At 40.4% G+C, this 144179-nt stretch overlaps 11 protein-coding genes and 2 long non-coding RNA genes across 21 annotated transcripts in view; 3 read left to right on the top strand and 10 right to left on the bottom strand.

Annotated features, from left to right (window-relative positions):
- Positions 1-43535: 43535 nt before the first annotated feature.
- Positions 43536-67462, bottom strand: mtx2 (metaxin 2). Its single transcript, XM_035410849.1, has 10 exons — positions 67272-67462; positions 58425-58472; positions 57048-57094; positions 51179-51251; positions 48466-48542; positions 47762-47854; positions 46518-46556; positions 45714-45839; positions 45251-45327; positions 43536-43958 (listed from the first exon to the last, which is right to left on the bottom strand). The coding sequence occupies exons 1-10, from the start codon at positions 67309-67311 to the stop codon at positions 43748-43750; spliced, it is 831 nt and encodes a 276-aa protein (XP_035266740.1). The 5' UTR covers positions 67312-67462; the 3' UTR covers positions 43536-43747.
- Positions 67463-69362: 1900 nt separating this feature from the next.
- On the bottom strand, positions 69363-75118 carry LOC118223613 (homeobox protein Hox-A1-like). Of its 2 annotated transcripts, XM_035410367.1 has the most exons (3): positions 74837-75118; positions 70605-71079; positions 69363-70439 (listed from the first exon to the last, which is right to left on the bottom strand). In XM_035410367.1, the coding sequence occupies exons 1-3, from the start codon at positions 74840-74842 to the stop codon at positions 70114-70116; spliced, it is 807 nt and encodes a 268-aa protein (XP_035266258.1). In that variant the 5' UTR covers positions 74843-75118; the 3' UTR covers positions 69363-70113. The 2 variants fall into 2 exon arrangements, with proteins under 2 accessions (XP_035266258.1, XP_035266257.1); XM_035410366.1 differs by lacking the exon at positions 74837-75118 and having other exon boundaries at positions 70605-71256.
- Positions 71252-74152, top strand: LOC118223616. Its single transcript, XR_004764470.1, has 2 exons — positions 71252-71451; positions 72337-74152. It is a non-coding gene; the product is annotated as an uncharacterized LOC118223616 (long non-coding RNA).
- A 1847-nt stretch (positions 75119-76965) lies between the features above and the next one.
- hoxd3a (homeobox D3a) lies at positions 76966-101765 on the bottom strand. Of its 8 annotated transcripts, none has more exons than XM_035410359.1 (4): positions 101466-101765; positions 82248-82316; positions 78654-79197; positions 76966-77858 (listed from the first exon to the last, which is right to left on the bottom strand). In XM_035410359.1, the coding sequence occupies exons 3-4, from the start codon at positions 79093-79095 to the stop codon at positions 77110-77112; spliced, it is 1191 nt and encodes a 396-aa protein (XP_035266250.1). In that variant the 5' UTR covers positions 79096-79197; positions 82248-82316; positions 101466-101765; the 3' UTR covers positions 76966-77109. The 8 variants fall into 8 exon arrangements, with proteins under 8 accessions (XP_035266250.1, XP_035266252.1, XP_035266254.1 ...); XM_035410361.1 differs by lacking the exon at positions 101466-101765 and adding an exon at positions 96389-96495; XM_035410363.1 differs by lacking the exon at positions 101466-101765 and adding an exon at positions 94307-94328.
- LOC118223617 lies at positions 82818-86983 on the top strand. Its single transcript, XR_004764471.1, has 2 exons — positions 82818-83182; positions 86482-86983. It is a non-coding gene; the product is annotated as an uncharacterized LOC118223617 (long non-coding RNA).
- On the bottom strand, positions 90856-93235 carry LOC118223614 (homeobox protein Hox-D4a-like). The gene is made up of 2 exons (XM_035410369.1): positions 92174-93235; positions 90856-91734 (listed from the first exon to the last, which is right to left on the bottom strand). The coding sequence occupies exons 1-2, from the start codon at positions 92580-92582 to the stop codon at positions 91433-91435; spliced, it is 711 nt and encodes a 236-aa protein (XP_035266260.1). The 5' UTR covers positions 92583-93235; the 3' UTR covers positions 90856-91432.
- Positions 101766-102767: 1002 nt separating the features above from the next.
- Positions 102768-104763, bottom strand: LOC118223615 (homeobox protein Hox-D8-like). Its single transcript, XM_035410370.1, has 2 exons — positions 103973-104763; positions 102768-103765 (listed from the first exon to the last, which is right to left on the bottom strand). Exons 1-2 carry the CDS (start codon positions 104391-104393, stop codon positions 103482-103484), a joined length of 705 nt encoding a protein of 234 aa, XP_035266261.1. The 5' UTR covers positions 104394-104763; the 3' UTR covers positions 102768-103481.
- A 2327-nt stretch (positions 104764-107090) lies between these two features.
- LOC118222733 (homeobox protein Hox-D9a-like) lies at positions 107091-110230 on the bottom strand. The gene is made up of 2 exons (XM_035408520.1): positions 109006-110230; positions 107091-108654 (listed from the first exon to the last, which is right to left on the bottom strand). The coding sequence occupies exons 1-2, from the start codon at positions 109550-109552 to the stop codon at positions 108410-108412; spliced, it is 792 nt and encodes a 263-aa protein (XP_035264411.1). The 5' UTR covers positions 109553-110230; the 3' UTR covers positions 107091-108409.
- Positions 110231-112715: 2485 nt separating this feature from the next.
- On the bottom strand, positions 112716-115260 carry hoxd10a (homeobox D10a). Its single transcript, XM_035411116.1, has 2 exons — positions 114447-115260; positions 112716-113502 (listed from the first exon to the last, which is right to left on the bottom strand). The coding sequence occupies exons 1-2, from the start codon at positions 115174-115176 to the stop codon at positions 113228-113230; spliced, it is 1005 nt and encodes a 334-aa protein (XP_035267007.1). The 5' UTR covers positions 115177-115260; the 3' UTR covers positions 112716-113227.
- Positions 115261-120328: 5068 nt separating this feature from the next.
- Positions 120329-122336, bottom strand: hoxd11a (homeobox D11a). The gene is made up of 2 exons (XM_035411178.1): positions 121677-122336; positions 120329-120991 (listed from the first exon to the last, which is right to left on the bottom strand). Exons 1-2 carry the CDS (start codon positions 122290-122292, stop codon positions 120759-120761), a joined length of 849 nt encoding a protein of 282 aa, XP_035267069.1. The 5' UTR covers positions 122293-122336; the 3' UTR covers positions 120329-120758.
- Positions 122337-127857: 5521 nt separating this feature from the next.
- On the bottom strand, positions 127858-129327 carry hoxd12a (homeobox D12a). The gene is made up of 2 exons (XM_035411313.1): positions 128790-129327; positions 127858-128500 (listed from the first exon to the last, which is right to left on the bottom strand). The coding sequence occupies exons 1-2, from the start codon at positions 129325-129327 to the stop codon at positions 128262-128264; spliced, it is 777 nt and encodes a 258-aa protein (XP_035267204.1). The 3' UTR covers positions 127858-128261.
- A 3437-nt stretch (positions 129328-132764) lies between these two features.
- On the bottom strand, positions 132765-134249 carry hoxd13a (homeobox D13a). Its single transcript, XM_035411445.1, has 2 exons — positions 133640-134249; positions 132765-133143 (listed from the first exon to the last, which is right to left on the bottom strand). Exons 1-2 carry the CDS (start codon positions 134247-134249, stop codon positions 132884-132886), a joined length of 870 nt encoding a protein of 289 aa, XP_035267336.1. The 3' UTR covers positions 132765-132883.
- A 7014-nt stretch (positions 134250-141263) lies between these two features.
- evx2 (even-skipped homeobox 2) overlaps positions 141264-144179 on the top strand; it is a 5131-nt gene continuing 2215 nt past the window's right edge. The window contains exons 1-3 of the mRNA XM_035411038.1: positions 141264-142212; positions 142730-142977; positions 143952-144179. The exon at positions 143952-144179 is cut by the window's right edge and continues 2215 nt beyond it. Coding sequence (XP_035266929.1) covers positions 141789-142212; positions 142730-142977; positions 143952-144179 — 900 coding nt within the window. The 5' untranslated portion in view covers positions 141264-141788. The remainder of the gene's footprint in view (positions 142213-142729; positions 142978-143951) is intronic.

Here is a 144179-nt window from a genome sequence, read left to right as displayed (position 1 = left end):
TCTTAGCAAAGTAACAATTTCATCTAGTTTTCTTTCTAAACATTGACACTTTTCAGGAGTTTTTAGGAGTTAAATTAAGTCAGGAGTATGCCTTTTATCTGGGATAGCTAGGCAAAAACATTTTAGTGGTTTTCATGAATATGGCTTAAATTTGGTTGAGTTACCTCTAGACTATTGATTCCATGACTAAGATAATCAAAAACTAACAAGACTCAGGAATGGAAAGTTTATTAAATGGATTTAGATATTGACTTGTTTTCTGTTGTTTCAGTGGAACTGGGGTGAGGCATAAAAAACAGCTAATCACAGTGTATATTAGACAGCATTTTATGTTTTTAAAAAAACATAAAATTGAAACGAATCATTATTTTTCAACAAGTGTAAATTTTGGATGTGAATGCGCCTATTAAAAGCATTTTATTCGCTTGAATTAATTACATTCCTGGAATAATCTGCATTTACACTCTTGGCCTCTAATGGTGCTAAATGGACATCGCGGCCATAACACATTCTGCTACACCGCCATTGGCCAACAACATTAATCTGAAGGTAAACCTGCCTGATGCTTAATTTAAGCCCCCATTTAGTCATCAAGTAGAGATAATCATTCTCTACAAACCTGATTTGTTAAATTGAGCCTATGATAAATCAAGGACTATTTTAAGTCATGTTTGTGAAAGCCAGTTTGACTTTGTCCAACTTAAAAGCGCACTTAAATCAAGCTGGTCCTTAATCAATGTCCATACTACCAGCCTTTTTTTATTTATTTTTATTTATTTATTTATTTATTTTTACAAAAACTAGAACATTCCAGAGAAAAGTTCAATAACATCTTTAACATATCACCGCGAAACCTGCTTGTAATTATCTGTTTCAGTCTGTGAAATATACCAATATACCAAGACGCAAGTATTTTCATTAGTTGAAAAAAAAACTGTAACGGTGGACGCAATCGTTCATATCACGCAATAAAAAAGAAGGGGGGAGGGGGGGGTTCAGGGTGTGTGCGTGCGTGCGTGCGTGCGTGTGCGTGTGTGTGTGTGTGTGTGTGTGTGTGTGAAAGCACGTTTTAGAAGTTGGCCTACTTACTCGCATAGCTACGTCTCCAACCTGTCTCATTGCAGAATGGGCGGTTTGCGTTGTTTTGACCAGGCCTCCTGATGTAGTAAGACATGTCATGTTCGCTGCTGCCGGAGCGTTCATCAAACCCTCGGTGCCTAGGCAGCCAGCCAGCGCGCACTCGTGTCCTCGCGCTTCCCCTTGAAGGATGGATGTGATTTTCTCGGAGAAATTTACCTTTAGCCGCTTGATGATTCATACATTACATCTCATTTTCTGTTCACCCCGGAATCTAAGAGAGAAGAACTGACGGTGATTTATCAGGTCTTTCCCATCTAAAAACGTCTTAGAATCCCATTACAAATGAAACTGTTTCAAATGCGTGTGTTGGAAGAGATGCACTGTTCCCTTTTTATGCCATGTTGGCTCAAGTTTTTGTACGTGATTAATTTGAATGCATCCACAGATCACCTCTAACAAAGATTTTATTCCACATTGACGTCTGCAGTATCTGAATTTGGTAACATACTCTTTATGTTCAGCTTGTTAGCTTGAAACATGTTAGCTCACATTTGTTACTGTAGTTATCACTGTTCTTTATCAACCATTATTTTATATAATATTGACTCATATAGTTAGGTATCTGTCTTCATATTTTAACATAAGTAAAGAGTTGTATATTTTGCCAAAGGAAGAAAAAAACAATCTCAAAAAACCTGCCTGTCCATTCAAGACACTGCTGCTTGTCATTAATAAAATGGGTAAAAGTCAGTGCATAGCTGACACAATAATTTTCACCAACAAAGGAAATTGAAATAATCTAGCCATGACCAGACAAAACAAACTTATCATATTATATTTTGGATGTAGACATATGTTTCCCACCCACAGCTTTATGGGGGAGTATCCAGGCCTTTTCAGTTTGTGAAGTGGTTAGTGAATTCAAATTGTAATTCAAAGCCTATATTACCTATATTGCCTGATACTTACTGTAATTAATAGAGTTTTTGGGAATCCTTCATAAGTTATAAACACAACATAAAACTCCAACCAGCCAAATTTTTGTATTGAATGTTAATATATGCATAATGTTGCTTTATTTTTATTGAAACAATGATTATTGCTATTTATAAAGACCTAATCAACAGTACAAGACTCTACACTGAGCACGCCTCAGAATGATCCACTCTAAGACCCAACATCAGTGAAATATCAATTTACTTTTTTCACCTATTATGATTTTATAATATTAAAATAATAAATGCCTGAATTTCAACATAATATATTCAGTTTATTCTAATTGGATCCTGGCCTTTCAGGGTAAATAGCGTCAGATTTAAATATCTTGATGTTGAATAATTTAAGGGGCCATTTGGAAATGACCACTGAATACTCAAGAAGTGACAGAAATTGCATTTCTTGTGAAATATGTACTGTACACTGATACAATTTAAATTATGGATGGCTTAAGCCTGGGACCTGCATCATAAAATATAAATGCATCCACAGGGAGTTCCTCTCCCCTGCCACCAGGAGGCAGTCCTCCCTACTCTATTCATTTTCACTATCATGACCAGTCCACATTAGCCATGGACAGTGTTGCACCAAACTGTTTGATGTTTTTAATGCATTTTATGTCTAATTGTAATTAAAAAGCTGTTTCTGTTTTCATCAAGTTTAAACCTGTTTGTTCTCCCAAAAATACATTTTATCTGTACTCATGCAATGAAAGACTTATACAATCAAACACACTTTGAGTAGATACAAATAAAATCCCTTAATTGTATCCCAAGTTAACCTCTACTGAGGGTAAAATAATCACCTGAGAGGTTCATTATAGGTCCTCATATAAACAATTATTGAAAATTAAACCTGTGCTTTCACCTATCTTTGCTTCAGAATATGTTATTAGCTCATTTTTGAAAATGTTTCTATTACAGCACAGGAGTGAAGACATAGACACCACTGTTATTAGTAAGGAAGTAACATTTTGAAAGCTGCGTAAAATGCCACCAGTTAGGTCCTTTCCCCCACTAGTTCCTGTACTATTTAATATTCCGTTCTGTTAGGTCAATGGTCCTGGGGCTTTGTGTCCTTAAATGGAGCCAACAGCGCCATACTGAAAAAAATGTCTCCATTCTGCCACAAGATGGTGCTATATACAAGTAGAGATCTGGGTGGTGACATATGGGGGAGGGTGGAAGCCACAGTCAGTATTATAGCTGTTGAAGCCTGTATTTTTGATCCTCTAATGTTGTCACAAAGCAGCTTTTATTGGGGGCCCTCTCACTCATCCATGCATGTGTTTTTATGTGTCCTGATTTGATCGCTCTTGTTCGGTTTCAGAGAGCAGATTTGCGGCACCATGGACCCTGATTCTTTACCCGTCCCCCTTTTTGCATTCTGTGAACGGCCACCACTGTGAAACAAAAGCAAACGACCGGCACTTGCGGGATTAACGCTGTCTCCGGCAGCAAGCGAAGACATTTTACCGGCAATAAAACCGCAAGACACGTGAGGCGGAGTGCGAATCCAGTGGGAGGCCCAGCCTGTGTTGGGCGTCGGGATTGCAGCTAACAGTACAGGAGAGTGGCAGCCTTATTCTGTGGAAACCACAGTCCAGAGCCCTCCGAAAACCCCCCACCCATCCCTCCTTCCTTCCTGCCAGGGTCTATATTTTACACCCAAAGCAAGCCAGTCCCAATGAGGGTGAGAGACAGCCGTCCGGCATTCTTTAGACTTCAACACCCACATCAACCTTGAACTGGTATTGCCGAGTGTGACAGCTCAGGTTTTTCGCTGTTAGGAAACGATGAAGAATCCAGTAAGGAAACACACAGACAAAATCTGTGTGTGTGTGTGTGTGTGTGTGTGTGTGTGTGCGCGTGAGATTATACAACATGCAGACAATGTCTTAGCCCACATTAAGCATTACCACTTAGCACAACAGTAAGAGGATGCATTTTTGCTTTGGCCTCAGAGTGACAATGTAAAATCAAGGCTGATTTCCTCACGCACGTCACATGACGGCTAACAATCTCCAATGCCGCCCAAACAGCTGGAACTACGGCTGCCTGTCATCATTTTGTTTGATACAGGGCAGCGTTCCCTGGTGGGCTATTGACACGGATGATGGATCTGCTGGCCCTGAGTGACGGGCCAGCCAATCCTCTGCACGTCAGAGCTCTTCCCACCCTGACTGTGACCCAGTCAAAGTTTTTAACACGTGCCACTGCTGTTCTCATACAGCAGATGCAATACACTGCAGCCGCAAAAGGTGGCCATTTAATAAAAATGTCACAGAACCATCCACTGCACAAAAGTAATTACGAGCAATAGACAAATAAATAAATTGAAAACAAGGAGTACTATTTGATGGAAGCATTTGCTTCCAATTCACTTTGAGTCAATGTTGTTGTTGCTGTGTTGCTGTAAATTTTTAGTGAGCTGCTCCTCCTGAGAGCATTCTAAGAATTTTCTGGTCTAAACAACAGAGAACAATGTTCAGGCAGGCAGGCATTTACAACCAAGCTATATGACAGCAATAAAAACCATGGCAAATTAGTGATTCTGTGGGCCTTCAGCCAGCTGTTGAGTGGAATGTATAACAAGGTTTAATGACTGGTTTGAGTTACCAGATTATTCTTCAGGAAAAGAGGGGAATAAATACAACATTAACAAGCCCTAATGCATCATTCATTATAATGCACTGGGCAAATAAATAAATAAATAAATAAATAAATAAATAAATTCACATTTTCCTTCATAAAACGTATACTGGAGCATTAACTTAACTAATTCTCCAAGTAATGATTTTACCCACAAATGAAAGGGAAATAGCCAATGCTTTATATATAGCCTAATAATCAAAGAGGTGATATGACAGTGTGGAGCGTTTGACTGGTAAGGCAATGGCAGGCTGGTCCCAGTGACAATCAGGCCTGTGTGTTTTCAGGGCAGGACTACCAGTGACTAAAAGAGACTTCCTCGACTGGGAGCCTATCCAGTTTACAACTTCCTTCTTGTGGCGAAAATCCTGCCAAAATATGTGTCAGGTTGTTGAACAAGAGTGATGATATTCCAATTATACAGTTTGAGGAGCCATAATCCTGGGGGAGCTCACTTTATTCTCCCAATGCCTGCCATAAAGGCGAACCCCACGCTGTGATTTTAAACATAATGTTCACAAGCTATGTCCAATAGGAAACTGTACCGCACACGTCGGCTCACAGGTGGCGCACAGTATTCAGGCCCTCCGCCAATAAAGTGGAGCCCACATTCTCTATGTGAAATCTTTATGAAACAACACAACGTGTTATTCATGATTTTAGATCAGGCTCGCGCCTAGACCAACAACGATAAAGCCCTATCAAAAGCGAAGGGGCAGTAACCGCAGGGCAACTCAACACAAAAAGATAGCGATCAGTGCTATCTTCTTTATCAATGTGTAAAGAGCCTGCTGTATACTCAAATGATTCAAATTAAATGCTTGTGGTAGCTGGGGGCACAGTAAATCATGCATGCAGTGAAAGTTATCGTAATTTATGTTTATTAACCTCCTATTTTAGCCTGGGACTGATGGCGTACTGACAACAGGAAGCAACTCGCACGACGATGGTGTTCGGTTCATTTTCTGATGCAGTATTTCTGTCAGGGTTGCAAGCTGAGACGTTTGAGGCTGCAGAGGAAACAGCTGCGGGACGAACGCCACTGAGGGACGATGCAGCGAGCACTGCGCAGCTGCGGACTCCTCCTACACTCAGCTCCACGACGTCGTTTTCCTATCCTGTAAACCGTAATCCCGTAAACCCAGACCTTTCGTCCGCAAGCTAGGCACTCAGTTAGACGAGGAATCGTTCTTTGCCATTCATAGCCAGACGAGATAATGTAATAAAGGTTGAAACACCTCACTGTGGGCAAAGGTCCTGTTCATTTCAATTAAAGGTGACAAGCTACAAAGTCCACCCACCACACACCCACACCAATTATGACTGAACTTTACTTTGTGTACAACGTGTGTATTTACATTATCAGCAAGCAAGAACACAGCACAGGTGAAGCAAACCTTCAAAACCTTACTGCTTTGGCCAGAAGCAAACTTTAACACAGCGTCAGTAATTTGCATACCTGTGAGATGGTTACAGGTTATCTCCTTACTCATCTTTGCGCACATTGTAAATGTCAGAAACGAGCCAGAGGGTTTAAATCAAAGCTGCTATTCTGTTTTTAGATATTACCTCAGGCGCAACTGTAGATTATACAATTGGTGACCAAATAAGCCAAAGATTTTTGTGGTGAAACATGTAACTGAGAATACAGTTAAATGACAATAAAACCCACTTTATTCAAGCCATTGATGGGTAATCCTCTCATTTAGCATCACCACACATTTCTGCATTATTTTATAAATTACTGACTGCATTTATTTCAGCAAGTAAAGCACAGAAAACAGACATGTTTTGCTGTTCATATAAAGGATAGGTATAGATAACAATCAATGAAAATGATAGTGGTGTTGGTACATACATTTATCCAGATATAACTGTCCGCATAAAAAGCGGCCAGTTGACAAGTGATTGGCTAGCCTGGTGCGTAGTAAGCATACGTGCTGTGCGTGACCACAGACGTCACATGCAGACCGTGTACTTGCAAAGACCGGCCAATGGGCACGGGGCTGGGAGTGAGGCGCTGGTGGTCCCCTGCTCGCGGCGCGGGGTCAGGAGCCGTCCCTCCTGATGGAATGAGCGCAGCGCTGATTGACCAGCGTGGTGTCAGTAGGTGGGGTCAGGGCTGACTGCCACCTTCGTCCTGTCCATCTGCTGTATACTCCTGACGCAGCAAATGGCCCTGGGTCCAGGCTGCGTGTCCGTGAGGCAGGGCAAATAAATGTCATGTCCAGGTGGCCCAGAGGACAGGCAAGTAAGAAAAGGAGGCTTTCTGGAGGAGTGGGACCATTTGGAGCACCAGGACAAAGTCAGGACAAGTGGCAGTGAGCTGATCCACAGGAGATTCTCACACAAACAGAGCTTTGTTCTCCACACTCCCAAACAGGCAGGAAATGCACTGGTCTGATGTTTAGACCACCTCTTTAAAAGCATATCCAGTCCTTAATCTGGTGCAATTTGCAGTCTTGTTTGTTCAGTTACTTCTTACATAAATTATATAGGAGTTACCAACTGAAAGCAGATGGAAACAAGAGTATACATTTGGCATTTATGGATAAGAGAATATATTCTCAATTTTTGGACATCCTGGATAGTCCGCTGACAGAAGATGTGAAATATATCACGGCACAGTAGGGAACAGAATTGTAAATCAAGGATCAAAATCCAAACTCATGCAGGAGTACCATACAGGAGTACAGATTCAGTTCTGTCTGGAGAAGTGGGTGAACAGCACCTCCATCCAGGGATTCCTAACTTTGTGAACACTGAAACATTGCTCAAGTTATATTTGACTAGGGTCAGAGCAGAAGGGCCCAGGAAGGATTGGTGGGGGTTTTGTGGGCTTGTAAACATTAAAGTCTGCCAGTAAAAGTTTATTAAGTGCTAAAAAGTCATGTTAAGTCCACCAATGCAAACTCACAAATTTTAACTGTCTCTTCTGGAAGCTGAAAATTTTTGCCCTTGTAAAAATTTTATTAGGATGTAATACTCAGTATTACATAGCATAACAGTGTGTGCATGTGTGCACACATGCACGCACACACGCACGCACACACGGTTACTTTTAAAGGAAATGACAGCAGCTGCTATGAAGCTGTCTGTTTTACTGCAGAAATAGCTGGAATGATTCTCTGCCTTCAGAGCTAGGCCTTTCAATGTGTTACCACTAGGGGGCGATGGAAGTCCAAAAATCTCTGGGTAATATTTTTATTTATTTATTTAGTAATTCCTTTAATGTCGTGTCATTAAATAATAAACAAACTATAAAACAAGAGGTCTGGTATTTGGCCAACGTGTGCGTGATTTACAGACTCAAGTCACCCTTTCACAGAGATATGTGAAGCTGAAACCATACCACTACAAAATCAAACTCACATACTTAACGTATTAATTTACGCATACATTATTATCATACAGCCCATTGGAGAAACAGGACAAAAATAAACATGAGCCCCTGTTATTTAGTGTTAGAAAGAAACATATATTTGTGTTTTGCATACCATTTTTGTAATAAAGGCCTTTAGTATGATTGATAAAAACAATAACAATGGTGATAATAGCTGATTACCATCTTTAAAATTGCATATGCATTTCTACTGTATTTAAAAGTTGGGGATACACTTTTTACATTATCCAGTCTTTTTTTAAAATCGTGCCAAAGTTGGTTGCAGCGCAGGCGTTCAGCAGCGTCTCATCGTGCGGTTGTAGTTGCACCCATCACAGAAGGAAAGCAGGTGCTGACACTGTACTGTGAGGAAACAGGATTCTGGGGCCTATAAATAAGGCATCGCACATCCTTCATAAACACAGTGGGTGTTGAGATGGATTGTACTAAGCGCTTCCTGTTAAGAGCTGGATGTTGGCACGGCCCTGTCCGCGCCCTGGCCCCCGTGCGCCCGGCCCAACAGCTGCTGCCCCCCGCGCCCGGGCTCCCGATCGGCGGGCGGAGCTCCGTGCCCACGCCTCTGGCCCCTGCAGCCACCTGGGTCGCAGCGAGGAAAGAATGCGGCGACTTAATGATGGGCAGTAAATCAGGGGAGACACGTGGGGGGAGGGGCAGGGGGGAGTGAGCCCCGCGATTGGACGGCGCTGCGCCCACCGTCGACTCCCTCGGCAGGGGGGAGGGCGGAAAAAAACAAACAAGAAACGGGGAGATTTGACAAGAGGTTACCTCGGTGGAGGCGCTCTGGAGACGGGAGGCTGGACGCTCGGTTTGCCCCTTCGCTTCCAGGGCCTCGTTCGATGAGAGGAAGGTCAAAATAAACCACGGGAGCGGCCGGTTCCTGCTTTTTGTGGGATGGCGGAGACCTCCGGAGCGTGGCGAGGTGGGAAGCAGCGCCCTGCTCCGGGCCGAGACGTCGAGCGAGAGGGGCTAAGTGATTGCAGCTGCTACGGGGGATGGGGGCCTTGAAGTTGGCTACAAAAACATCCACTCGGGTCACAGACAGATGACAAGGTGCGAAGGAGTCCTGTTTGTTTTAATCCCCCACTAGGCTCAATTAGAGAGCCTGCTCAGGAATAACAAAAGCCCATCTCACTGTCCTCTCGCCTTTTCATTTGTCCTTCGTTTTTACACTGGCACAGTGGCGGAGATATTCCTCTGACACGCGGAGTTCACGTTCTCAGCGCAAATGTCAAGGTCTCCAGAAAGCCTCTGCTCTGCATTGTAAGTGAGGAGTCCACTGTGCTGTTCCAGACCATCTGAAATAATGCAGGTCTCATTACACAGCCATATTAACCAACAAACAATTATGGTCAAACTGGTGCAGGGGAATCAATGCTATCTGAATGATCCCAAGGTGTTTTGAGGATTCACCATTATTTACCAATAATTCTGTAAACTCATGATGTGATAAAAAGTGGACGGGCAGTGACTTCACTGTGAAGGGTGAGGGGAGATTACGGTCTCAGGGTTTTGAGAGGGGTTCTATTACGAGGAAGCTTGCATCTCAGGGGTGAGTTTTTCTGAATCCTCCATTGTCACCTCGGGCCTACCCTCCCTCCCTCCTCTGAGCTGCAGTGGGTGACGGCGGGTGACACGTCATGTGCTGAGGGCACTTGCCCACTCGCTCGCTCACACGAGCATGTTTTGACATGGGAGAATGTTCAGAAACGAATGGGGTCTGAAGTGTGCCAGTCAAAACACCAGTAAAGCCTCCCCCATTAATCCTCCACCATCCTTGCCTCCACCATCCACTCCAAAAAAAAAGGCTTTCTCTTGGGACAGCTAGTGTATCTTTCCCAGAGCTGGGGTTGAGCCTGTGACACAAGGCATTTGTGCTGCTGGTCACAGAGAGACAGGAAGCCTCATCACCCCCCACCACCCCAGGCCTGGGACCCTCCAGTGGCCTCAAATGGCTTTTCTGCTATGACCAGAAGGCACCATGCCAGGACCTCAACCAAGTGGCTGAGCTCCAATCAGGAGCCTGAAATTGTCATCAAACCACTAACCCCCGCCCCCCCCCTCCCCCCCCCCCGTTTTCCTGCTCAGTGTGAAAACCATGCAAGTCACTTGGTTTAAACCAGTTCTTTCAAGCAATGCTCTGCTTAGTCATTTCCTCCTACACATACAGAGAGCCATTGAGTTTTGTCAGTGTCATTACATTAGTGATACACTGCAGAGGAAAAACATTTGTACTCCACTGTTGCCTGGACTTAGTAAAAGGCTTCAATATATTTGTATATGATTCCTAATGAGTAGCGAGGAAAACAGTAAACACTGTAGCTTACCGGCATCAGATTTTGACAACCAATGTTAAAATGCATCTAGCTGTTCAGTATTTGCATTGTAAAAGCCTAAGTGCCATAACCCACTAAATGCATAAGGAGAGGATAACGTTACTATCTCTTGGTTTTCTGTTGCAAACCATGGCCCCCTCACTGAAGCTATTTAGTACTGAGGTAACTGATATTACTGTCATCAAAACAGACTGGAATTTCAGAATGCTGGCACTTCATTACATGCAATTTTTTGTTGGGAAAAACGTTCACAGAGTTGAAGACAACGCTAATGACCGTGATGATAATGATGTTGACGCTCTCACCAAGGAGTCCTGTCATCTCTCCCACATACAGAGGACAGCTGAGATTTGCCAATGATAATGTCACTCATACAAACTTTGCAGACTGAAAACAGGTTACAGACAGACTATATTTATATTTGCTTATCCCAGGCACCTTGCACAACACACCTTTCCGAAGCAATTCAGGCTAAGTACCTTGTTCCAGTGTACACCGGCTGTGTTCCATGTGGGAATTGAACCTACAACCCCATGGGTCATAAGCCCGGCTTCTTGGCCACTGCATCACACCACTGGCCCAAATGCTGGAATGGTGGAAAACAACCATAATTCAAACATGCCAGCACTGTTTGTGGACTGTCATTTTTCTTAGGAAGGGGCTGCTCAACCAGATAACGCAGATCCTCAAATAACCAGGGCAAAATGGAGCTGTAAGTCTCTGCGAGACCCCTCCTCCAGGACTCAGACCATCTGCACCTGCAACAGGACAGAAGCCAGAGGCGGGTAAATACTGTTCCCTGGGGTTAGGACAGACTGCGCTGCAGTGGCTGCTCGGTCTAAACCAAGCAGACTGCTGCAGAAAGAGAGTGAGAGGAGAAAGGGAGGAACAGGAGAAATGCTGTGATTGGAGAACCCGATGTGTGTGTGTGTGTGTGCGTGCGAGAATGCAAGTGCGTGTGTGTGTGTGTGTGTGTGTGTGTGCGTGTGTGTGTATGTGTGTGTGCAAGTGTGTACGCATGTGCATGTGTGTGTGCAACGTGTGTGTGCAAGTTTGTGTGCATGCGTGTGTGTGTGTGCAAGTGTGTGTGCATATGCTTGTGTGTGTGTGTGTGTGTGTGCAAGTGTGTGTGTGTGCGTGTGCATGAGTGTGTGTGTGTGTGCATGTTTGTGCATGTGTGTATGTGTGTGCGGGTGTGTGTGCCTGTGCATGTGTGTGTGTGTGTGTGTGTGTGTGTGTGTGTGTGTGTGTGTGTGTGTGCATGTTTGTGCATGTGTGTATGTGTGTGCGGGTGTGTGTGCGTGTGCATGTGTGTGCGCGTGTGCATGTGTGTATGTGTGTGCGTGTGCATGTGTGTGCGCGTGTGCATGTGTGTATGTGTGTGCGTGTGCATGTGTGCGTGTGCATGTTTGTGCATGTGTGTATGTGTGTGCGGGTGTGTGTGCGTGTGCATGTGTGTGCGAGTGTGTGTGCGTGTGTGTGCGCGTGTGCATGTGTGTGCGTGTGTGTGTGCATGTTTGTGCATGTGTGTATGTGTGTGCGCGTGTGTGTGCGTGTGTATGTGTGTGCGAGTGTGTGTGCGTGTGTGTGCGTGTTTGTGCATGTGTGCGTGTGCATGTGTGTGTGTGTGTGTGTGCGTGCGCATGTGTGTGCGTGTGTGTACGGGTGTGTGTGCATGTGCATGTGTGTGCGCGTGTGTGTGCGTGTGTGTGCGTGTGTGCTTGTGTCCTGGTGTGGGGGTGGCAGGGCGAGATTAGCTGAGCACAGAAGGCTGTCCTCTGATACGCTCTGTAGGAAGGCCTCGGGCGGAGACACAGCCCCCAGTTTATTACCCTTGTTCATTAAATACGAGCGCATATTGGCTTACACCAGGAGGTTCTCTATTGCCCGACTGCAAGACAGCACCAGAAATGAGACGCCTCTTACAGAACATTCCACTCAAGCAGACTGACTGCACTGACTACATTGCATTGCACACCACAATCCACATGTAAATGTTTGATGTTGAAATGTATTAATAGTACTTATTGGCTCAATGCACCCAGTAACAGCAATATTCCACATCAGGAGAGAAGACATAAATAACATGGTGACCTATATGCACAGAGCATTCTTAATAATGATAGCACCTACAATAGCCTCTACAAACATTACATTGCATCTATTTTTTCGGAATATCTTCAATCACAGCCCAATCAATTGAAATGGCTAAATATATCAATTGAATTGGTGATATTTTGCCAATTTATTAGTGGTAAAACAAAGGCACAGGCCTTTTTTGGAATAATCCAACCCCAGTTGAAGATGGTGCTAATGACAATCATGTTAATGATGTTGACACTCCCACCAATGACAGCTCACTGTAATAATAGGAAGTAAATAGCAGGAGCTGACAACTCCGCTATCTGCACTGCCACAGAGCTAATGATCCCTTTCATGCCTGCGCTAAAGACACTTTGTAAAGATGACAACGCTTGATTTAGCGCGCAGGGCAGGTAAGCCGCCTGCCTTTCTAAGCGCAAGCACATGACAAGCAACGGATGGCGTGTGGCCCTGGCCACAAGCGCGGGGCATTTTGTCTGTGTCAGCATTTTTTTGTCAGAGGCAATGGCTTGAATTTCACAAGCCTTTATGAGGCGGCAAGTTAATACACAGATCAACAGTTCATGAATAATTGTCCTGATTGCACAATAAAACCAGGTCTCTCAGACCGCTACTGTTTACCGTACAAGTATCTGATCGTAGTCATGTACCGAGCCTTCCCTCTCCACCCCAACGCCCACCCCACACCCACATTGATGGGACGTCAAGCCTCCTTTACTGTTATAGCTCTTCCGCTAACTTGTGCCCGATATTTGTTAGTGCTCTGCAGCAGTGTGGAAAACAGAGCATTTTTAAAATACACAGTTGATATGCACTGGCACTTTATACTTGTGAGATGTGTAGCGCTTTGACAGCAGGTCATAAGCACCTTTGGTTGGGGGCACTGGGTAATTCTGTACAGTTTTTAAAGAAGAGAAATAGACTGAGATATTGACAGAGAGAAGCGAGAGACAGACAGAGAAATAGAGTGGTGATAGGGAGGGAAATAGAGAGAGGGAGGCAGAGAGAGAGAGGGTCTTTGTAAGTCCTTTTGTTTACCTGCTGTGCTCCTCTCATATCTTGGGGATATGCTTGGTGGCGACCTCTGCCTGAACTCAGAAATGAAAAATTCATTCACCTCAGGATGCTGTCGGTGGCGTATGAAGATTGATGTGCGCCGCACATGAGTAATGATGTCACCGCGCATCTCGGCAGCCGCGGCTCTTATTATCATCTCCGCTTTAAAGCGACACCTTCACACAATCTGATAGAAAACAAACAATTAAGCGCCTGCGCGAGCCGGCTGCCTCCCTCCTTACCTACACTGTACGGGGCTCCTTTCAATTACCCGGGGAAGAGAGGTCTAATTTAATCCCGCGCTCCTAATGAATCTGCGGACGTGAGTGATATCCCCGCTTCTCCAGACGCGGCAGACGCAGCAAGGCTGTGCAGGAATCCGGAATCTTCCATGACGTTCACGTTGCAAACACCCAGGGTTCGTCTAAAGCAGGGGCGCCCAATCTCATCCAAAAAGGGCCGGTGTGGGTGCAGGTTTTTGTTTGAGCCCATGATTCTGCCTATCAAGGTGACTGACTGAAGACCATGATGAGTTAATTAGTTCAATCAGATGTAGCAGTGCTGGGATGAAACAAAAACCTGCACCCACGCCCCCCATTTTGGATACGATTTGACACCCCTGGTCTAAAGGAATAGTGGTGCTCCGTTACTGAGGAGACGTTGTGTTAGTACGATACTCCATATGGTTTTGAAAGCCTGCTGTAATTGCTGCACGCTGCGCGTTTGCCTAAATCACTGCAACGCCGCAGTTGAGGCCAGCAGGAAGTTGAAGCCTGAGTTTGAGGTCTGCTGTTGATTGCTAAGCACATGCAAAAACCAGGGCTGGCCTCCTGAGTGCGGTCTGCGCATGGACGCTCTGCTGGGCGGGCAGGGGAGGGGAGGGGAAGGGGGGAGGGCAGATCAATACACCAGAAGCGTCAGCAGAGCCGGGGGAACTTGCTGACCCTTGGGTGAACTTTTGAGGAGACGGAGAGGCCATCCGAAAGGGCGGAGGTCAGCATTCATGTCGGCAACAAACAATAATCTGATTTACTCACACACAGAGAGAGGATAGCTACTGTGGTCCACTCATCTGAAGAAAAATATAATTACAAAGTTTGCCAGGTTTCATCAATTCTCATTAAGAGACATTTGAATACAATATTATACCATTAACACTCTCTCTCCCCCAACATGGCAGAAATGGCTCACTGGTTTTTACAGAAGGAAATGGCCTTCCACCATGTGCTATTTCCTATTTGAGTTATTACATTTTCCAGTGCATCTCCTATATGAATAAACTGTGTAGTTATTCATATTAAATCATACTTCACAAGCTATAATCTGGAATATTGTCATGTATGGCTATGAACCAGTAGGGCCTCCTATACTTAGTCTACATGCAGTGTGCTGGGCACCTCATTTTGAGCATGAATATAGGCCACTGTTTCAGTTTCTTTGTTTCTGACTCAACATTTTCTTCTCGTTACAGCGACAGTCAAACTGAGCAACTGAGAAAATTAACACTTTTAAAACACTTTCCTCTCACTCAAAATTTTTGGGCAAATAAACTACATTGTGATCATGCTCACAATGTAGTTCCTCACATCTGGAACTACATGTTCCTCACATTTTAATTTTATTCAGTTATTCATGTTAATGGCGAAGCAGTATATGAAGCAAGACTGTCTCTATTTAATTACCAAAAGCAAGACCATGTATCCCAGAACATGCAGAGGCATTTACTGAATCTGCTTTATTAAACAAAACCCCACAATATTAACAAATGTCTATCATCAACAGAGCCATTCTGTTCTTATTCCTTATTTCTTATTTTTTACCCAGAACTGTGTCATCAAAGGATGATGAGATATGTGCAAATGCAAATGTACAGATACATGTCCTTGATCTGAGCCATAAACAGCTACAAATGTCTGATTGAGCCAGTAGTTCTGCAACATTGACTGTTGAAAATCACTGCTCTCATGCACATGCTGCTGAATCATAAAATCAGATTTAATAATTTTATTTAATCTGTTCTGTGAAAAACGACTGGACGCTGCAGTCGCACTCGCTGAAAATTCACATGCAAAGCTTAATGAAGGGCAGATTCCTCATTACCCAAAAGCATGCACAAAGAAGCCTTCAGAGGCCCAAAGTGTCTTTAATCAGAGGGTAGTCTCTCTTCTCTGTCAGCAAATTCATTAGCGGGGTCTGATTGTTTCTTTAATGTATGACGCATCGCCATGCCGGCTGCGTCTCGTCCTGGCACCGATGCAGGGTACTCGTGACAGTCTGCATGGGCGTGGAAACACTTCAGAGCGCGTTTCCAGTCAAAAAAAAAAAAGAAAAGAAAAAAAAAACCTTCTCGCATTCAAATGAAGGAAAAGCACATGTGCCGTGCAGCTTGGAGGCTCGCTTTTAATCTAACAGATGTCGCGGGGAGAAAGGCAAACTCGCGGACTTTATCGCGTGTCTCTAAATGGGGCGATCGGGGCGGCCGAGTAAAAGCGGGCTTCGTAGCGCAGCGCCGGTTGGCAGAGCACCGCGTGCGAGTGCGGAGAGGAGAGAGGGGTTTACCGCGCCCGTCCAGCGACGCGCACACCTGTTACAGGGCCGACCGTGCGCAAGCCGGAGGAGGAGAAGGAGCCGCGACTTCGCCGCCGCGTTCCTCGTCACGCCGCGCAGCCGCCGAGAATGAACGTGCGGCGGGATGCCGACGCCTCCGGCTGCCACGAGGAGGGACCAACTTTGCAGATCACGCCCGGGTTCGACTCGGCTCTCCCAGGCACGGAGCAGCGGGGGGGGGGGGAAACACGCCATTACGTTCACATTACAGCCACGCTCTGACTCACTGCGACACCCAGCTGTGGTCGTCCAGCTCCACGCTCCAAATGCAGGCCTGCCTTCATTCCACAGGCCTGGCATACAGGTGGAGAAATGCAGCTCACCCAGCAGCCAATCTGCAAAATAACAGAACAACCCTCTAGAAAGCAATCAGTCGCACGGACACAGAAAAATACTGCAACACAAACACACAAAACCTCTTTTGTAGGGAATTACAACATCAAGACTATGAGCTAATAATAATAGTAATAACGATAATACAAATAATAATAATAATAATAATAATAATAATAATAATAATAATAATAATAATAATAATAATCAGGTTTGTTGAACAACATTCTGCAACACCGGCACAAATTAGCAACTGCTGCTGGGATGTAGTTTGTGGATTGGCATTTGCCCTGAGTGTACCATTACTATGACAGACCACTAGGGGGTAAAGCTGTCCTTGCAAGACCACTGCTGAACTCCAGTTCTCCGGGCTAAGACGGGTTCCTGGCTTGTCTTCCCTCCGGCTCTCTTCCCCAACCTCTGAGCGTGCGCCGGGCGGTGTGGGGCTCTCACAAAGCCAGCCTTCAGCTCAAACAAATGAGTTCGCTGCGCGCCGATTACCGTGATGTAATGCCATATTAATTGGAGCGTCCTTGGAATTACGGACTGTTATCGCAACGTGTTATCTATTTTCTTAATTTCTCCCGCAGCATCTGGAGACGTTGTCGTTCCAATAATAAACACGGCTTCGCCGGTGCCGTTCGCGCCCCGCGCTCCGCGCTTTTTAAGTGGAGATAAATGAGGCCTGGCTCCGCCGGCACCGCCATTGCCACGCTACCGTGCTCTCTCACCTCCCGCCCGCCTGTGCACTCTGCCTCAACCTCTCTCCTCTCCACATGTGAGACTTATCAACTGACAAATGAGCGGGAAGCGGAGGGATTACCCGCGCCGATCGCGCGGCATCGCCGCTATTGTAACCGCATGCTGGGCCTGCGGACGGCATTAAGAACAACGGCCGCCCCAGCCGCTGCTCTCTGTTTGAGCTATTTCGTGAAGCAGCTCTTATCTAAACGAAATACATTCCACGCCAGTCCGCATGTGAGAAGGGGTAACCAAGGAGCATGCAATAAGAATAATTATCTGTTGGTTTATATTACAGAGGATAAGTGGGGCCTCGCTATCCACTGACAAGTTATGAATTGATGGGCGCCAGCTCTCACATTGAGCACTATCTGTTATGAAGGGCTGTAAGTACAGGGAAGAGGTATAACAGAGTTCTCAGGCACTTTGTCGATGAATCACTCAGCTCCACTGTATGCCTGGTGAGACAGCACATGATCCAGAGTGCTTTAGTTCTGGTCACGGCGATGACCCTGGCGGTCCACCTCGGCCGGCTTGACAGCTTTAACAAACACGAACAAACCCCTTCCTACGTGCCCGATCCCCGTCCGCAGCCCCAGAAAAGACCCATCATTTTCTACAAGGAGTCTTATTGAAATCCAATAAAAGCTGCAGGTTTTGGCCCACCTTAACCCAGCAGTGAACTCCGCAGTTAATACGATGCGGTTATGATTTTACCATCAATCAGTGTATGTGTACGTGTGTGTGTGTGTGTGTGTGTGTGTGTGTGACGGTGGGATGTGGGGGACAGGGGGGGGTTTGGCACCCGCTTCAATCTCTGCCCCCACAGCGCGGCCTTGCAATCTAATTGTGCTGAAGATTCATCAGTTTCCAGAACAATCAATTCCTGTTCTCTCCAGGCAAAAAAGGCTTTGGCCTACTGCACACTCTCTATTATCTGCTCCATCTTACAAGCACTTTTAACAGGAGTGCGACGAGGCTGCGGAGTCAGGGAAGGGGGTGGATCTCTCGCTCCCCTGTGTTCCATCATGGCCTTTTCGCGGCATCTCCCCTGACAGGTCGGGTCTCCACCAAGCTTTGAAAAACAAAGTATGGGAAGAATATGAGGAGGCCCTGGAGGAAGAACCTGAACTTTTGAACTGTCTTGAAAGGCCAGGCAGCCCTGCAGAGACCGTATGAGGCTGGCCAGTGTGAGTGAGCCGTTGATAATTGACTGAACACCGACATGTGAGTACAGTATTAAACAATGCTCTTTGCCATTGTTTGACCCCCACCCCCTGTTTTCAGCTCTGAGACAGGAATGAACCCTCAGCCATTACTCAGTAGATCTATAGTTCACTGTCAACAGGAAAAAAGGCTGACAGTACCTGAGAAACATCAAAGGGGATTTCCCTCATAACACAAGAGCCACTGTGAATAAGAGGGGTCCTGCGGTCTGGCTGCGGTCCGGCTGCGGTCCGGCTGCGGTCCGGCTGCGGTCCGGCTGCGGCAGCTGCGTGCGAAACGCTGTCCAATGACTGCGCAGCTCAGCTGTTGGGCTGCAGTGGCGAAAGGAATCCGTGAGCGCATTTCTGTGGCATTCGGAATTTGAGATCCGCTCTCAGAGCTTCCATAAATACACCACGTCTTAACATTTTAACAGCCAGTGCTCTCTGAGAACAAAACTGGATCTGGCTATTATCACTTATCATATACTTCCAATACGTTTTCAATCTCACATAACGTAGCATAGATTTGAATCTCCCTATTAAAAAGGCAGTGAAAAATGAGATTCTGTAAAAAAGGTTTGGATAGGCCCATTGAGGATGCATTCTAAATGCATACAAAACTCAGCTTCTCATGATTGTTCTGTAGCGTATTTTAAAGTCCCTGTTTCTTATGGATGTTTGTGTCAAAAAAGGCTCTAAATTTTACATTCAATGACTTCATTCACTGAGGCGTCAAACGTGGGGATACCATAGTAAATGTGAAATATGTATTCCTCGCTTTGAAGAGTCCCTCAAGCCTTCACAGTTTACTTCATTCAGAACTTATTTGCTTAACTTGTGACACTTTGGTGATGAAGATTTACTGCTCCTTTATTGCCGCTAACAATACCAATCAATAATCATGAATGTCCCGCTATTGTCGCATTTCATAAATCAAGCCCATTCAGTTTGAACTGACAGCGATCATCTCCCAAAGACACATAATGCAAATATGAAAATGTATTCTTCTACCTGATTAGACAGTCTGTACTGACTGGAGAGAAATCCATAACCCGCTGACAGTCTTTAAATGTAGCTGAACGGGTACCTTGGCGTACATTTTGGAAAGGTCCACTGTAGACGGGTTGCATATTTTGCTCAGGCACTTGTGCGGTCCTTAACATCCACTGTTTCAGCTAATGGGCTAAAATATTCACACTGCTAATCTAATAAACCTCTACAACAGATAGACTCTGCTCTGATAATACTCCGAATGAGCTACGCTACAGAACTACACAAAGCTAACAGTACTTGGAATATTAAGTTTTCTTACTGCTTAAAGGAAGAGGTAGCTGGCTGCACACATTTCAGCGGACAGGCTACGCGCTCCCAAATCCTGGAAGGCTGGCCGTGAAACGCTAGGGAAATAAGGTGAGATCACATCATTGTTTAAAACAGCAACATCTTCACTGCGTGATTCACACGCTGTTATTGAATGTCCTCATCCACGCTCTTTGTTTGCAGATGAAACACACCTGCATTAAACAGCACAACACTGGCGCGCAGCCACAGCTGTTAGGACCGCATGCTGCAGTGAATGATGTGAAGGGTTACACGGGAAAGCCGGCAAACAGGAGTGTTTTCTGGTTCCCTGCATTGTTATGCAACTCATTCTATCCCATGTGGAGGAAATTTTAGCCTGACTGCAAACTGCCCCGTGAGGGCAGATGGAGGGAGCTTTGCAGAGAACTCTGTTTCCTGCCAAGGTTATACAGTAGGTGGTGATGGACAAGGCCAGAACAAATAATCCTCTCCCAAAAAAAAAGAGAGCACGGGCCAAAAGCATGCACGTGTTTACATGGCAAAATACAGAGGTACCTGTAACAGGACCCGGGCAGAGATCAGGAGAACAGATACAGGGCTGCAGCGAGAGGCACATGCACAGAACAATTAGCCTCTGAAGGATGGGAGGCCATGACAGTGCAGCTAAAAATGACAGGCTAAACGCTAAAATGAGATGTTTTAAAACGTGTGATGACAACATGATCTCTTATCTCCTAAGTAGAGGCTACTGGGAAGAGGAAGCCAGTTCCCCCCTCTCTCTCTCTCCCTCTTCCTCCCTCCTTTCTTCCACATTTGCGTGCTGTTTGTGTGAGTTATGAAGGGATTCTCGGCCTGCCACCAGGATATTTATGGCGAGCTGCAGCCAGTCAATCTGAGGGCGGAGCCCCATGGTGTGACAGATGCCTACTCCCTCTCCCTCTCTCCCCCGCTCTCTCTCTTTCTTTCTGTCTCTCTGGGATGGCAGGATGTTTCCGTGGCAGCGGCCAGTTCCTGGCGCTTCCTCGCGGGCTCCCTGGGCGAGGGGCGTGGGTATGGCTGGCTGCCCGAGCAGGGCGTGCCGGGGGTAGCGCCTGCTTTCCTCTGCAAAATCCTGTGTTTACGGCTGCAGTGTTTACTTTGGCTGCAGCTGTGAGGAGTGTGTCTATGTTGGTCACGTGTACACACATGTGTTTTTGTGTGTGTGTGTGTGTGTGTGCGTGCACGTGAGATAAAATAAGCTTCAGAGGAATGCCCTACCATTACAATCTCTTCCTCTGTCTCACCCTCTCTGTCTCTCTCTTTCTCTCTCAATCTTTCTCTCCGTCTCTTGCTCCTTCTCAGTCACAAACAGCTGTAGGCACCTCTTTTCTTCTTGCCCGAATAATAATCTCTGACGAGTGCTGTTAAAATGTATTATGCTAGATACATCTGCTTTAGCTAACTGAGCTTCACAGTTGCATTAACCGGCCAAAGCACGACGCCACCATCATCAGATCGAGGGACATCAAAGCAACTTTTCCAAAAACGTATGAGCAAGGTGCTGGGCTCAGACACTAGAGGTAGCAGCACAGATATTATCGGCTAACCAGATGGTTGACTCCCATGCTTCTTCACTTCACTCTTTTTCTAACCCACAGGAGACTCTGGTTAGTAACAGGAGTTTCCAGTGATTCCAAATGTCCGCTGAAACTGTGCTGTACTTGGTCATGACTCACGACTTTTCACAAGGTGCATCAAATTGGAAAGTTTCAGCATCAGCAGAAGGGAGACAGAGCATTCAGTGTTACGGATACAGAGTTCACCATCTGGCCAGTCGTTCGTAGAAGGCTATCTGTGGTGGCAGCAAGCAGTGGGAGAGATCTGAAGGGCATTATAATTTCTGATGAATACAGCCCCCTCCCCGTATCGCTGACCTTGTCAGATAGGTCTGAGGTAGCGAACCCAAGGACTTGCTGTCTCCCAGTCAGCTCCATTGCCTGTGGCCTTCTGAAGCCCTGCATTCCTCCACTTATCTTTATCGCCATTAGCGCTGGCAACTCCCCTGGCGTCTCTGCTTTACATCAAACATGGCGCTACTTAAATTCCACAACCATCAACTGGCGAAGAAAAATCTGAACGGTACAGATTTTTTTTTTTGTTCCTGTTAATCGGAATGTGGTGTGTTTACAGCGGTAAAGACAAACAAGGCAAAAGCAAAACTCCTGGGGGGAAGCTGCATCTGTCCCGCTCTCCCATCCTTTCCTTTCCCATTAGGCATGTGGGAAGAAGACAAACGAACACACAATCCCCGAGTCGGTGAAATGAAGTGGCTTTTCAGAAAAGCCCTTGCCCTGGAGGAGTTGCTCCGCGTGCAGGGTGGATGAGCGAGGGGAACAGGCAGGACTCTGTCCGCCTGGCCTGTGCCTCGGAGAGACAGAGCCGTTTACATTCTAATGTGATGATATACGATAACTGCGGACCCCTGCTCCCCTCATGACTCCTGTGGTTGGAGGCCACTCGTTTTCTGTCCCAATCCTCTGGCACTCAAATCCTATCATAACAACGTTCAAAGTCCGGTTAGGCCCTGTTTATTACTGGATAGGTAGGTGTTAATTTGTAAGTCAATACTTGCGAGTGGATACTGTAATAACTTTGGTTTTATCTTGGCTCTATCTCCGGTATGTATTTTATGGGGATTTACTTCCACTTCAAAATTTATGTTGTAGCCTACCCAAGATAGAAACTGTCTAGGCTACTTATTACCATGCTTAAACAGATTAACATAGCAAATCACATGCCAACTCCCATAAAAACTGTGATTTGAGACAACAAAACTAATAATCACTGCTGTTATTTTTACCTGAAAGGAAAAAAATACGACAAACATAAAGTGGTAAGTTTTTGTATGTCATATATCAAAATGTTGCCATCAATGCAATATCCAATATATTTAAATCCAGATGTGGAGGTGCATCTTTCTCATATCTAAACTGAAATGAATCCAACCGATGCGATTTCTTATAATAACGTATATTAAAGGAGGAAACAGAGAGGAAATAAGCTACCATATTCACATATAAAAAATATTAAACGTCATGACGCAATATTGGGTCGTGATCATGCATAATAATTTCACTCCCGGGCTTTGAACGCGTTGTTCTCCAGAGCGCCATACCGAGAATTTCCATTAGGGGGAGCCCGCTTGCAGCTCTGAGTGTCAGAACGGTACAAGCGCCAGACAACCAGTGCTCAACTCAGAACGGCTCTGAAATGCTGTCAGCAGCAGCTAATTACAGACTTAAGCCATACTTCTTGACAAAGTGCAACCTTTTGTTGAAAACACACATTCTTAACCTCTAATAATCGGAGTTTAAAAGCCTACCATTCTCTCTTCTCCTACATTACTCTGTGCAAGTCCCAGCAGTAGTTTCTGATTAGCAGAATTTTTCAACCTAGTTCAATGTTTTCCTTCTATGCTTTACTGTCTTCACCTGGAATATGAATGAACACACACACGTGCTTATATGTTAGAGGACATAGTACATACATTGAACCAATGTATGGAAAAATCCTCCACAGGGGGGTTGTCATCACAGCCCCATACAATACATATTCATATACAGTACCAGCACAGAAGGAAAGACATTTTCATTTTAATTTATTTTGACTTAGCAGTACAAATTTATTTCTGCAAGAGACAGGAAGGCAGCTATTTACTGTGAAATGACTAATTTTATGAACACTTTTTTTAAGTGGCTCCCCCTCCATAAACACTCCATAAAAAATGAACTGGCTGCCATTACTATAAATAGAGAGGGGGGGAAATTACTGACTTCCAGAACGCCATAGCATGACTGATGTTCAGACTCTGCCAAAAAAAAGTCCTTTCCAAGCCAAGCGCTGTTTATAACAAACACATATCTGTGGTAATGAACTTACACTTTTTGTCTTTGAACAGCTGACCTCCTACTACTGCCCTGACAGAGCTTGGGGAGAGCCGCTTTTATTAAGATCTGGCTGTGCGTCCACCACTTAATGACCTTTACAAATCCCTTTGTACATGTAGGTTAAGTGCTTAAGAACAGCACTCTCTGGAAGGCCAGTGGTGCCGTGACAGCGAATTAATCTTCACGACAATCTCCATGAAAACATCTTCCGTTTCTGGCTGAGTTTAGCATTCTTCTGCCATGCGCCTCATAACTTGGTGAAGAGAACAAGTGGCTGTACAGTGAATGGCTGGAGTATAATCTCATTCAAATAAAATCAGACAATCAAAATTGTGTGTCCTTTTATGATCCTGTCAAAATGGCTACCATGTTTCCTCTTGGTAAATCTTATATAATATACAGTGATATCATAACAAGACTGTTTGTTCATCGTTAGTTTTTCTCTTAAGACACTGTCGCGATATAAAATATTTGTGCCCTCATGTTTCTGAAGGATGCTGAGGAAGGCCCAGACTCCTTCAGTTAAGGACAGAGGGAAACCCTTCACGTTGAATAGGAGGTTAAATGAGAGCCACAGTTCGACCACAGAATCCCTGACTGCTTTATTTCTGTTTTTATCACTCTGACAAAGCCAATGATGTTGTAGCAGCAACCAATCAATCGCAGCACAGCTCCAGTTTCATAAATGACATCTTATATCTCCTGGATGCAGCAGCGATGTGGGTAAAACATGACACGTTCGTAAAGGGGCAAAAGCACAGTCAGCGACGTGTACTGTAACTCCTCCCTGTAATGCTATAGGACAGAAAGTGTGTGTATGTTTGTGGATTCTGCTGATGTCAGAGGAGACTGATGAGGTGGAGGATGAATTACTGTGAATGATGGTGAGCGTGAATAGGCCCCACGTCCCACTCCACATGCATGCACTTATTATACAGCATAGGAATCACTACGATATGTAATACTGAGTAAACCATTAAACCCCCTCTGTGGGGCTCAGTTGGCTTCAGATAATGAGAAACAGCACTGTGTGTGTGTATGTGTGTGCGTGCGTGCGTGTGTGTGCGCGCGTGTGTGTGAGCGAGAGAGAAAAGAGCAGGAACACCATGGCGCACAATAGTGCTTGCTGTGGAAAAACAGAGATTCATGCAAAAAATGAATTTAAAAAATTGACTTTTTTAAATCTGTGTATGTACAGCGGCATAGAAAACACAAACACACACCCACATACGTGCGCGCGCACACACACACACACACACACAAATACATACGTATTTATAAAGCTATATATATTCCAGTTTTTTCCTAAAATCACTGATGTTAAAAAGCTGTCAAGGGAATCCGGGTTAATGTTTAATAACCTGTTTATTTTATTGGAGGACTAGCCATGAATCTAGGTAGCCTTCAGTCTAATCACCACCCTGTGGTTGAGCCCTTCAAACTGCCTGAGAGACTTTATTAGACAAACATTTGTTTCTCCATACCACGGCAGTGAGGATGGAGTCACCTCAGTTCACTGGCGAAAAAAACAGAAGCGCCATGAGCAACATTCATACATTCATTCCTTTCTTTAGATGGTCCCAAAGTTCAGTTTTTACAACACAGATTACTGTACTGCTGCAGCAGGTAGTAATATTTAATAGGAACAAAAAAAAAAAAAAAAAAACATGTTCGTTGTCCAGACTATTTGGTTGTGTGTATTTACATGCAAAATTATGTTTTGACAGTACAATAATTAGCTCTCAACAAATAAATCTATTGGTAAGTAAAATTAATCCACAGAGGCAAAGACAGAATATGTCTTCATAATGAATTGCTTCATGTTACAATTACTGTGTTGTAAGCAGGTTAGTCAACACATTGCCAACACACAACAGCATAATAGCTAAACAGTAATTTGTTTGTATGCACCTAGAACACAAAATAATTTCATATAATTTTAACCATATAAATTGAAATATGTTTGGCTTAAAAGTATTTTCTTGCCAATGACTTTTGGAGGTATGATACCATCAAACTTCAGGGTTTTTTTTCTGAAAAGGGTTGATACATGGAGCAAACATTCATTCTGAAATACACAGAGGACATTTCAAGCCAGAAGCATATGAGTGCATGTGAAGATGAGCACTCCAGTCCCTGGAGAGAACACAGTAACAGAACTCAGGTCCCCCTGGAGACGATGTTTCCCGTTGTCAGCCCTGGCTACGAAGTTAATGGAGCCCCTAAGTACCAGAGAACCAGTTTCCCACAGTGTGCATTAAACTCTTTTTTTTTCAATTTTGTCAATGAAACCCAGATTTTCAGATGTGTGTGAGGAAATAAGCTTTTGACAGGAGCTGTTCACTGGCCCTGAGGTTTACTTAAAAAAAAAAAAAAGCATCAAGAGAGCAAGGCTTTTGGCTCAGCTTCAAGTGGATCTGAGAAATGGCATTATCTGTCTACAGTAACCACAGTTTCCTTAAAAGAGAGATATTACTTGCCCAATGTCCTCACAGGGGAAGATTATTCATTTGATGAAAGGCTCAGTGTAACATCGTACTATAGCTAAATCATGTACAATGTGATTTTTTAAAATATGACAATTGCTCAGCATTCAATGTGACGGGGCAACCACAGAGCATAGACAATATGCTGTATTTCAAATCTAAGAGGTGATCGAAGAGGTTGTGTGGAAAATGTAAAATGATAGCATGAAATAATTCCAGAAAATAACCCAGATTTAGCACAAATGGGCACAAACAGATGCACTAACACACACGCACACACAAAAACACAAACACACACACGTACACGCAAGAACACAAACACACACACACGCACTTACGCACACACAAAAACACAAACACACACGTACACGCAAGAACACAAACACACACACGCACTCACACACACACAAAAACACAAACACACACACACACAAAAGAACTCACACGCACACACAAAAACACCAACACACACACAAAAACACACACACCCACACAAAAACACAAACACACGCACACACACACAGAAGCACTCACACACACACACACACACATGCACACACAGAAGCACTCACACACATACACACACTCACACTTACACACAAGCACACACACCTACACACACACGCACACACAGAAGGACTCACACACACACACACACATGCACACACAGAAGCACTCACACACATACACACACTCACACGCACACACAAAAACACAAACACGCACACACACTCACACGGACACACACAGAAACACTATGACGCACACACACACACACACACACACACACTCACACGGACGCACACACACACACAAACACACACACACACACACACTCACACGGACGCACACACACACACACACACACACTCACACACAAGCACACACAGAAACACTCACACACACACACACACATGCACACACAGAAGCATTCACACACACACTTACGCACACACAAAAACACAAACACAAATACGCACGCACAGTCACACGGACGCACACACACACATAGAAACACTCTCATGCGCACACACAAAAACACAAATACACATACACACACACGCACACACACTCACACGCACTCATGCACATACACACACGGACGCACACACTCACACACTCACACACACAGAAACACTCTCATGCGCACACACAAAAACACAAACACACACACACACTCACATGGAGGCAAACACACACACACACTCACACACATAAACACACACACACACACACACACACACCCACGCACACACACACACACTCAGAAACACTCTCACATGCACACACAAAAACACACACACACGCACACACGCACACACACTCACACACACACACACACACGCACACGCACACACACACACACTCACGCACACACACACTCACACACACTCACACACACACACACGCACTCACGCACACACACACACACACACACACACGCACACACACACACACGCACTCACGCACACACACACGCACACACACTCACACACGCACTCACGCACACACACACGCACACACACACACACACGCACTCACGCACACACACACAGACACACACACACACACAGACACACACACATCAGTCCAAGCCAGCCAGTGCTGCTGCGTCGCACTCCATTAGGCAGCCCAGACCCAGGCAGAATACAGATGGAATTCATTTGGGAGAAACAAGGAATATATGGATCTAAGGCCTGCCTTTAAATGTGAGGTTCAGTTCCTGGTGGGGGGGTAGAGGCCTTGTTTAAGGCAGCCGCTGAGTAACCCGTCTCCTGGAAGCCTCGCCCCCTGTCCCTCACGCCCCGATTCTGTGTGAAATGTAATAGTTTTTCCAAGCGGCTGTGGCTGGGGTCACACAGACTCTACCAGTTCCCTAGGGCAAGACAGGAGGAAGCCCCCCAAAAAGCCTCAAAGGTTTTCCTGGCTATCACATTTCCCAACCTTAAATCTGTAGCCCCTCTTCAATACGTCCACGACCATTATCTATCAATTAATACATCTGTCTCCATCGTAGGGGTTCGCTGCCCTGGCAGCGGTCTGACCATACCGTGAACTCCCGCATTCCTACAAAAACAGGGCCAGCCCGGCTCTGCAATTTGTCATGTCGGAGGCTGACAGTGAAAGGTCACGAGCTCCCATGGCTGGAAGCTAGACGAGCACCCAGATGAAAGCGCACGCTCAGACTGTGGGTACTGCTAAATCCTCCGTGCTTGTCTAGGGCCCGTGGAAGACACAGAAACAGCTTTATCTCATCCAGCCCACCTGTCCGCAGATCTACCTGTGCTGGATCGCGACGGCGAAACGTCGGCGGGCAGAAGCGATCCCGTGCGGCGCTCCGCGCGGAAGAGGCCCTTTCTGCTCCCCCGCATCCGCTGGGCTGAAGGGACGGGGTGACCTTGAGATCCGGCGTCCGCGATCCGGCAGCGGAGCTGCACGTTAGCGCAGAGCGGCGCTTCCCTTCCAGCGAGCCCAGGCTACTTCCACCCGCAGCCAAACAGCGACCGCGCGCGCTTCACGGCACATTTACTGCCCCCGCATGCGTCTCCCCCCCCCCCCCGCCCTTACGTCCCCGCAGGACCCCCACACTTCCCGCTCCGCCTGTCCACCGGGCCCCGCCGGCCGCTAACCGCTCGGCCGCTGGGCCTTCCCTTTCTGCTTCCCCCTCTCGCCGCGTCCGCCAAGTTCAAGTAGCCGAGCCCAGAGAAGCACGCCGGCAGCAGTGAGACCGGCCCAGCGGCAGCTCATTTCCTGCCCATTAATTCTCAGACCGTATCGCTGCTGACAGGAAGGCTACAGTATGCTGCATTTCGCGCGCGCGACTTTGTGTCTGTGACAGTATAACTGCCCGAGTGAAAAGCCAAACAGCTTGTGAGGTGTCGCTGTTTGCAAGATAATTGGAAGTCTATCAAAATGACAAAGATGCTGTTATTTATACACATGCACACAAGGTCTTATTATCCAGATATCCTATAGATGCACTGTATGTTTCATTGTTGATTGAGACAGTATATTAAAATGCATGAGCGTGTGTGTGAGACCCTTCTATTTAACCCCATTGTCATAGGTGCTGGAATTTGTGATTCGCCCAAACAGGCACCCCTCTTAATTAGCCCCCCCCTCCTTCCGAAGATGGAACGAGCTGGCTGCAGGCTCATCGATCATGCACGACTCAAGCATGCTGGCATCGATTGATTTCCAACCGTAAACAGAGCATCTTTGATATAGGGGACAGCTGGACTGAGGAGCAGGGCCAGAGGAAACAGAGGCTTGCGTATTGTGGGCAAATGGTCAAGTTCCTGTCGGACGCCTCCTCTCCCCCAGACTGGCTTGATTTAGCTGGTCTCCGGCTTCCTGCTATTATTCAGCTTCCGAAGCACAACACATCCACAGGCCGGTGCCGTGACACCGCTGGGTCGGCACTAATGATTCCTGCGGCTCATCTTCGCTCGACGAACAATTAACCCATTGCGCTCGCCCATCGGATCCTACCTCATTAAAGTAACATTGCCACGCAAACAAACAGGCCTCTAATAGCCTGGAGGTTAAAAGGGGCATGTTCTCACAGCACAGGACCGTCACACCGCACTGCATTACTCCACTGGGCACTGTGAGCAAAAAGAAAATGTGCGCACAATCAGGCAGAGACGCCGCCATGGAGTCCTCCTCGCCAGCTAATGCCAAAATGGCTGCCGAGCGCTGCCAACGGCTCCCCAATAAGCGCTTCGATTTCCCTCGTCGGAAATCAGGAGAAAACACTTCCAGGCAGCGGAATAGAACCCCTGCGTCGCGCGTGAACGCCCGCGACCTTTGACACGTCTCGTTTCACGGCTGCGATCCGGTTCCGACCAGCCGCTCTCGCGGACTGCAGCGATTTAAATCCCGTGGCTGGGCGTTCCACCTCGATGTCAGCCATTCTGTTATTTTTTTCTGTTAAATGTCTCACTGCTCAGTTGAATTGCTAACCCTGTCTTCCGCTCTACATCCGAGTGCCCCCGTATCCCATTTCCACAGTGGGGAAACAGCACTTCATCTTCATGTTGTTGTAAATGCTCCTTCATGGGTGGCAGAAGGATATGTGTAACTGGGGACGCGATGGCTCATGGATCAGCTGGGTGGGGATCAACCCGAGCCAGCCTCTTGAAAAATTGTTGTAAAGCTAGAGGCTGGGTATCTTATTTTGGTACAGAGGCTGGCATATTTTTTTTTTTTTTTTTTTTTTTTTTTGTTGGCTGCAAAAATTAGATTATGGTGACATTAAGCCGAGGCAGTATGGCTGCTGCCTGTAATATCTAAGTGAATTTGTCTGAGTGCATTTTGAGAACCGGGCGATCAGTGTGCACAACGCGCTTGCGTCTCTAAAAGAATACACGCGGAAAGGATCTGAAACATCCATGTGCAGCGATTAGCCCATGTTGCACTGCTCTATTTTTAGTCATCGGGCCCTGAAACATATGCACACATAAACATACACAGTCACACTAGCTGCGTCTCCCTTTGAGAAGCATTATGACTGCACAGGCGTCATTAGTGGAGGCCACTGGGATCTGTGTTTATACTGGGCAAATGGAAGTGGTAAAGAGGCGCTCCTAACAGCCTGAACATTAGAGTGACCCTCCCCACTCTGACAGCCGGCCTCACAGCGCCGGACTGACACCGCGCTCCACCAACACAGCGAGCCAAGCTTTTCAAACTCAATTTACCCCCACATTAATTATTCCCCGCGATAATTTCTCCTACCTAAGTGCTCCGAGCGGCCGCTGATACCGGGGGCTTTATAAATTCATAAGGTTAAGGGACCATGTTGCGGCACACTTACGGACGCGATAACACAAGCACCATTACAAATCCCCTTTGAAATTACAGCATCTAATTAAGGCCACTGAGCTGTGCACTTTAAGAATCATACATCTGCCTTACATCAGGCCGCTGTTTCTCTCTCAGCTCATGACCACAGCAAACGCTCAGTGTTGTTGATGGCCGGAGCTCCCATTAGCTTCCATTAAAAACACACTACATGGATACCTTACGTGGCTCATTCCTTACGTGGTGTGTTCACGTCAGAAGTGTCTGAAGAATATCATGTTTACTTTGTAAAAAAATGACTGCATTGCTCTTGTAGTCGTGCCAAGCAAAATGATATCCAGTAGGCTACAAGTGCTAATTTGCATCCACTGAAATTGACCACCCCTATCCAGAATTTGCTACTTTTGCAACAGGGAATGTATATTTTCACTCCACAATCCCCGATCTGAGCCATTGCTGCATCTAAAGTGTGGTTTATGCACAGCCGGTACAGAATATCAACAAATAGATTATTTACCAATGATACTGCTATTCCATAATGAGATTAAGACAAACCTGCTGACCAAAACCCTCCTCTGCCAACACTATACCCAATTACATGCTGCTCTGTGAATCTGCCAGTCAAAACTGGCACTGTAAAGGTCAGGATTGGATGCCAAGCCATGGGGCACTTGGAAAAAGTCATGAGCAGTTATAGCTGCTAACAGGATGAGCCAGATGCCAGCAGAAAAGTGTAGCCAGATACCAGTACAACAGTTCACTCTTTGGAAAACATGCAAGCAGTGAACTTGTTCTGTGGCAGCAGATGCAAAAAAAAAAAAAAAATCTTAAACGACTGGCTAGTTTCAAAAATATTGAAAAAGGGACTCAAATTCCATCAGGCGCCACCATCAGAGGGAGTCACAACACACTCACCCCCCCCCCCCCCACCCCCCCAGCCGCGCTCTGGCGAGATGTGGGAATGCGCCTCAGCTGGTATCAAATGCGCCGTCGCCATGCCACCACAGCGCCGGTCCCTATTTATAGCTGCGTTCTCGTTGCCCCCAGCCCTTGGAGTGGGGCTGAGATTTGTCACGCTGAAACTGGCAGCCGCCGTGAGAATGCTGGCACTGCCCCGCTCACTCTCCATCTCAGTTCAGCAGCACGGCCCCCGGGCGCTGGCTCTGCCTGATCCAAACACTCCACCCCCACAAGAGCCTGCTGACCGCAGTCTCCGTGCACTACTTCCACGTCGTCTCTGTGCGTGCGCGCGCTGTAGATCCTTCAAATCGCAAGGATGCCCTCTCCAGCTTTTTACTAAATGCAGCCACTTGCTATTGGCTGAGCTCAGAGTGGATTCAAACATTCATCAATCCCACGTTTCCCAGAACAAATGTTTTACCAAACCGAACTCCACGCAGCTTCACAGCAGTAAAACTCAACGTCCTGTACAGCAGACCATTAAAGAGGAAGGATCCTTATCACTTCATAAATTAAATGCACAGGCCTGTGAGGTGGTAATGTTATTAAAATCCTTCCCTCTGTCTCACATCGTGAGGAGGCACAGAAAAAAAGCCTCCATTATGAAAGAGCAAGCACGGAAGGAAAAAACGCAGGCCCTCTCCTCCAAAGAGTCTTCAGGGATCCGAGTCGGCAGTAATGGTGCGGGCCGGCGTGACATTCAGTCTGATGGAGGACATCATCCCACAGGAGGCCCACGGAGCGGGGAGACTGCAAGGCGCAAGCTGGCTACTTACGATCGTCCCTGATTTTCTGCAACGCCCACAGGAATAGTGTGCTGGAGAGGACCACTGTGGCCACGCTTTCTTGGTAGAGCAAATATTCAAAAGGAAATGAAAAACAATTTGAAAAAACAATGCGTAGAAGCCTCCAGTACTGTGCATGGCCGCCTTGGTTTCTCTGAATGGGAGGGGAAAAGGTTGGAGGTGACCACCGTTTGTAATAAAAGCATATGCTGGCCATTAGGACCGTGAAACATAAAGGTATTAAGACAATCCATCTTCATTAAACTATTTCCCTCTCTCTTACCTAACCGGGAATCTGTTTCAGGAGGTCAGAAGCTATTTTTCTCCCTCTCTGGTCCCTCTGCGCACGTTTTTTTAAATAAGGTGTGCATTTAAATATAGCCGAGAGCCCCTGTGCAATGCTGCAATGCGTTCAGAGTCTGGTTTTGTGCCGACTGGCCGCTGCTCAAGGGCACACTTGGAAAGGTTCCCATCGGCCCCCACTGAGTGATACATTGCAATCTGACAAATGCAAACAGAGACATTTAGGGAAATGGGGAGAGTAACCAGGGTTGCTTATTCAGATAATTTACTGCCAGCTGGATTGTTCAACGCCGTTCGACACCATTCAACAATTCCTCTACACACACCAAACATCTCATTATTCCGCACTTATGGTAATGCTGGGTTCACTGCTGCAACACGACTGTAAACACTGCGTGTTTATTTTCAAAGGGATTCAATTTTAACCGGTTGATAGATTCGAATTTCATCATCAGAACTGATACGTGCATGAATAAATAACGCAGTCATTCTGTAGAGCGAATTAGCCAGCGTTTATTTACAATCCGATGCCGAAAGTCTGTTTGTGTATCAAAACGTGGGCTTGTGTGTGTGGAGAGTGTAAGTTCTGTAGGCGACTTTCAGATCGCATTAATTAGGACAGTCGAGCAAGGACAGTCGGAGCAAAGACGGTGGATGACAAGACTTGTCTCGCGAATAAACGTAACCGGGAAGATGTTAAGGAGAGGCGCTACATGTAATTCGGTGATTTATGTATTTTGGGAAACCAGAAACGAGGATGCAATCTTTGTTTTGTGCTGATTCATAAAGAAAGTACACGACTGGCTTTTCAGGGCCCATCAAATCAACATTTTCCCTTTTTTGTACGCCAATGTTTGTCTAAATTGACGGTCTACAATCAATCTTCGGTCCTTCAGCAAAGTTTACTTTCTCGGCAGGCTCCTCATTGTCTGAGCTTTAGACACTTTAGGTAGCTGATTACCCCTTTACTCCAGGGCATATACCTGCCTCGCCCTGAGCCCGCAGGTATGCTGCTGACAGCCTTACGCAACACAAACAAAAACGCAAAAAACCCCCCAAAAAAAACATAACTTACATCGCCCGAGTACGCATTACCACGTCCAGTTAGACACAAAGAAACAACTGTTTTGAGGTTTCGTTTACAATTTTATCTTACATTACTCTGCTGAAGTGAACGCTACATATAGAAAGGTGGAATGGGAAAATGTCACAAGCAGAAATCCCTTTGTTAATGCTCCTTAGTTCTGAAAGCGAATTCCCCGTTAGTTATTACGGAGTGAGCTAGCCATTATGGAATCGGGGGGAGGGATCAGTTTTTTTCATATCTAGTGAGCCGTTCACACTGTCTGGTTCTAAGGCATACATTAATTATGGTGCTCCAAGGAATTGCACTGCCATGGTTTCTGAATTACTGCCCTTCAATGTAGCCTTGCTGCAGTTTTCCCCAACGTGCTGTCGCTTAATGAAGGCCTTTTTAAAATAGTTAATGTAGTTCGTTCCAATCTCACCCACAGCGATCCGTAACAAACATGCAAGATGTGTGTTCTGAATGAATGTCCAGTCTGGGCATCCAATGAACCATAATTAGAAAATGGTACTGTATAAAATAATAAGGGTTTTATTTCAGTACACACTGAAACAAAGCTATTTATTTCACTTTCTTTACATGAACTGGCTTGTACTGTGATCATGTACAATTCAAATATGGTTTTCTTGGAAAACAAATTTATATGCTTTTAGTATGGAAAACTGTGCAGATTAAGCTTTTCATTTTATGTAGGCTGCATTCATCTACTAATGGGAGAAATTAAAATATACTGAAGTGATTCTGAATAAATGTAAGAAATTGGATGGCTAGGCATTGTGTGACATGACTAAGTGATTTATTAACAAAAGATTATAAGAAAAATTGCAGCCAATGTAAATTGATAGCAAGGACACACATATTAGAAAACAGCACAAGTTGAAAAATGGTGTTTTCCTTTGTTGTTTACAGTAGTGTTGCCTGACAATATCTTAAAACATCTAGACAACATGACTACATCACTGATAAAGTGTTTTTCAAAGCTAGGCATGTTGGTTGCATTTACAGAACCACGGGCAGCACTTTTTCTGTGCCCTGGTTTCATTTTTCTTTTTCAAAGAATTATGTTCTATACAAGATGTTCAATTCATAACATGATTCCATATTACACAGATACAGAGTCCTTATGCATTTTACATACCACATTCAAATAAAATCCAGCAGAGAGGATTCTATTTGTTTACATGGAGGGATTCTTCATGGGATTATTTCTCATTTGCAATGCACTGTATGCAACCATTTTGTTTTCAATGGGGCTTTCTCACATAATAACCTTGTGTGTGGTGGCTGACTAAGTACAGGTATGAAGTGAGGTGGATTATTATAAGGCCTTTAACAGCTCAGTTTGTGCTTTCAGCTGCAGCGTTGCATTAGCATGATCTGCACATGAGCTTCGTTGCAGTCACTGGTGCCGTTTACCATCTCCTCAAATATCTCAGTGACGAAGTGACAAACCCAACTCATTATAGTGGCCAAGGGGCCGAATGAGTACATCCATCTGTTTTAGCAGGAAAAGTATGCAGGAGGAAAAGAGCAATAAAAGAGACTGAGCAAACCTCACAGCTAAGCAGACATGCTACATCAGTACCAGGCTTTTTAATTTTTTTGATTTCCTCACTGAAAAAAACTGTAATTCAGTTATTGTTTTTCAACCTTCACTGTGATAAAAACAGAAAAAAATATGACATTATCTAAAAATTTGTGATAACTTTGAAATGATTTGAATTAAAATAAAAACCATAACCCCTCTACTTCTGGAATTTTAGCATAAATAGTATTTCCCTGATGCCTAACAAGGTTGCTGGTGCTTTTTTAATGCCAGACTCACACCCTGCATCCCATATACACTACTGCTGCCTGGACATCCTCGGCATGGGATAAGAGAATTCAAGAGTGCATTTAATTAGACCTTACAAAACTAGGTGAGCTGGGGGTGGGGGGGTGGTGGGGTGGGGTGGTTAGTGGTGGGTTTTTGGAGCAACAGCAATCAAAGCAGCAGCGGAACAATAGAGACAGAATCCATAATTACGGAGCCCGAGGCTTTCTTTTTACACTGACTACTTTGAACTCTTCTAATCAATGCATCGGAAAATGTGAAATCTGCAAAGCACTCGGGCCAGGTATGAGCTGAGGTATGCCAGGTGCTGATCAGAGTCCTGATAGACTGGTAGGCCTTTTTATGAGTGTTTATGGAGACGGGAAAAGGCAGCCCAGAGCATCGGAGAGGCTTCTCAGAGAGACATAAAACAGCAGTGGCAGCATTCACAGCCTCCACTGACAGACCGCTGATGATTATTGCAAGGACAATGCCCTGCATGTGTCAAACAATTTGCAAATAATTTATGTCACCTTTTCCAACGCTATTTCCGCACAAGCCTTTAACGGCACTGCCAATATTACACAAACCCCCCGCCCACCACCCCGCACTGGAGTGGCAGGGGAGAGAGGAAAAACACGGGAAGCAAGAGAACAAGGGGGGGAAAGGGGAGAAATAAAAAAATAAATAAAACAAGGTGTGAAAAAGCGCCAAGCTCAGCTCTTTCCTGACCGAGGACGCCCGACCATCTGCGCGGAGACAAGCGCCCGTATGGCCGTCATTTGTCCAACATCTTACGCGATGTGAAGGCTTTTCACTCGCCATGCCAACCTGCGTGGCAGATGATGTATGTGTTTCTTGAGTCCTGTGATTACTAGCACAGAGCGGCAGAGCGACGCTCTTCACCTCATCAGTTCCACAGGCTGCGCCGCAAGGCGGGTGAGGGATTCGCCGCAAGATGGCTTCTGACACGCGGCACAACCAAGGCGTGCCCACGTGAATATTATACACTAGATCCCGGCTCCGCCGTCGACTCGCACCAGACCTGCATCAATTGGGGTGGGTGAAGGAAATTAGAATTTTAATAGAGTGCCGAGCAGCAGTAATTAAAAAGAATGATTATATTTTTCTTAGGTGTATAAAAAAAGGAAGAGGAGGGGTGGAGTGGGGGGCAAGTTGTGTTGGTTGCATTTATATTGTTACGTTAATAGCTATAAATCTGATCTTTGGATACCTTGAGAAAGGTGTTTTGAATAATACAGGCCCAAGTCGTCGAGAGGGAGCATGGGAACTTCCTGCCACTGTACGTGAACTGAGTGGACGTGTGTGTGGGTGTTTTGAAACATGGTGGCAGGAGCAGACTTGGGTGCTGATGCTCTGCGTCCCACCACACTAACACTTCACCGGCAGTAACTTCTATTTTTCATGTAACACATGTTCAGATATCACACTGTTGATAAATTTGAAAAATAAATTACATGTCCCTTTGATAAGTCAAAAATCCAGTTAGTACAATACCGTGATAACATGAATGTATTCTCATCAATGCTACATAAATCTTCATTACAAAGACTTAACAAAATATTTGATTTATCTCTAGAAGAACAGCTTGAAAAGATAATCATAGCTAGGGCATGTACATAGACTAGTTGTGACTGGAATGCAAATGGCTGGCCTCTGCCGTGCTTCTCCATTTCAGTCATCATGGGCAGCCTCTGCCTTTATGCCTGTGGGTTCGCAATGTAAAGATCATTCTTGGGGCAAGACTGTTCAGCTTCTAACCCTCACATCCCATATACATAACCCCTTGTGTGTCTGCGGGTTCAATTCCTGGCCATAACACATTCTGTATGTTGATCCCTTCTCTATCTGCAACCCTCTTTGTTTTTCCCAGTCTAGTTAATGTGAAAAAACACGTACAGGTATGGAAGGTAGATCATTTGCTCTTTTGCTTTTCTCTTTTTTTAAAAGACCTTTACCTTTACCAGGTCAGGAAAAATCCCAACATTAAGAAATTACATAATAGAACATAAAAATACAATATAACAGAAGATAAAATAGAAGAAACCATTAAAATATTCTCTGGTTTTGCTAGCATATTAATAATTATCTGAAAAAATACAGGTTGCAAACACACTCACAGGCCTCAAGACTGTTAAAATTAAGGGATATAAGGCATAGTAATCTACAATATATTTAAGAGTGCCTTTGTAGCAATGAAACTTTAATAATTTAATTGCTTTTCTGACCATACAGGGCAGTTATATTAGTCAGAATCATTATTTAAAAAAAAAAAAAAAAAAAAAACAGTTTATGTTTATTCATAGTTTAGAAAAATCAAGCATGATGCTTGGATGAGGTGATGCTGTCACTGATAAATGACAATCATCTGCATGCTCATCATGTGTGAAAACAAATCAGAGAGGTCCAGTGGACAAAAGCATAGGGTATGATTGAATGTGAGGTAGTGGTGTGTTATAGGGTCCTATTCTGGTCCATGTGGGTCAGGAAGCAGGTGAGCCATTAAAGCCCTCACACCACAGTCCTGCAGAGCCAGCTGGCGCCCTGCCCTCACACACCTGGGGTGGAGTTCGGGACTGAGGTGGAGCCTTTTTATTTATGGAGACAAAAGAGTGTGAGGTCCTTGGCTTGGTTGCTATAGACCAATTTGCTTACTAAAGAAAAGACATTCATTTGCTCTGGGGGAATGCACACTTTCGCATCTGCAAAAATTGCGTTCCATATAATTCCATTCCCAAACAGCGAGGGTGTAAGAAGCTCAAGACCGGTGCCCACCGAGCTACGCGGAATTAATGAGAGAACAGTAATCTAGACAACGCTGAAGAAATACCCTCCTGAAACCTTTAGCAGCAAGGCCCACTTTAGACAAAAAGGAACAAATAATAAGCAACATTTTTTTCACTCTCTCTCTGCGTGGATTCATTAATAAGAGAAATGATCCTAGCTAGTGTTTAGATATTTTACTTAATTCAGTACCTCTGGCCCAGTGCCCCACTGGTGCCAAAATTATTATTTCTCATCCAGAAGGTGATAAATAACAACGGGGGCCTTGATTAATACAGCAGCCCAGCGAGGTAAAAAAAAGAAAAGGAGAAAAAAAGGAACAACAGCGATGACACCAAAAACAACAACAACAACGGAAAGGCCTCCTGGAGAACAAGTGGGTGATAATTGTTGTGGGAGCGGTGGGAGTCTCGCGCGGCTCACATGTAGCGAATAAAAAATAAAATAAAAACACGGAGGGGGACATGGATCGCGCAGCGGCCGCCGAGCCTTCCGCCGGGGCTTCATTAACCTCGTCTCTCCGCCACTTTACATTTGAGCCTTTTATTATATGTTTTCTGTGGGAGTTTTAAATGTCTTTGGACAGAGGTCTTTTAAAAAGGCACGTCTAATATAAATAAGTCTGCACTTGAGACACAGAAAAACGCCTACTGAAAGTCTTTTTTCGCAGGTTTTATTTAGAGAAATCTCCAGAGTGGGCTGTTTTCATCTTTCTTGTTACCGCCTCTGTGGGACACAAAGCTTACTATTTTCCAAATGTTCGAATAGCTTCTGCTGACGTTTATGTACCATGAAAGTGACAGGTAAGGACAAACGTGCAGTTTTATAACATGAAGCCTATAGTCACCCTCACCTTCAGTTGAATATTAAAGGTTAATTAATTATTTTAATTTATATTTATAATCTGTTTTACAAGAGAGATCTGACCATGTGGGAGGGCAATCAATAAAAACATTTACATCACAAATATTTTAAATGAACAGTACAAAACACAAAACCAGAGCCCAACATTATAGCTTCTGTAACCAGAATTAGCACAATTCTGTTCAGAAACAATTGCAGCTAGCTGAAAGAATGTCCGCTATCTACCATTTAAAGTCTGATAATGAAATAAGGGACTGATGCTGGAGATTAGCCTGAATCTCATTCCATGACCATGGAAATAAAACAAGCTCTTTTTCCTGCCTCTGCATGAACACTGGGGACCTTAAAATGCAACCATTTATGTAATCTTAAATTGTGTCTGCGTTCCAAAAAAAAAAAAAAAAAAAAAAAATTTGAACAAATATACATTGGCAGTTTCCCTAAAATGGCCTAGTAGATCTGAGCATACCAATCTTGCATCCTTCTTGTAGGAAGGGATGTAAAGCCAGCCAGACTACATAAGGTACAGTGATGGGTTCTGTCATCTGTACTTGTGATACATCTCAAAGCAGCATGATACAGTGGGTCAAGTTTTGATGAAGTAGAAGGACAAGCAAATCTGTAAATAGTATCATCAAGAATAAGATAGCAACGAGCCTTTTTACTAGTACTAGCAACAATTTAACTGGTACAAAAAACCCAGTGTGAACTTAAATGTTTCGGTAAGACGTTCAATATGATGTTTGAAATTAAAATCATTGTCCAACCATGCGCCCAGATAATTATATCTGTCAACACACTCGATAGACACACCAAGGGTGTTTATGGAGAATTATGAAATATTTATAACCCCAGGGTAAAAAACATAGCCTTCCTCTTGTTAGCATTTAAAAACAACTTTAAGTCAATTGAAGCATCCTGCTAAGAGTTAAAATTTAACTAACAAGTTTGCAAAATCAGCCACCTGAGAAGGGGCACAGGCATACAGAATCATGTCATCAGTATACAATTGGTATCTAGAATGCTTAGTTTGACCACAAATATTATTTATATAAATAAGGAAGAGCAAAGGCCCGAGAATCGACCCTTGCGGCACACCCTTGTTTAGAACAATGGAATCTGACCAAACATTACCATGCTTTACAAATTGTGTTTTGGCGAAAAGACAACCCTGGAACCATTTTGCTGCTTTACTTTGAATACCAGCACTAAGCAAAGTGTTAGTTTAAAAAAAAAAAAAGATCCACAGTATCAAAAGCTTTAGTACGAATATTATTGTATTGTAAGCAGAGTTAAACGCACCCACCCATGTCAATTTCCGCTTTATTGGATTTTCCGACAAAATTTTTTGAAAAACCTTTTGCAAACTAGTCCTAAGCTGTTTTATTGATCATCATTACATTTGGCTAGTATCATCTTGAGATTACTGTGACCAAATGTTATTAAAAGATAGTCGCTGGGTCAAACAATATGGCCACTGTAAATAAACACATTTGGTGGCGAAGACACCAAGGAAGTGAAGGATTATCGCCACAATGCTTTATTGTATTGATGGCAAACTTGGTATCAGGAAGGCATAAGGGGTATGCTCCAAGCAGCATGAAACTTGACTACTTGTGGTGCAATACCAGGAAAAATCTCTATATGCCGATTACTCCGCAAGGAAAAGAAACATTTCACCCAAACATTTTTGTGGACCGTTGCAGTAAAGAATCCTAACTGAGAAATTAAATGCACTTGGTGTCGGCCATTTTATTTTTTGGCCATGGGGGCCACACACTTTTATGAAATTTGGTCACTTGGTGCAGCTATACCAAAAACAAGTTTAAACAGCAATCACTCCTAAACAAAAGCAGATATTCCAACCAAATTCTGGGGGGAACACAACAGTAACAGGTCCACATTGGGCAACAAACAGAATTGGTCACATGGACGTCCAGTAGCACTTGGCCCCAATACATTTATTATTATTATTACTGTATATTTAATCATTGGAATAAAATCCGCTTTATTGCTTGTAGCCTATATTGGGCCCGAAAAACATACAATTATTAAAGCATGATTTATCTGTAGGCACATGTGCATGGAGGAAGTTAGTTCAAGCAAATCCACTGAAATTCAATGGTTAAATGATTTTAAAGTATGATCTGAATTAAATTAAACATACTATTACCAGTATCACTTCTAGGACACAGAAAACATCCTTCATTCACAAGAATATTCTAAAATGATCCATTATTGTGGATACCCTAAAATATGTGGACTGTGTATGAAAAGGATGTAATTCCTACACAGATCACCCAATCTGGATGTGACCTAAATTACCCTGGATGTAAATACCCTGAAATTAAAGGTGACAGTCTGCACTTTAACCTCTTATTCATTGCTTTATTTCAAATCCAATATGCTTGAGTACAGTTAAACAACATAAATTCTGTCACTGTCCCAATTCTTTTGCATTTAGTATGTCATGTGATTAGATTATCGCATATGTAAGGTGGTCATTTGTAGCTGGCAAAGTTTTTTTATGTTATCAATAAAAAATTTTAAAAAACTTCTAACTGAAAAATATATCCAAACACTACCTTTCTCCACAATAGACATGCTTGCCATCAGGGATGACTGATAACATCGGACCAGTTTGAGGTCAAAAGTATCTCTTACTCTAGCTGAACTATGTCTCAGCCAAGCACCAGTCCAGACACTGACCTCTGCAAAGTTCCAAAGACAGCCAATGTCTAAGTTAATTGTTTCGCAGCTAATGGAAAAAATATCGCTTTTCTCTAATTGAGCAGTGTCTCAACCTCTCTAAGTGCCAAGAGCAATCTGTCAGCAAAAGGATCTTCATTGTGTTGATGCTACTGCAGAAAAGGCAACAATGTTGTGGCAAGATGACCTGGGGAATACTCCTGGGTCAATTGGTGTCAAACTGCATGCGCATCGCCTTGCCTAAAAGGCTAGCCCAAAACCAAACTCAACGTATCCCAAATATTCTAGCAGAGATTGGAGTGGGGGGGGGTAAAGCGTCCCCCGCAACTTGAAACAACGGGAACATGACCCAGGTCTGAGCAGTCAGCGGCCAGACAGACAGACATTCAGGCGGAAGATCACCCTCTTCAGCGCCGTCGAGCTCAGCTGAGGGCGGCCGCCATCTGAATGCTAATGTGCGACAGGGGGCTAATCTCCTTGTAATCACAAAGCTTTTCTTTGAGCGGGTCCTTGTCGAGTCGCGGGGAAAGGGGCAGCTTTACCAGTTTGAGGCTACATCAGCTAACATGATGATCCACTAATGTGTGATGCAAAACAGCCTGGCCCTTTGTTCCCCCGTGCCAGAGGCCGAGGGCTGTCCTCTGATTGCCTGTGTCAGGAGGCAGCCCCACCACAGAGGCATCTTTGTGCCACATCAAAGGGGGAGGAAGTTCGCCGCTTCGACCGCTGCCTTCATGTGCATGAGCAAGGCAGTTGGAGGGCTTTTAAGTTCCAATTAAGTGAAAATCAAACCGTTCAACGAGTGCACCTTTAACCCCCCTATATGGCTTTCTGAGCACACAGCAATTTGTCTTGTGTAAAACTAGTCTGAAATGTACAGCCAAATCCAATCATTAACTGACCACAACAGCAGCCAGCCACAATAATGGATTACTTCATATGCCATTATAATTCTACAGACATTTTGGATATTTCTCCTGTGACCTCAGTGCTCTCTAATGCCCCCCCCCTCCCCCCCGACTTGCAGCGAATGATTGCAGCATATTTATTTCCAGTATAAAAATGATAATCCAATCTCGTATTCTAACACACACATCTCTTACCATGAATAAATGTGCACATGTGCAAAGGGACACATACATGCACACACAGTACAAACTGATAAACTACCAAAGCGGGACGGTTTGAATCATGGAATTTTATTACCGGTAGGCACTTCCTGATAACACATTAAATCAAAGAAGCACGGCACAACGTGGAAGAAAATAGAAGTTTTTACATCAGAGAGGAACACTGGCGCTTTGGCGGAATGGAAGGCTGGCGGGAGGAGCGGGGAGCGTGTGCGGGGACCGCGTGCGGGAATGCGTCGGGAGCGGGGGGCCAGCGAGGCTCAGATCAGGGACGGGCTTTTAGGGAAGCGGGGAGAGGCGCCCGCGTCGCTGTCCCCGCCGTGCTCCTCGAAGAAGTTCTGCTCCACGCGGCGGCAGAAGGACAGCAGGTTGCCGTAGGTCCTGATCTTCTCGCTCAGCTCGTTGGACGTCAGCTGGGTGGTGAGGATGGTGAACAGGTGCCCGAAAACCAGAGCATCCAGCTCAGTGGGTCTGGAACGAGAGTTTAAGGAGAGAAACGGCGTGTTAAAAAAGGAGGCCCCCCCAGCACTCGCTCCCCTCTCCCCCTCGTTTGGTCACGTGCGGCTCGCAGCAGGTCAAGCGCCCAGAGACCAGCTGCTCACCGGGTCCGTCACCGGGTACCGCACCAACCACCGTGGCCTTTTTTTTTTTTTGTAACTACATTAGAGCGAGCTCTCTCAAGGATTCGTTGCCGCGTGCGTTCCTAATTTTTATTACAGCAATTTATTACGCGTTCCCCGAGCTTATGACAAAACCCTGGCTGTCATTAACAGATTAATTAGAATTTCTTCCCGCGCTCGGAAAAATCACGGGGAGCAGCGTGTGCAGGCCGGCTGCTCTAAAACAATAAGCGGGCGAGCAGCATTCCATCATTCCCTCTCCGCCTCTGCCCTTCACCCCTCCCTCAGAGGTGGGGCCACATTCAGGCGGGCGGAGGTTCTGTTCCTGGAGCCGTCCCCGCAGTAGCGGCGCATAACAAAGCGCTAAAAGGGGCGGGGACGCTTCAAAGGGCCACACTCCCGCGGCCCTTTCATCCGCCGAGGGGCCCGGCGGCACTGAAAGGCAGCCTACGTGGAGGCCATCTCCTGTGTGGCGCGGGCCCAAACAGATGTAAATGGCGGCGACGGCGGAGTCCCAGGGAGGCGCGAGGGGCAGAGACGCGTCCCCCCTGCCTCACCTGCAGGACCAGGCCCCCGCCCCTTCCCGCCCGCGACCTCTCCCGACCCCCGCCTCCAGCTGGGGCAGGGGCGGGACTGTCCTTCACACCTCAAACTGGACAAACTGGCCTGTGGGGGTGCGGCGGTGCGGGGGTGCGGGGCGGACTGACTGCGGAATGACAGAAGCCCAAAAGCCACCTCTTCAGCGGGTGAGAGAGCTCAGCCTTTACTTTTAATGTCCTCTACGTGTCCACAGTAAGAAAGGAAAAACCCCCCTGAAATAAAGCGTCCGTTTCTTCCTGTTTAAATGCCGCTCAACCCAGGCTGCTACTGCAGCTGGCTCTAAAACTGCGCCATGAAGTTCAAGCAAAGACAGTTTAACTTCTGCTAAGCTGCTTCAGCTACTTATACTAAAATGAGGTACCGGTGTTTTTAATGAAAGAGAAACGGTGGCTCAGAAAGAGAGCCCCTAGACCATGTTTTTTCTTAACCAGCAGGACGAAAGCAGCGTTTACTTTCCAGGTTTCCAGGTGTCAGTGTGCTGTGTTTTTATCGGGCAGATTTACGTCTGCTTGTGTGTGCAGCAGCGGCGAGTTGGAAACGTACTGTTTATTAAAGAAGTACGGCTGCGTCCCCAGCCTCTGTGACAGGGCCTGGCAGCACTGGCTCACATCCTCATAGACCTGCGGAAAGTGACAGCCGACGCTGAAGGCATCTCCGACAGAAATGGAGCACTTAAATACACTGTGACCTTTCATATATATGTGAACCTTCCTAGAGAAATGCATTTGGCAGCAGTGCATGTTGTAAAAATAATAATTTGTATATTTCCACATATATTATGAAGTGTTTCTAGGGGGTATATCTTAATAATATATTTTTATTTAAAATTATTTACAATATATTCCATTTCCTTAAGGGAACACTTGGCTCAATTGGAAGCGCTAGCATTAGCCGCTGACGCACCAGCAAGAGAGAGAAGCACAAACTATAGATTTACTTAACCGCTCATACGTCAGGATACACCGTGAGGGACAGTTTGTTCAGAGGAGTGCTTCCCAACACACACCTGTGCCAAGCTTTTCCCTGCCCAGCCAATGGCGGCCATCTTGCGCTTGACCTCCCACTGTTTCTGATAGGCCAGGATGTGGTTCAGGGGCCACGAGTAAGGGCTGCTGTACCTCGGCCATGTGATCTGGAAGAAAAAATAAAAATAATCACCACATGTTTCCCGTGGGCGTCGGGGGGGGGAAACGGCTGCACTGACAGAATGACACCATTTTCAAAGACCACATCCAAGCGGAACTTGTATCTGCAGCTCAACGAACGAACAATAAGCTAGCGCAACTGCTATAAACTGCAAACACATGGGAGAACTGTACCACTGTCCGTAAATCAATAGGCTCCCACCAACAGGCTGTGGAACAGATGGAATATTCTTTTTCCCTTCATGTTGATATTTAAAGTAGCCACAGAAATTTGTGTTATGCAAAATGATTTATAAAGAGTACTATTAAAAAAATGTAAATAAAGTGAATAAATTATGGTGAGTGTCAACCTATACATTGAAATTATGTATGAAGAGGTAAATATACTTAATGCAGGCTTAATGTAGGGGAATGGCCATGTTGAATAAAACTGTAGAAGCTCAGTATGCCAGCACCAAAGTGTGCGTTCCTAGAAGCAATAAAAGCAGAGGTGGGAGGAGGGTGACAGGCGGCTGGCCAGGATGTATGTGCGGGCCAAGTAAATGAACACTGTGTTACTAATGCTGCAAAGTACCATGTATCATTTATGAGCTGGGAGCTGCGATTGTAAAGAGAGCCCCTTTTCATTAAAGTTTAATTAAGATGAATGCTGCGAAAGCGCTCACCTCCGCCACTGTGTTCTCGTCACACCATTGGATGTACAACTGCAGAGGAAGGACAAAGAGCTGAGTGCACGTGCACACACACACATACACATACACACACACAGGCACGCATACACACACACACATGCAGGCATGCACAGTGCGCACACGCACACACACACACACACACGCGCACGCAAGCACACACACACACACACACACACACACACATACATACACATACACACACGCAGGCATGCACAGTGCGCACACACACACACGCACACATACATATGCACGCACACACACGCACACGCACGCACACGCACGCACGCAAGCACACATATACACACACACACACACACACATATACACATACACACACACAGGCACGCACACACACACACATGCAGGCATGCATAGTGCACACGCACACACACACGCGCACGTACACATGCACGCACACACACACGCGCACACACACGCGCACACACACGCATGCACACAAGGACACACACATACACATGCACACACACGCACACACAGGCACACACACACACACACCACACACATACACACGTACACGTACTGTACATGCACGCACACACATACACAAGAAAGGCACGCACTAAAACAGACCCCACACACACGGACACGCGCGTGCACGCACACACACGGCCAGAGAACAGCGCCTGGGAGAAAATGCGCTTCACACAGGGACGATCGCAGAGTACGCTCGCTTGATTTATGAAGGGACTGCTGGAATATTAAAAGGTTACCAACATTTCATTAATGATATTCTGAACAGTAATGATTAATTGAGTGAAGAGAGGATATTTCCTGAATTAAGAAATATGTATATTTGTATGCTTTTCAATATCGCTGTGACGCATAAAGACATGAGAAAACTGAAGCTTAAATACTGAGAGAATATCCAGTTTTCATCACAACAACACCACCCACTGACACTCAATGTGCCCATCTCACTGAACTACATATGAAACAAAATGTATGCACTGGAGCAAAAGTGAAGAGGAATGCGCTAAGTAGCTATATGTATTAAAACAGACCGTGTTCAGGACATGGGCTATTATTTCACTTGACTTAGAGGCTCTGTGATTCCCCTCTTTTCAATAACACAGGCAGGAATAATCACAGCAGTTCTGCTGCCTGCCAGGATTAAATTAGTCCGTGTCCATCACAGGCATCAGAGGAGTCCATTGGTGCTCCTTTCGGGAGGCGGGGCTTGGCGGGGATGACTGCACCTCGGCTGTCAGCAGCATGTTGTTCACCAGCTCCATGTACGCCTTCATCTCGGCCCTCTGGACCTCGTCCAGCCCGTCGCTCAGAGAGTGGCCCTGCGAAGGGGGGGGGGGGGGGGGGGGGGGGGGGGGGGGGGCCGCGGCATAATTCCAGAAGGTTCCGTCCCACTGTGCGGCCGCAGCTAAAGCCAGCAGCAGTGACCTTATTGCAGGCACAGCGGTGATGACCTTATTGTAAAGCGCCGCTTTAATCACACTAAAAACCTAATCGATAACAGAGATTGGGTGGGCCCTGCTGCTCAGGTCCGTGCTGATTGGGTGGTTTCGCCTCAGTCCAGCCAAGGGAGAACAGAAAGCAGACCCTGAAATAAGACTAATATTTTAACCACGTTTGACTGCCATCAAATCCCCAGGAGCGATGCGGTCTGCATTGTGGGAGTAACACCGGTCCCGCCAGGTGGAAACGAGGCCTTTAATTACGCGTTTTACCTGATAATAATCTCACTCTCTCTCAAAGGGAGCGTGCCCACACGCGTGCTCTAGCCGCAGCGGAAGGCTGAGCGGCGGACACGGGCCATCCTAGATTTTTACATACAGCTGTAAAGTGTCAAAGTGATGTATGTCAGCGTGACGGGGGGGTGATGGATGAGGTGGAAGTGTAATTTGCCGTCTCCGCGGCCTGTTTGAACAGAAAAATGCCTCCCTACCTTCGCCTTGGTGAACTGGACTATCGGCCCGAGCTCCGACACAACTTGATTTCCAACGTGTACGAAGGGAACTTTACCTTGGGGCAGAGAGGGAAGGAGGGAGAGAGGCAGAGAAAGAGGGAAAGAGTGAGGGAGGAGCAGCAGCATGGCTTCTTCATGAACTGGCAGAGTTCAAGGTGGAGGAGAGAGAGCACAAAAGAAATCTACTGCGGTCGCCAAGCCTTCAAGCCCGATGAACATTAAATTGCATCCAGACTTTTTATACGCCGTGTGTAAATCTGTGACCGTGATGCCACAGAGACATCTGCACAAGCCAAGAGCCTCAACAGGCTCGCTGTCCGTGACAATGCACGACAGCGTCATTCCAACGCCTCCCTTTCCTTTCAGGAAACAGGGGGGAAAAAAGCTGAAGACTCAAATACACTTAAGTGTTTGTTTTTTTTTTTTTTTTACTAGAGATTATGCTGAGAGCTAAAAGGCCATTTTGGATAAGCGGAGCTTGGCAGGGTGCTGGTGCGATTGGGACAGCGCTGGAGGTTTCCGATAAGGCGCTGCCCTGCGGAGCGGCCCTTCCCCTGCCCTCCCCCCACCCCCGGCCTGGGCAGCCCCAGCTTCCCCGCCTCCCCTTGCTGTACGGAGGCCCGGCTGCTCGGGCTCTGCAGCTCGCGATTGCCTCAGTCAATCAGTTAACCAGGTCTCTGAAGCCGCAAATCTATTTTCTGCCGAGCTGAAATTAATAATGTTCTTTCAGGGCCCGTGAAAGATGGCCTATTATGTGTGAGGCCTGGAGAGGAGAACAAGGCGCTCATATTTCCTAAGAGGAAATTAAATCTGCTTCTAATTGGATTTGGAAGGTGGCGCATCGCCGCGGCCAGACCGAGAGAGCGCACCGCCGAATCCTAAATTACGCCACACTGGATACCTGTATGTAAATAAAGCGCCCGCCCCGCCCCAGCGCCGGGCTCGCGGAGAAGGAAAGCGGAGAAGACGACAGCGCAGGGCTCAGCGGGCACGCGAGGGGCTGCGCTCGCCGCCCTCTGTATCTGTGAAAGATGAATTAGAGACAGGGATCTGGAGAACGCTCCCACGCGATAGCCGTGAAATCCCACATTCGCACGTGCGAGCGGCTTAACGGAACCAGCGGGGGTGATATCGCGTGCGGGGGTGAGACCACGAGCGGGGGTGATATCGCGTGCGGGGGTGAGACCACGAGCGTGCGTGAGACCGTGTGCGGGGGTGAGACCACGAGCATGGGTGAGACCGTGTGCGGGGATGAAACCGTGTGTGGGGGTGAGACCACGAGCATGGGTGAGACCGTGTGCGGGGGTGAGACCACGAGCGTGGGTGAGACCGTGTGCGGGGGTGATACCGTGTGAGGGGGTGAGACCGGGTGCGGTGGCGAGACCGCGTGCGGGGGTGAGACCGTGTGCGGGGGTGAGACCGCGTGCGGGGGTGATACCGTGTGCGGGCGCACTGAGACTGACATGTTGATGCATGGCTGGACGGGAAGAGCAAGCTCTGTTTGTAATGTTGGACGGTGTGGAACACTGGGGGGAAAAGTATGTATTTTTCCCTGCATGGGCCCTGCTGCTGAGCCCAGTTCACAGAGAGTTCACCCGAACAGCAGGTTCTGTCATGGCCCTTTTGAATAGATTCATTCTCCACTATCTCACTGGCAGCCCTAGGGTAATGGATGAGGTGCATGGCTCCAACAAAGACCTCATCTGCATCCACACCGTAAAGTGTATTACAATAGAAACGCAGGTTGCTTTGAACAGGCCTCTCCTCTGGCTTCCCACATATGTTCCTTATAAGCTACAAACATATGTAACCTTCCAAAAACTTTCCCTTTCATGTATGAAATTCATTTTCAGTCCCCTTGAGATTTTTTTAAATTTTTTGGTGGAGGGGGGTGGACGGTTTACTGTATCTGTATCCACAAAAATTGTGGATTAAAAATTTTAAATAATTTAAAAAGTATAACTGGATTTACTTTTTAATTAATTACACATTCAATTGCTGGCCTTAGCTAAGATTCTCAAAATGTCATTTTTCCTTCTGTGGTCCAGTCTATACAGACATGCAGTCTGAAGCAGTGAGGGCTAAACACACCGCCACTACAATTCCATGACAATGCACATTAGCACATTTAAATTCCTCCAACACCAATGCCACATCAACAATAAGAGCCTCCTGTGAAATATTACTGCTAATGAGAGAGTGGGTGGTAACCATGACAGCAGGTGTGATGAAACATTCTATGGTGCTCAGACCCAGGTTAAATGCGGTCAAAGCGGCCTCCATTTTCTGCGCAGATCGTGCAGCGGCGAGTCCACGCCCGTCAGGGGCCTCAGGCCGGTCTGCCGTCACGCCTCCCCACCCGACAGAGCTCAGGGCCGGGAGCGAACGCCGCTGACTGGCTGCTGCCTCCGAATGCTGTCCCACAGTCAGCACAGCAAAAGAAATAAATAAATAAATAAAAAAACACCTCACGGCAGCAGACGCCAAATTTAAATATTAATCAGGTTCACTCCTCAGCGCAGCTGTGTCGGCAAATAAAGACAAACAGCTCCTGCGCGGGGTGCGCCGAGCGTGGCGCGGTCTGGGCTACCAGGCCCGCGACCCCAGAGGGGCCCGCAGGAGCCCGCGCTGCCAGCGCTAATGCGAGACGGCGCTCCCGGCGGCGGGAGGGCAGGGGGGGGGGGGGACTCACCAGATGGGGACATGTACTCGGCGTTGGGCCGGCAGCGCACGCGGACGGGCAGGCGGCACATCCTCAGGTACGCCTGCGGGGGGGGAGAAGCGCACCGGTGAGCGGCACGGCCGATACCGGGGGGACGGGCGCGCGCCGCACCGCGCCGCCGTTGGCCATCTTACGCGCCGCCCGGCCCTCGGTGCGTCCGCGAGGCGAGAGAGCCGTGCGACCGCGCGCGCGCAGCTGCTGAAGCGGCACAATCAGAGCGCAAAGGGGACCGGAGGTCCACACCACCGCACCTAAAGGCAGGACAGTCAGCACTGTTGGGAAATATTCACACTCAATAAGGGAAAGTCAGCACTGCAGGGAAAATATTCTGATTCTTAATTCGGACCAATATTACGTCCACCTATAAACAGACAGACTTAACAGAGAAAAAGGCTTGTCGTTCTTATATTTTTAAAAATTAAATAAAATTTTACCAAAAAACAAAACAAATTAATGAATAACTGATTCATTCATTTGCTAAAAAATGCTGGTGCCACACTTAACGGACAACGGCTCCAATCACGGAGACGGGACATGGTGTGTGTGTATGTGTGAGAGAGAGAGAGGGTGAGAGGGACAGAGAGAGAAAGAAAGAGAGAGGAAGAGAGAGCGAGAAAGCGAGAGAGAGAGAGAGGGAGAGAGAGAGAGAGAGAGAGAGAGAGAGAGAGAGAGAGGGGTCATCTAAAATTCTTCAGGTTTGATTTTCCTCTATTTATCATTATTTTCTTTGGCAAGCACAATGTCATTGGTTCCCAGAAGAATTATAGGACTGTACTGCAGAAGGCAAACAATTTACTGGCACTTTGCCTCACTGAGCAGCACTGCTGTCTGCCAGAAGCCATTCATTTCCAGCCATACATGTTTTACTCATTCAGCCTCAACAAACATATTTGTGGAGGCGCTAGCCCATTACATTTCTGAACAGTCTGCCCAAGAAGTATTTAATTTGAAAATGTCCCTCATCTCCGCCATCGTCACAGAGGAGGCTGAGCGCGTTTCTTATTAGACATGCTAATCCACGACACGCTCGGCTGGCATCTGCAGGAAAAAAAACATAACTGTGGCAAAAAAAGAGAGAGAGATGCACTTACATTTCATAAAAAGAACATTTCAAAAAAAAAAATTTGTTTTTTTTTTAAAGAAAAATGAAAAAATGGCGGGTGTTTCCCTGGTTTGCGGCCGTTGGCTTCCCGCTCAGAGAGCGGGGGAAGGAGAGGCCTCGCTCGGCCCAGCTCGGCCCAGCCTCCCCGTGCAGCAGGGGTGTAAATTAAGCGCGAGCCTGCACTCTGCGCCTGTGGAGGACTGCGGTGGCCGACAGCCTGGGCCCTCTGTGGACAGGGCCCCCGCTTCCCAGCAACCGCCGCGGCTATTCTCGGGGCATTTACATTATTCAAAGATAAATGCCTTGTCAATTTTGTGTCTCCAAACACTAGATATGTGTGCCACTTTACTCCTCCCGCGGCCAAAGGTTGCCACACCTCGGCTGGTCAGGAGACAAACTACAAATGAAATCAAATGTCTTTCTGGAACGCTCCGAATAAATTTAACCCCTGCCTCGGAGCCCGTTCCCGGACACGCAAGCGGGAGGGAGCGGGTGCGAAGCCGCTTTCTATTGGTGCTCTCAGCGTAGGATATATAACGGCCCCCCATGACGCTCGCTTTGGCCAAGGAAAGATTTAAAGCTATCCGTTGTGTCAGCGACATATTAATTCATAAGTATGCCCACATAACTTGAGCACACATGACAAGTACAAACATATTCCAATAAAATTGAATGTTGGGATAAGCTTCTTTTTTTTTTTTTTTAAATCAATGAACCTGTTTTTTTATTACAGGTCAATGTACAGTGCTTCACTGTTACGTTTCCAGAAACAAATGCAATGAGTCATTTGTTTAAACAGCAAATCTCCTTAAGCAATTTCCCTTCATGATATTCATCGTGAATGTTCTTCCATTGAAAAAATGCATTAAGATGCTAAATGTTATCTGAAGCCTCTTCAATAGGTTGTACAGTCGTACATAGCTGCAGCGGTTGGGCAAACGGATAAATGGGGAGAGAAAGCACCCTTGCTGCACAGAACTACGTATACAGCTACAATGAAACTGTGCTCCACAGTAATCTGGCGGTGGGAGCACGCCAAATCCACGTCACCGTGTTTCACTTGACTGAAAAGGACGAGTTTTCCCAGCAGCTTAAAGAGTTAAAAATCATCACTGAAGGATGCGTTCTCTGGGAACTCTGCTCCAAAGATGAATCTCGGGCGAATCTTTACACCATTCACTTCCAACCTTTTTCAGCAGGAACAACAATGGACCCCGGCGCCAGATCTGCGTCATTAATTACCTCCCGCCTGGTTTGGGAGGCTCCAGGGGAGGACCTGACGGGCCCCATTTAAAGGGACTGAGCCTCTGCTGGGAGTGCCAGGGACTCCGGCCTGTTTTGGCAGGTAGTGTGAACAGAGGCCTTTATGGATTCTGAATTTACCCCACAGCCTTCCAACCAATCAGTACCTTCGTACTATCATCGGCACCTGAATGTGCTGGCGGAGAATATAGCTGCTTTGCATATGCAAACCAAACTGCTCTAAAAATAGTGTTTCAAACAATAGAACAGAGCAGGGAGATCAAAATAATTCCTGATAGGCATACAATCATTACCACAGTCACCCAGGATGGTTTGACATGGCAATTGATGTAGGCACTGCGACTGTTTTTATAGTGTATGTATAACTAGAAATTTTACCTCCATAAATTCTGGTTAAACATTTCACTCAAGGTTAAAACAGCAGTAAATCACCAGGGATTTAAACCAGTAACCTTCTGACTAAAGTCCAGTTCAGTAGATCATGTTCCACATTGAGACATTATTTTTAACTTGCCAAGTGTATATCTTTCATCTCCTGGGTGTTTAAATGCAAGCAGCCTACATAAACACATGAGGACACACAGACACATGCATGCACGCATGTGCGCAGGAGGTTATTCTTTCTGAACTGCATAATGTAATCTAGTGTCTTCAGAAAGCATTCGCCTACTTATACCTCCACCCAAGCCTTTATTTTCATCCTGTTATACCTTCAAATTTTAATGCTTCAATATTTTCCCCCTTCAGTAGCACAATTAATCAGAAATGATGCCAAATATTTTTTTATTCACAGCTGAAAGGCTTACATTTGTTCTTTTGTTTTTTTTTTTTTGAAGAAGTGGACAGTGTGCCCTCCCTTCATATTTTGTTCCTGTATTCAGATGGGTAGAAAGCACAGAGAGTATCAGAGAAGGGATCACAGCCCATAGGGTGCCACGTAGGGGATCAACATGGGGGGGGGGGGGGGCACACCGCCTTAAGGACTGAAGATGGCTCGCCAAAAGACAATTCTCATTTACAAAGGTATTCACCCTCCCAGAGTGAACACACTCTACATATGCCCTTCACAGCTCTGAGTCTTCTAAGGTACATCTGAGTTCTGCACATTTACATTTTGGAATGTTTGCCCATTTCTCCACACTAACTTGCTCCAACTCTGCCAAGGTATATGCAAAATATCAGTGACTGTGTCTGGTAATACCACAGAAATTCAATGGGATTTAAGTTTGTACTTTGGCTGGGCCATTTCTGATTAGTGACCTTATTGCTTTTAAGCAATTACTTTTGACTTTTTTTCATGTGCTACTGCTCAGTGTCCTGCTGAATATAAACCTTCACCCTAAACGCAGATCTCTTGTGGATGGAAACAGGTAATCCTCAAGGACTGGCCTTGTGGCTCCATCTGTCTGGCCCTAGATGACCAGCTTCCCAGCCCTCCTGCGAAATGCAACCCAGAAAATCTGAAGAGATTCTCTGGACAGGTTCTTCCAATGAGCTCTGCAATGCTGTAAACGTAGCAGCTGGTCTCTGGGTCACTTCTCTGACTGTTGCCCTTTTCTTCCGGTTGCTCAGTTTTGTAGGACGGACTGATCTCGACTGTGTCTGGGTTTTTCCTAATTTTGTTACAATGGATACAAGGAAGGTTCAAAGCTTTGTCCAACCTTTTTATAACCTTCTGCAGCCTTTTGCCTCCTAACAACTTCATCTTGATGTTCCAGGGGCAGTTCCTCTGTCTTCATGACAGTGTGACTGAGCTGATCTGCTGTACCAGTTGTGAGACCACACAAAGACAGTGATATCTACTGTATTGTGGAATGGTAGGTGGACTCAAAATAAACACGGGGGATTTAGAGTGACCTGACAATGAAATGGAAAACACCTGGTCCAATTCAGGTTGTTAATGCAAGGGGGTTCATACTTATCAAGCCATTTTCAGGTTTAATTTTTAATATAATTCTGACGACATATAAATACTTAATTTCATACGGGCATTATAGAGTCGCACACATAAGTAAATAATTAAAAATACCATTTAAATACATCTGAATTTGACTTTGAAACCCAGCAGAATGAGAAATAATCAAGCGGAGGTGAACGCTGTCTAAAGACATACGTGTTATTTTCACCGATTTCTTCCTAAGTAAGTATGTTGTATGCGCACTTTCCTTCTGCAGGTAAGGGCCATCATCTATCCAGGAAGCCCAGCGTTCTGTTAGTGTGCTTCAGGTCTCACAGGGCACATGATAAGTTGTTTAATTACCCATTTTGAAACTTTTCAGTTCCATGGATGGACTGCGAACTTTAAAAAAGGAAACAGTGAATAAAGCTGTCTGTATAATAATTCATTTTTCATATCTAATGATTACAGACTGTTTTACTGAAATAATGTGTCCGAGATTACAAATGAAAAGCCCACCGGATCATTCTTTATCCCACAGACAGATTAAATTCTAAACCCTGTTACCGTAATAGGCACATTTGTAGCTTAACATAAATTAGAACTCTAATTATATTAGGTACTATTTTAAACAAAATAACAGAATCCTCAGAATCCATAGGTATAATTTATAGCAAAGCCAGGTTCATTTTCCAGAACAATCAATTTCTCGCTGTAGCAGCACACTAATGTAATGATGTAACAATTTTTCCTCAGAGAGCTGAAAGCCTGAATTCCTAGTCATCACAGAGGGGTCTTGAAGATAAATGGAGATGCAATTTATTCAGTCATAATTTCATATTGAAAATGCTATAAAGGGTGTCCATATGGGTATCAGCAAAGAGGAAAGGGACTCTTAATATATTTTGGTTCAAAATACTATAGACAAGACAGAGGTTATTTATTGCCCCATTTCTGCAAAATCAGTAAGCTGTCTTTCAGGTTGATGAGGAAGAGGTGAGCCTATCAACACACACTTTTCCATTTACCGTCTTGGAGAGAAAAGAAAATCTGTTTACGATGGGTAACACGATTCAATCTGCTGCACCCAACACCAAAAAAATAATTATCAATTCCTGAGAATATTTTTTAAACGCTTTTAAAAAAAACACATCGACAGTAAACAGTGTCTCCATTCAAATGATACAATGCGTGTGCAACGATTACAGAACATTTCAGTGATAAAGTAAGGAACAACAAGGCACAACAGGCTTGTTGTGCAAGACAATGCAACCCAGGCATACAAAAACATTTAAAATGCAGCTTTGATATTTACCTTTAGCACAATCAACTATATTATTTTAACTGAAATGTTCTAGGAACATATGTGATCTATATTATAGGTAAATGTTAAAATGACATAACTTATTGTAAGATACTGACTAAATGCAGGTTTTCGACATAAAAGCAATACATTTTGGTTTCACATATAAAAATGGAAGCAAAAACTACCGACCCAATATGCAGTAAAAAATATGCTGTTTTTTTTAATGAAAAGTCTTTACCGATGCTTTTTTATTCCAAATGCTTTGTCTTACCTGGACAGCAAGAGAAGAGGCACAATCTGACAGCAGTATTTGGTCTTCTGAAAAACAAAGCGCAAAATTCAATAAAACAAATAAAATTTAAATAAATACTGATAAAGACATGGGGATGGGATAGCCTTCAGCCCCCCCTGCGACCCTCCCCAGGATAAGCGGGTATAGATAATGGATGGGTATATGAATGGATGAAGGGGTCTGAATACTTTTTGAGTATCTATATCTGTATTTGTGCACCCAACTATATGGCTGTAAAGGCCTCTGTCAATTAAGGAGAGGGCAGAACTGCATGCGGCTGAAACAAATGCAGCAAAGAGGCACTTTTAAGTCCACCAACCAAGTTGAGAAATCACTTCCTGGGGGACTGTACTTCACATACAGCCCTTCACAGGCAGATTGCATGTGCCTGATCCAACAAAGGAAAGTCACCATGGAAGTCTTGTGCTTGTCTGATGAAGCAGGGAAACCATTCTGATTGAAATTCTCCTTCCCTCCTTGGGGAAGCTAAGGCCTAAGGTAGATTGCCCCATTGTAACCCAAGCCGGAGTCAAAAGCATTAGCCTATTTCATAAGAGTTTGACATCAAAATTCCACAGTGTCCATGGACAGGCATTTATGCAACACATTAAAATCAGCATCACACATTTATGTGCAAGCCATGTCTCAAAATGACCAGCCCTAGCAGTTGCTCACACATAAATATTAGCCAGTGATGGAGAATACATAAACTCTCACAGGCCAAGCCGTAAGACCTCATCTGAGGTTGACATGGGAAAGAAGGATGATAAGTTTGCTGTGATAAAAAAAAATCTCTACTTAGAGAACTGGGAGCTGGTAAGTATTAGTCTTCATTACTTTGCAGTCCAGCAACATCTGTAGCATGCTGCTGAGCCCCAAATAGGTGCTATAATGTGGCCCCGTGATATATGAAGAGCTGCTAACGCCTGCCCGAAATCGTCCCGCTCTTTTTAACACTGCCTCCTTTCTTAAAGCAAGACTGTGCATTACCAGAGAGCCTTGCAAATCTGCTGCTTCAGCTACTGGCACAATAAATCTACTGTGCTTTCCTTTTGCTCGACCATTTCATTTCCCCCCACCACAACCAGTAGGGCAGAACACCCCCTCAAGTAACTGCAGTTCAGGGAACAAAACAGGAAGGGAATTGGTTGTGAACAACACTAACACATTATTTCTCAAGGTAACACAATTAAATGTAAATACCGTTATACTATGTAACCTGAATTTGCAGAGTATTTATAGATTACACTTCTGGTACATAGCTGTGTGTGGCGATAAATGAGAAAATCTTTCAGAAGAATTGCAGTGTGTTCTGTGCTGCAGAAAAAGAGCCCCTCTCTGAAAACTGCGGCTTACCCTTCAGGGGCTGATACAGTGTTGCGTTTTCGGGCCATGGGTCTGCAGCTAAAGAAAGAAAAAGCATTAAGGATTAAAGGTTGACCTGGAAATTTAAAAACACATAGGCTAAAACATACACTCTGACTTGCTGAGACCTAGAGAGTGCACCACACAAGCCTGTACCAAATCATCGTCAGAACTGCTAAACATACTTGCAAGAAGCACATTCATATCACAACAAAGAAAAAGGCAAAAAAGCTGTCGTCAATTTCATCATGCACTAATTTTCCAGATACCTCTACTTGCTACATTATTTACACAGGTCTATGCTACCAATAAATGTTGTAAAACACGGAGTTGTATTTTTTTTCCACTTCATATTTAAAAAAAGATATATATATATATATATATATATACGATTCACATAATTTTCATACTCATTAAACCGTTCAGTGACCCCTCATGCCCTGTGGATGGGGGCATGGTCATCCTGGAAGAGACAACCTTACATTTTTCCTTACATATCGTACTAATGAATGAGCAGCACGGTCACTGAATGCACATTTTCAACCACAAATTCCAACCCTATTTACTGATGTCTTTCTCATAGATTTAAATGCAGATGTCACTTTAGTCACTGTTCCTACTGAAACACTAGTCAGTTGAACAGTCTTCGTGTCTGAAGCTCCTGCAATCCCAACAAGGCCAGGTCAAAACTTAGTATATGGCTGGACCGAACCGGCCGACCAATGGTGTCACTTTATTAGTCAGTCACTCAGTCACAGACATGCGCAGTGTAACTTCATCACTCACTCAGTCACTCAGTCACAGACATTCGCGCTCACGGGGCTGGCCCCGCTGTTGCGGTCCAGCCAAAAATGAACTCTCTTTCAAAGTCACTTAGATCTTTTCCTCTTGCCATCTTGATCCAAAATCAAGGTCAACTAGGCTTGCGCAGCATTTTTATACATGCATGATAGGATGTCAATTGCTTAAATGCATCATGCAGTACACCTGTATGGAAGCATCTGCAATCGTTAAGTTTTGCCACTCATTATTTCCGGTTATTCCTTTAATTTGTCACCCGTCAGTATATGTGTGTGCACGTGTGTATGTATATATACACACACACACCACATTTCGTTGCCACAAAGTGGGAAGTGCACAATTCTCTAGAGTGTAGCATAAAGATCTTCCTTCACTGAAACTAAGGGGCCTAGTCCAAACCACAAAAAAAACAGCCCCGGACAATTATTCTTCGTCCACCAAACTTTAGAGCTGGCACAATTTGAGTCAGTACAGCTGGCGCTTTGCATTCCGCCAAACTCTGATTCGTCTGTCAGACAGCCAGATAGCGAAGCGCGATTCATCACACCAGAAAACGCGTTTCCACTGCTCCACTGAGTCCAATGCTGGTGTACTTTACACCGCTTGAGCTGTCGCGTGGCATTGCGCATGGTGATCTTAGGCTTGAGTACGACTGCTCGGCCATGGAAACCCATTTCATGAAGCTCTTGATGAAAAGTTAATTTGCTGACGTTATTTCCAGAGGTAGTTTGGAAATCTATAGTGAGTCTTGCAACCGAGGACAGATGATTTTTATGTGCTACACGCTTCTGCACTTGGTGGTCCTGTTCAGTGAGCTTGTCTGGCCTACCACATCACCACTGAACTGTTATTGCTCCTATACGTTTCCCAATAACAGCACTTACAGTTGACTGGGGCAGCTCTAGCAAAGAAGAAATTTCACAAATTGACTTGTTGGAAGTCTCACTGAGATCTTCAGTACGACCTGTTCTACTGCCAACGTGTGTCATTAGAGATTGCATGGCTGTATGCTTGATTTTAAACACCCGCTAGCAATAGGTATGGCCAAAACCATTCATTATTAAAGCATGCAGACATGGTGAAAAGGTTTAGTTTTTTTTGTTTGACCAAACATTAGAATGGGGAACATGCGTGATCTTTGACTGTGGTATGATTGTCGGTGCCAAATGTGGTGGTTCCAGCATCTCAGAAACAGCTGCCCTCCTGGCATTTTCACACACTACATTCTCTGGGGTTTACAGAGTATGGTGCGAACAAAAAACATTCAGTGAGCGACAGATCTGTGGCCAAAACCTCCTGGTTAATGAGAGGTCAGAAGAGAATGGGCAGACTTGTTCAAGCGAGTAGAAAGGCCACAAATTCTCAAATATCTTTTTTTTTTACAACAGTGGTGTGTAAGGGTATCTCTGCACAACACCTTAAAGTGGATGGGCTACAGCAGCACACAGAACAGAAAGAACATGAAGATGACATTTTTGTGATGACAAAAAACCCAATCTCCCATAATGCATCCCTTTTCACATCACATCGGCGGGGTGTTTGTAGTGATCTGTCATCTTGATCCTCGCGATTTAAAAACCAGATTTAACCGCAATTTAAAAAAATGTCACTCACTATTTCTCAAATAAACTCTTTTTTTGACGGAAAGTCTGTCACTGGTAGCCTACCACAGACTAACCTGCAACCGATATCAAGCAGTGAGAAAAAACCCCAAGGTACATCCCAACGTCATCCTTGTTGTTTTATTTGGTACACAAATCTGGCCGTTCGCTCGTAATATCACCTGGCTAATATCAGGTGATATTCCGATGCTAGTTCGCTCATAATACGAGATGTTCTAAAAAGTAATGAAAAGCTGCACAATGACTGTTTGCATAAGGAGGTGGAGCCTAGTAATTTTGTGGTTGCAGAACTATTCAATACTTAATTTGCTTTTATGAAGTTGTCACACTTTCTGTCCATGATGAAACGTGCTAGCACAGGGTGTAGCAGTATACCAGACATGCCGTTTGGCGGAACTTCCACTTCATCTCCCTATGATTGAAGCTTGTAAAAAGAAACATTGTCTGGTTGAAAAAATCTTGATTTCTACTGAGACATGCATTTGGTAGGATCAGAATTTGGTGTAAACAGCATGAACCCATGAATCCATCCTGCCTTGTGTCAATGGTGCAGGCTGGTGGTGGTAGTGTAATGGCATGGGGCATGTTTTCCTGGCACACATTAGGCCCCTTAATACTGAATGGGGATCATTCGAATGCCACATCATGCCTCAGCATTGTTTCTGACCACATGCATCCCATTAGGACCACAGTCCATCCTTTTTCAAAAGGAAACTTCCAGCAGGATATTGCACCAAGTCAAAAAGCACACATCATATTCCACAAACATGGGAGTTACTTCACTTTGCTCCAATGGACTGCACAGTCACCAGATCTCAATCCAACAGAGTACCTGAGGGATGATTTGGAACAGGAGGTTTTGCAGCATGAATGTGTGGCCAAAACATCTAGCACCTTGTTGAATCCATGTTGCAAGGAATGCTGTTCTAGAGGCAAATGTGGGTCCTACCGGGTACTAGATAGGTGTACCTAATAAATCGGCTGGTGCGTATATAATTACATGGATAACTGCAAACTAAAAGGTTAACTAAAAAACTATTTTTAAACCTGTTAAAATGCACTTTAAACTTTTTGTAAGTATACCCCATGTTAAATAGACCCCATTATCTCCAAAATTATATACAGTGACATGGTTTAAAGCTTGAAATAAAGAGCACATTTGTATCAAAATGACCAAATCCCCTGATCCTACAGTTTCACTCAGTAAACAGGTGGACATGTTTATTTTAAAAAACAACAAACAAATCCAAAAATCATTTTGTTTTCTTTATTCTGTAGTGATGTACTTCCGATACCAGACAAAATCAGATTTCTTTTTACAATGCTACCTCAGGATGCCTACAATAGCAGAAAAAAGATTGGAGTCGACTGAACAAAGCAGTACAATTTGACGTGTTTTATCAAAAGGTGGCCAGAAGTGTCCCCAAAACCTCTCCAAATGGCGCCAAATCTCTCTGAATTTGAACAAATTTTTCCCAGCCACCATTCACTTCCAGAAGCTAATTCTGAACGGTAGAAAAACTAGAAGGGAAACGTGGTCAGGTGGTTCCATTCAGTCCTATTCAATTCGATATTTCCACATGTGGAATCATCGCAAGATGGTTGCCACGGCCCAGAAATAGTATGACTGATGAGTTTGCAATGAATTTCCTATAAGTATTATAGAAATGCATCAAACTCAATTCAACGCAAATTAGGTGCCAAAAGCTCACAGTGTGGTAATCAATAGAAGCAGGCAATAACATTTTACATTTTTCCTGAATAAAAATCTGATTGCGTTCACTAGGCAAACTGATCTCTGATTGGTTAAAAAACTAATGAGATAACAGGGTCTGGAGACAACCATAGTAGGTTCACAGCTTCATCACGTGATGAGGCCTCGCTCCATTACAGCTTCATTTTTGCCTCACAACCACAGAGACACAGCCACAGAACTGTGGGTAAATAGCTACTTGTTAGCCAACAGTTATGAAGTTCGCTAGCTTAGCTAGCTAATGACTATTGCCTTTGTGTTGTCATCTTGTGCATAAAAATAAAATAGTTTCAAATACTTTGACGAGAGTAATATTTCTGAAGACAGACTAACATCTCAAATTGAGTGTTGTCAGACTTTGTAGCACAGGAAATGTACCAGTCTATTAACTTAAGGATTACAGCATCTAGCTGGTTGGCTTCAGGGTAGTTAGAAAATAGACTAACTAGCTCAATTTTCGCTATCTGCTATAAAGTTTGCAAGCTTAGCTAAGTAGCAAAACTGTTATCTTGTAGATAAAAATATTATGGTTTCATATCTCAAGTTAAGTGTCATTAGACTATGTAGCACACGGCAATGAAAAGTAAGGGTAATATTGATACCAATCTGTACTACTTTCGGGAGTAAACTACAGCACCTATAGGTCGTTGGCTAAATAGGTCACGCCTTTGTTCACACAGAAACAATGTAGTCTAACGGTGAGCCATGAAGCCAAATGTAAGCTAATCAAACAGCTTGCTAAGCTAGCTAGTTAAGTGAATAAATGTTAAGTTATTTTAGCAACTACTTGCGGCTCATTTCTCCAGTATCATGATGCCATTTTACAACATAGGCTGTACTTATCTTCAGAATGCTTACTGCCCCAGATACCTGAGTGACCCTGGGATGGATCTGTGCCAATTCATCAATTCTCGCCCAGCCTGGAGTCAAATCTTTGGATGGTAGTGTAGTGCAATGGGTAGGGAACTGGTCTTGTAATAAAAAGGTCAGAAGTTCAATTCTCGAGTAGGACACTGCCATTGTACCCTTGAGCAAAGTACTTAACCTGCATTGCTTCAGTATATATCCAGCTATATAAATGGATGTAATGCAAATTCTTTGTGTAAAATGTAAAGTTGCTCTGGATAAGAGGGTAATCCAGAGCAACGTAATGTACATTACATTACAGTAATGTAATGTAATGAGTTGCTGGCTATCTGGTGCCTGTCTATCTCTGCCTTGATTTAAGTGGGGTTGCACTGTTAAAATCAGCCTTATGTCCATTTACATACCAAAACTATGTTTCCCCATGTGAAATACTTGAAATATTTAGTCCACTTCAACTGAAAAAATACTGCAACGTTTGGGTTAGGGAACCAGCAAAATGTGCATGTCAGTCAAAATTGAATTTAAGGTTGGCTATTGAGGCGACTTCAAAATAAGCTAGCCTTGGATATAAATCCCATCTAAGTCTACAAGTTTATTCTGTCTGAATGTGAACAGTGACATTCTGACGCTGCAAAATAACGCTCTTTGTCACCGTGGGCATTTCATCATGATTTCTCATAGGCCTATTAGAAAGGCATGCTAGGATTATCAGAAAGCCTGCGACAGTGGAGGTAGCCAATCAGCTATTATTCATAACGCTACTTCGTTGCAGCTAGTTCTCAGAAGAATTAAACGTTTGCTAATGTTATCTGTGTGGTAGGTGAAGTTAAGTAGTTTACCTAGGCTAGCTAGGTAAGCTAATGTTAAGTGTGGATAGATGACCTTAGCTATAACCGACTAGAATCCTGTTGCCAACCTATTATATAATTAGAATAGCTTGACATTAAGTTACTTAAAAAAATAAAAATAAAAGACCCACAGCTAGTAACCAACAAAAAGACACAGTCTGAGCAGAGTGCCAGAAAAGCTTACTATAGGACCTTTCTGACAGCAGACAGCATTGTGAAATGTCCAAATCGTAGTCTGTGATAGAGGATAGCCTTGTTCAAAAATGTAGGCTATATGTATAAAAATCTTTTTGCTGATGTTAGTGTTACAGTAAGGTACAACACACACATTAGACCTCTTTTAGACAGCTAACAACATCTGTGGCAATGGAGGGGTGGGTGTGGCTTTACCTATGCTTACTTTGAAGAGTATGGGGGTCTTCCAGGGAAAAGGTGGCAGGTTAGAAAGTACCTGAACAAAACGGCGGTGGTTGGATGGACTTCTCCCCTTTGAATTAGGAACACTGTATGTACTAAACCTTGTGTGTACGTATTATAATAAACTAAACCTGGCAGTGGATGAATGGAGCTGATCGCTGACAGCAGCATAGGAACAGGTTGGTCCAGATGAAAGCATCATGGTAAGCAACTGGTAAGGCCATCCCACCATTTTATTCCTCCGTTTACCACTGGTGAAATATACGGACTTTTTAGGCTATAGACAATTTTATACCTTTCAAGATACCAAGACACCATAGCTATTAATATATTTAGGACAGAATTAGGATACAATGTAACATTAGCTATGGCGAAACACCAGGCAGATAGCTAACTTTAGCTAGTGAAATTAGCAAAACAATCACTTCATTAGCTACTGAACTCAGCGTTATCCGTAAGCTGTGTAACAATTTATAAAAATGGTGTTGTTGTACTTGGACTCTTTGAGTTTACATTTATAGTGTAGCTATGTATGTCTGCAATCCTGCAATCCTGCTGGCCTAGGGGTTGCAGCTATAAATATTGATGCACGTTCACAACGAGGTGAGAGCAGAAGTGGCGGCCTGTCTCTTTCTCTGTAAGCCAATGGGTGTTCTAATTTTATGTTATGTAATGTTTTTACAACACTGCAACCGTTGAGAACGTTGCCTGCTGCAGCTTTAACTCTAAACTGTCATTTAGACCATATAACCAAACCATTTATGTCAGAGGCAGGCTTCAAACTTTGATCCCCAAACTTTCAACTATCCCAGGTGACAACAATCTGACACCAAATCACAGGCCACTGGAATAACTTCGTCACATAGAATTTACCTGTGCTATTCCAAATTTTCAGCATTAGCAGGATTATGACCAGGAAGGGACTGTGCTCTGCTTTTTCCCACCTGTTTTTTTCTTGTTGCAATCTATCCTCATTGTTTTACTCAGCTGTTAAAAGTTTTGACTTCATGACCACATTCACATTGTAGCAAGTAAACAGCAAAATATCTGGGGAGTGGGGGGGGGGGCTTGGCATTACGCAGCAAGGAATTCAGGATGAAGGTCAGGTTTGCCAAAGGAGGGTGAAGTTCTGGGTGTCACTTCTGCCTTGTATATTGGCCTTTGCGCTGACCCTTAGCTGTCCATTACAATGACTTCTTCAGAAATTATCATCTTATTATGACATTGAAATGATCCATTATGTTCCTTCAAGGCAAAAAATGTCCTCATTTTGAAAGCAGATTCTTTCAATTTTAGGTGAATTCATGAAACAATGCCCCCTCAAAAATCTGTCGCCTGTAAAAAGATTAGGTCTACCTACCTAAACTACCCACCAAAACAACATTCTGTAACATCCCATATCAACAGCAACTTTGTTTTATGACTGCTTATTCATCACAAGAGTCTATGTTCATTACAAACATGCAGTAAACATATTCATAATTATTTGATTGAATATAGTGTTGCTGGCGTTACTGTCTTTGCGCATGAGTATTACTGTCTGGGAATATTCGCTTAACTGTACACTGCACAAGAACCCCCCCACACACACAAGCTCAGTCCCACATCAGCCATGTGTACATCTACAAGAATATCATCTGGACATCATATTCCTTTCCACTCTGGCAATTACAGGAAGCAAGAGGAGAAGCAACTTTAGCCTCCCCAACAGCCGACTTAATACATGCACACATCTTTGCAAGATATTTCACGTGTGTCCAGTCCCATCTATGCTTTGTCTATAATGACCACATTTACAACAAATAAAAGAACACAATGAATTCATATAAACGAATATCCACTGCTTCATACAGATGGAACTCTACGTGCGAAACACTGTCAGAATCATTATCGCGGTTTCCGACACTGAGTTTGGATTTTGTAATCCTCAAACTACAGACCACTTCAGAGTAAATAATTAAACAACGAGCCGCGTAGGCTATATTGAATTGGAGTTTATGAAACTTGAGTTGTCTAAAACTAGGATGTTACGGATTTTTTTGTAGGAACATACGCTTTCGAGAAACGCTCTCTAGTTCGAATCTAAATTTCACCTGGGAGCTTTTAAACTGCGCTGACACCAGTGCTGACTTTTGGCCAATATTCTATGCAATGGTAGCCAACGTCAATTAAAGTGAGCAGCCCGTAATTTCACCATTACACTAACGAAATACGGAATAACTACCTGTTCTGATTATATTACAAATTGTCTACATTAGCTATAGGCTACTTCAACATGACACTGCTAGATAATATTGGATGGCTTTTGGGAACATAAGAAAACTAATGCTAATATGTTGACTAGCAACGTTTTAGCATGTTACAGACAAATCTTTACCGTCTCCATGCACGAGTAATCACAGTTCACTAAAATCTTAAAATCCACAGGGTTTGCTAACTGTCTAGCAGGTTGCTAACCGGCTGGCTACCTACATCTGAAATGGAATCTGCTCCATTACGTTTCAATGACCATGAACATCAGGATATTTACCTGCTATCTGAGAAACATACGCCTCTGCAGCAAGAGACATGACGGCAGACCAGAAAGAATCTTGCTACGTTTACGCAATAATGCAATTTAAATTTAAATAAAAGTCTAGCAGTTCACTACAAATACACACAAGGTTACCGGAACAGCAAGCGTAGAGCTTGACCTATATAAATCCCACAAAAATTATGTTGTTTTTTTCTTCGCACAAACACAAGCTTGGCTGTGATTGGCCAATCTTCTGTTATGGTTGCCAAGTATACCAATCACAGGAGGAAGCGAATTTCTTACGAATACAAGAGCTATAAACTCAAGTTCACCTACTAGTCTCCCACCATTTCCGACAATTACTTCCGGGTAGCGTCTGTAAACGTTTTGCTAAGATGCGAACTGTTCGTGTGTAACAGTTTGTAGTCTTAAAACCCGGAAGTAAGTTCGCATTTTTGAGCCATAGGTTCCCTCGTCAATTTTACAATGCATTTTTCCCATTGATATTTCGTTTTTTGTCGAAAATAAGAGAGTTTCACGTTTTGGTTTACGAGGTAAATTACAGCCATTAATATCACCACCGTGGATTTCGAAGCTGTTTTTTTCTTTAAAAATGAAGTTGTTAACAAGTTGCTGAAACTACAATAACGGTCGCATTCTGGCAATCACCGCTCTCGTCATCATACTAGCCCGCCTGCACGCGGCAACCGTTGTAGTTGTCCTGTTGTAGGGTACCTGACCTGTAATTGCCAAGAATTGGCATGCAGTGTCCTCGAGCGTAATATTCGAACGTTGCATTCTGATGATCCGGACAGCATACTTCGTCTGACCGAAGCTGGCCTAGCTAGTATTGAGGTGTTCATTGAAGCGTGGATTTTTTTCAACAAATCCGATGTTTTAAATGAGCTAGTTGGTTTGGATCATTAATAACAGTCAATGTCTTTAAATTGAATTTATTTCGATGTAATATTCTTATTTGTTTGAGGGAGGATATTTCCCTTTACACATATTCACAAGTTTGCACTGGCCACTGACATTCCCTTTGACGCGGCATTTGTTTTGAACTTAAACTGACCCAGCATCCCCGTCAGGGGCTGGAGAAGATCCTCTTGTATGTCACATCAACTCCAGTCTCCTCCAGCATGACCCCCGTTTCATCCGCCCTAGCTTCGAGTGAAGACCTGCATTTACAAGTAAGACCTGGGGTGCTGACAATACCCACGGATCCCCGATCACGTTTTCTCATTGTTTGCATGTTAATCCTACTCGCAGCTCTGATCATCAAAGGTTTAAATACGTATTACAGGCAAGGATCAGAGGGGGACGTTGTAAAACGGAATAAAGGAAATTTGGGAGTGGGGGTCGGGGATCTTCCCGTGATATTCATTGTTTAGGCTAAAGTTGTTTTTCACGATTCTTTTGCTATTCCGTGGAAATTTGAGTTTATGGAATTCACTGGCCGATCCATTAGGTAGGCCTAGACTATTTGAGACATTTTGTTCGTTATTAGGGCCAATTCAGATGTCAGCGAGACTAGGCTACTAGGTTAATGGTGCCTACAAATGTAAAGAGACCTATTGTGTCTTTGAAAACTTTTGAGTTGTCCTATTTCCTTGCCCAAGTCATTAACACGAAAAGTCTTCAATGAGCTAGGCTACTTAGCCTGTTTTGACAAGTGTGATTTCGGAGTGGGAAAGATTTGTCCAAGCAGACAAACCAGTCGTCCTGTTCCGTCAGGCATCGTCTCAGTTTAACAGAAGCACCTTTAATTGAACTTCTTTCTGACGGGGACCATTTATTCCTGCTTGCCGGCCTTGATATATCCCATGTGCGTATAGGCCGGGCTATTGGTGTTGATCGTCTTTACAGAAATAAACATTGGAGATGTAGGCTAACTGATATCTACTTTTGATGGAAGAAGATTCACACTTTTCAAAAGAAAACTCGCCAAAAGACAAGGTGAATAAATCGTTATTTTATTCATAAATCCATATCATGTAATGCAGTTGAAATACTTCCGTAAAGTAGCAAAACTTTTAGTGGTCATGCAGGCCACCAAAAGGAGCTTGGACAACATTAGGCTACACGCATCATCAAACGGAAACGTTTTTTTTTTTTTTTTGTCGTTTAACAAAAGTAACACCATTGAATGTATCCTTTTGTGTTGTTATATGGCTGGGACTAAGTGCTATGCGGGAGGCATATTCGCACAATTAATATTGCAAAAAACTATTACAAATAAGCAAACGTCTGAACCTGAGGTATTAGTGCCTTCAGAATGCTGAAGAACTTTTCCTGAGAGTTTCCTTCCCTTAAACAAGAAGGCATAGGTCAGTTTCATCATAAGACATTTAGTGAAAGAATCTTTGGTTATTTTGTCACTTTAGAAGAAAAATACAGGTAGGCTACGTAACAGCAGTGGTTTAAAACTAGGCCTACAGTTTTAACACACTGGACCAAAATGCTGGAGTCATTTTAGAGCATGAAGACAATTTTACATATTTCAGAGATAACACTGCCACAAAGTCTAGAGTAAAGATTCCAAGGAAAACAAGGATGTTCAAGACATCTTGTAGTTACATAAGCATTAACAAGTTGTGTTGGTCATTGCTTTTTAATTGGTAGCTCATGGTTGCAGTCATTTGTTGACTGAATAGAACATTTGACAATTAGACATACATTTAAAACAATAACACATGTACGAGATTTCAATTCAAAAGTATATAATTTAACATTTTCAGACATTAGTGCAATTCCATAAACGTATTTAAGGACACATATAGCCAATTATTCAAGTTTGCTATAGCTTTCAAAACAGCTCCCCGTGTATGGATCAATTTATCCACCTGTAAACGCATTAACAAGTGTGGGGAGAACAAGGCGGAGAGGAAAAGGGAGAATTTATTTCTGGGGAAGACAATTTCTGGTTATTCGAAAGGCGAGGCAGGCAGACGACAGAAAGGCCTTCTTTCTCTCGTTTCTTCTGTTTCATTCTTCGGTTCTGAAACCATATTTTTACTTGTGTCTCATTAAGATGTAGGTTATGCGCAATCTCAACTCTTCTGGTCTTGGTAAGATATTTATTAAAATGAAATTCCTTTTCGAGTTCAGTTAACTGTTTGGTGGTGAAACTGGTTCGAGCTGTTGCAATTGCGTTCGTTAATCCGTACGCAATCGGTTTGCCTGAAAGTAAGTACAGCAAAGAATTAATCTTTCCGACAATAATTTTTAAAAGCCTATATTCACTTTTTCTAAATAGCCTACCATCTGTACATAACTTAACTGTACATAACTGTACATAAAACATTTCTTAGTTTTTTCATTGTTGATGTTACATTGCCTACTTACCTATTTTCGGATTGTTTCTTTTGATTTTCATCCATTCGAAAGTACTTGCTACTCCCTGCGTGTCCTGCGTGTCTCGCATTGAGTTGGTTATTGGACAAGTCTTCTGGCATGATGACAATCCTTGATCACCCACAGAAAACTGCCCTCTTGGTACGTTACTGATGAACTTGTTGTAGCTTATTTCACCAACTCCGTCGAAACATGGCTTCGCCTGGTGTGGAGGAAACGATCTATTTCCTGTGCGTGGAAAGTTCATGTACTGGGCATGCACCCCGCTGTCCTCCACTTCGTAGTAACATCCATATGTTAAGTCATAATCTACACCCTGACCCAAACTGCTAAAGTCAGTTCCACTTACATTATTATAAGACGCCTCGATAACATATTGATGATGCGCTCCAGATGTTATCGACCGGGTGTTAGAATGATGATCCAGGAGATCTGTCGGAAGCCCCCCAGGAGTCTCTCTCGAGTACTGTAAAGAGACAGACCTGTGCTCACCATGGCAAATTTTTGCTGAAAGCGCCAACACATCGACACCCGAGATGTAGTCGTCCGCGTTCATTATGTCCTTTCGATAATACGCTGAAATAGGTGAGTGATTGCTTGTCTAGTTTTCCCTGATTACTTACTGTACTTACTAAGCTCAAGATGTAAATATTACCCGGTACTGACTGGGCGTGGCCATGCCCCCTTTGTCCAATCGGGAGCGCCAGGGGAAGGCCAAGCTTCTGCTTCCATTTGCCCGCCGTAGTTTCTAAACTTCATCTCTCAGTAGGGACTGAGGACTTGTGATGATTGCACTAAATGAGAAATTACGTAAGAATAAGTTTATAGGTTTTTCCAGGTAAGGGTTTTAAACGTTGAATGCTTTTTAAAAGAACTTTTATAGATTTTAAAGGAGCTAGGGGATCTTTAATACAAAGACAAATGGCCTGGCTTATCCTCATGTGTTTTAAACAGAATGTTTAGTGAAATGTGTGTTAGATTATTTTCTAAATTTTACGGCGGATTACTTATATTGTTAAAGATTTCGCGTAGATTAAGTTACATAACCTGTAATTATTGTGAACTGTTGCCGAAAAGATCAAATAAAACTGGAGCCGGCGCAAGTAAACGTTACGTTTGTAATATCTGTGTTCGGTCTTGGGGAGGTAAACCTTTGCACTCAGTTTATAATTTAATTGAGGGTATGTCTATATTTCAAACACGATTTACGAAGACCTGTATCCAAAGCGGTGAATAAGCACATGTTAATATGCTTTACACTAAAATGGTGGAATATTGACAAAAAAATACGTATGGCAGTTTATAAATGAAAGCAAAAGCTATTGATTTTACACCTACATAGGCCTGCTACCCCGGCCCGCCCCTTTCGAAGAAAACCGCAAAGCAAACCTGTAAATTGTTTTGTTTGAAAGAGTAGGCCAGTTTGTGAGTCCATGTGTCCTACATAGCTTGACGTCCCACAAAAGTACTCAAACTAACTTGAGGCCATGTTTATTTTTAGAGCCTTTCACTTACAATAAAGACCCGTGCTATTAAATATATACATTTCACCACTGAATAATGGTGCGCACGAAAGCAGAGAAAGTTTCTACCAAACTTTATCAATACAGCCATATAGGCTCATAGTTAAATCGACTTATGCCTGCTCTAAAATGTCAAAATAACGTAAAGAATTCTATTTGAAACCATAGCCTATATTAATTGTCTGTTCCTGTTATTTTAGTGTTACACTCCTTTGGTGGCGAATTTGGACGAAGCCCATCTGCCTGTGGTCTGTCGGAAGAGGTGGAACTGCTGTCGAGGAAAAAGTGCACATTCGGTGATTGATGAACTCTAAATAAAACCCCACTGACAACTGTAGGCCTACTCCCTAGAAAGCCACTTACCCGCTACTTCTTCCCAACTGCTAATTTGTGTCAGACCTCCCCTCAATCCAGAGCTGGCTGTTTTCGGATGTTGTAGCTAGTTAAAACAATACTTTAAATAGCCTACATGTTGTGTCCGCGCGAACAAAAGCCATGTGGTTATGTGGTATTTTATCACATGTAGGCAGTGTTCGAATTACGGGCGGATTTGGGGGGTTTGACCCCCAAGTGACGCCACTGATGGGAAATATATTGTAATATATTCGTAATTCGAACACTGCATGTAGGCTACTGCCGTGTTTGAGAGGAAAAAACAAAGGGGCGTATTAGCTGTTTTCATTTTGTGAGCTTGCTATAGCACGCAAAATATGATATAGCTAGGCTTACATAAGGGGTTGGTGTGTCTGACAGAAGCTATGCGACACAAATTCATGTTTTAGGCTACATTTTTATGCACAACAAGCACGGTCATCAGAATAATATCAAACACCATAATTCGAATGTCCTAGGAACGCAAAAGTTCAGAAAAATGTATCTAAGTGCAACGGTCGTTGTTATTAGTTCATTATGCATTTTTCAGTTGGTTCATCTTTTTTATTTTATATAGATCTGTAATTAGCCTGCAATATATTCGCGATTATTATTGAAGTTCGAAATAGTGGCAAAAGCGCTTCTGTTCATTCATATTTAATTACATTTTCTTGCCGGTCTTTACAAAGAATAGCCTACTTTATTGAAACAACCTTATTAAAATGACCATTCATTGCAATGTACTGTAACCTAGTCTAGCATTTTTTCCCGACTGCAGGTCTCTCAAAGATCAACGACCCAAAACACGTAGAAAGCGTACAGAGGCGGCCACGTGACAGCTGTGCGTATTGGGCTTACTATAATCGTCAAGGATTTAAATACCTTCCACGTTTTAATTTGATATGGTAGATGCAGTTAATGCTTGAGGAGACACGTACGTAGTTAATACGTACGTAAATTAGAGGTGTTGTACACTCTGATTAGTGTTTTCTGTTACATTATATAGTACAATATAATGGCGTTCACTACACCTTTGAGATTGTTTCCAAATAGCCTGCTGGGGGCTAAAGCTTTTAGCTATTCAACCGGGCTACTAAAATACAACTGATGGCATGAAGTGTTATTACTATTTTATTATTTTAGTAACGTTTTCTGTTTTGTTCACAAAGAAATGAAATGAAAATGGCCATGTGAGGAAAAAATACATGTCATATAGCCTAGCCTAATGCTATACAATACTATTTTGTAGTATCTCTCTTTTGTTAAAAGTATTATCGCTGTAACACGTTTCCGTATTTTATATTAACATATACCTTTATAACATATAAGGGTAAGCTCCAAATTCTACTCGAATTCGTGTGTTACCACAAAAAGCACCATGACAGTAATGCTGCAGTATTGAAAATCTGTGGAACAAATGTTTGGAAATGTTGAAATTCTGTTATGCATGGTCTGACCCCTTTACACTAGGGGACCAATTGTAATTGAATCCAAATCGTCCAAAACAGTATGAAGCGTTTTTAATAATCCGTAACGAAGTGAGAAAATCCAGAGAATCTACAGCAGAAGGACAGACATGTTTCTGTAAAAAAAAGCAGGGCTCCTCGTCCTTACCAGAAAATAAAACGTGCTCTCTGAACTGTTTTCTTGTTTGGTCCGTCTCTGCTGGTAGTCTTGGAATAAATATACACATTATTCCAGTTTTGTTTTTTAGAATATCCGCTCTAGAATCCCTAATTTGGACGATAATGGTCTGGTGTCTTTATTTATTTTTAGTTTCTATCCAAGTGGTCTATTTAATCCGCTACCTGGAACCCACACTTACATTTAGTGCAATGTCAAAAATGCTTTTTGGGCTTAGTCTGTTTAAATCCTGTTTTTTATTTCCAAAGCATTGTTTTGGTTTTTGTGAAGTCCTCTCATGTTTCCAAATGGACTTCAATGGTAGTTAACCAAATCGTCGATATCTAGAATGGAAAATTAAATGCAATAACAGCACAATACCCTTAAGATGAATGTGTGTTAAAATGGCGGCTCTTCATCGTGCGCCTTACAAAATGGCAATGCTTGGCAAAACAATACAACTAGTATGCACAATTCCCACGGAACACCGTTATATGCTGCCGACCCCCGGCTGAAAAATTTCCCACGTTCAATTTAACCGATAATGAATAATTATAGGGCGCACTTAGTCGGGTTTTTCTAAAGCACTATGCATAGCTTTTGTAGCGTCATCAGTCCAAATAGAATTCCAATACCAACAGTAGTGCCCACTATTATTTTAAATAATATCGTTTCTATTAGCTGATATAGTCTGTTTTTACTGACCTGCATTCGAAGAAACTGGTGAAGATGCCTGCTTTGCCTTTAAGATATTTTCTCATCCCTGTAAATCCTATTGGGCAACTGTCACAGTATGGTCTGTATCTTGCAAAGTTTGCCCTCTTTCATTTTGAAATGTGTTTCCAGTGTTCAGAATTGCTAAGACTTGTTCACAAGGAGGAGGAATCAGTGTCGAATCTGCACGCGACGAGTTTTTGATTGATGTGCTTTGAAATCTCAGGCCAGGAGTAACAGCTGAGAAAGCCGTTCTGCTCTGGACCCTTTCGTGTTGATAAAACCCGATAGCTCTCGTTCAACCCTTTCTCGTATTTTTTCTCGCTATGAAAGTTTTAACATTGCTTCAGATGTATTTATACGCGTAAAATGCAATCACATTAAAAAGGATTTTATTATCATATGCCAATAGAGTTAACGGATATAATAAACTGAGGATTCATTTGCTATCACATGACACTCTGGACCAATGACAACGATGTTGACCTAATGTACATTCGAAACAAGCTGCTACTGTTCACAATTTAATTTTATTTAGATTATAATATTGTTGTGATGTCTGGCCTAATACAAATATTACATAAAACAAATTCATATTCCTTCCGTTGGTTTTGAGTCATAAGATGCTGTTTAGGAAAAACATATAGGCTATGCAAAGTAAACTGAAAAATGTAGGCTATATATTATCATATGAGTGCCACAGTGTTACCAAACGTTAACCATAATATTATTCTCTGCAAACAGGTTTTGATTTGACTTAAGTGTAGTCAGAATGTATAGTCTGTTTGCAATGCTGTTCACCCCTACGATCAACACTAAAATGTCCTGACATTTACTGACATGGCTGTTTTAGTCCTGAATTGACTGATTTTCAATGTCATTATATAGCCCATGAGTAACATTTTATTTAATAATAGATCATGTTTATAAAATGCATTGTGTGTGTGTGTGTATATATATATATATATATATATATATATATATATATATATATATATATATATATATATATATATATATATAGGCGTGTACCTGCATCATGGAATTTTCAAGGTGTACACTTTTCTGAGCTTTATAACAGCACGAAAAAACCAAACATAATATGAAGAGTAGTGACAATCTGTCTGGGAGTTCATACTGGAGGCCTACATATGCATGTATCTAGTTTTAATCTAAACGATTTGATAATAAAAGATGCTTTTATACAGTATCCGTTAAATAAGCACTTTATTTACAAAAATGTTTAACACACTAAAATATAACATTTCATTGTCATTAGTGTTAATTCAATTTATGCTTGAATGGTCTGAGAAAGTAAATTAATGTGAGGTACTCTGAACAAAGACATGGAAATGACATGCTGGTGTTTTGCATACCTACAACAAAAAAACGACCTGTTTCAAGAAATGTTACATTTCATTTTTTAAATTAGATTTAGACATTTCATTACAAATAAAAGAACAGAAATTGACCTATTGAGTAATGTCACATTTTAGATTAGATTACACCTTTTTCAGAATTATTTCTTACAAAAACTACAAACACCAGCCACAAGTGCTTCGAACTATTTTTCACCTAATTTGAACCAATTCACTAAAAGAGGGGCAGTAATCGCAAAGGACAACGGTATGCCTGCCCAGTGTATGTTGCATAAATTCTACAGATGTCCACATAAATAACCTACAGTGAATGAACGATAAATAATAGTTGGTACCATCTTCTTTAAATAATAAATATCATAATCGAGATAAATGTCATATATTATTGAAAAAATAAATAACGTTCGCTGAACTAAGACCAAAAGCAGACGAAAACATCACAGATTCTTTTTTTCTCATTTGGGCAGTTTTTTTCTTTTTTCTTTCCATTTTTTTTCACTTTTTATACAAAAGCCTTCCATATTATGACGAGCCGCTAATATTGACAGATCTACAAGACTTACCTTCAAGTAAAACGCTATCAAATGTTTTGTCCTTTGTTACGCATTGCACTTCAGCAACTGCTAAATAAACAATAAATAATCTTAATCCCGTAAAGATCGTCGGTCGGTCTGTTTTTTAAAATGCAGAAATTTCATCATCATCATCATCACTATTATTATTATTATTATTATTAATAATAATAATAATAATAATAATAATAATAATAATAATAATAATACAGGCTGAAACTGAGGCCCCTCTCAGACCGCCGAATAAAGTACTTCAGACTAATGAGGTAATAAAAAAGCGAGAAACATCGCTTCAGAAAAACGAAGGAATCCACTACAGATGCGTTAATTTAGGCGCCTCCTGAATCCTTCCCTGAGAGGCATGGTGTGAAGTGAGGTCTGTGTACGTGGGATGGGGGTCACAGGGTCCATGATGGTGGTTGCCTGGGATCTGGGCAGCACAGCTGTAGTCCACGCTGGCGGATGAGGGATGAGGGAGATGGCCGAGGTTGAACATGGGGCCCGAGGCTGGCATAGAATCAACGAAATTCCCTCCAACATACACGGGGCTGCCTTGTAAATTAGCGTTGGCAAACCCGCCGTTGCCTTGCATGCTGTGGTGCTCGTACTCGGAGCCCGGGTACCTTTTCTGCTGCGGTATACAGCCGCCTAATGGTGCTGTGTACGCAGCCAAGCCGTACATGTTTTGTTGTGGCTTGGCGAATGATGGAGGCGAGGGCGCGTCGTAGCTGAGGCTGTTTACGTTCGGGAGCTGCCCGGAATACCCAATGTGATTGGGACCACTTAACGGCGGACTCCTGTCAGGAGAATGTCCGATGGGAGAGTGCATTATCCCCTTGGCTTTTTGATCCTTTTTGTACTTCATCCTCCTGTTTTGAAACCAGATCTTTATTTGACGCTCTGTGAGATTCAATAAATTTGCCATCTCCACTCTGCGAGGACGACACAGGTACCGGTTGAAATGGAACTCCTTTTCAAGTTCTACAAGCTGGGCACTCGTGTAGGCGGTGCGGACTCTCTTAGAGGCTGGGCCGGGTGGACTTTTGTCATCGCACGTTTCTCCTGAAATAAAAGTAGGACATATCTCAGAGGCAATTACGTGTGTTGCTGGACAATGTAATGCAACGTTCTACGCTGATGTTGAACAAGTGCTGAAGCATTCTGACGGATAAAACGCATATTTAATTTTCAGCGGATTTAGAACAAAGGCTTAACACTTGTAATTGCAACACACGTTCATTAGACACAACCAGAGTTTTATCAATAAATGTATAATAAACTGGATTCAGTGGCTATAATATGGCACAAAGGGTCAAGAGTTTACATGCTTTGTATATAAAACATGTATATCCAATTAAAATATGAATTTTAATAGCTACCTACACAACAGCCTAAACCTATTTTACATAAACATAAACTCAACACGATTTGTATTTTGTATCAAATAACACAAATAAACCCTCGTAATTGAAGTACTACCTAAACACTTTGTGGTTGGGCCGAATAAAGATTAAAAGATGAGTAAGGTAGTTCTAGAGCAATAATAAAAGACTATTGCCCTCGAATACCCTTACCTCCACACATTATATGTGAAGTCCTACTATGTCCATCATGAGACGTTATTACATCAAATACATCAGAAATTAAACTGTGAATTTAACATGATCTAGTTTTGTAGTTGGTTAAAATTCATATCACAACATGCATTTAATGTACAATGCAATTAATCATACACATGGTTAGGTTTTTGTGACAAAACAACATGGAAGTTTTCATGATGTGTCATATGGGGCTGTTGACCCCCAACGCCTCCCCTTCTCTGTCTCAGACACCCATGGTAATACGTGGTCAAAATACCTGCGGTAGTGCAGTTGTTGTTTTTCTGTTTAGAATTCTGTCGACATTCCTTCATCCATGGGAAAATTTGCTTTGTAATAACTGAGTTTGCAGTACTGGAAGCACTGTTAGATGGAGACTTCTTTTTCTGTGATGAAGTGCTGTTTGAGTTTGGTGAAGACGCTGGCAAAGGAGGTGCTTGTTGTTGCTCTCCAATGCTTGCTGCTTGGCTGTTACCTTGGCCGTTGCTTGTTCGCATGCAGCTTCCATTTACATCAGTGCTTTTATGTGTTGAGGGTCTGATTGTGGAGGTTTGTATTGGACAAACTGGGCTCTGGAAGTCGTTCTCAATGTTAGAAGTAGAGTAAGGCTGATGAGTAGAACTGTAACTGTATGAGTCGGATTTGGGATATGAGTAGCCTCCAAAAAGTCCAGAATTATCATAGTAAGTGGTTTTCTGCATTGTGGAAATTCAAACAGAGACGGGCCGTGTTCTCTTATCCAATGGCATGGATTTTCTGCTGTCACGTGATTGGAATTTCCCACCCGTTCCTTAGTTTCAAACCTGAGGAGATAAGAACATTTGTTAGACATAAACCTATCACTACTACAGAAAACATGCTGGAGATGCATCCAAAGGATTTACGAGTTCCTTGGATCGCATCGATAAATGTGAATACATCAAGTGTGTGTACCAGTCAGACCCACAGTCTACATTAAGGCCAATGAGTCTCTGTGTTTGTGGAAAACTTCTGTGCCACAGAATTATTCTTATGATGTATGCTCTCCAGCCATAGGAAATGTATTGGTGACATCAGATTTAATTGTTGAGAGATTAATAAATGTATCATTTGTTTTAAACCAAAGCCTGTGGTGCTCAAAGTTATCAGTAACTCTGGATTATATTTTGCATTCATTACATCAATTTCGCTCTAGACAAAAATTGGAATTATGGAACCGATGCCTCATTAAAATTGGCAAGATTCGAGTAATTAATACGGATTCAGATATCTTGTGTTTTGGGAGATTTTATTAAACGTCAGTTGGAATTCGCCGAACAAACAACTCCCTTTTGAAGGGAGACTTCAAATAAAAAAGAATAACTTTCAAGACTTTGTTTTTATTGAGTATCTTACACAAGTCTAGATTGTAGTATAAAAAACAAAATCTGTAAAACAATAGTATTGTGTCCGTTTCAGACATGATTATTATTCTGTATGTACTTCATCGCAGTTATTCTCCTATCATCTTTACTGTCGCTTTTGGGCTTCTGTTGACCGATTATTTGGAAATTCTCACTCCTTCTCTTTCTGGGTTCGTATTGTGCATAAGGTTTTCATATCACCTTTTCAACATTTACCAGTCTATTACGCTCTTTAACTGCCATAATATCGCTTGTCTGAAGAAATATACACATTGCTCTATATTTTTGCAGTCCTCGGTCAATGTCGACCAGACTAAAATGACAACTTTGACATAAATATTATCGGGACGACCATTTCCAAAAATACGCTATGTTCATGTCCTTATGTGATTTTGTGTGCTTGTGACGGTACATAAAATCATTTATTTTCTCACAGCCTTTCCCTTTCAATGCCTCGGGCAGCACAGAGGGTTGGCGGTTAAAGTATAACTTGTGCCTGAAAGATTCCCTTTGTGTTGAATCATTCAAAGAAAAATGGCCGAATCAGCCTTTGAGGCCCGCACACGATCCCTTTCACTCCTATTCCACAACAAAAGTCGTTCGAAATACAGGGAGAAGCTCTATGGGGATAGCTTAACATCTCATATAAGCTTCCATGTATGTCCAAAGTCCATTTACGCCTTTGGTGAACGTTATGTAAACATAGTATTTATATAATGTCCTCCGCATATAATACTACTACTGCTACAAGCAATAAAACTACTACTACTACTACTTCTAATAATAATAATAATATATTAATAATAATAATTATTATTATTATAATACGTATACACTTGAATTAAACTTGAAACCTGAAGTAATTGTTTAGAGAAGTACGTTTTAACCGTACGTCAAAATTGCTAGCGTGCATTTGACTTTCTAATTCATTTTCTTAGAAATGCTGGTTGGTCTGCCAGTATGTGAACTTTGCTTGAACCTTAAAAAAAAAGCCGGGTTATAAATCATGTCGACAATTGTCAACTAATTCTTGATCTAACTTTTTAATCTTTTGCGTATTTTTTATTTTTATTTTGCCAACGGTAAATAATTTCCACGACGAATACCATACGTTTATGACAGTTTTTGAATAATATTTTGAAACATCGCTACTGTGCTGAAAGCGGTACTTCTTTTCTGCCTAGGCCTAGCCTCCTCGACATAGAAAGGTCATTGCAATATGGCAATTATATCACACATTTACCTATTAAACACATGCCAAGAAGACAATGTGGCTTTCAAAATTTTAGTTTTGATTTCCTTAGCCCTATCATAATTGTGTTGCCGTTGCAACAGAAACAACTACAGACAAGCCATCAAGTCTTTTGTTTGAAAAACAGAAACAAAAAATCCCAACAAAATAATCGCCTTTAAAAATATACAAGAATGAATTAGACTTGAGAGACTGCAGTCCGACAGGCCTACAGTACCCTAGTTATTAAGTTAAGAAGCCCGCACAGTGCATATCAATGCACCTGTCATTGTGGACCGCGGTAAAATTTATGACTGCTCCAGCCACTGTAGTAAGCGTCTCACCAAGGAATGAAAAGAAAAACACAAGACTTGCTTCCCAAGACTTGCTATCTTCAGATGTGCAAAATAGTCTAAGCGTAGGAGGAGAGCCAGCAAAAGAATCCCCTACTCCGCAAGTTCTTCCTTTAAAAGAATGGAAAGGCCGTTTATATAAACTGCGTTTATATCGCACAAACCATTTCTGAAACAATTTTCCGGATACCAGTTCGGCTCTAGAGAAAAGGGAAGAATTAACCGTTCATAAGGATTATTGCGGTCTTGCGGCACAGGTGGAAACGATTCTTTGATATTTTAGGTGATGGAAAATTTTCTCCGTGGTTTAACATTTTTTTGAAGAGCTCGATTTTGTTAGTTTCCTGTAGAAATGTATGCACTTGATTTGTGTAATTTGTTATTTTCCTGATTAATTCGGGAATATATATATATATATGTGTGTGTGTGTGTGTGTGTGTGTGGCTTATATGCATACGTGTATGTGTGTGTGTGTGTGTGTGGGGGGGGGGGGGGGGGGGGCGGATATGTACACACTGACACACGCACACACACACACACACACACATATATATATATATATATATATATATGTGTGTGTGTGTGTGTGTGTGCGTGGAAGAAAATAGAAAAAAGAACTGTGCGTGTAACGTTTTGATCGTACCAAAGAAAGAATAATCTCATAAAGGAAATGTTCTGGCACGAATTCTAGAAATGAGAACCGATATTGAACAATGTATATTCTTGAATGCCGGATTATTGGCAAATAGGTTTAAAATGTTTGACAATAAAAGGTATACCCTTTGATTTGATTATTTTTTGAAGTTTAAACTATTGAAACCTGTCTACAATACAGATTACGGTGTGTAGCTGTACTTCTCAGTTAATTAAATGAAATATAAACTTACTGTTTCCCACGTTGATTTGTTTTTTTATTTCTTCATTTACTACGACTTGTTCGTGGTGCCCATCACGACCTAAAAGACGGGAAAAACAACCCGTTCATTACAAGGCCTCTTTTGCTGGAATATCTTCATATAGCTTAGACGTTTTGATATAAACACACACACACACAAACACACACACACATATATATATATGTGTGTTACACATTCGTGTTTCCCATATTCCTGTATCAAATAAGCAAGTTCAAGCATCGGGGAAAGTAATTATGTTTTAAATTGACTGACCTCTGAACAGTGGTGTAAAGCTTCCTATCAAACTTTCCTAAAGTATGTACATATTGCCGAACTAGAGAAAATCCTGGGAACTATACATTAAGTGATATTAACTTTAACCTCACACTGACACCCAGCGCATTACCCTGTACGTCTATATGCTATTTTTGTTCAACGAAAATGTGAAGATCTTACAGGGATTTGATGTGCCAGTGTTTCAACTACGACATTCGCGTAGTGCGTTTCTGTACTTTATTCAAATGAAACTTTACTCAGATTTATCGCTGTGCAGATTGGGAATGCAGGCTAATTTTGGGAATATGTTACATTTTGAGGAACATACTATTATCATAGGCTTAACTTCAGCTGTTGAGTTTGTAATGAGAACAAACCTGACACAAGTGAATCAACACAAAGGATTGTTGGCCAAAATATTTAGCAGTCATAAGCCATTTGGGTGACCTTTGGCTTGTTCAGCAATAACTCACAGATTAATGAACAACTAACGGAAGCGCTTCAAGTCACAATGAAACCCATCGCACAACTTTTCACCAATGGTTTTAATACCAAAACAGAGCCCGAAGGTCCCACATTTTTAAACCACTGATCAAGAGAGAGAGACATATTTCTTCTGAAGCGTGAGAAACCTAGGTTTAAGTGGCAAGGTTTGTGGTCTTTGGTCTTACTATTGTGCTCTACATTCAATTGGTTGTCGTGCATTATTTAATACATGTATTCCTGTTATTTTAAAACAGAAGCAATCATTGCAAAACTATCTTTCAAATGAAATTACGCTGGTCTATGGTAGGTATATCATTTCCAATGTATAGTTGATGGGAGTAGGTTAATTACTGTGAGTTCTATTGCTCGGCACGGTCCCTCTTTCCTGAGACAACAATGTTTCTCGCCCACGCAGTTTTACGGTAAGTTGGTACATATAATAGAACTATTGGTTCTTACTTACATAGCCTCAAAGAAGAGTTTTCGAAATGCATGTTTGCTATTGTTTCTCGTAAGTTAATATCTCGCTTTTGATCTATGTCGAAATGTCGGTCTAAACAGTGGAATAAATTGCTATTGTTTCAGACCTGGTTAATAACATGTGCTCTGCTCGCATCCACACGCTTTACATTAGCTATATATATTAGACCTGAGATAAATAATGGCTGCTTGTTCGTACACTTAACAAATCATAAAGACGAACCCACTTTGCGCGAGATATGCAGGACATTAGCCGATTTTGGTGAATTTATAAGCAAATCATCCACCCGGTAAAATGAAGTGGTGGTCTTGGTAATTGGATTCCACCCGCTAACTTGGCAGGCCCATAGCTTCAGGGCAAATATCTATGAAAAAGAAATGTCGAAGTTGCTCGATTTTCAATCGAAACGAAGGTCATAGCCCAACTTTTCTGTTTTACTTATGCTTTCATACTATTGTCCATATCTGTCAAAATCTGAAACTTCGGTCGGTCAGTATTTTATTAATCCACAGACGAACTGAGAGAATTCCAAAATAAAAATAACCCCCCTAAAACAAACATTAAATTCCAATTTGGAACAAGGTATAGGCCTATCAATCTGATGCCTTTTATAAAATAATCCAATTGCTATGTATCATTTCTACTGAATTTATTAAAATGTTGAACTGAAGTCTTCAAAAACGAGAAACGAAAACATGAATCAGATGATAACTAAATAGCACATAAATGACTTCCACTTGTGTAGGGAAATTATTCCCAAGACTGAGAATATATTAAAGCGAAATTTGAAAGGAGAAAGAAAATTGTGAATTACGCCCAATTTGGTTGACTTTGAGCCTAACTTTCTCAAATATCTTGTTTTGTGATTGCAATACTTCAGACTACGTAAACGAGAAACAATGGAAAATTGCTTAATTATGTAATAATGGTAGCCTAAACAACTAAAATGTAGAAAATAATCCGTGTTTCGATAGAAATATGTTTTGCTTGCGATCACTTGCCATCGATAAATCCAAATCTCGGAGAAGAAAGTTAATTAATTAAAGCATACATCTTAACACTGTAAGCTTAAATCACATAAATCAACTCCAACTGTACTCTGCCTATAACTCAACAAATTAATGTGATTTACGATCTAACTTTATATGCGGCACCATAAAGGGTTCTTCAGGTTCTTGCCCCTTTTATTTCTTTCTCTACCCATAAAACCGCAAAATCAGCTAAAACCAGCGTCAAAATGTATACATCTGACATGTGTCCAGTCTAACCTTTTGAAAGTGCCCATGGTTGCTAAAAACTGTAAACTAGTCCCAGAAATTACATTACAGTCTACAAAACGTAGGATACTCGTGTAGTTACTGGCAAGAGCGACATTAATAAAGATCACCCCCTTTGAATGGAATAAATCATATTTATACCCTCGCATTATGTAAACCCATGGTTAAAGGTTGCGTTTTGCCATGCAATTGCTTACCTGTGAATCAATTTATCATAAACTCGTACTTCTCAGTCTCAATTTCTTCGCCTGCAGTCTCTAGAATATATCCTTCACCCTTTGTGTGCAGACAATACTGTCCTAAACCTGATCTTGCGGATTTTCACACATTTCCATATACCAATGCAGACAGTATTCCCGATAGAATGGAAACAAGACTCACACTCAACTACCAATAAAAAACGAATTGGCTACTGTTGGTGCTGCTACTCTAAAACGTTACTCGCAATCAAATATCACTTTGAATGAAAGAGTTTATAATGCCTAGTATATTTTTTAAATCACATATTAAGATTTAGGTAGGCCTACAGTGTTTCGAAAACCGTTTTATAATGACAAATAAAGGCGCTGCCTTAAAATACAAGCATACAAGCATATTTGTTCACGTGATCTGGATACCAGATTGTTCTGATTGAGGCTGGAATTTCAACAAAGCCTTACCTCACAAATCCATTTTTATAGGGAAGAGCTTTTTTTGCACATTCTCTCGTATAACACTCTGTATGACTCCTTATATTTTCAAATAGCCCATCGAAAATATCGAATACAACCCATACATTTACCGGATCCGCGCAAAATCAGTTTATCTGCATAATTATTCGAATCGTAGATTGTTCAAACTATGGCTTTCTGATTTATAATTAATGATGCCACTTTGTTTTATATTATTTCATTCTATTCACTATATTTATGCTACTCCTTATTTGATTCTCTCGACAATTGGATTGTGTTTACATGCAACACGATTATAATGTGTTTTCAAAAACAATGAACATTTATATTAAATATGTTTAACAGCGGCCTTTAAAAATGAAGTTATGAACATAATCCGTTATAAATGCACTGTAATGGTAAATGAGATTAAACATTTAAAGATGTGTCTTTTTTTCTCAAAATGTGCAACTCAGTTGTAAACAAAGACAAAGAAATATGTTTTTGTAATACAAGATTGTGTTTTACGATAATCGCAATATAATTTAGTCGGTGGTGAACTCATAAAAATGAATAGAATAAATATTTTAACCTGGGTATGCGTTTCTGCTCTACACTATGTTCGAGAAATAACCTACATATAAAAGTCTTAGATATTCTAGTCTAGACACTTAGCGAGTATGGCTTAGACATTGACAGGAATGTATGGCTCCCTCAGTGAGAGATATTTGTCAAAATCATTCCAAATGCTGCTTTGTTTCTTTTATACTTTCACGAACAATGTAACAGATCGATTTTTGGAATATATGTGTCATCACAAATGATAACAATGGTAATGATGCTTCGTTACTGTACAAAAGAAATTCTCAGTTTAGAACAAAAAATGGTTCACCAAATTTGTGAATTTGATGTGGCGGTGTGGACATCTTGTCTGTGTTCATTCATTCCAGCGCACAGTGCAAGAAACAAAGAAACGAGCAATGAGAATGGTTTGCTCAGTTTTGGTACTGCTTTTGTTGCAAATAACATGAAATATTGTGAATCTGACACTGTAGTATTGTTGCGACACACAATATGAGGAGCATCGAAAGCCTAGAAAGACAGGAATCATCTTCACCGACGGTGGGAACCTGGCCGAGGGGGAACTTGTCCTCAGGAAAGGATGCAAGACTTCTACCATCACAGCATATGTTCATGGGGCAATAAAACTGAGAGATTTACAGTGCATGCACGGCCCCCCAACAGCCTCGCGCCCTTTTAGGAATTACTAGGAATGATTTACAACGAGGCAGACAATTGTCAACCTGATTAAAGAACTCCAGCTTTTTTTTAGTTCAGATTTTTCATTATTATCTACTATTAATTTTTACGAATAAGAACTAACGCCTGCAAAAAACCAACGACTTGTATGTGGTTTCTTGAGCCAATAAAGCATCCATATTGGTGGTCCGAATGATACATTTTATGTCACCGAATAGACTTAAGCAACCTCGCTTTGTTAAAGCCATAGACACGAGATTGCGAAAAAAACCTAAATAAAACGGCAGTGTTTCCCAAGCACGACTCTGTGTTGTTTTTTTATTGCTTACAGGCAACCAAACACACAGGCACATATTTCCCCAGCTAGTATTCATTTAGCATTTTCACAAAATATGACATCGAAGACCAAGGTAAATGACACAAAGCTAAGGAATAAGAAACATTCAAAGAATTTTTATCAAAAATCAAGCGAGGGCCCGCACCGTTCAGCCAACAAATGGGCAATACTTAACAAATAATATTACATTGCTCCATAACACACAATATAAGATTCACAACACCTTACTCAAATCTTGGAATAAAGCCTGACATAGCCACCAAACAATGTATTCGTAAAATACAATCGTTGCATACTTATAAATTTAAAACATTGTCTGTTTTTGATTTACCTTTTGGATTTTTAAAAGATGGTTTCGGCATATAAAGGTCATTCTATAACAGCCTATTACAACTTCAGGGTGTCTAATGGAAGCCCCAGAACACGTATCAAAGGGCGCTATTTATCAAAAAAGTGACAGATAAGTTTATTTACCATCTTATTCAAAATGTAACTTAAATGTTTACATACCAAGCTCCCATTTGTTCAGATGCTATACGAAAGTGCTGGCTAGAGAAGCGTAGGATACCGGACCGTTTGTATATTATTTTCTTGGGATCTCTTCAGTTTTCAAGTCTGATAGAGTCCTTGCGATTAATGACGAAGCCGTGTTTCTAGGGGACGTGCTGCATTAATTATTTAGACAATCACGTGGTCAAATAAAAAAATAGAGATAGAAAGGAACCTTATAGTCCCAGAGTTATATCTCCGAATACAGGCAGCCAGGCTTAATGTATCTTAAGGAGCTGTCTTGCAAGGCGAGGACAGTTTCTTGCGAACAGTTGGGCATCAAACATGGCCGTGTGTGTGAGCGGCGGCGGTGTGCTCGGTGCAGTGTCACTGCAAGCAATGCTGCCTATGGCTCTCGATTATCACATTCAGACCATTACGTTCAGGAAAGACACATTGTTGGGCAAGCTCGTGTAGTAGAATGCTAGTCGCACCTTCTGTTGCTCAGGAGGATATGCAATTGTCTTTTACGTAATTTTTGCTATTTGTAAAATATACACGCCTGGCTGATCAATGCTTGCTCTCACATAATAAAACCACAACCTTTGAGGATGACGGGTCCTTTTCAACATGTCCAAATATTATCTGATAAAAAAACATACGAAACGCTCAGCAAATCGACGTTATTTAAGTGATAGACTGGGAGGAAGGCCTCGGTTGCGATCTGTTCTCGCTTATAGCTACTATACCTGAGACAAAGCTATATTGGACTAGAATGAATTGGGGGCGAAGAAGGACGAATTATTCCAGTGAAATTAGAAGATTCATTATTTTTCTTTATATGTCTCATACGATGCAATCTATGTACGAACCAATAAAGTTTCATACCTGTATGGCGTGACAGGAGTCACACAATAATTCAATTGAATTTGTAAGTGCGCGTGACACCTAGCCGCGCGCGCGCGTACACACAGGCACATAGCTGCTCACACACACAACCATATTTTTTCATACTCGTGCAATCAGACGTGATGGGTACAGCACTCCACACCCATCCAGAGCTTTGATAATTATTAAAATTATGTCCAACGAACTAAAATTCAAATTTCATAACATATATTATTTCCCAGAATAGTGCAATCGGGAGAAAAATAACATTGTGTCACGACTATATACAGTACGTGATAAATAGTCAAGTGAGGAAAACTAATCTAATAGAAGGGAACTTTAGTCTATGCATCAATTGAATCTGCCCACAGAGCGCTGTCTCTTTAAGTTTTGGGAAGAGTGTTTATTTGTCACCATTTTCTGTTAATACAGAATTTCGGTATATTCAGATGATTGCAGAACTCCAAATATTCATTGTATACTGACATCGCACATAAAATTGCACGGAGATCCTATATGTGAACTTGCAGAACTGTTTTTTCTCTGAAATATAAATAAATTAATTAATAAATTCATTCATTCATTCATTCATTCGTTCATTCATTCATTCGTTCATTCATTCATTTGTTCATTCGTCCGTTCCAGTTTTAGAAAGTATCCATGGAGCATACTGGCCCATATTGTTCCAGACGTTTGTATTTTTCCTCCTGAATACTTTGGTCAGAATAGTAATCTATACGCCAATATAGCGAGTCAAACAGTTTTCCATAGACTACAAACATTAAATATCACGTTGTACTTACCAATCTTATACTGAAATATATATGATTAAAGACATAGGGCAAACAAATAGTTCGACTAGAAATAAGTCATCATATTCGCTTGTAATACACTATAAGGTAGAAAGGTCACAGGCCTATTTGATTTTATTAGAGGTGAATGATAAAGTTAATGAGCATTTATTTTAGCACCAACGTTGTATTGTACATTTAGATTTTTTGTTTCGGATTCAGGTTTAGTGGAGGCTATACAGGCGTTATTGTTAAACAAGCCATTGACAGTTACCCGGTGTGTTTTAAACGGTGCATAAATTAGGTCAACTAAACAAAGAAGTTGTTTCTATTGGCTAGAATCTCGAACTAAACGTAATACAAACAGTACCCTTGAGGTGTACCTTTACTGGCAGACGTGGGCAAGCTACAAATTTCCTTGGAAATGAGTTACAGTATTTGTTCGTACTATAGGCCTACTCTGTGCTGAAACACAATAACCAAAACTGAATGTGGATCCTGTCTGTGTTATAAAACACCACGGGTCCAGCGGGTCAAGGGTTTAGAGGTCAGTCCTCACGGCTGAAATATGGCTAATCCAATAGAAATGTGTCCTCTGGGTGAACCTGCCTCTGCAGCTTTGTCGAACTTCAGTAAAAACACCTTTTCAACTTCTCAACGTGAAGGCGTCAGAGAAAAGACATCTTCGCTATGCGTGAGCTCTTCGCTTTTTGTCATGGAAACAATGATGAGAAGAATACCAGAATATCTACCCTATTTTTAATATTGCGACTCGAAAGTCTTGAATTTTCGTTGCAACAAAGTTACGACTCTTGAATGAAGACAGTGCTTACCGCCTGGCTTTTTGACGTTCACTTGAGCGTACATACGAATTTTGCATGAAATAACTTGTCCAGATTAAATTGAGAACAATTTGTTTAATTTTTAATGTTCAATATAAAAATGTTCTTATCAACAGTGATAGCCTACACATTTTTAAAAAACAATTAATAAAGAAGAACGAGGGAAATGTATTTTCATTAAACCTAAAAAATATAATTTGAACGCAACAAAAGTAATGATATAAATAAATAAATAAATAAATAAAAAATAAAATTCAAGTAAAAATACGCGAAGAGGCCTTGGAAAAGGTCACACTATTCTGTTAAACATAGCCTATTGTTTAAAACACGCACACACACACACACACACACACACATATATATATATATATATATGTAACATATATATTATATATATATATATGTAACACACATATATATATATATAAGCTTTATTATATTCGTAAAATAAGTATTTTTTCGAACCTTGAAATACCGCATGGACATCTGCATAAGGGCTATGAAAATGTATGCTGTTTACAAACATGTCAAAAAAAGATTTATAGCTTTATCGAGCAAAGGATATTCTGGTCAACACAGGAATCATTTTCTTGTAAATAAAATTTTTAAAAACCTCCAAGAGAGTTTTAATGTAGCTTTGTTAAACGAATTTGATTAAGTGCACGTTTCAAGGGAAAGTTAAACGAGCAAATAAGCGGGAAAAAGCCCGTTAAGTCCACACTGTTCAAAGGCACATTTATTTTATTTTTCATGATTTTCTATTATTAAATTGTCACAAGTCGAGAAATACCCATTTAAAATAACACCACTGGAAACTGGTGCTTTGTAAGCAATAACTGATTTTATTATTTAAAATTATATGCACCCAATCCTTTAAAAAAACTTCGATTTGATCATGTAACATTAGCCATTTCATATTCACAAAAAGCTTCACATATATTTTTGTTTTCACCTTTAAATAACAACAGAAAATGACAGGTCATATTCTCAAACCTGCTTAAATGCACGTGGGGGAAGTAGTTGACTACAATACACATAGAATATTAGATTGAACAATATTACCACAAGAATGTACCAGTCCTTTAATTTCAAAAAGTCTGATTTTGTACGTTTTTTTCTAGTGATCTACTATACCTTGTTGCTAGAAGCAAGTGATGGTGTACTCCTATCCTCCGTGCCATCTAACAGTTACAATGGTCGACGTGATAGTAACTCTGTGTAGAGTCCACAAACCGCAGCTCCTGGAGACTGTAGTTTATCATCTTTGCGTCTGTTCTACCTTAACTGGCAATGACCAAAAATGTCACGTTTGGCAACCATGCAGAGTCTGAAGAAGCAACGTCTTTTGTATAGCCTACCACTGTACACTTGCAAGAGAATGGGCTCCCCAATTTCTTTCTTATAAAGTTGTGATATCAGTCTGGTTGTCCTTCTGAGCACTTTGTAAATGTTGGCTGGAAGTCGAGGAGGATCTGCCCTTTGTGTTTGGGAGTTTATGATCTTTCTTCCATTTCATTCTTCTGTTCTGAAACCAGATTTTGATTTGGCGCTCGGAGAGGCAAAGGGTATGGGCGATCTCAATGCGACGCCGCCTTGTAAGATACCTGTTAAAATGAAATTCTTTCTCCAGTTCTAAAACCTGCTGCCTTGTATAAGCTGTCCGTGATCGTTTGGGCTCTGATCCGGTGTAATCCGTGTTCACTATGAAAAAAAGAAACACTCAAGTGAGCAATCTGAGCGACACAGTGGGAAAACACTAAAATGTGAGGGAAATTTTTCTTATTTATTTTCTGGTAGGCTATTCATTTGACATTAAATTCAACCAAATACACATGCACACCTGAAAGCCTATACAGGGGGCTAGAACGTGCTCAGTTTTATAATATCTGAATTCAGGGTATATAATAAAATAAGCAACAGCATAGTCTTGAAAGCAGTTGAGTTTTCAATAGCTCTGAGAGCCGGCCACATAGCTAGCGGCCTATTTCCCAAGCAATAAAAATTTATGACTAGTGTAATTGGCGGCCCCTTCAAAAGCGACCATAAATATTTCACGGAATGATTCTTAAGGCGGAAGAAAGGCAAGAGCACAGTCGGCCCAAACGGGACTGGAGAGAATCAAGAGAAAGTCAAGACTTACCCGTGGTAACGTGGACTTTCTTCATCCAGGGATAGACTATGGCAGGCTGTTTGGCTTGTATCCCGTTTTGGCTTTTAGTGTTTTGTTGCTGTCCGCATGTCCGCGGGGCAGACATTTGGACCGGTGGGCACGGCTCGGTTTGAGCGGTGAAGGGGCTAAGTTGGCTGGTTTGCTCCTGCACATGACCCCGCGGCTGCACTGTGGAGCCCTGCACAGTGTTACAGTTGAAGGTCTGCTCGGTGTAGTTTGACCGTGAATAGATTCCTGGATGCTGGAAATCAGTGTCCTGCGATGGACTGTAATACTCTGTACCCTGGTCAGGTATATAGCTTGTTTGCGAATATTCCTCACAAGGAGGAAATTTTGGATCCACATATTTGGAGTTCACAATATACGAACTCATGGCCATTAATTTCTGAAGGTAGAAAATACTAATTTTTCTCGAGTTGTCTTTTTTCTCCCTCCATAAAGCCCTCCTACTTGCTGTCAACTGAATAAAGTTAGGCACCCATGTGACCGGATTAGCCAATCGAGGTAAAGGCAGTCTATTAACGGGTAAGTATACACCTAGCAGCAATTTTCACAAACTTCGCAAAATATTTAAATTATGAGAAGTAAAACGGTACATTTATCCAAGACTGCAGTGATAATCGAACACATAAAATAATAATCAAGTAATAATTATAATACCTGCACAATCAGCGACACAACTGCAGCTTAATGACTGTCTCTCTTTTTTTATTTTTATTTTTTTTATAAAATAGGCTAAAATAACATTATACGTTTTGAGCTTAGTTTCACTAATGTTTAATGGAAGTTTATTGTAGTAAATCAAATTAATGCCCCAGCTGTTTGACAAAAACAAAATAAACAAAAGATACAAACCGTCCCCTGACACAAAAAGAGAGGGATAAAGACACAGGACAATTGATGGGGACCGTCTTTGTCAAGGAGGGGTCATCCACAAGTTACAAGAATCTCATCATTTCATCTCTTCTAGTCCTTTGAAGGCGATCTAAAGAGCTTGGTGAAATATACACCGCACATGTATTAAATACGACATGAGAGCAAAAAATAAATAAGTTATATTATATATTATATATATATATATATATTATATATATATAATATATATATATATATATATATATATATATATATATATATATATATATATATAAATATTGGTTAGTATTGTCTTTCAGGATAACAACCACACCACATGTTTTGGTTTCAGGTTTTAGGTTTGTTAATAAACAATCAACACGTGTGTGTTTGTGTGTGGTGCGTGTGCGTGAATCATATATTCATAAAAATTTACCAAGACTTGTTTGGAAGTAAACCTAATGGTATCTTGTCCTAAGGTAAATATACCCAATGGTATCTTAATTAAAATACTGGTAATCTTCTATTCAAAAGTGTGGGGAAATATTTGATCTGGTAAGTTAATAAATGTGGGTATTTTGTTAACTTTTTAATAATGCATGAACTTGTATGAGATTTAACAGTAGGCTATCAGATTTAATATAATGTTTAATATATAAATCCTGAAAAATTTGATGCATTTCATCAACTACGTAGGACGCTATAAATGGAAATAATTAAGTATTGTTGTATGATTGCAAACTATATACGTGTGTGTTTGTGCATTTTGAAAATATATAGTACATGTAGAAATTGCATCGAAGTTTTTGCATCGACCATATACTCCCCTAGAATCGAATCTGTGACCATGATTTTTTCACACAAATTCGGTTCTACAGGGTATATATAGACGACGGAAAATGAAAATCCAGGGACAGCATTTGAGAAAACACGTTATAAATTCTGTTTTTCACCTACAATGAATCGAATCTTTGCTCTGCTTCTGCTGATAGTAAGTGTAATTATATATAGCCTATATATATATATATATATATATATATGTGTGTGTGTGTGTGTGTGTGTGTGTACTTTCTCTGTTGTACAACCGTATGTATCAACTCATAGTAAATTCATATATTGGCCTATTTTAAAAGAAATGAGCAACACACAGCTATCACAAGTCATTAAAGCAGTATTTCTATCGACGAAAGATATCAACAGCTATACATATGCTTTGTGCTTTGAAATGTAGAAATAAGAAATACTCACGCCAAAATGTTTCCTTGAAAATAATGTTAACCGGTCATGCGCTCTGTCCTAAGTTCCCACTGTCCTAAGTTCGAATATAGAAAGGATGCATATATGCCGAAGGCCAGAGGCCACGAGGTCAAACTAAACCATTTACAAACATATAAAAAAGTTTCATTATTTTTTCGCAGACGACAGCCTGCATGGAGTACAAAAGTTCACGAATCCCGCATGACCCACCCGATAACCAGATCCACTGGCCAAACAGGGGCATCCGAAGTCCTGGTATGGCAACCTGGGGCACCTTCTCGTGGTAAATGAATAAGAGTAAGTTTTTCATTAGCACGAAATTAATTCATTTGCAGACGAATCGTTTTTCATTTTTGGAGCTGCGGTGACTTTAAACTTAAAATGAATTCACAGAGGCAAGGGCAAATCACATAAGCAGCACGAGGAACTTCGTCAATAAAGATGGCCAACATTTATGCGAATAGGCCTACCTATTACAAATAGCCATTTCAATTTAAAACAACGAATTAATATAACAAATAACTTTAATATGTTGGGTATTAGGAGAAAGCGATTTAAACAGTGAAACATGAAAACAAAGATAAACTACGAATTTGTATCATTTAAAACGTTTTATTTATTTTACGGGAAATAGACTTAAAAGTTATTGAAACGTTGCACGTTTATTTATACCGTCCCAGATGGGTAGTTCACATTTTCATATTTGTTAGACAGCGTGACCTGTATTTCACCTTACCGCACGACTTGTTCAGACGGGTCAAAGCCGAGTTACTGATGAACGAAAGAGTTTAAAATTCACCTCTTGTCCTGAACTTTAACTAAAAAACCAACGTGTCGAAATTTTTCTGTTTCACTCTATATAATTTTTAACCACTGTTCCGCACGTACAATATTTATGCAATTCAGATTAATCGTACAGATAGCAAAAATCGATATTGTTCCTTTCAGATATATGTAAATTCAATTATTCATCTTCTTGCGCATTTTGGAATTTAACCACGTAATGCACCGTGTCTGTTTGATACCAATAGCCTGGAAAGTTCCTTTAAATTAACACGTCAAAAGAAGAAAAAACGAACAAAAATTGTGTAAAATAGTATCACCTCAACGTAAGTTTCCAGTGCCTTAGGTATTACAAATATGATCAAGTCACTTTTGACTTTAATTAACATTACTTAACATTGATGTTCTTAGACAGAGCAGGTAAGTAGGCTAGATAAATTGTTTTTGTAATTTCGTTCAATATAAGCTTTTAACGTAGGCTAGGTTATGTTACATAAAGACAAATACCTATTATAGATAATACAGCATAATATAAAACATTAAAATTAGTTTCAAAACTGTTGTTGCCAAATTGCTGCTATGATATTCCCTGGGGGGCGCTGCATACAGTACATTACCTCCAATCCAGACATTTCTAGAGAGTTAGAATTTAAGGCCTACATCCATATACAGTAAATAAGTAAAATAAGGATCACTCCCTTGAAAGGAAAAAAAAAAAACTCCACTCCAGTATTATGTAGCCTACTTTTAAATATTCACGATTTTCACCGCACAGTCCGGTCTCAGAAAACCTGAAGGCGACTCATATTTATTCTCCAGTTAATTATGCATTTCCAATCAAATCATTATTCGAATACAAAATATTGAAAACCGTTCAGTAAAACAAGAAAAAATAAATGAACCGTAATTCAAAGTAGGCTACACACAAGTCTCCATTATGTAGCCTAATGTCTCTCATATTACATCAGATTCTATTTCTGCTGTGTTTCTTTAGGCCTCACTCAAAAAATCAAGCCGGTGAACAGACAGATTTTGTTTTCAAAAGATTAACACGAAATCTTGAATGCTGTGAAAGTTCTGAACCAACCTCGTTACATGTGTTTTCACTGTATAGCCATCTATCACCTGCATTTGTGGAGAGCGTGCTGGTGAATTCAAATAGAGCCGAAAAAGTACAGTCTGGCTTCAACAAGTACATGCGCTTTGAATACACGATGACATCAAAACACCCCCCCCCCCTTCCCTCTACGCTCGTACAAGTTCACAAATACAGACAAATAGCAAGCTTACTTTGAGGACCGGTGAAATCGAGAGGGTGCCAGCAAACGCACACAACCATGATGCGGGAGAACCTGAGGTTAATCCTTGCTTCCACCTATTCAAAGATCGTTGTGCAATTCCAACCCATCTGCACTTCTGTGCTATTATACAATGTGAATTATATTTTGGCTTGTCAACTCCCTGGCCATAAAACAAAGTTTAATGGAATCACGTGTTCCTTCATAGCCATTCATGACACCGCTTTGGTGCCATAAATAACCCTGTGAGTTGCACTTATTCAATAACGGCGGTTACACTGATGCCTCTAAAATGCATGCCGTACAGAGTTCTATATTTGCTCTTCTCAAACCAAAGACGAGGGATGCTTCGCATAGATTATCTGTGCGTTTTACTGTTTTTTATTTTCTTTTCTTTTTTGTTCATATTCTTGAGAATAATCGCCATATTTGACGGCGTATTCGGGGGTCAAATTCTATCCCACTACACTTTGTCTTTATTAAATAAGAATGATAACAATAAAAAGTTTTAAATTTGTTAACAATATTTTTATTTTATTGGTGTAATGTATGGGGACAGTGTTTATTTCCTTCCTGCCTAAATTCGTTTGCTCAGAGTTAGGACAACGCGCCTTGTGGTTTGGGGGTGTCTGTGAATTTGTCTGATTACCTGAGAAAGTTTGTGTTTAGTGCTTTCTTATATATAGTAACGCAATGGTGCTAAATTCCTCTTGAGAACAGATGAGGACCGTTTGTGGCCCTTTCTGAGCAACAGCATTGGATAGTTTTCTGCCAACCGTTTGATTCCTGAAATTGTAAGGTAATGAAGCAATAAAAACTCCCCTGGTTGGACACTGCTGGCTGAAATCAGACGTTAGCATGCAAAAAAATTCAGACAACCATTCATACTATTTATATGTACTTACTCATTATGATCACTTTCCGTCGCCTCAGAAGACTTTAAAAAGCAAATAAATAAGTGCGACGTCCCTATAATTCAAATAATTATTCAAATCAATCTAAAGCATCGACTTCGTATGAAAAACCGATCATTAATTTTGAAAAACGTGTTTTTTTTTTTTTGTTTTTGTTTTTTAAACTATGATTTAGGATACCAAACAATTCCTTGAGATAGATTTCCGATTCGGTTTAGTATATGATTTCGAAATAGGCTACAGCCCGACTCTGAATCAAAGTTTTATAGCCTATATCTACTAATTTTTTAATTTAAGAGTGCTCCTTTAGGTTAGGCTAAATGTCATATACAGTGTACTATTAGATGTAAGTTTCGTTTTTCGATTGTCTATTTTTTAAGTCCAAATTAGACAGAAAGAATACCTATTAATAGTCGTACATTACATTATTTTTTAATTAATTAGGCTACGTAAAACAGGGATTGTTTCGTTCAAAAAATAAATTAAAAAGTTAATATCTCGATTTCTGCCAGATCAATAATAACATGAATACGCATGTCCGTGTGTGTGTGGGGAAACGGAATACTGTCTTTATTTCGTGCAACAATGAATTCTTGAAAGCATTCACTCGCTTATTTAGCAGGGAAATAACATATAACCGAAACCAGAACCAACCTAAAGCTTTGTGTTTTGAACGTACTGGAACAATGTGAATGTGCCTCAAAATACAGAATGGCTTATTTCTTCTTCTTATGTCATTTCCCCAAATAAATGTACTGTTATTACAATATAACCCGTCGTTTTCCCACATACCGACTAAAAAATTCACCATTGCATGGTTCAGCAGCTCTTGTGTTGACCTCTCGGGTTAGGCATGCGGAAAGAAGATGAAGTGCCTGACCCTTGTGCAACAGCGCCTTCTGCCGGATAACCGTTACACGAGCGTTCATGTTAAAGGGCTGCGCTCCAGTTCAAATGTCCCTGGGTGTGAACTAGATATTTGAAATCGCGTGAGATTAACTTGGGCAAAACCTGAGTAAATGACTGGTTTTGGGGCGAAGAAGAGCTGCTACGAATTGCTGCATAATAAGAATTGGGCGAGTATATGCACACGATCCGCTCTACATCAGGCTAACTACTAATTATTTTAAAGACTAATCGGTACGTCGTGCGGATTTGCGAATTTTAAAGTTGGTTCTCAATAATTTAGGAAACATGTTTTATGGACGTATTTCTTTTACAGCTATCATTCTTTCAAGGGGTAGGACTCACTCGCGCGCATGCACGTGTACAGAGAACGGGTAAGAGCACGTGGGAGAACGTAGGCTATTATTCACGTTCATTCAGTCCTTAGAGTCAAATAGACTGCTGAGTGATAATCTTCGAATATATCAGATAGCCTGCTCATACCTTTTAATACAATCCACGAATTTCATTTACATTTCATTCCAGGCCATAAACAATGGTTTTCATGGGCAATTATACTGATGTCACGAAATTATTCAGCATCGATTTAGGAAAACTATAGCCTGCTTCAGAGATTTTAGCATTTCTTATTAATCTGCTAAAAGTACAAATGACATAATTGTGTGTGAGAAGGTAAAAATCCCATTTTAAAATACCTTGCAGCTAAAGCACTGTATGTAAATTAGCATGGTCTGACGTAGGCTATGTAATAACTTGTAGACCTATAATGCTAACAAACCTGCAGTTAACAAAAATAAACGAAACTGGTAAATTAACCTGGCGTGCCACTATATTGTTCAACTATGCTTTGTAAGTATGGATGGCCGGAAAGTGGAAAAGAGCCCTGAATGGGTGAAAGACAATTTGTCGAGTCAATTTACGTTTCGCGCATAACCACACAGTGGACTACTGGAATGAGCGTCATGTGACCATGACGTATCAAGTGGTTCAGAGGTTTCGTTCGATGATCTTGATGGTAAGGTATTTGTGGAACGGATGAAATAGCAACTCGTTGAAATAGAACGTACAAACGGGCATTTTAGAAATAATTTCACTTTTCATTCCTGATGATTAGCATGCCTGCCGCATACACTACTCAGGAATATTGGCAAATAAAAAACTTTAAGTGTTATAATAGCCTAAGTTTTATTTAAAATCTACGTCTCATTTATATTTGAAAATATGCCGCCCAAAGTGGGACATGTGCATAATTATTCAAGGAAAATAGGTAGTGATCACTGCGTTGTTTGCCATTGACGTTTCTGACATTTAAAGCAAACAAAACTAGTTTAAATACTTAAAATGACCACACTTAAGGGAAATGTAAGCGCTAATGAAAACAGCAATTTTTGGTATCTCATGTAATTGCTAGTAGGCCCTGTTTTCAGTTTCATCGCTGAAACCATTCTATATTGCCGCATTGCAGAGACGCAGTAAATACTTTAGCAGCTGCCTGCCAAGCATCGGTGAAATACTGTCTTTGTTCTGCAGCTCTCGTCTTCTAGCGGCCGAAGGCAACCCCCAAAAGCCCAAGTTTTCTTCAAAGGAGAGAACTAAATTGTGATTTAAAAGTACAAAACTTAGTAGTGCAATCATACACTGATGGGATTTTGGTAGTATAGGCTAATGTAGGCTACATAGCCAACATAAATATTAACTAATTATAAAAATACAAACACACTCTATACTTATTTCTGCAATTTGTAATTCCTATGCTTAATAAATGTGCCAAAAGGCACCTAAAGTCTGCTTTCAAATCATGTGGCTGACCAAGAAATCTCTCTCTCTCTCTCTCTCTCTCTCTCTCACACACACACACATACACACACACACACACTCACACGCCTTAGTCTAACTGAGTGTAGGAGTGTGTGAGTGTGTGTGTACGTGTGTGTATGTGTGCGTGTGCGTGCGTGTCTGAGGGCTGCAGTTCAAATTATGACGATTTCTAATGTTAACAAAATCTGTTTTTATAATAGGCTAAATAATTAAACCGTAATTTACACATTTGGCAGATAATCTCATTTAATCAGCGCTTAAATTCACAGAAAAATGACTCTTTTGAAGTCAAACTGATATCACCAATCTAATTATCGAAGAAGTTTAATATGCTACTACGCACGTCACGTGGTTTTTCAGATTAAGAATACCGTATCTTTATTGGTGTTATATCAAATTTCTCGTACCCAAGCATATGCTGTCCAACTCTTCATTAACGCACAGCTTGAAAGATAACCTACATACAGTAGTTCAATAATAGGCAAGCTTCTTTACAGTGCTAGTGACAACAAAACATTCTCCGCCAGAAACGGGAAAGCTCAAATGCCCCTCAATGAATTGTAATATGCAGTTCCCTCATAGAAAATACAGACAGTGGAACAAGGAGCGTGATGTACAGTAACTGTTAGAATTTGCTATTAAAATCCAACTATTTCCATTACGACCGATATGAAACCTTATCACCTTTTGCCTACGACTACTACGACTAAGAATAAGAATAATGAAAATAATCATCATCATCATACCTCCGTACTTGTCCACACACACACACACACACACTCTCTCTCTCTCTCTCTCTCATCCACACACACACACACACACACACACATACATTAGCAATTTCTGATACCAATTTTACACGCAAAAACTGAACTGTCTACATACTACAGACTACAATACAATGCATACTACTGCTACTAGCCTAATAACAACAACAATAATAATAATAATTAAAAAATTAAAAAATAATAATAACAATAACATACATACATACATACATACATACATACATGCACATGTAACGAATCAGGTGAACGCTACTTATCAAATCGAAGGGGGCACATTTTTGGGAATATGTAGCAAATGTTTCAGCCGATTTCAAAATATGGTCAGTTAACACATAATTTGTGGACTGCTTGAACGATAAAACCATGTTACTGTTAAAATCATCTAATCGTGATACAAACTCTCATGTTATGCTAATTTTGAATAGGCTACTGTTTGTAATAATGTTAATTGAATTAATAATTGTCACCGAAATCGAGGACCTTAATTACAATAAGCCACGTCAAGCTTTCACTGAAAAAATATGCAGTTTACTTGGCTGGCCTACAAATGTCACTCGTCTCTTTGTAAAACAAAATATGGTATGGAGAAGTACGGAGGAAATGTTTACAGGTGACAAATTATTATCTAAAAACGTTTACTTACCAGTCCATGTTGATAGCGATTGGTAATCCATATTGCCGATATATGTCTTAGATAAAGACATAGTATATATCTTTTGATATTAGCAAGGGTTATCACAGATTCTAACTTAATATGATGAATAATAGGATACGTTCAGCCCTCAACCTCGAATCTAACAATGAGGAGGGAAACGACATCAAAGCTATCGAAGCCCAGCACTCGACTGCAGACCTCGCACTTCCGTATCACCAATATTAAAATACTAATATTGAGAGAGAAGACAGAAAGGACGGGCTTGAGACGCTTAAACAGCAGAATGCGGTGAAAAAATCGCTTGGGAAATCAGGAAAAGGGGCCATGAAGACGTTAGCTTCTTGCACATGACCAGTGGCATCCAATGACAGGCGATAGTGGCTCATAAAAAGGTCTATTACGAAGTTGTAAATTGTCTTCTAACAAAAAGGAATTTGGGCTGCTGCAGTTTCTCTCGGGTATTTGCGCATAATGAAGGAAGCCATTCCTTTTTTTAAATGAATGGGAATTACGCTTTAAAACTCTCTGAAAAGACCTTGTACAATGACGGAATCGCAAAAAAAAAAAAAAAAAAAAAAAATACTGACCCAAAAAAAAAAAAAAACACATAGTTGATCAAAATAGCTAAACCAAGATTAACAATGCCCAGAATGCTATTTACGTTAGCCGTTAATGTTTTGATTTGAAATATTCAAAATAGTCTATTGTGAATAAAAACCAATGATCATTTGAAGCAGGCCGACAAAACTATAGGCTATTTGTTATTAGAAATGTGTGCTCATTGACACAAATGTAGGCTCCATACGATTTAAAACGTGCATGTATAGTTGCTACATAGGTTAGATATAAACACACACGCACTCGCGCGCGCGCCCGCTCTCTCTCTTTCGTTCTCTCTCTCCCACACACACACATACACACACACACACAGAAAAGAGTGAATCCACAGAGAATGTTTGTTTCTAATTTTTTTACTTAACAATATCCGAGATGCTTGGAATCATGATGGAGTAAAACTGTAAAAAAAAGAAAAAAAAAGAAAAAAAAACATCCTGCAAGAAAAGCTAGAAACAATCGAATGAACACATTAACACATTAGGAAATGCTAACAATCAATTATTGATTATCTCCAAAATGCCGGCTGCCGCAGCATCAACTACATTGATTCAAATACACCGGCATGTATTTTTTAAATGTATTTGTTCTTAAAAGATTAATACAGAAAACGTAATCGAACAACATACAAAAATAAGTACCAATGTACCCACAACGACACAATTTAAGACAGAAAATATTTTAATTGTTTTATTTACTAAAACATCAATGTGAAATGTACAGCTTTTTGTTGACTTTTTCCGCATATGCTAGTTATGATTTTTAATATGTTCCCATTGTTGTTTAATTTAAGGCGCAAACCAGAGCGAAATATGCATGAGTACATATATGTGTGCTTGGGTTTGTGTGAAGAAATCGTGAAGGCCAAAGTAGAATTTTTTTGCAACTGGGCTGGCTTGATACAACATACAACTAGCACATCATTTTCCAGCACAGATGTACACCCAAAATGTGCAGGGTAAAAAAGAAACAACTTTACAATTAAATGAAAAACGACAGGCTATATTATATTGTCGAATAATAAAAAATACAAAAAGACAAGGTTGATCAAGGCACGTTATACTTAGGCTAACAGCTCCCCAAAATACATGACTGAATTTTAATCATTGAAAATGATTTTTCCTTAATGATTTTGAAAAAGATTTTGCTTTAAATGAACATAATACAAATTTAATAATTAAACACACAAATACTGTTAAAGCTATTCTCATTTACGTTCATGGAAAACCAAAAAATCGAATAATAACTAATAAGCTATTTAATGATTGTGTGTGTGTGTGTGTGTGTGTGTGTGAGAGAGAGAGAGAGAGAGAGAGAGAGAGATTTTCCAATCATATTTAGAAGACGGGTCTGAAATTAGCCTAATGTTTTATTTTTAAAAATTTTTTATTAATTTGTCTCTTTAACGGATCTCTGAGGATCAAAATGCTCTGCTTCAATTTTGAGCTGTGCGTCTGGCCGCGAGGTTGGAAACTTGTCTTTGTTGTTTTCTTTTTTCCACTTCATTCTCCTATTTTGGAACCAGATTTTCACCTGTCTCTCGGTCAAAGCTAGTGTATGGGAAACCTCAATTCTTCGTTTTCTTGTCAGATAAGGGTTGAAGAGAAATTCTTTCTCAAGTTCCAGGGTTTGGAATCGGCTATATGTCTGCCGGCCTCTTCTTCTTCCGGGAGCTGAAACAGAGCCACACTGTGCATTATTAAAATATAACGATGCAGATAATCACAATTAATAAGCCATCTAATATGATTCTATCAAATATTATACTGACATAAAATAGAGAAAGGTAGAACACGAAATTGAATGTCCATGTAGGCTACAATGTTTAGACTGAAGTATACAGCTATACGTGATTTGGAAGCAAGTTTATTGCAGCCAACCTTGAGGTCTCATCCAGGGAAACATCTGAGAAGGAGACGAGTTCTGATTTAAGCATTCTGGTTGCCAGCCAGTATTACTACCGGACGATTTACAGTTAGGGTATTGTAGCAGCTCGGCCTCTCGCTGTGTCGTAAAGAGCTGCTGTCTCTGTAAGTTATCGTATCCGTAAAATTTAGAGCGGTCGCTATGACACGTAATTCCACAAGGATTCGGCTGATAACTTGCATTCGGTATTGCTGCGGTCCCATGGTGGTAAAATTCTTGGACTTGTGCGGAATGTTGGAAACTTGCATTGTTGCCATACACCATCGCATGCCCACTGTTGACATCTTGTGAAAAAGGAGAATCGTAGTAGGCTGGAACTATTGCCTCGCTCGGTTTGTACTTTGAATAGAAGGGGTTGACAAAATAAGAGCTCATTTCTCCTATAAGGTTATTTACTGAAAATAACGACGGATCAATTTTGACTGAAGATCTTTGTCATCCAACAGTCTATATTGAGCGCATAATGCTTTCTCAAATCCAGTGATCAGTGAGCACTTGTGTGGAATAGACCCAAAGTCTTTGCCGTGTCCTTTTGATCACAGTGCAGAATGAAATTAACGCCTGACTGGAAAATGTTTTCCTTCGTTTTACATTTAACGGTCCCGAGGCAAACAAACAGCCTCTGTGATCTGAATATATTTTTTTCTTTCAATAAACTGCCATAGAGATTTGGTTAAGATAATTGGCGGATTACTATATCCCACGCAACGCTTGCACATGCACGCAAGTAACCGAAGTACGCGTATGTAAAATGCTTACGCCACCAAATGTACAGAAAACATAATACTGAGAAGGGAAATAGAATCAAGGTGAAACGGGTTTGGGAGTGGAAAAGTGAATTATTCTCTGCCCAAGGGCGAATGGTTTAGTGAAGCATTTCAAATTTGCAAATAAATGTTTAAGTAAATACAAATTTAAGTAAATACATGTATTGAATTTTCTGGGTTTGGAATATACAATAAATACATACAAAAGACACATTTAAAATCACTGACAAAGTAAAGGTTCTAAGCTTCTAAAGTATTCAAATAAATGCCAAAAGCAAAAGCTCATGCTTTAACTTTACGATTATAATGTAAATATATTCAGCTAAACAACGGCAATGAAAATAAGAAAACCTCCAGGTGAACAAAGTGGTCAAGATCCCAAGGTTAATTACTATTACTGCTTAATGGAAAGCATGACCATGAATGCGCTTCCTATTATTTCTCCCTTTAGGAAACTAGGAAACTAGTTACCGAGGCGAATATTTTGCATACTCAAGTGAGCATGAAGTTTGACCTTAAACTGAAATTTTAACAAAAAGCCTAGCTTTAAAATGTCTATATAAAAATGGACCACTGTCTATTATTATTATTATTATTATTATTATTATTATTATTATTATTATTATTGTTGTTGTAGTTGTTGTTGTAGTTGTTGTTGTGTTCTTGTAAGAGCAGCCTAGAACTATATGTAGGCCTAGTACTAGGCCGACAACAGCAGCGGCACCAACATTAGTAATGTTGTGGGTTGGAGCGCTGACCTTAAAAAAGCAACATTGACCTGAACTAGTTTTTATCCTTCGCTTATCATGTTTCGTTTCCTGCCGCACTGAAACACACTGTCTAAAATTTAATTATCCTTTAAAATGGAAATGTGCCTTAATTTTGTATCATATGATTGGCTCTTCTTGCCGATTTTTGGTAGCCAAGTTTATGCTATCTGGTTGAGGCATAGTTATGTTCCAGAATAAATGTTGGACTTTATAATGCGAAGTGAAGCCTCATGGAAATGCATGCAGCTGGAAAAATCGGCACTTTTGTTTGACAATTCTAAAGACAATTGGTTGCCAAGGTTATTATCGGCATAATAAATATGTCTGCGAATATATTAAAGGTCTTATTATTCGTTTATTTGTGCTACATTTGAAATACCTTTTTAATGAAAAGAAAATTATAATTTTGTGCGTGGGCGTGATCACCTCATGGCCCCTTGCTTAAAACTATGTTCATACTTCCATTTTATAATTTCACATTATCTTATTATCAGCCTGCGGACAATATAGCAATCTGGTTGTTTTTTAAAGTAACTGATGAATGTGAGAATCAATTACATCCACCGAATGATAGCCTATTGTAAAAAATGTGGAATTGAGATAAGCTATAATATGGCATTCATTATTTTTTCACTATTTCTGCATCGTCAGTTTATTGTTAGAAATTTCGCAATTGGTGTTAAAACTCAATTATATTTTATAAATGAAATGTCAACAATTTACGGCTGGCCTAATTGATATAATTGACCGGCTCGGATGACTGAACACCTTGCTGAAGAAAATAAACATTGCAGCGGAGATCAAAAATCGCCCTTTCCTGGGACTTCTTCTGTAGGACAAGAGCGTCCCCAAGTGGTCATACTATTTCTGACTGTGGTTAAAAGCCTTTACCATCTCAACATTTCGTAAACATGCCTGTCTTCCAGTTTACCACGGCTTTATTACCTTCATTATAGTCAACATAAACTAAATTGTTCTTAAATTTAATTTGTCATTAATATCTGAGCTTGCACGCGTGCTTCGTGCATTTACATATACTGCTACCATCAAGAAAAGGCGAGACTGCAGTATGATATAGAAGAGAAAGAAATGAATACCATTTTGATGAATACAAATAATATATTTATATGTCTGGATATATTTAGGCTACATGTTAGCATTAGTTCTGACATGATAGAAAAAACCATTAAACAAGCCTTTTTAAACTGCATGCGTATCGTTTTCACGACTGTCACTGAAATGCTGCTGATGAATAAACGTGACTTTCCGTACATCTGGGGATTGCTTTCCTCTAAGTTTCAAGGACGAATTATCTATCAACCAGACGTTTAAAAAGTCTGCATTTTTGTTTGTCAGAAACAGACACAAACACCCAAACAGGACAGTTTCAAAGAAGAGTACAATTACAGCCCTTGCCCATAAACTAATTTAGAGCAGACGTCTAGCCATCTCAATGGTTTTATTGGGCCGTGTTTCTTCCTGCTTTAAAGCAATTGTAGGTAAGGTTCGTCAATAAATTGCGTATCCCTGCAAAACCTCAATAATACACACTTTATTAGTGGGATATATTCCAACAATGGATTCCTAAAACAGGCATGTGGAAATCGAATGGCCGCAACACCAATTGCAGAATTAAAATACAAATTTACGGAGGTTTTAAAAAAAAAATGTCTTGAAAAGAAGGCTCTGATTTGACTAGCTAAAACAGCAGTTTTTAACGCTATTATTTTCGGTGCTATGTAGGCCCAAAACAAATGTTAGTCGGAAGTTATATTATTAAACACAGAGTTGGCCTGATATCAAGGCCACATATCATCGATTATCACACAGTTGCATTTGTATATGGTAAAGGACGTTATATTTATTTATAGTATACAATGAAGGCTATGGAGTTAGGAGAGCAACTGCTCATTCAGATCCTCCTGGCCAAGTACAATGCCGTAAGTAGGCTATTTGACGTCCAGAGCACGAAACCATTATATTAATGGTGAGGTTCAGCGAAAGGAAATTAACATTCACCGAAGATAAGTGGCTTTAAACCGTAGAAGTGGTGTTTTCCTACGTAACGGTACGCTAGTTGAGATTGTAGCACACTGTGCCCGAGTAGCCTAATGTCGCATATGTTCTTAATTTAGGCCATATTTTAACCTATAAAACGCAGGTTAAACTGGTTTTCAAATAAAATTGTACATTTTATCTCCAGAAGGCAAATTCTGATAAGTTCTTTTTCAAATATTGCACCCGAAGAATGTATTTATAAAGAGACTGGTTTAAAACAATGGGGTTTTGTATTTATCATTGCACGATGTTTAGAATTTGAAGAAGTCGAATAACTGTTTGTCTCAGTTTGACTATAGGCTATATACTTTGATCTAATTTTTGTATTTAGTAAAATATGACAAATAACACAAACTAGCCTGTCAATTAATTTGAAATTCAATAACGTCTTTGATATGGTTAGCCACGCGTTTTTTCGGCCATTGATACAATTCACCTTTGTGCGCTTCATAGATTTGCAAAGCCGATTTTGAAAACATAACAATACAAATCTACTTATTTACAGAGAATATTTTGGAAATACTTTAACATTCATTGTTTAAAATTTTAAAATTACATATTTACTTGGGGATACAATTTGCAATTCATTTTAAGACTCAACATTTATTTCCTTAAAAAGCAATAAAGCACATGTGCAGACATTTTAACCTTTCCATAACATGTATGGACAAACTAAACAATGTTTTATACACAGGCTCCTAATCAAAGTGTTACTCTAGCACATTACTTATACCACATATACATCAAAGAGGGTAGGTAAAACAGTTCAGTCCTTGCTCTTTGAGTCTGGCGTTAGTCATTGTTGATCCTTACTGCCCCTCTCTCTGTTCATCTTTTTCATTTTCATTCTTCTGTTTTGGAACCAGATTTTTACCTGCCTTTCAGTCAAATTAAGAATTCTAGCAACTTCGTAACGGCGATCTCTTGTCAGATACATGTTATAAAGGAATTCTTTTTCCAGTTCTAGGGTCTGATATTTTGTGTAAGGACATCGCTTCTTTCTTGTGGAACGTGCATGAATCCAATTAGCAGCTGGGTTGCCTGGAATAGAAAGGGGACACAATAAACATTAATACTGTTTTATTTAAAAAACGTTGTGAACAGCCACTGAAGAATAAAGGAAAATACATTATGGATGTTTCCATGTTTCTCTTTGGGAAATCCAATTATGAGATGGTGCTATTTTACTTTCATTAAAAAATAAACTGAAAGACGCATATAGGCTAATATAATTCCGTATTTAATCCCATAATTTGCAGGCATACACTGTTTTTTCTTTTCATCATAGTAAGAGACTAGACACTTTTATAGGTTAGTAAAACCCCCAGTTTTACACACCCCGCTCGTACAGTTTCTAAGGCTGTAAATCAAGGGGCAATTTCTTTTACTTACTTGGGTCAAGTTGCTGCTGCTTCTCTTCTTTGGGCTCACCGTGGCTCGAAATGTCGCTGGCAATCGGTTCTTTGGTTGCTTTATCCTTGTTTTCCAATACTGCTCCACAAATGTAGTCCGGAACGACAGGAGTCTGTGCTTCGAATGCGGCGCACTCAGTCCTTTTCGACGGTAAACTTTCGGGCTTTGTCCCGTAGTGTCGACTGCTTGGATGGAAGCCGGAAAAAGAAACGGAGTTGGAGATTGGGTCTATCCAGGAGCGGACATATCTGTTTTCTGTGCCTGCGAGTTGGGGCTGGTGTACGTAGGGATGGTAAATCCCTGCAACGGCTGTAGACTGTGGGTGAACCGAGGACCAAGACGTGGGGAAGACGGCGGATTTGGGTGCAAAGCTACAAGACGAAAAATCTGCATTATCTCCTGCACCTGATGGCCTTGAGGTCGCGGTGTGCGAGCTCTGAACAAAACGAGCTCCGTACACGTCCTCTGCTTCATGTCCTATTATTGAGTCTACATAATAGTTACTAAGTGTACTACTAGTCGACATTTTTGGATCTCTTCGTACTCATATAAAAGGCTACACTGTTAAAGATACGTTCCCTCTGAACAATCATAGTATTTTTGCTGGCTTCATCTTCAGCGATTGGTTACATGAATCACGTGATCATATTTACCAATACAGTCAGTAAATCAATCCGCATATAACGGTACGCTCAATTTCGACACTTTATTCAACTAACACCAACTGTAGGCTATAGTATTAGAAAGGAAATCAAACATTGAAGTTTAAGCCACTTTCACAGGTCTTGGTGTTTAAAATATGTGTTACAGCAGAGGGCGGTCCGGGACTATTTCTTTACGTCGACAGATTAGTACACCCATTTATTTCATAACCACCACTCAACATTGTGATGCTTTGGCAAATAATTTTAAATGTGTGTAAAATCTTAGAAGAAATCGTCGTAAGGTATGTTGTACACTCAACGCTTGTAAAATATTTTATAGACTACTGAGTTGTAACTCCTCATAAAATAAACGTAATAACATGTCATAAAATAAAGAATAACGTTACTTTCGGATTTCCGTTTTATATTCTTCTAGTGTTCATACAATGAACAGTAGTTCGCGTAGATTCAGGTACTCTTGCATATTTGGCTCACAGAGTAATCTTTGTGTACTGATTATATTTATTAAGAAGAGCGCCATAATGTTTTTATGTCTGTCAATAAAACTTTTATGAGGTGCATTTGATTATACATTAATGTGCCCTTAATAAAACGGACTCTTGGCGTAACAAAGTGAATCTGCATAGAGTGATGTATGAATATGTTTGTTCGGAAGAATCATTTTTCCTGATTTTGAACTTTCTACCATTTTTCATTTGGAGTATGATGCCGTCCACTAGACTCATTGTACAAGTACAAATCATCATTGGAGGTATTTTGATTTTCATTCCTCTCTTTCCTAATTAAAATGTTGTTAAGTTCAAAATAGATTGATTTATCATTCATAATAATTACAATATGCAACAATCAAGTCTAAAAAAACGCCAGAGAATATTTAGGCTGTGTATTTTAAAACTGATTTTACTACTGACGCTGAGCCCACATCACAAAGAAAGAAGCAAAGAAAGTAAATAGAGTATGATATGTCCATACACTATGCGCACCACTCTTGTACACGGGTTTTTTCACGGTATCATGTTTATTAGTAGCCTAATATTTTTATAGCCAACAGTGAAACTAAAACACACAAAAAGAGGATAATGTCCAATACGCTTTGACAGCCAAGTTGTGGTTAGCTGGCAACGTTTAGTCGTCCAGCTTGTGTGTGACATCATTTAAAATGAAATGAAGGTACACTGCTATGATCTATGCCGCTATAACTATAGTCTGCTTGGCTTTCGAACAATTGAATAGAAGCATCCTGATGAAGTGTCAATATATATCTAGGCCTTACAGAGGAGCAGAGAGAGTTGGCCATTCAAGGCACCTTACCTTAACCATAGTTTTCACTATGAATTTGCGAATAAATCGAACAGGTCTCTCAATATAATTCGAAAACCCGTCCCCATCAAACACACAAACACAGCACGCGCGTGCGCGCGCACACACGCACGCACACACACACACACACACACACACACACACACAGATCAGTATAAATAGATGGTATTATGCACCTGCTCATCACAACAACCATGGCAATTATATAGTGATATATTGTATGTTATATATTATATAAAAAACGTATGTGGTTGTTTGTGTACGTGTATATGCGCGCGTGTTTATGTGTGTGTGTGTGTGTTTGAGAGAGAGAGAGAGAGAGACAGACAGATAGACAGACAGACAGACAGACAGACAGATGTCTGTCTGGAAACGTACTTATACAAACGTTAAACTACAGAATTATTACACCATACCATGTTTACTTGTGTGTTTAGACTATTTTGACGACACTGCCACGTTTATGCATAAAACATCAATGAATCAAAAAAAAGCTTTCAAGAATTTTGTGGAGAAATAGTAGCCTACTGATGAGAGCAAAATATTCAGGATTCAAAATATATTTTGTTGACAGAAATTTGAATTGTTCGTAACATAAGTCAACGTGATTGCATTTCCTCGACCTTCTTTCTTTGAAATATAATACAGAGCTTTCAAATCATCTGTATTAACGCTATGAGGTTTATTTCTAAAGGATGGTGCGCTTAAACTTTAATGAATAGGTATATCTTGGCTGTATAAGCAAATTGTTGTCCTGTTAAAATGAATTTACATCCTTATCGTAATCTACTGAGGAAATGTGCAAAAGTGTAAGTGTGTATCTTTAAAATGCTTTAACTTTGGGATTAATATATGCGACACAAACAAGAAAGATTACATGAGATAAAACCATCTTTAAAACAAATCAAATAGGCTCCATTCAATCGTACAGCAAAAGGCTGGTAAATGTATTCTGATTAGACTTTACGATTACTTATTTTTAACAAAAGAAAACTGTAATCTATATTGTTAAATATTGAAGCGGACTCGAGAAAATAAGACAAAGTGGTTTGGTCTTAGTATTTAGCCACTTAAATTCTTCATAGCTACACACACCCAAATACACATTTAAAACAATTAAGGATTTACGATTTACACAGGATGCTTCGAGTTCTGTAGGAAGTTAATTGAGACAATGCGCAGTGAAGTATATTCATTTCACAATGGTAGATATCTGTAAATAATTTCTGCATTACAATACATTTCCTCTTGTCCCCTTCTCTCAGGCAATTTATTAATTCTAACTGATCCTGTGTGTAATGCTTACTTCTTCGTCATTGGATTATCTTGTTGCGGGTTGGTACATACAGGCTAGCTGCTTGGTTGGCGTGAACAACAGAATTTATTGCAATGTAAGGGTGTTGGATTGAAGTTGTAAGAGCTTCGAATTAAAGGGTTCTATTTGATATTTTGTCAAAATAATTGAACACCCAAATGCTGTTCGTTATGTCATTTCGCAATGCAACAAGCTATATACCGACTAACACGTCAGTCCTTACACATGCCGGCATTTAATGGATATGAATGCTATAATACAGGAATTGAAAATGTTCGTATCTCAAAACTATAATCTACAAATAGAACCCTATAATTTTAAGAGCTTTATTTGCCGCTAGAACAAAGGACAACTATTTTGACATATTTAATTTATTGCAAGGTACATGCCACAAAACATGCATTAATGTTACACCCATATGTTAACAATACTTATCACATCTACTATATAGAATTGTATATGTTTAAGAATGCACAAAATTGAAGTAGTCTACTTTCATGGACGAATGTTTCGCTAATCACGTAATAACAGTAAATGTGCTTTCATGTTCAAAATCATGGTCTGCTGTGAATTTCAAAACAAGTCTCTTCCACGACGATGTCTTTCTTTTCAATCAAACAAACCAAAAACACTCCAACAATGGGGGTCTGCAACACTTTAATAATTTAAGACCTATATATAAACGAGTTCATCGTTACCCTGTGATGAAACAATTTAAATTACACAACGCGCCACTTTAGAATACCATCAAGTGAATACAATAAAAGCATAACGTAAAGTAGCAAAAACAAGTTACGATTTCCAGACTGGAAAAAAGATGTCCAATATCCCCAGTGCATCATTCTGATGAAGGAAGGGAAAGGGGAAAAGAGGTAAAAAGAATATGCATTAATGTGCATGCTCACGAAAAAGTGAGGTTTGAGGTAAGTTCCCGAATTCGGTTTTCCCTGCTCATCTTCTTCAGCTTCATTCTTCGATTCTGAAACCAAATCTTCACTTGTCGGTCGGTGAGGTTGACACTTTTACTGATCTCTAGGCGGCGCTCACGTGTCAGGTACATGTTGAACAAAAACTCTTTCTCTAATTCCAGGGTTTGATGCTTTGTGTAGGGGCATCTTTTTTTCCGTCCACTTTTTGCAGTCAACCAATTGCTCGTTGGAGGATCACTTTTACATTCTGAAAAATGGTATTAAAGGAACATAATTAGACGGGAGATTTCATAATCATCGACTGGATTTTATCATTTTTTTATCACATTTTTATTTACTATCATTAAGCAAAAAAAAAAAAAAATCAATTTCACAGAATAATTTCGTAAAATACTAAACATTAAGCCAGTGTTAATGTGTACTCTCTCTCTCTCTTTCTCTCTCATATATATATATATGAAAAATTGTTCAAATTCACCTTGATTATATACAAACATGATATCTTGGTAATATGATGCATGAGTGAAAATAGTACGCTAATGTCATAAAGAAGCCAAAGGAAATATGGAGACAGTATTCATTCCTTTAACATCAATTAGGCTTTTTAAAGTTGACAAAACAGCAAACAGCATACATAGTATGTTAGTAATATTGACATCTCCAGAATAAGAATTTTAAAGAATGTGATAGTCATTAAGCAAGTTGGTCTCAAAAATAAAGAACGCAAAGAGCTCAATGGAATAAGAAATATAGTGCCATTTAGCAAAAATATTTAAAAATACTAATTAAAAATTCCCTAGAAAAAAGCAAATATTACATCATCATAAAAAGGTGAGGCATAAAAATATCCCGTAATGCTGAAACGTGGCTGCAAACAGCAATAACTCAAGAATATTGTTATTTTATGTCCTGCATATTTCGTCGTAAAAATGAAACACATGGCCCTATTAAACACATTACAGTAAAACAAAACAGTGGAAAAAAACTATTATTAAATTCAGCGCAAACATGCATACTACACGATGACGCGGAGGAAGAGTGTCTATTCCCTGTAAAAGCATTTTACTACAACTTTAGTACGGCTCTCATTAAACATTACGACTTTGGGTTGTTTGTGTTTTATATTGGGTTTTATGATGCCGGAGCGTTCGTATTACACTACGACGCGATCAATCCTTTTATTATACCCACCTTTAGTTTCCTTCTGTGGCAATTCTGGGCTGGAGGCAGACGTTTCAGTGGAGCAGTTCTTTTCCTCTTGCGAACTCGACTTAGGATCTGGGCTTTCCACTGGTGTTGGGGTCTTGGTCGTCTCCTGGTTGTTCGGTAATTCGGTTATTTTCTTTTCCACTTCGAGAAGCGAAGACAGCTGCGGTTTTGGAGTGACTCTGCTCAGCTGCAAAATAGTGTTTGGACTCGTCTCGTGGCCAAAGTCTTGGTTTTTCCCAGATGCGTAAGTTTGACTCAGTCTGAAATAGCCTGGGACGGGAATTTCTGGACCATCAACAGAACAAGATTCGGGTATCAAATTAGCGTATGCGGGGATTTCTGATGAGCTGACCTTTGCTCTCTTTTCGGAATACATGCAGCAAGTACTTTCTTCTTTTATGTTTTGTGAAAACGTGCACGTGGGCATCTGGGCGGAAGGTTGCTCTATTCTGCACGATCTGTTCGGGTCAGCCCAGCCATCAATTTGAGGTATATATGAATGGACATTCATGCCCATGTTTTGGTGGCTAACTTCTCCCCTTTTACCGAGAGACGGCATAAGTCCACAGGTTTGCATTCCATAAGTTCCCATTTCTGTACTGGTTGGCATGTACATATTACCGCTGGAGTAGAAACTGTCTGTTCTACAAGCGCTAATCAAAGAATCTACTAGAAAAGTATTTGCTGCTGGAGAGCTGTTGGGAAAAGACATTTTGAAGATGTTTTAAAGAAGCGATAGATGTCCTTTGTAGGCTGACATATCTAGCAAAACAATCCCCGTGTTACTCGGGATGCCTCCCCGCGACCACATGACAACCACACCAATGAAATTTGAAAATGGCCTTGAGACGCTGCCTCTTCTTGCGTCACGTGGGCGCATTGGCACTTGATTGGGATCTCAGATATGGTCAACAGCGACACCTAGAACACGGACTTGAAATTGATTCTAAGGCTGACAAAAGGCAACTTGAGCATTAAAAACCCCTTTTCATTTGACACGTGAAATAAAATTATACCTTAGCGCGATGAAATTGCTGGACCGGCAGATAAACTTTATAAAGGGAAAGCGACATTTAGGCTCAGTTGTAAATGCTTATTGCTTTTCACGTTTTAAGCCTAACTGGATTCCAAGTGATTGTTTTCCCTGTAAGTCTCTCAGGCAGATGTATTATGAGGCTGTGCATGCACGCTGTATATCACGATTTGGAATAAATGAGGACTTCGGAATCTGCGCTGTTCTTTAAAGCACAAAAAGGCACATATGAGACACTGTGTATATGTAGTGTTTGTGTGTAGTGTATGTACTATGTAACTTCCGGATTAAATTGTTTTGTAATGTAAATACGCTTGTTACATTTCCCCGAACTGTTCCATTTATGTTACAAGTCTGGAATTAATATATATTGTCTTTAATAGACTTTGTAAACGCATTTGTACTGGACACCATGAGTACCCAAGGTTGTCGTGAATTTATGAATACATATTAAGGAGAATCAGGGCGATCAATATATTCCTCATCTGCATTCGAAGGCTTCCAGGTAATTTTCTTGCTGTTGAAGCTTTTCCGAGAATTATACCCTTAGTTAAAATAGTTATTCAACAATTTTATTAAGAAATCAATTGCGACTTTGTAAATGATAAGATTAATAGATTTAAATGCTAAGTTCTGACGTTAGGACTGGCAGGATAACCTATATAATAATCATTTATACTTCTGATTTTAGTAAAACAGAATAATTGCAGTAAACTTTGTTTGAAATGTAAACTCCCATTCATAATGCAAACATAGTCGCGGTGTACCATATATTACTCTGATAAAAATACAATAACCATACAGAAAATTGCACACACACCCACTAACACGCCCGCGCCGTGGTGTAGTCTATACATAATGGGCTTAGAGTTTGAGACGTTTGGAAGTAAACCATCAGTCATGTTTTGCATATAATAATCACACTGTACAACGTCTTGTAGCTACTATTGTATAAGTAAAAACATTGTGAGAACAATGCGAAAAAAAATATAAGAAGTGCCTTCCGACAAGAATATTCGCACTGCGTTGAATTGCAGTCTTTATGGGCAAAACAGTCAGTAAGCACATGCATGTTCAAGGTTATCAGAGCTGGTCATACCAAAGTAAATAATTTATATTAATCTGAAATGTATTGTATCTTATTTACAAAACACATTCAATGGTGTTTATATATGCAGAAATAAAAAAATCGCTGGCCCTGAAGTTGCATTTTGTCTTACAGATTGCATTTTAGATAGGATTCAAGGGGGAATGAAATGAATACTAACGCAAAGATCTCACGGATACGTTACACAGCTATCATTTTGTTTTCTGCCTGGAAAACAGAAACGCCCCCCCCCCCCCCCCCCCGTGCCCCCAGACAACGAGATGGTCTACTGGTGCTCTAAAATCCCTCTGAACCACAGCCAAGATGGTGTATTTTTACGGCTTGACGCCTACACAAATCATAAACTGCAAAACCATACACGACCTACAATATAACAGAAACTACAGACTGTGGCTTAAAGAAAACCTCAAGACAAAACTTCTCATCTAGGAAATGCGTTCGAAACAAACAATGAAGGGCAGCAAACGCGCGCGCGCACGCACGCACGCACACACACACACACACAAACACACACACACACTCACAGACACACACACACACACACAGAAATAAGCACGCACTCAAGCCCGCGCGTACAAGCACTCCTCCCAAACAAGGCAGCGACCGGGAGGACATCAAGAATACTTGAATTAATATAAAGGTGGCCATGAAGTATTTATGGAAATTTAATCCAAGTCGCTATGGTAATGGGTAGTTGTGGATAAATTTGTGATATTATAGCGAAATCCGCTAAGACAAGAAAGTAGGCACACGGATTGCCCTAAATTAACTGTCTCACAATGGTATACAAATATTTATTTTTACTTTTTTTAAATTTCATTTTATTTTTACTTTCAGCCGAGCACCAGCTTGCTGAAATCTGTTTTATTTTAGGGTTTGGACATTTTTTACAATCATTTTTTAATTGTAATAGTTTAGATTTTATTTTAAAGAAGTCTAGACCCGATCTAAATATTTTTATGAACAGAGGGAAACAATAGGCTATATAGTCGGTTAACTGAAAAAATCAACGTTAAACAAATTGACCGAATCCATATTGTATTTGATCTATTAAAAGATTTCAACGGAAGTATTGTTTATAACGTTTAACTTTCCCCGTTGATTCTGTGTTAATTCGTTATCAATAAGATACAAATCGTAATGGCAATACTATATTTTATTAGAAAGGCTGGATCTTCGTGGATATAATTATACGTGTTTTATTTCCACATAGAAATAATTCCGTTTTGGGCGCAACTTTTAATGTCAAACTAAAAATGTATATGCTTGTTAAGGGAAAATATGCTGTTTCTTACAGAGGGACTCCAGTTAAGAAAAGACAAGGGAAAAGTACCTGAGCATTTAGTTTTATTTTTGGAAGAATAAGAAACACTCTTATTAAATTAATATATGACATACATAATTTAATTTAGCCTATAATATTGCTTTGAATAGCGAATTAATAGTACCCGAACAATACTGCGTCTCGCATATACAAACATTATTTTAAAGATAGCCAAACAGAAATAGCCCAACGGTATGAAAAATCTTCGTAAAGCTATGATACAGGTAGCCCACTCCCACAAAATTAACTCTTTCCTTAAATTACCGTTTATTTGCTGAATTAACGTGTTTTTACTCAGTTTTACTAGTCTCACCGATGCAATTATATAGGATTCAATTTATAACTTTGGTGGAAGTAGTCTATGTTTACCTTCAGATAAATGTATTTTCTCCGAAAATAAAAAGATGCAATAGTTAAATGAGAAAATACATAGTACTGCAGCTAAAATACGTTTGGAAAAATGTTCGGAAAATATAACGAAAAACATTAAATAACAGCAGGAGAATAGCGACCATGCTGGTCATCCATTAAGATTAAATTAAATATAATAAGATAGATAAAAAAATACATTCAATATTGCCCTTTAGGTTATAGGCTATTATATCGACACTAATTCGTAATAGCCAAACAGAACAATCGTTGTTACAACATTGTAAGAATCCAGTAGTAATACCAGATGTTTATTTCTTTTCCCGAGGATTTTGCCTGGAGAGCGACCTCTTGTGGTTACCAGCAGAACTGACACGTAGCAAGGAACTTGACATACGGCATCCTATAAACGGAACCCAATTGTCCCATGAGTAAAATGGATGAATTAAAATTTAGCAGAAAAATTGATGAATACATTGCATAAAAGCATAAAGTAACTGTGTAAAATTAATTTAAATGAGAATACAAATGAAAAAAATTTCACATTACTATTTTGCCCCTCCTTCATATCTAAATGCTTTACAGAATTTTAAAATTTCAAAAAGAATTTTAAAATTTAGATCACAGGGTCCGTTCTGGCGTGGTTACAAAACATTAAATAAATAGGAAATTTCACGGGAAAATAAGATTCCAGAATGTTTGCTTAGCATGGTTATTGGGCTGACTATTCACGAAGTTAATATTGTCTTATGGGTGACTTCGCCTATACATGCAAAACACGAAGCATGGATATTTCTTATTTAGATATGCTGATATTTATTTAACTTTCTGTGATATGTATTTACATATTTCTTACTACCTAAAAGCATGCTGATTCTGCGTTGTTTTGAAATGTGAAAGCAAAAACTGAGTCACAGCATGAGCTTGTTTTCAATCTTAGGAAACTCACTGTCGCGCAGCCATGTTGGAAGCCCACTTCTGCAGTGCATAAATGATTTGGAAGGCCTCAGTTTAATATAAGAATAGCCATAAATGCCCAACGCGTATTTGAAATGGTTGAAGATGACAAACAAGGCGTTAGAGACGTTCAATAGCAAAATCTAAATTTTGTGTGACAACAATGTTTTTTTTTTTTTTTTTTAAATATACATTCTTATCTACATTTTCCCCAAACCTTTGTTTTGGGTGAAGATAGCAACATTTTCCGGAGCCAGGAAACTAATATCGGAATTCAGTTTGTACATAGACATTTGATGTATTTTGTTTTGAAAAGCATATTTTAAAATTTAAATCAACGCCATCACAGTCGCCAAGCGTCGTTGCGCACAAAGTCATTTTTGGACACATGCAGGTCCAATAGCCCCCAATTTAAACATTTACAAGTAGTTTTATTATGTCGTCTAGACGGCTCAAGGTTTAGTAAACACACTAAACCTTGAGCCGTCGTTCAGAAGAAAAACGAAAAAATCAGGGTCCCGCCTTATTTAAAATAGCAAATTCTGTTTCATAGTTTTCTAAAATAAGTAACCATGGAAAGCTTTATAACCATTGGCCGTATATATGTGTGTGTGTGACTGTGTGTGTTTTGTCGCAATTTTGTTATTTAATCCTATATTCATCCGCAAAAATGTTGGACGCAAGTTGCAGAGTAAGCTCACAATGTCACCGCATTTCTCAAAAAAAATGTATCCAATATTTGTAAATGATTAATTATCTATTTTAAATACATACTATCATTATGTCCACCTGGTCGTCTTAACTTATGCTTTCAAGTACACTTATTGGCACATATACAATAAAATAAGAACACGCGCGCGCGCCCTAGCGCGCTCCCGGGCACCCACACTGACACACACACATACAGAATACACATACACGCGCTCACAGTGGAGATTACACTGCATTAATAGTGTTAGTTTGAAATTGTTTGAAATGAACCATTTGAGAAATACAATTTTGGTAAACTTTAGTTTTATTTAGTTCCATACATAGCATGCGTCTAAGAAATAAATGCATACATGGGTCTATACTGTTATAAAACGCCATATTGATTACTGTAATCAAATTCTTTGTTGCTTACTGCAAATTGTTCATAAGTCAATTAATTCAGTAAATGAAATAAATAAATAAAAATTATCGGCACACAGCAAGTACATTTACAAAACATTCACCGTCTAAACAGTGGGAGAACTAAAATTAAGATTGTCATAGTTTTCTTGTTGGTCTGACTCTACTGAACAATTCACTAGGTACTGTGTTTAAACAAGGGGATAATAATCAGTTGTGTCTTGTGGTAAAAACTGCTGAAGCCACCTTTGCATAGTTTAAAAATTTGCAGTTGATCTGCATTTCTTGAAGTACCCAAGAGTCTCGAGACTGCGCATCAGCGTCTCACCACTTATAACCATCCCATTGTTGAGGTCACTGTTATGATCAGCTCTTTCCTTTAAAAGCAGAATGTCAAAACAAAGGGTTCCCAGTGAAATACTGGAGCCGATCCCTGTTTAATTTTTTTTCTTTCATTCGTCGGTTCTGGAACCAAATCTTCACTTGCCGATCAGTCAAATTTAACATTCTTGACAACTGAAGCCTCTTCTCTTTGTTTATGTACACATTGAAAAAGAATTCTCGTTCAAGTTCTCGGATTTGGTATTTGCTGTAGGGGCATCTCTTTTTTCTTGACTTTGAAGAACCTAGAGTGTGTGAAGAAATAGAGGAAGAGAAAGAAAGAAAGAAATAAATAAAGAAAGAGCCAGGGTATGTTAAATACAATATTTAAGGTCACCTTTACTACATATTTATCCAGTTCGTAATATGAATTTGTGTTCAAACACGTATGTCAATACAAGTTCTAAACACGCCCCCTCCACAGACAGACGTAAACACATGCAGGAATGCACACACACACACACACACACACACACACACACACACACTACACTTCTAATTTAAGGCAAACATGAGAACGTTTTGTTTTACATTTGAAATTAAATCCGCAACACGCCGTGTCATACAAAGGCAAACTACTACTACAAAAGCAATTTCATTATTTCATGCCAAAATGAACAGAATTTCCCTGGACATTATTGCCGAAACAATACGGCAAGAAAACCACAATAACAACAATTGTTCGTGATATCGTATAGTTACAAATCTACGATATTGTTCATGTAATTTTGTAAACCTCAATTAGGAAGGCATTATGCATCAGTGGTATTGCTAAAGCCCACCTAAACTGTTTTCCCATCGTAAATATTTTTACAACAACAAAGCAAATCTAATAGGGTATATAAAAACGTATGCGTGCTTATAAAGCTGCATATAAAATCAGACCGCAGTCGACATGTACTCTAACCCCAATTTAATGCATGTACCTACTTAGACCGTTGTTCTTCTCCTCCGCACAATTCGATAAAGAGGACTCTTCGTCAATGTTTTCTGGTGGGTTTCGTTTCTCCTGCTCTGAACTGTCCGCGGACAGTTTATTACACGCAGCATCTCTGGGGATCCCGGATTCTGTCCTTCCTTTCGAGTGGTCGGAGTCGGGCTTCTCGGGGGCAGCGTTAATAGTCTCAAAAAACTGGTCAAAACCTTGAGGAAGGACCCCATTTCTGCCGACATTAGTGAATAAATTGCATGATGTATTGGATCCACCGTGGTGGCTGTATACGGAATCATTTTTGAATAGCATATCAGTTCTGGTCGACGACTGGATTAGATCTCGGTGCATTATGTCTTCCGTTGGATAGTAGGAAGCGTAATTACCCCTGTAATGCCATTTACTTGGGTGATCGAGTCCATAGTCTCTGAAGGCAACCTCCCGAACAGGTTGGACTTGAGCTATATTGGACGAATAAGGAAAATTGACTTGACACGAAGTAGTCTGAGGTAAAAACGAAGACACCGACGAAAAATCCGGAGCCGATACGTAATAAGTACAGTTTGGCAAATACATATTTGACGCACAGTTGCTGCGATCGTCATACTCCGTCATGTCTTCTTTTTGCGTTTGAGAGTAGGGTTAGGCAGCGTGTGCGTGTGTTAAACTTTGTCCATCTATTGCACTACAGGCGCGTGGACAGGACCCGTGAGGAAGAAAACATAGGAAACGTAGGCTGACGTGCAATTCATCTTGATCGATTCTTGAGGTAATTGTGTCATGTGATCCGGTAAAGAAATTACCATATATCAATATCAGTCATTAAGAACTATCTTGAGCAACTCTTATGTGCGCGAACAAGTCACGTCAGTGGTCGCCTATAGGTCCTGCAGAACCCCCAATGTAAATCTTACTTTTCCCATACGAATTAGGCATTAGTAAACAATCGCTGAAATATTAACGTGAAGCGCTTCTCGATGGATCTGGGTGGATTGCAAAGACAAACACTTGCCTACGTCTTGGTCACGTCTTCTGAATATTTGCAGACGGCCCTTTAACGAATAAAAGTAGGCGTAACATGTTATTACGGTCACACATGTTTTCGTCCATTATTCACCCGACCATGAATGTATGCCTTTTCGGTAGCTGTTGCAATTTGTGAATTCTTGTATATTGCATCCATCAATTCACCCCAGCAAACCATGCAAAACACTTTTTAACATTTTAGCCATCTTGCTTTATTTTAACGTAAAGTCGATATGCATATGAAACGTAACATTAAATCTAAACTGTAAATAGCCTTAACTTTAATCCTATGAGCAACACTGCCCAATAATAAATGGTTGGCTACAACATGAGCATGAACTATCAAACTATGAATCTCATCGATACAGACAAAGGCATGGGATATAGCATTGCAAAAACGAATACATGAATGTACTGGACCGCTTAACTCTATTCTAAGGTAACAATTGTTTATAAAACAATAATAATAAAAAACTCAAGCAGACAAAGCAGTTATTTGCATGAAATACCCATGGCGTATTTTACAAAATGTAACATATTTATTCACCTTTTGAAAGAAAATGTGTATTTAGTTTCAAGAGTGAGCAACAGATTTAACGTTAATTTAAAAAGCATACATTAAAATGGGATTCCTTAGATTTGCATGGTCTAGTTTTAATGGTATTTAGGTGTATTTAGCCTTGTTATTTATGCATTAGGCCTGAGATCAGACAGCACTTGAATTAAAATGGTGTGCTAAGAATTTGGATGAACTGAGAGTAAATATGAAACGGGAGGAGTAAGATTGCACTTATTAGATGCATTCAAAAAGAAAAAAGAAAAAACGAAGAAAGACAGGGGAATACATATATATCTCTAACATATATATATCTATCTCTACATTAATTCAATGAGCTCTTCATTATAAATTAAACAGGAAAACTACACATTTCGTCTCATGCAGGGGATTTTCATTTGAATGCTAGTGGACTATATCGAGTTTAGCCCTTAAATTTAAACTCTGAAACCTCAGACACGGCTATTCGACCCTCTTTCGATCCTCTTGCTGGGGGACTCAGAATCAAGCGCAAATAGATCTAATACAGGAAGCAAAAAGGCTACTTTACCCAGGAGTGTAATTCCGCTTAGATTCCAAAATTAATCAGCTTCACCAACGTTGTATTGTCGTTCACCAGATTCAGAGCAAAGATTAAAAACAAATACAAATCAGTGGATGGAAAATGAATGGACGACGGTAAGATTCACACTGCCAAGTACAAAACAACTCTTCTGGCTTTGAACGTCTGTGGTCTTCGACGATACGCACCCAGCAATCACCAGCAACCGTCAGCACTGAAATCATTTTATTGCTCAGACAAAAGGAACCGTTCTAGTTAAACAGATAGTGTGTAATCTAAGCTTTCTGGATTCACAAAATCAACCAGTGATTTAAATAAATAAATAAATAAATAAATAAATAAATAAATAAATAAATAAATAAATAAATAAATAAATAGTCAGCGTGCAGTTTTAGAACAATAAAAGATTCGCAACTTTAACTTTCATTTAATTCGTTTTTTTCAAACGGACGGAAACGTTTAAAATCTCACTCAGATATTTAAAAATGTTTTTGCTCATATATTTGTACGGAAATGTCCATTATCTGAAAGAATAAAACATTTCCCTGATTTTCCAGGCATACTGTATGGTTGACGAATACATTTTATTGTATTTACTTTCATGTAAATATGATCGCCTATACACTACAACCTATATTATTCTTAAAATACTCGTTACAGAAGTATAGCCATACTAAGCAGTGAAACACGGTTTGGCCATTTAAATAGGCCTATTCGTTTTGGTACGGAAATGTAGGCTATTTATGAAACTTTCGAGAAGTGCATTATGGGAAATCGAATTTTACAGCTATTAAAAATTCAGCAATTCCTGATTGAGATTAAACTGTAACTAGACATTTAGTTTTCCTATTTCGACATTATTTCTAGCTGTAGGCTAACGTATGCGAAAGCTAGCCTACGAAGATTTCACACATTCAGAAACATAATGGATAGCTCTCACTCGTGGATAGTGCATTGAAATGAGTTCTCATCAAACTTCCCATGTCATATTTGTCTGTCTTTCCAAATAATAAGTTCCATTAGATGTCTTATTATAATACATTTTAGTGCTATCTAGCCAAAGATCAATATAATGCTCATACTAGGCTTTGTTTGTGCACCAAGCATAGCAAGTGATAGGATATTGTGTTTCTTCTTAAAACCATAAACATTTTCACAAAACAAAGAAATTCTGAAGATTTTATTGAAATTTAAGCTACGAACGTTCGGTAAAAATTGGGCTAATTTTTTAATGCAAGATAAGCCAACACTAACTTGACCTTAACTTTGTTATGGCGCCCCCGTATCAGGCGAACACTAACAGACATCCTTTGGCAGACATCTCATAAAGAAGGCGCTGTGGATAGAAAAACAGTCACCCCCCAGTTCGTTGACATTAAAACAGCGTCCTTAAACAGCCGACATTTCATCCACGGTTATGAATAAAAAAGTAATATCAAGATTTGCTGTAGATCGGTTCAACGGCAGAGTTCGCTTGATGTTTCCTATACCTTGAACGCTAGACATGCTGCTAACAGCTGTACATTAAATCGCTCTTCTCTTGTTCTGATACGAATATAAAAAGGCCTGAAATAGTATTCTTCCTCCGTTACGTAAACGCTGCACCCTTGATTACACTGCTATAGTATTTCATTATTTAAAGCAAACCCTGTTTTGCACGATATTTCCAAGTATTCTGATTTGAGGACCGAAGTCACTTCATATAGGCTAATTTGTAGAGGTGATCTGTTGCTGGTAATCAATAATTTGAAGGCGCTTATATTTTCTTGAAAAGTACATATTTTTCTTAAACATTTCATTGAGCTGATCCTGAAAAAAATATAAAACAAATTATTATAATATTTCACGATAGCGAAATGTGAAATGATAGGCTAATCTGTGCTTGTGAGTTTGACGTAGCCTACATCTTCTTCTACAGGTAAATTGCAGTTAACTACAGTGTTGATTGCAACGTTCAAGTTAATTACAATGTATACGAATTGTTTTTCATTTGGAAAATGTCATTTGGTCAATACTGTAGTTCTGAATTATACAATAAATACTTGACAACTCATTCTACATGACTCCCCAGTAGAATATATGCAGATTTACATGCATTTACATCATTAATTAAATACGCGCGCATGTGAGAGAAAGAGAGAGAGAGAGAGAGAGAGAGAGAGAGAGAGAGAGAGAGAGAGAGAGAGAGAGAGAGAGAGAGAGAGATTGAATGTTTGAATTTAAAGTGGATGTGAATATTCTGGTTTTGGGATTAATTTCAGTCCAGATCCAGGGTTACATTTTATACATTTGATTATCACCCAATCCCAAAATTTAACATACCAAAAAATAAGAACGATTTAACTCATTCAAGTATGATATCACCTTAAAATATTTGACATTGGCCATGTTAGGACGATGGAAGGCCAATCGAACTATCACTGATTATAACATTACGGAGAAGAAACACTGCCTGAAGACGTGTAGGTCTGTTTATACGGCTTAGGTTCAATAAGCATTTTGACGAATAGTGTGCCGAGCGATTGCTTTCATTCTGACGTTAAGGACAAATGTTGATTGAATTGATGACTGGCAATTCAGACAAGTGTGTGTGTGTGTGTGTGTGTGCGCTCGCGCGGGTGTGTGTGTGAAATATTATTATAGCACACCGTTACCACAACGTTTACTGTTATTGTACGTTTGCTTTATTTTGAGATACAACATTCTTTACACAATTCTTTACACAGTTCGTTCCAGAAGATATAACATTTTTTCATGATGCGGCGCGTTAAAAAACCTAGACAAAACATTGATCTATGAAAACGCATTTTGCATATGACACATTGTTCAAATATTATATAAGCAATTCAGTTGCTCAAATAAAATTAAACTATTCATTCTACAAAAAAAAAGGAAAAAAAAAAGAATTGTTAACTAGTTCAAAATCCATAAACAATCTCTATCAGTCTATTTTGAATTGTGGTCAAAAAAGCTAAGAAACGATCAACTTTGCAAGTTTTAAAAAAAATTAATCGGCACATCACAACATATTTGTATTTTCTTTATCACATTCGCATAACTCTAATTACTATTAAGCGTACACATTAAGGTTTTTTAAATAGTTTTAAAAAAATAGTTTCAAAATACCCCCAAGTAGGCTAATGTGTGATTAATATGACGCTTATTGGGGTAAATAATTACTAACCCACACTCATAACTCCACAACTAAACAGAGTAAAGATAAATTAATTTCAATATATATTGTGTACACCTGGCATGCACCGATGATTTTCGTCGTCCATGTTTCACCCATCACTGCCTCGCCTCTCTGCTAACGTTTAAACGAACTTGAGCTTGGACTCAGCAGCCCAGAGTTAACCTTTGGTTTCAGAGTCTCTTCAGAGGACAGCTTAATATTTACTCCTGGATATATCTGACATGAAAAAGCACAAAGTCCAACATATACAAACCAGAACGTTAATTACAACATACAGACATACAATTGTGACTTTTTAAATAATATCAAAACGACTACGCAAGAGATGTAGAATACTTTTACAAAAACATTTCATAATATTCAACTGAAAGATTCCTAAGTCTGCTGAAAATCTGCAGTTTTTCTGTACTTCTATCATTTTTGTATTGATAAGACATTCACAAAAATACAGGGACAAAATGGCAAGGGCATTTTAGGTGAAGTGGGGGTGTCGAGATGTTCCTCGGTTATGTTTGCGGGGACAGTGTGGAACTGAATTCCACCACTGTAGTTACAGGTTTAAAAAAACTTAGGCTATAGTTTGAGAATGTTCAGAGACAAGTTTGGCATGCTTTTTGGAATAGTTACATTGACATTTCAGAATTAATCATTATATTAAATAGTATACTATCATTAATATTGAAAACTGACTGGGAAAAACAACTCACACTATAACCACTTGTACAACCACGTAGCATTGAATATATTGGAAAAGCCTTGCAGAGAATAACACCAAAGCACTATTCACATTCTGAGTTTTCTTAAACTATTTAAAATGAGATGATGATGATTGTTATTGTTATTGTTATTATTATTATTATTATTCAATATTTACATACAAAATGCACGCTCAACTTGGTAAGTACCTGTTCTTACAGGTTCACTTGCATTGCTTAAACCATGGTGTTCCACAGTACTTAATAAATAAAGCCTGAATTAGGCTTTAAAGAAATGAATGAGTCATCTGGGTGACGCATATATACCTTTTCGCATTTAGTTTTCAGTGCAGACTTTGCAGCACTTCTGCAGTAAGCCTACAATTTATTCAAATACAAAGATCCCCCCAGAACCTTTGAAAAGCTTGTAATGACAAAATCTCCCATTTGTAAGGTGAGACCGGGCTGAACTGTGCTGACTTTTAAAACGGTCGTTCTTATCTACTCTGAAACCTCCTGCACGATGGAGGTCATAATCACTGGAACCACTCAGAACATTGAGAACACGTGCTCGCGCATCATGAGTCTTTTCTTCTTCATCCGCCGGTTCTGAAACCAGATCTTCACTTGTTGATCACTCAAGTCTAATCTGTCGGATAGCTCCTTTCTCTTCTGTCGGTTTATGAACTCGTTCATGAGAAATTCATTCTCGAGTTCAGCGAGCTGCGGCTTTGAGTATGGTTTTCGTTTTTTCCTGGACTTCACGAGTGAAGGGCACCACTGTACACCTGGAAAAGCACATGGATGATAATTAAAAAAAGCTCTAATAGGAATTGCTACGTTGAGCGAATCATTCAGGAAAACACAGCTAAAGCCGGAGTACGCCTTTGCTGGAAGGTCAAATAAAGATAAGTGTAGGCCTATGCTACATTAAAAGGGCCACGACACTGCATTATCATTTTTACTGAAGGCTTTAGGCCTGACTATTTATTTATGAATTGCTGTCTCATGCAACAGCACATCATAGGACATTTCAAACTTCAAAGCATAGAAAAGGTTGAGGAAGAGATTGCATACCGTCTGACGGGGATGCTCTGGTACAGGGGTTACTTGAAGATGGCTGCATTATGACATTTGTGTTCACCGACTGCTCGATGCCTTCGGTAACCGCTCGGCTACCTGAATTCAGTTCGGCACGTGGGACGCTTTGCAACTGTCTATCCAAGTTTGAAAATTCATATTTGCTTGAACCGGCGAAAGATGGCGCTGGTCTACCTGGCTCCTCTGGTTTGAGGTTTACATCCTGATAGTAGCATTTACTGGATTCCTCAAGTGGTCCCTTGTTGTGGTTGTTGGGGTTAGTACTTTGAGGCACTGAATTGGTCAGAAATGGCTGAGAGTAACCACTGAAGGCGCGGCTCTGTGGCGGAGATGCGCACGAACTTGGGGAAGTCCACGGGAGCGAGCACACCTCTCTCCTTCCGAACGAAACAGGGGGAAGCCCGGAGAGTTGAGCTCCATTGCCCCGTAAATTGGGGAAATAAAAAGAGTCCGGTGAGGGGAAATTCAACAATGAACCAACATAGCCAGGACTGAGAAGATTACGCTCGCACATTTCCAAGGAGCTTTCACGAACGCTTCGACGGTCCTTTTTAGCCACACCACGAGAATAAAAGGAAGGTAATTGGTGATTTGTTAAAACTGGGTCACATGATATGCAAACATGTTGGTCAACCCCGCCCTCACACAGAGCAGTATTCCTGAATGTAACGTAAACCGACGAACTCAAGTGTATTTATCAAAATATGGCAAAGTGAACCAAAATTAAAACAGTACAATTTTAAGTCTATGATGGCCACAAAACTAAAAGCTGGTATAAGATTAACTGAGGGTGATATTTAAATAAAGTCACAGCAAGGTGGTTATTTCCTTTTGTATATTTCTGTGCATATTTCCATCTGAAATCATAAAAAAAAAAAAAAAAATTTTGACCCAATATTTTTTTTTTCATTTTCTAAATTTATACATATGCAGGCCTACCTTAATTTTCTTATTTAGGCCTTTTCTTTTACATATTTCGGCCCAAAAATTATACATGAGAATGGATTCAAAGTTTCAGCGAGGATAAAAATATTATTGAGACAATTTACAGATTTTCTGTATGCAATATCACTACGGATTATGCTGGCTATGCATAATAAGTTGCCATACCAAGAAAAAATTGAGGTACATTATAATTTCATATAGGAGTCCACGGGTTTCTTTAGTGAAATAATTAGGCTACATCAAATACATACATAACATTATATTTAGAATATATATTTAAAAAATAAATAAATAAATAAATAATTATATATATATATATATATATATATATATATATATATATATATATATATCTAGAGTAGTAGCCTACTAGTGTTGCTGACGCCCCTGCAGCCTACATAAAGCCTATACGTATAGGACATTGCACCATTGACAACAGCTGTAATGAAAACCATGTACAGTTGCTTCCAGTTATTCTTCACTGTGAAAACAGACAATATCTCTAAAAACTGTTGGTTAAAAATACTAAAATGGGCAAAGAATTATGTATGTAAAGATTCATACATAGGTCACTTAGTACTAGAACTGCGTTACCATTTTTAAAATAACGTAATAATCATTAAGCCTATATTTTATATATTTTAAAGATAATGCAAATGAAAGAAAGGTTAATGGAACATAGGTTCGTTCTTCAGATGACTACACACACACACACACACACACACACACAATAAACGCAGATCCCAAAAAACACGCATAATATACTCCTTCGCTCATACGTGTTTGTTTTTATGTAGAATAATCCTGATAATATCAATTGATTTATTTAAACTTCATTAAAGGAGATATTTATATATATCAGAAAGAACATGAAGCAAATTATGAATTATCATTAAAGGCTATTATACAACTTCCAGTGCGACCGAATTTTTATGTTGTAATGTTTTGCTTTGCCCACATTCCAGGACAGATGGGGATATTTTCTTTATTTCTTCTTAGCAAAATCAAATTTTCTTCAGCGTTTTCCCAACGTTTGTGATATTAGCTTTATCTGCTTTGGCAATACTTGAAAAAATAACAATTGTAAACCTATCATGTCCAGAAAGAAGTGCTGCAGTTCGGTCGTCTCATTTTTATGAGCCTAGTAAAATCTAGAATTCTTGACAGTCTATAGTACGATAAAATGCTGCTAATAAGTATTTGGGGCATTATTCAGACGAGCCTCCTGACTGTGAATACATTTGTATGTGGGTAAAATTGGTATAGTTCAAGGTCAAACTCAAGAGAGTAAGTTTTATGAAAAACAAGTCCAAGTGCACTCGTACAAGTAGGTCTGGTCTTTTAAAGTAAGCTCTTCAAATTTGCTCTTCAAGTCTTCTACTGTTTAAGTTGTAAAACAGTGCTATTTGTAATTAACTCTGAATATCACAGAACAAGAAAAATATAACACAAGACAAAGTTGGTAACGTTCACAAAAAAATCAAGAAAAGAGCATTAGGCTATTTGTGCAGACGTTTGTGAGTGAGTGATAGCCATTTGGGTACAGAAGGCATCGTCCGTCTATATATATATATATATATATATATATATATATATATATATATATATATATATATATATATAACTTCAAAAGCAACGTTCACGCAGTAGCATATTTCATCCAGTAGATGGCGAAATAGTCCTATGAATTGTTGTTTCATATTATTCATGAGCTTCGTTCGAGCCAAGGTCAAAGACTATAAATACAAGTCAAGGTCAATGTTAAAACTCAAATGACGCCAATTTGAACAATAATGATGAGAATGTTGATAGTTATTCATTGACGATATATTTCAATATTAGAATAAATTTTAGTGCTAGGCTCCTATTCATAGTATACCTAAGTCATAGGTAGGCCTATAAGGCCATAGCTATGCATAATTTTATTTGAGTAACACCTACTGGAAGCATATTTACATTCAGAAATGTATGTAGTGAATTGCAAAATACATGGATAACTTGAATGCTGATGAACTTAAAAACTTTGGCTATTGGTTGTATCTAGGCTACTAGAAGAGGACTCGTTAATTTATACAGCATATATTATACAAATTGTACATTTGATAGATGGAAAACAGGCAAACAAGCTTACTTTGTTGTTCAGTCATGAACTCAAAAACTTGTGTCTGTAAAAGTGCATTGCATAAATGGTCAAAAGTATTTGAGCAGGCCTACACGTATACGTGATGTTCAATTATGTATTTTTCAAATCAGACACACATTTTATTCATGATAAAGCATTGCAGACAACTGATTTGCTTTATTATAAACAGTCGGATCTGGAGGACAACATGAATAAAAAAGAATCCATTAAAATAATATAACAAAACAGAAATGTCCACTAAATGTTTGCGGCCATGTTAGATTTCACAGAGAAAGAGACCTCACGTGTTCTTGAACATTATATTAAATCTAATACAAAATTTTAGTTCTTAAATATAAACTTGTGTTCATTATGACTTTCAGGCAATTCAGACAAGTGTGTGTGTGGGTGTGTGTGTGTGTGCATATGAATGTGAGTGTGTGTGGTGTGTGTGTGTGTGTGAAATAACTTTCGCTAAAGCTTCTTTCAGAGCAGACTGTTGAGTGTGCTGTTTTTGTATTTTTTGGTTAGTTTTGAAAGTTAAAGCACAATTAATCTACCTCATAGTGTAAGACATGTAGCATATACATGTACTTATGTCAACATAACTAACATGTATAGAGTAAGAACTGAGGTCAGTTTCGTATAGTTTTATAACATATTTTTCTGTACCTGGGACACTGCCATTATGATACATGTATTTCTGTCATAATATTAGATTTATGTTTATAGGTTACATTATATTATATTAAATAAAGCATTTTGTGGCTTCATTACTGAAACACAGCACTAAGGCAAAGGAAGATATTAAATAATTTGACCAAGATGCATTTTTCAAATAAAATTACTTCAGCTATACATCCCATACAAGCATTTATACGTATTACAGTGAAGAGCTTTGGCTCGGCAGGAAGAAGGTCCACAAAATACTAAAATACGAATAGGCAAAAAAAAAAAGAAAAATCGCTCGCATACCAAACATAATCTGGCGTTTTCAGTCAAGTCAACAATAAGTCTGAACGTCCTTCAATTTGGATATCATTTTCTTGTCTTTGACTCTACGGTTCTGAAACCAAATCGTGACTTGTCTCTCTGACAAGTTGGTAGAAGAGGCTATCTTTCGCCGTTTATCTTTGGTAATAAACTTGTTCGTAGTGTACTCTCGTTCAAGTTCCTTCAGCTGAGGTTTGGCGTACGGTACTCTCTTCTTCCTTCCACGCCGGTATAAAGTACTTACATGTGTCTCTTTCAATCCTGTCTCTCCTGAACATTCATAGAAAAAGAAGAAGTTTTGTACGTTTATTAAATTTATATAAAGAAACAGCGAAGACAGTACAGAATGCTAACCGTTGCCCATAATATCCTATACTATACTATACTATACTACTAGACTATAATTATGATTATTGTTGTTGTTGTTGTTATTATTATCATTATTTTATTTTTTTAGTAGTAGTAGTAGTAGTATTGCTTGTTGTCTTGATGCAATTTCAATTAATAATACTTGCTTGATAGATACTTGTACTTGTTCAGGGACTAATCTGTTTTCTTTCGGAGTAAAACACTTAAAGCTGATACTGTGATGGGAGGTATACCACATTTCATGGTGCATACAAACATATACTAAACAAAGGTAAGAGGACATTCCGTAACCGTTGGTCATCATTTATCACGTGTGAGAAGTGGTTCGTTTAAAAATATTTTTAAATGAATAAAAAGTAAATAAGGACAATTGACTACCGAGGAGGAAATACCATACCTGCGAGAGAGTATTTCCAAGAGTGCGGGCTCGGTGTCTGTTCTTTGGGGCAATAAAGTTGACTGTTCCAACTATTTGACCAGTTCCACGGCTGGTATCCGTCAATGGGTAAAACAGCCTCGTGTCTGTGATAGCCAGCAGCGGCTCTTGGTACAACAGGTACATCGATATATCCAGGAATCCGGGAGTAGGACCCTGAATAACCTTGGTAAACGCCAAACTCCGCAGCCCTTCCTGGAATTTCGTTGCAGTGCACGTTGCTGCTGCCAAAACCTGATATATCCATACGCTTGTCCACCGAATGTCCACATAAAGACGCAAGAGTAGTTTGTTTCGTTGCGGCGTGCTGCAAAGGGGCACCATGTGGGATTTTGCAACCATAGTAAGAGTTTCCAAAATGACAGCCGAAACCGATGGGAGGATTTGCGGTGGCTGGAGAGCCAGGAATAAGTGCGTACGTTTTAATAGACTCTGGACTGAGAGAGGCCGTCCTGTCCGTAATGGAGTATACCACTGACCCCGATGCCGATCGACTTGACTGAGCCCCAAAAGCAGACGGATAAAAACTCCGGTTCTGCACTGAGGCGATATCCCCTCCCAAGTTCTCCATAGCCAGTGTCACTTAAATGATACTTCTCGATATTTATCCACTGTCAAAACTTCGCGTATGTTCACAAACAGATATTACCGTCTTCCCCGATATAAAAGTCACCTCATTGCATTACAGAACATAAAACCAAACTATGTATGAAGACAGATAACCTTTTATATTTTTCTTGACTAATTACTGAACTCTGACTATGATGTGTGTAATTGGTTGGCGGTGATCATGTGACATGCAAATATATTGGCGGTTGAGGGCTAACACTCGAGGCCCTTATCTTACACACAAGTGAGAAAATAATTCTTTTTTTTATTTTTAATTAAAGCAAAGAGAAATCTGGACACCATTCAGAACGATCAAATCGTCAAACATAAATACTGCTTTCGGAACCCATATTTCAAGCAATACAGTGAAAATGAACAGTTAAATTAGTAAATAGCCTAAGTCAAATTAGTTGTTTCGTGCAACTATACTGACAAACGGAAATAACATAACATCGTTCGTATTGTGCCATAAAACGAACAATCACATCGGTTAAAATGTTTCATATTTGATGTCCTCTTAACAGCATTTCATCAAATTGTTATAAAAATACAAAGTCGTGTATTCAGCCGCATTGTGTTATGTTGAACATTTCACTCATTTCACTTTAGCCTATTTGAATTTATTCTCGATATTGATCGAACTTGACACATCAGTATTATTGCAACTAACTACCACACCCACCTACAGGTCTAAAAGATAGGTCTATACCAAATACTTAATAGACTACAGTACATGCGCAAATATTATGTGAAAAAGATTAAATACATACTGACTACACTGCTTATAGGCTACATTAAGAGTGCAATCTCTTCACAATAATAATATTCTGGGTCACGTGTATTTTTATAATGCACAGTGGCCTGTGCTGTAATGCGGCCCATGCACACGCGACAGTTATTAAGTTCAAAATTAAAACAACTATTCGTTTGGAAGAATGGCATTGGAATGGGCCAGAAAAGTACCAGCACCCTGTTTAAAACACATCACATGAGAATACAACAAATTATGTGTAAATAGGTTTTCTTTAAATATCGGCCTTCATCCTGATTAGAGCGAATTTCCCATGAGTAACGTGTCTGTGTGGCTAAAAGATACATCGACTACAACTGAAAAATATTGGAGATAATATGAGTTAGCCTTCGCAGTACAGTAAAACGGTAGGAAGACGAAGGATACTACAAAACTTATGTTGACCGTGTCATTGCCACATCTTTCTTTTCAGCAAGCTCAGTGTTACATTTAGATTGACTTAATAGCAACATAGGCACAATGAGGCCGATCTAATCGTTTGGACTGCCGCATCCTTAAAATTAGACTTGCATTCGATCATTTTTGATTCCCCAATATCATTCGTAATTCAAAGGTTCCCAGAAGTTGCCAAAATATTGTGAAAGTTTTGAGTTTTTGAAATTTCCAACCATAATTTAAAAAGTAATGTTTTTAATAATTACTTAACTCCATACCGCCATATATATATATATATATATATATATATATATATATATGTGTGTGTGTGTGTGTGTAGCCTATATATATATATATATATATATATATATATATATATATATATATATATATATCAAGCAGCCAAAAATACAGCCAATAATACTAATAATCCAAGGTTTTACACGTATTACCACATGAACTTCACTTGCGCAATGTCTAACTTCAATGCAAAACTAGGCCTGTACATTTATAACTTAAAATAAAAACTTTTATAAAAAAACTTTTATAAAACATTTTTAAATAGCAAATAGCTACAACGGATACTTAAAATTCTGAGTGTTGTCTAGCTTACATCTATTAAGACGAGGAGCCTATTTTACTTTGAGAAAACAAAATATATGGCCACTTCATATGAAATGTTACGGCTCAGCACATATTGCAAAACAGCGCAGAATGCTTGCCGTGGTCTCCCACAAAGCATAAAAGTGGGAGATTCGATTAGCAGGTAAAATAGGCAACTTCTTTAAAAATTATACAGGACTACTAATTGAACAAATTGTGTAGTAAAGTAGCCGTTAGTCAGATGTGTCTGAAACGTGTTGTATATGGGATGTACAACCAGATGATTCAGGCATGGACGACAGTAATCAGTTTTAGCTAGGCTATGGTAAAGATATTTATGGTAAAAAAATAAATAAATCATAATTTTTTTCATTTTCCTAGTACTCATAAGTAGGGGGGGAAATTCTACCATATGTTCTGGCCCTTGGCAAATTCTGCAAAAAAATACCACATTCCTAGGTAGCCTATATAAGAGCGAAGTGATTTTTTTCTGGAAAAAGTTTACTAGCTTCTCCAGGGTGAACTTGGACTTGTCAATCGCTACACACGGAGAAGCTCTCCCCTCACTGTTTCTACAACATGGACGGCATGAGATAATGAAATCCGGCTTTTGTTTACGATATATAGGCTCTTGTAAAAGTTTAACAGGTGTTTCCTAGTTACAAATGTATATTTTGGGACTTGTTTTGTAGTCAGAAAAGATATACAAAACATATTTTCCCAAGTCAGCATGTACAGCAACGTTGGAAAAACCACTACAGCAGGCAAAGAGCAATGAAGGTTAATGCAGAGTTAGAACGTGACACGCCACTTTACACTTCATGGTCCTCATTTACAAACATAGCTATATAAAGAACTCGTTTATATTAAGTGAATATACACATTCAAGAGGTGAAACAATAAGGCTGCAGTTTCATAGGAATACCGTTGATTACATACCCACTCGATGTGCCACGAAACTCAAGCACACTCAATAGATTCGACATATTTGACAAATCACAATTCATAACACATTTGTGTGGGCGCTTCATGGTTAGTATAGACCCTCACAATACACCCCGGACGTATCAAAGTTATGCGGTTCTGTGGTGATCTGTCTGGAGGTGTATCTGAAATTCGAGGATATTATGGTACTCTGGAAACCGTCTTTCCGGGCCTTACTGGTCTGAAAGAGCACATCCTCCTTAAACCACAACAACGGGTGTAGCAGCAGCACAACGAGTAGCTACTTAATGAGCATTTGGCACTGAAACGTCATCAAACCCATGAGCTAGGCCTGCGACTTCGAAAAATCCTCAGTACACCTCCCGCTTCGTGTAATACTGCAGAGCTATCACTAGATGGCTCTATAAGTTTATATTCAAGTCAAATGCGATCCATACGTTGCAAAGGAGTAAAGACAATTACAATTGAAAAGCAGGCCCTCCCATGCGATACCTGTGGGTTAATACACACACACACACGTCTCCAAAGAATAATTGAGAGAATTGGAAACTAAACCAAACGATCTTCCAGAGAAACAACCTGCTGTTTTTTCATTCCATCCAAGCTGGTGTGCTTTGACATATTATGCACAGACCAAACAATGCAATAAAACTTACTAAGAGACACAGAGCTTTAATACACTATAAACAAATGACAAAACCACAGCTGACTGTCAAGGGTACATATACACTGCAAACCTGGATTAAACAATTAAGTGGCCATTATTTATTGTTTTATGTTTTAGAGAAAAGTGTTCCCAAAATCAAAATGTGGTTTGCAACATTTGGGTGAAATATTCAGTGTAGTAATTATGTTAAGCTGAGATTACTTATAGAATACATTTCTGCAAGGCTAGAATCCTACATTTCAAAATTCTGCCTAACAACACTGGATACTGGCTTCTGACTGGGGCATGAGCAGTTATCAATAACTGAACAGACAGGGGTTGATTAATCATATGCAGCTTGAAGAAAATAAATTATTTACATTAACTAATAATTTTGAATATGATGATGATTTTTACTGATGTTTAATTAATTGAACTTAAGATATCTTCAGTATTCAGTTTATCCAGTAGATACATACTACTTCACCATTTATGTTTCACCATATGTAAAAATTTACATGGTTTCCATGCAATTTTCTAGTAAAGCCAACTAATCCAGGATTACTGTGTAGGAGATATTGCCAAAAATAGATTTAATTTACAACTATGATCAACCTTGCATTATTCATTTATTTAAACATTTGGTTTGCAATAAAAAGCATTTTGTGGACAAGAAAACTGATCAGAAATTCCAGCTACATTATAAGCATTAGAAAAAATAGCACTCTGCATCACTAATGCTTTTATTCAGTAAGATTTTGCTCCAATGCCAACTGGACATATAGTTTTAAATAAGGCCAACAAGAGGGTTTTGGTCCATTGACCCCATTTTGCAACCTGTGCACAGCAGCCATAAAATATGCATATTGAAGAATAGTTGCTTTAAGTTGTGAACAGAGTAAGAAAGAAATAGCTTACCATATCTTGCATATAGTTGTTAACTGGGAATTATTATGTGTGTGTGTGTATATATATATATATATATACACACACACACATAATAATATATATATATATATATATATATATATATTCCCAGTTAACAACCATGTGTGTATATATTTAAGATAAAATTCATGTCATAATCCACATGTATAACATTGTTTTCTGGTAATGTAACAGTAGAGCAGAATAGTTATGAAATTCTAAAATATAATTATTTGGAGTGACATATATGCTATCATATTTTTTCTAAATTTATTGTAGAAATAATGGTATATAGTATTTTTGAATACTAATATGCCACAGGAACATAAATCGACCTGTTATATGCTGCCAAAAAGGTGTAATTGAACAGGTCATGGAGTGCTGTAGGGCTGCTGGTTTTCGTTTTCATCATAATATCAATAGCCAGTTCAGACAAAAGATGACCAGGTGAGGTAAATTAATAGTATAATCACTTGCTTGAAATTATCCATTAAAAACTGACTAACAATGATTTACTTGGGGATTCTGTTGGATTTGAAGAAAGGGGCACATATTATCCTATTTTAGAGCACAGACCAATACCACACATTATATATTTTCACCTTTTATTATTATTTTACTTTAATTCCATAGTCTCTCCATGGGTCTACATGTCATGCATATAGTTCCATCTCAGTGCAATCTCTTCCAAAACCATAATTCCCATAGGCAGTGAAGTCATGGCATGTGATCATATGTTACAGTTTATGCCACAAATAGTATAGTGCCATGTGTAGTACGCAATATAACTATACATGTAGGGCTGGGTGACATTGTAGTATAATGATTAAGGAATTGGGCTTGTAACACAGAGATCACATGCTGAAATCCCAGGTAGGGCAAGGTACTTAACCTAATTTGCTTCTATTGAGCTTTATTAGTAGATTGTATGAAAAAACACAGGTAAGGTCTATAAGTTTCTTTTGATATGAGCCTCAGTTAAATGCCTAAGTGTACACATTTTTAAACTGATTTAATCAAATTGCTTTGTTTTGATTTCTCGTGATAAGACTCCTTGCGTCAATTATGCTTTGCTTGGAGTTTAAACCTCATGTTTAAACACCTAGACCACAGAACCATGTTAGGCTACAACAGAACAGCAATCCTTATTTCACAGGTTTTTATGGCTGTACCAGTTGTAATGCAGTTTTGTGATGTAGAGGTGTAAACCTGGGGTTTGGTTCATACCGAAACGCAGCTTTAGTTGACCCTTTGAATTTACTAAATAAAAAACAGATCGACGGTTATTTGCCTCGGCTAAAGTTTAAGAATTTCACTCTACCCCTACACATGTCCGTTAATTAAACAAAGCTGTTGGGGGCGCCAAAGGACGCGCGAGACTATTTTCCTTTCTTTGCTTGCTCCCTTCTCTGTCGCGCACACGCGCTCACATTCCCCGCATCCTAACCTCGCCAACACAGACCATTTCCCACCCCCTCTCTCACGCACTTGGTCTAAAACGGACCCCTCATTCGATTGATCCAAATAGCGTGTTAACAAGTCGATTTCTTCGTGTACATATACATTAAATTAAAATAATCCTTTAATAAAACAAGCTAAGAAGAAAAGGAATTAAATGAAACTGGGCTGAGTATCAAAAAGATTACTGACTACATATTGCAAAAAAGCTGAAAAATATTCTCAAATAAATCTATATCCTTCTTAAATTTAAATGGTGCAGGAAGCATTTAGCTTGATGTAGCTATGCATGGGATGTGTAATGTGCTGCGCAATATTTCAGTATGACATCGATGCGACCTGTGAGAGAACAATAGTATCCTGTTATTGCTTTTGTGTTTTAATATTTGTCACAAAAGAACTGGCATGACAATCATGAGCAATGTAAAACATTATAATACATGGAGATATTTATTTTAACTAATAAATGTGTAAATCATAGACATGACATAGAGTAGTCTAACGGTCGTCACACTTGTTTTTACTGTTTATGCAGTGTAATGTGTCAATTTTAATGGCGCATAGAAAAAGACATTTTGAGAAATATTCTAAAATGACCACATACGCTACTATAAGCTTATGCTATAAATTGAGTATTTCTTACAATGGAACCTTGTCTGAAAATAAGAAATTATGTTAAATTGGACAGCCTGTGCGTCTACATATGAATAATTTTAACAACATATTATTTCCCATTTCGCCACAATATGAATGTAGAAATATACGTATTATTATCATTATTATTATTATTATTATTATTATTATTATTATTAATAATAATACTTTTTTAATTATTACTATTATTATTATTATTATTTTTATTAAAATGAGAGACAACTTAGTAGAAGGACAAGTGCCCTGAAAACAATCAAATTCAAATACATGAATTGTACTATGAGCCCAAGACGAACGGGGTAAAAAAGAATGTCGATCCTCTATTTTTTTTTTTTTTTTAACCAAACAGCTAACATTTCATTTAAAGTTTTCTCGCGTGGAATTAATATGAATAATTCGGTAAGCTAGTCACAGCGAAATTATCGATAGAGGAAGACAACGAAAAGAGAGAGAGAGAGTAAAAGAGAGAGTGAGTGAGAGAGAGAGAGAGAGAGAGGGAGAGAGAAATAGAGAGAGAGGGGGAGAGAGAGAGAACAGAAGGGAGGAACAATAGAGAATCAAAGCATAATGATATTCCTAAATGAAGAGGGAAATGTTGCAGTGCTCATTTTATTAATCAGACTGTCAATTTCACCCAAGAGGCCAAACCCAAGAGCAATCTAAAGCGGGCTCTGATCAGTCAAGGGACAACAGCTCGCGCCTTCACTTCTCCTCTGTCTCTCCACCTGGATATATTCGTCTGACCGCAGGCCGCCTCCATCATCCACTGACAGTCCTCTTGTATTTATTTGCTTATAAACCTGTTACAATAAATGATTATTCGAGCAGCGTCACTCGCACCTTAATGACGAGCAACCACTTTTTGATGAATGACGTTTCGGACTAGAAAGGATGCACAGGTCATTTTGAACACTCATTCCTTGCTCGCGTTGGCAGTTTGTTTTTTGCGTCCCGCTCATAAAAGGTGTAGCCTAGTATTATTTAGAGATAGTTCCAGAGTTGAATGTGAATTAGCCCCCGGCGCAACTCATCAGTGGATCAGAGGACCAGCCGTGGAACTTCGGCTTTTCCTATAAAGCTTGATGATGGAGAGGATAAGAAAAGAAATGATTCTGATGGAACGGGGGCTGCACAGTCCCGCTGCCGGCAAAAGGCTCGCGAATTTGTCAGACTCAGCTGGAAATGCGGTGTTAGAGGCCCTTGAAAATTCACAACATAGTGGTCGCCTCAGCCCGAGACTAACTTCCGCCTCTCTGCATGGTACTCTCGAGGATATCCCCACCAAAGGCAAGTTCGAAATAGACAGTTTGTTCAGTCCGCATCATCATAACAGCGACAATACCTCCTCAGGCGAGATCTCGTCTTCGGAAAACAGGAAGAAAATCAGCCTGTATCCAGAAGTTTCTCAAGACTCAGACATGAACAGTGATGTGGAGGTTGGATGCCCAGCACACCGCTCTCCCAGCACACATAGTGCCAACCAACACAAGGAAAACAACAACAAAGGTAAATCTATCGGTCTTATTTTACTCGATGGAATTTATGCAATACAGAATATTTCATATTTACCGATTTGATGCACGCAAAATTAAATATAATTGTAATGTAAGTTACATGTTGTCAAATAACGAAAATAAGGAAATTTGACTTTTGTCAAATCTGGTAGTCAGCCAAGTTTGGATTTTGGCACGTTTAGCTTTGGTGTGTTTACATTTTAAACACACACACACATACACACACACACAAACACTGTATATTACATATTATATATCAGTGTGTGTGTGTGTGTGTGTTCATATCTTACTGTTTATTTTCATCACATTATAATGTAGGGACACTTTTGTTATTTGCATATTTTGAAATATCAAAATAAACGTACATAAATGTCAAGGATTCTTGAACCGTTTCAAGTAGCATCTACCGTGTGTACAGGGCGAGTGTAATTATGGCAACAATAAAACACATTCTATCAGCATGAATATTCTCTAATAATTTACCTGTGAATTATTCTTGTTGTTCACAGGTTTTTCTGACAGTAATTCAGGAACCTCTAACACAAGCTCATCCTCTCTGTCCAACCTGAACCTAAACGGTAATTCTATAGGAAGCTCAAACAGTTCGAATGCGGATCAGGTGAGAAGGTACCGGACAGCATTTACAAGAGAACAAATAGGACGCCTGGAGAAAGAGTTTTACAGGGAAAACTATGTCTCGAGACCAAGAAGATGTGAATTGGCCGCGGCTTTAAACCTGCCTGAAACTACAATAAAGGTGCGTTTTGTTCATTACAATATTATCATTAGATATTGCTATGTAGTAAAATAAGCATACATATCAGGTTACACCCAGTAACACTTTCGTGTGACAAACACGCATGTTTACATTTTTAAAATGAATTTAGACGAGTGTTTGTTACATTTTTTAACTTCGTGAAAACGCAACTGTGTCAACGTTACTTACATTAAACAGAATGCAGTAATTTGGGTGACAGTGATTTGGGACAGATATATTCAATTTCTTAAATTAGAACCACTGAATACATGTATTAATGGAATTGGCAAATAAATATAAATATGTTTGATAAACAGAAATACAACATTTATGTTATAGAATATCAAATATCTCCACATTTGCTATTTAGATACGTAAAACAGTTTTGCAAAAATAAAAAACATATATATATATATATATACATGTACAATACATATACATATATATATATATGTATATGTGTGTGTGTGTGTGTGTGTGTGGCCAATACACTAATTTCGTTAATTCTAAACACGACAGCGTCCAATGACGGATCAAAGCGGATTTATTTTATTTATGCAGTTGTCGTAGGCTATGTCTGATATGTCATTACCTCAAGAAAAGCATCCCGACAGTTCATTATTAATAATATAATTTTCGGTTAAAATGCAAATGTCTTAGGCCTATACAGAAGTTGTTCGTTTCAGGTACGAATACGGATAGGCTATTTTACTTCAGCAATGTACGTCAGGTATTTCTGCTTACATATTGTTAAAAAACATTTTATTTTTTCATTGCTTTCGCTTATATAATAGCAGATCTCTAGTGTTGGATTTATTATTAAATAAAAAATAAATAGACGAAAAATGTTCTCCTTCTTTCTCCTGCTGCAGCATAATATTTTAGATGATCCTTTTTCATGACATTATTGTGAACAGTAGGCCTATTCGGTGAAGGCTGTCAAACTGTTTTTTGTATTTTTTATTTTCCTCAAGGTGTGGTTCCAAAACAGGCGGATGAAGGACAAGAGACAGCGTCTGGCGATGTCTTGGCCACATCCAGCCGATCCGAGCTTTTACACCTACATGATGACGCACGCGGCTGCCACCGGAAGTCTACCATACCCTTTCCATTCCCACATGCCTCTGCACTATTACCCCCATGTGGGTGTCACGGCAGCAGCTGCTGCCGCGGCCGCATCTGGTGCTGCTGCATCACCTTTT

This window comes from Anguilla anguilla, chromosome 3, assembly GCF_013347855.1.
Source record: "Anguilla anguilla isolate fAngAng1 chromosome 3, fAngAng1.pri, whole genome shotgun sequence".
Classification (NCBI taxonomy): domain Eukaryota; kingdom Metazoa; phylum Chordata; class Actinopteri; order Anguilliformes; family Anguillidae; genus Anguilla; species Anguilla anguilla.
The sequence above is the reverse complement of the archived record's forward strand: the minus strand, read 5'-3'. Positions and strand labels throughout refer to the sequence as shown.

Coding starts and splice junctions, on each gene's coding strand:
- LOC118223614 (XM_035410369.1), bottom strand. CDS start 92,582: ATGGCCATGAGTTCGTATATTGTGAACTCCAAATATGTGGATCCAAAA. Junction 91,735..92,173: donor GAAAGTCCACGTTACCACGG/GTAAGTCTTGAC, acceptor TTTTTTTCATAG/TGAACACGGATTACACCGGA.
- hoxd12a (XM_035411313.1), bottom strand. CDS start 129,327: ATGTGCGAGCGTAATCTTCTCAGTCCTGGCTATGTTGGTTCATTGTTG. Junction 128,501..128,789: donor CAGAGCATCCCCGTCAGACG/GTATGCAATCTC, acceptor GTGCTTTTCCAG/GTGTACAGTGGTGCCCTTCA.
- hoxd3a (XM_035410359.1), bottom strand. CDS start 79,095: ATGCAGAAAACCACTTACTATGATAATTCTGGACTTTTTGGAGGCTAC. Junction 77,859..78,653: donor CAACAACTGCACTACCGCAG/GTATTTTGACCA, acceptor CTTTTATTTCAG/GAGAAACGTGCGATGACAAA.
- LOC118223613 (XM_035410366.1), bottom strand. CDS start 71,169: ATGAACGCGGACGACTACATCTCGGGTGTCGATGTGTTGGCGCTTTCA. Junction 70,440..70,604: donor AAGAAACAATCCGAAAATAG/GTAAGTAGGCAA, acceptor ACTTACTTTCAG/GCAAACCGATTGCGTACGGA.
- mtx2 (XM_035410849.1), bottom strand. CDS start 67,311: ATGTCTCTTGCTGCAGAGGCGTATGTTTCTCAGATAGCAG. Junction 45,840..46,517: donor ACGAGAACACAGTGGCGGAG/GTGAGCGCTTTC, acceptor TTTTTCTTCCAG/ATCACATGGCCGAGGTACAG. Junction 45,328..45,713: donor CAGGGAAAAGCTTGGCACAG/GTGTGTGTTGGG, acceptor CACTTTCCGCAG/GTCTATGAGGATGTGAGCCA.
- hoxd11a (XM_035411178.1), bottom strand. CDS start 122,292: ATGACGGAGTATGACGATCGCAGCAACTGTGCGTCAAATATGTATTTG. Junction 120,992..121,676: donor GGAGAAGAACAACGGTCTAA/GTAGGTACATGC, acceptor CACACACTCTAG/GTTCTTCAAAGTCAAGAAAA.
- LOC118223615 (XM_035410370.1), bottom strand. CDS start 104,393: ATGAGCTCTTATTTTGTCAACCCCTTCTATTCAAAGTACAAACCGAGC. Junction 103,766..103,972: donor TCCCTGGATGAGACCTCAAG/GTTGGCTGCAAT, acceptor GCTCTGTTTCAG/CTCCCGGAAGAAGAAGAGGC.
- hoxd10a (XM_035411116.1), bottom strand. CDS start 115,176: ATGTCTTTTCCCAACAGCTCTCCAGCAGCAAATACTTTTCTAGTAGAT. Junction 113,503..114,446: donor GCCACAGAAGGAAACTAAAG/GTGGGTATAATA, acceptor ACCATTTTTCAG/AATGTAAAAGTGATCCTCCA.
- LOC118222733 (XM_035408520.1), bottom strand. CDS start 109,552: ATGTCGACTAGTAGTACACTTAGTAACTATTATGTAGACTCAATAATA. Junction 108,655..109,005: donor GCAGCAGCAACTTGACCCAA/GTAAGTAAAAGA, acceptor TTTCTATTCCAG/GCAACCCAGCTGCTAATTGG.
- hoxd13a (XM_035411445.1), bottom strand. CDS start 134,249: ATGGAGAACTTGGGAGGGGATATCGCCTCAGTGCAGAACCGGAGTTTT. Junction 133,144..133,639: donor TTGGAAATACTCTCTCGCAG/GTATGGTATTTC, acceptor ATGAATGTTCAG/GAGAGACAGGATTGAAAGAG.